The sequence below is a fragment of the Herpailurus yagouaroundi genome, unplaced genomic scaffold (genome assembly GCF_014898765.1).
Source record: "Herpailurus yagouaroundi ecotype Mexico unplaced genomic scaffold, PumYag 187, whole genome shotgun sequence".
NCBI classification, from domain to species: domain Eukaryota; kingdom Metazoa; phylum Chordata; class Mammalia; order Carnivora; family Felidae; genus Herpailurus; species Herpailurus yagouaroundi.
The window spans coordinates 812782-936912 of record NW_024412418.1 but is presented as its reverse complement, the minus strand read 5'-3'; the positions used below and the strand labels follow the sequence as shown (position 1 = coordinate 936912).

The following is a 124131-nucleotide window of genomic DNA, read 5'->3' as shown; positions in this document are numbered from 1 at the left end:
GGAGAGGAGGAGAGGGAGGGGAGGAGGGAGAGGAGGAGGGAGGAGGGAGAGAGGGAAGAGGGGGAGAGGGAGGAGCGGGAGAGGAGGAGAGGGAGGGGAGGAGGGGGAGAGGGAGGAGGGGGAGGAGGAAGGAGAGGAGAGGGGAGGGGAAGAGGGGGAGGAGAGGAGGGGGAGGAGAGGAGGGGGAGGGGGGAGGAGGAGGGAGAGGGGGAAGAGGGAGAAGAGGAAGGAGAGGAGGGGGAGAAGGAGGGGGAGGAGGAGGGGGAAGGGAGGAGGGAGGGGAGGAGGGAGGGGAGGAGGGGGAGAGGGGAAAGGACTTTGAAAACCAAATGGGAAAACAGCTGCGAGGCTTGCTGCTGGAGCGAGGCTTTTTCGGAACGGGTCAGCACTGGGCTGACAGATTTCGAGTCCGGCTCTGACACTTCTGCCAGGTTAGCCAGCAAGACTTCAGCTGTACAATTGGGGCAGTCACAACTCTTGGCCCTCAGCTTCCTCTGCGGTGAAATGTCACGGTGACAGCGAGGGAAGCTGGTGGCAAGATTGGATTGGTGGCGGCCTGGAGCCGGTGGGCACAAGGGATCTTCTGGGGGTGACGGAGACGCCGTGAACCTGGATCGTGGCGATGGCGGCACAGCCTTGCAAGTTTGCTGAAGTTTATTAAATTGTGCAGGTAACGCAGGTGGGTTTTGTACCACACTCGTCAGACCTCAATAGAGCGGTTTTTAAAAAGCACCCGGGGGGGGGGGGGCGCCCGGGGGGCGCAGTCAGTTAAGCGTCCGACTTCAGCCAGGTCACGATCTCGCGGTCCGGGAGTTCGAGCCCCACATCGGGCTCTGTGCTGACAGCTCAGAGCCTGGAGCCTGCTTCAGGTTGTGTCTCCCTCTCTCTCTGTCCCTCCCCCGTTCATGCTCTGTCTCTCTCTGTCCCCAAAATAAATAAACGTTGAAAAAAAAATTAAAAAAAAAAAAAAAAAGCACCCGGGGATAGAGCGCCAGAAGGTAAGGATTCAGTTTGGAGACCGTGTTCAGAAGTGCATTGAGGCTGTACCGCGCCGTGGAGATGCCGGTCCTGTTGTAGCAATAAGACTGCAGCAGAGTGAGTGTAACCACAGCAGACCGGGGCCCCCGCGGGGGCTTACGAGCCGGGCCTCCGCTCCTTCGTGTCTAGAACGAGGACAGGAGCAGTTTCGGGGGCTGATGTGCCGATGAAATGAGCGCAAGGTGAAAGTAGGCGGCTGGCAAATGGCCACGTGCTCAGGAACTGGCAGCTCATGACCACCTCATCCTCGCTCTTAGGATCCCAGCCGCTCAGAGGAGGCCCCCCAGGACCAGGGCTCGAGACAAGTTCCCTTCCTCGCGGTGTCCCTCCTGCAGCTCATGGCCACTTGCCCCGTCCCTTGGGCTTGGGATTAGACTCGGTCCTTCATCCCGAACTTCCTCACGGCCACACATCAGCCCAGAGCCAGGCTCTGCCCACCACAGTACTGTTCCCCAAGGGCTGGCCATGTGGGGTCTCCGGGGCGGGGGGGGGAGGGGGGGTCCCTGGGAGGGGCAGAGGCTGGCTCTGACACCAGGGAGAAGCCTCAGGCCGAGTGGCCTGGAGCCCAGGTAGGCACACAGAAATGTCCCCGTACCTGAGCAGTCGCCCTACAGTCAAGAAAACCGGGGTCCAGAGGGATAGGACACCTGCGAGACAGCGGTAAGCACGGGTCACACCTGCTCTGTTTACACCAAAGCCCAAGTACCAACGCCCAAAAGAGATGGAAAATACGAAGGGAAGGAAAGGAGGGAGTGGGGGCTCCGCTCGCCTCCCCCCCATACACTGAGCTGTAGAAATCATTCAGAGAACACTCGTGCGAATGCAGGTTCCCGGGCCCCACCCCCACCGCCACCCCCAGCTAACTGAAACACAGAACCGGCGTTTTAAAAAGCGGCCCCAGGCAATTCGGATGAAGGTGGAGAACCACCAGCTGCAAATAATACAGGGAAACAGAAATGCAAATAGAGAAAGATCCAGAAGTCGGCAGAGCTCGAGTTCTCTGTGGCAACGGTAATAAAGGCCTTAGAGGCATGCAGCTGAGATGCTGCAAAGTGCATGGCCGAGCAGAAGCCTTGCACCGGCCCCTCACGCTGGCAGGCGCGCAGATCCCCAAGCGCAAAGGAGGAAACTGAGGCCTGGACTGGGGAAGCCACATGGCTGGCGGCCGACAGCCCTGAGCCGTGGGCCACGTGAAGCCAGTCACCACACCCTTGGGCTGCAAGTTCGAGCCAGTGCAAACCCCAAACCCCAGACCAGCATCACGAAGACCCCAAAAGTGCTTTTCCTCATCTCATCGAGGTTCCATTAGCCCCACGTGTGACCAGACGCAGGGGAGCAAATACACGATGAGTAAACACGGAGGCAGGGCGCCCGGTTAGGCTCATTTGTCAAACGAGCACTGCCCTGAGGTCCTGGAGGCTGCACGGACAGACTGACCTCATGCCTGCACGGCCCCTGGTGGCTCACCGTGCTTTTCCAGCGTTATCCGCATGTGCGCGCAATAAGAATTTGTAGTCCCCGTGACGAACGGGGTTGGACCCTGATTTGCAGAATGGGGGCTGAGCTCCTAGCCCCCCGGACCCTGATGTCTGTGGTCACACAGAAATGCTGACTTGGCTGGTCTAGGGTGCAGCCTGGACAGAGGGTTTTTTAAGCTCTTGGCAGGGTTCTGGGTACTTGGCCCTGGGCTGCTTGGAGAACACCCTCAAACCCACACGTCCCATGGGCCCTGAGGCCCTGGCAAGCCCCCCTGCTCCCGCCCTTCCTTGCCCCCCGCCCCTCCTGTCCTGTCTGTGCCCTGACAGCGACAGCGGTCCTTGGGGAAACACATCATCGCTGGATCCCAAAGTGTGCCCCAGTCAATTCTCCGTCTCCTGCTGCAACATTGAAAGTCGAAACCTGCCTCCTTAGGGAGACAAGCAGCGTCACAAAGATCTGCGTGGGCCTCTCCCCTCCCCCACTGCACCCAGCGCCCAAGGATGTGGGGCAGCGCAGGGCTTCAAGCCCCGAAAGCAGGTCAGGCCGTCACTCCTCACCACCGGGCAGTGACGAATTTGGCCATGAACTGCCCCGAACACTGGTCGACAGCCCCGTAGTAATTAACGATGTCACCGCAAGCCACGTGCTGAGCAGTTTCCATGCATTCTGTCAGTTAATCTCCAGCTCGAGGCTGTGAAATAGCCGTTATTGTCAGCCCCCTTTTACAGATGTGGAAACTGAGGCTTGTGCAGGTAAGTGGCAGAATCTGGATTCGAACCCGGGTCAGACAGGCGCCAGGGTCGGCGCTGTTCTTAACAGCTGCACTGCCCCACCTCTCCCCGGGGTTCATATCAGCACCCACATCACTGTCCCTCTGCTGAGGAGACGGCAGAGGAGAGAGCTCCAGACAGGAATCAGGACTGCTTGGCCAGGTGCTGGCCGTGTTGTCTCAGAAGGTCAAGGAAAACGGCCAAGTCCATAGCCCACGGGGACCTTCTGGCTAGTGCGTGATTAATCCCCTGAGTCACGGCACTTTGTGGAATAAAAGGGGCTATTCATGACGACAGTGGGACAATAATGATGGTCAGGACTGTCCAGTGCAAGCAGGACTTAACGGTCACCCAACATGGAACCGAAGTTGGCTACTCTGCACTTCAGTCCCCTCACATTTAAAGTGAGGATGTTACGGGGCGTCTGGGTGGCTCAGACGGTGAGGCGGCCGACCCTGGCTCAGGTCATGATCTCACAGCTCTTGAGTTCCAGCCCCACGTCGGGCTCTGTGCTGGCAGCTCCGAGCCTGGAGCCTGCTTCGGAGTCTGTCTCCCCCTCTCTCTCTGCCCCTCCCCTGCTCATGCTCTGTCTCTCTCCCTCTCTCAAAAATAAATAAACACTAGGGGCGCCTGGGTGGCTCAGTTGGTTAAGCGTCCGACTTCGGCTCAGGTCACGATCTCATGGTCCGTGGGTTCGAGCCCCGCGTTGGGCTCTGTGCTGACAGCCCAGAGCCTGGAGCCTGCTTCAGATTCTGTGTCTCCCTCTCTCTCTCTGCTCCTCCCCTGTTCATGCTCTGTCTCTCTCTGTCTCAAAAATAAACAAACATTTAAAAAATAAATAAATATGGGGCACCTGGGTGGCGCAGTTGGTTAAGCGTCCGACTTCAGCCAGGTCACGATCTCGCGGTCCATGAGTTCGAGCCCCACGTCGGACTCTGGGCTGATGGCTCAGAGCCTGGAGCCTGTTTCCGATTCTGAGTCTCCCTCTCTCTCTGCCCCTCCCCCGTTCATGCTCTGTCTCTCTCTGTCCCAAAAATAAATAAACGTTTGAAAAAAAAAATTAAAAAATAAATAAATAAAAAAATAAAAAAAATAAAAAATAAATAAATAAATACTAAAAATGTTGTAAAAAAATAAAGTGAGGATATTATGAGGACCCATTAAAATAATTTGTGTGACCACACTCAATACATTCTAAAACCTTATGTGCAGTGAAGGTGTTTGTTTTGTTTTGTTTTGTTTTAGTTTGCAAGACAACGCTTGTGTTCGTGAATTTATTCGTGGTCTGCCCGGACGGTGGGAAATCACTGCCCCTAAAGACCTCCCTCCCCCCGGTGGTGTAGTGAAGAGGTCTGGCCACATTCGAGCTGTGGACCAATGACACATGAGCCAAATGTGCTCCATGTGACAAGTTTTGTTCGCAAGGTACTGACGTTTTTGAGTTTGAACCCCACAGCCCTGCCAGTCCCTGTTGGCTTATTCCTGGCCTGATTCCCGTGGTGTGGCCACCTGCCTAGCCCCTGTGGGCATCTGAGTTTGCCAGCCTGGGACTGGACACATCCAGAAGCCCCTTCCGGTCCTGACATTCTAGGTCCTTCCTCACCTGGGTCTCTAGCACGGATATAAACTCTAACGGACGCTCTGTAGGTAGGCTGATTGCCGCTGACATCCGACATTACCCTATCGGACAGGCAATGTGCAGAATTAATCAGAATATAAGAAGACCACCCCTCACACCATGCCAAATGCTTAAGCCAACCGTCAACTGGGAAAAAGAGAATCGCAAAATCAAAGGGTCAGTCACCACGTCTCACGTGGGCAGTTTGGTTTTCCACCACTTGAACCACTGCCAACCTCTTCGGGTTAACCGTGAGCCAGACAATGGCGGAGACAGGGGGAGGGGAGGGGAGCGCCCCTGAGTTCAGTCTCCTGTTTCCCCCCCCTTGGAGAGTAATGGGCTCCCGGGTGGGCTGAGAGGACGTGGTGACCCCACCGGGCACGGAGCGCGGCACACGAGCCCCCACAGTAGGTAGTTAAAGCGGGGTCACTCTCTAGAAAGAGCAGATCCTGGTCAGCAAATCCTCCCTGGTCTTTCGTAGGTGCAGCTTCCTGGAGACGCAACAAGGCAGCAGGTGAAAACCCTGTATTTGGAGTTTCGATAATGCATTTGAATGTTGCTATGCTTCTTAGCGGCAGCATGACCTTGAAAGAGCTCCTTGACCCCTTTTGGTGTGTTTGTGCACCTGCTAAAAGGGAATAATGGCCCCTGTCCTGCCCACCTCACGGCCCCCTGAAGCCCTAGCTGTGAGGTCTGTCACTGGGCCACGTGTGTGTTAGTCACTGTCAGCAGACAAACTCCTCGGGGAGAACCAGACCCTGCACACCTCCTACCCTCTCCACCACTGAGCTAAAGTAGTATCGTGTGCAGCCTCTCACTTTCCAGCCAGGACTGTCCGCCATTATTATCGACACAGGTTGGCTGGTCCCCGGGGCTCTGATTCTCCTTTGGGGTATTAAGTAAGTAGTTTTCATAACAACCACAGACAAGATGCGCAAAGAGGTCAGTAGCTGGATCCCTATCTACAGGTGGGGCCAAGATTCTAACCCAGAGCCAAAAGACACCATCCTTCGTTATTCGTGTCCCGGGATCAGGGACGGACCCAGGTTTTCTTGGGCCTGAAGTTTACACAGTTGGGGAGGGCCCTCTTTGAAAAGGATCCAACAGCACACAAATAAAATTAGGTAAAAGGCCGTGGAAGAATCGGGAGCCAGCCCCGAGGCTGACCTTCCCCAGCTTCTATGGGCTGAGCTGCCTGGAGCGTGGGGAGGGACTCAAGGGCATCAGTGATGGCAACCACACTTCACCCTCTCCGTCCCAGAACCCGTCTGCACATCGGCCCTCTAATTTCTTCCCACTGGTCCTGTATCACACGCGCATTATTATTTTTTTTATAAAATGTTTTTAACGTTTATTTTTGAGAGACAGAGCACAAGCCGGGGAGGGACAGAGAAAGAGGGAGACACACACAGGATCCGAAGCAGACTCCAGGCTCTGAGCTGTGAGCACAGAGCCTGATGTGGAGCTTGAACCCACGAAGTGGGAGATCATGACCCGAGCCGAGGTCGGACGCTTAACCCACCGAGCCACCCAGGTGCCCCTACACGTGCATTGTTAAAGATACAGACTCAAGCTCTGGGAGGTCGTCCAGGAAGAACCAGACCCCACATCCCATGTTCTTTCAGCCACACCACACAGCTCCGGAACACATATTTCCCACATGGTGTGGGTAACAGGCCATGATGAATGGAACACAAATTTGGGGCAAGTTTCAAGTTCAGCCCATCCATCCCTCACCCGACTCCTACCAGAACTCCTGAATATCACAGACATTCAGCCAGCACCCCCCCCCCCCAAAAAAGTCCCGGGTCATAACCGTATCAGAGTCATGGAAAATGAGACAATGGAAAACCTCCATCATTCCCAGCAAAGACCTGACCGTGCCCTCACAGGGCTCCACCTCGTCCCCACTGAGGCAGCTTCCGGCAAGTGCCTGTTTGTACGAGCAGCGAGAAACAGAACTTGTGCTGATCTGAATGTCTTACCCCCACTCGCTTGGCTCTCCTGTGACAGACAGCCCGGCTGAGTTTCGCAGCATCCCCGAAACGTGCCAGAGTGGGCTGGGCGAGACTCTCGGGGCTCAGAGTCTGTCATCACATCTTGGTTGCGACCACAGAGGGGTTTTTGTTTTTTGTTGTTTTTTTTTTTTTTTAGACGCCAGCTCAAGGGCAGAAGAATTAGTCACGGCTCAGAGGTTGAGGAACGCTACTGTATGGGACCATAACATCACCGTCAGGCCCCACAGCTGGGAGCCCAGAAAACTCCCAGGTACTTTACCGGACCCAGATAGCAACGTCCTGTTTGGGACACAGTCATCTGGTGCTAAAAGTTCTCAACCCATGGTAACAGTGCTTTTGAAACTGAAAGATGCATCCAAAAAATCTCGATGGCACACCATGACTCCCCATGCACCCCACCCCCACCCGGAGGGGGGGGCTCAGTCCCTTTCATTCACAAAGTGAAACCAAGTTGGTCAGCGTCTGTCAATTTCACTTCCTGTTTCCTGGCTTCCACCAGCGAGTGAGGGGAGGGGGGTACTGGGGAGATGGGTGTCACATCACCCAGGGGCCACACAAGCCCACCTGCCATGCCCCCAGAAGAAGCACATCCTTGGCCCGGCACTCAAGGACGACCTTCCCCCAGGGGAAGACGGAGAAGGCAGAGAGGCCGACAGACCGTCAGTCAGTGCAGCGAGATGGGATGGGGTGGGGGCCACGGGCGCTACAGGATCCAGGCGGGTGGGCAAGTCTGTCCCCGGGGAGTCCGCGAAGAGGTCTCCGACAAGACCGCCAAGAGAAGGATGACCGATTAATGACGATGACAATGTTAGCGGACACTGGCTTAGCACCTATAACACGCCAAGCACTTTCTAACACGTGGCGTTCATCAGCTTACGCAGTCTTCCTTCCCAGGGAGCCTTTGAGACAGCTCCCATGATACGTTTACCTTATGGAGGAGGGAACAGAGGCACCAAGATGTTAAGTCACTGGCCCAAAGTCCCACCTCTGGCATGAGGACAAGTTGACCTGCCAGACAGAGCAGGGATCAGGACGTGGGAAGTCGCAGAGATGAAACAACACGACATTTAGGGAGCGCCACCGACATCTTGTGAACGTGTAGCGATAGGGCACAGGTCACAACGCGTGGGTATCCGGCCCACAGAAAATGCTTTGTGAGTGGCCCACATGGCACTTTTTAAAAAGTATAGGGGCGCCTGGGTGACTCAGTCGGTTAAGCGTCTGTTCCAGTCATGATCTCACGGTTCGTGGGTTCGAGTCCCACGTCGGGCTCGGTGCTGACAGTTCAGAGCCCGGAGCCTGCTTCGGATTTCTCTCTGCCCCTCCCCAGCTCAAACTCTGTCTCTCTCTCTCTCCTTCAAAAATAAATAAAAACATTAAAAAAATTAAAAAAGTGTAAAGCAACCTTTGAAAATTGGGAGATTTCACATAAACACCCAGATTTCCCAGGCTGTGTCGAGAAATCGGGACCTGGGAACACGGAGCCCGTATTCTTCTATGACAACGGAGTTGGGATGGTCCCCCTTAGATGGGGTGCGGCCACCATCCTCCATCCAGTTCACTGCAGCCCCCCCCCCACACCCTCTTGTGTCTCCCCTGCCCGGCATTACCTGCGTGCTGACCAAGGGGCTCAAGATCTGGGGAATAAAGATCTGGGAATAAGTCGGGGGGAAGGCAGGGTGCCTGGGTGGCTCAGTCGGTTGAGCATCCGATTTCAGCTCAGGGCACGATCTCACGGTTTGTGGGTTTGAGGAGGCAGCTTTGGATTCTGTGTCTCTCTCTCTCTTTCTCTCTCTGCCCCTCCCCCACTTGTGCTCTCTCTCTCTCTCTCTCTCTCTCTCTCTCTCTCTCTCTCCTTCCCTCTCTCTCTCAAAGATAAACATTAAATATTTAATGTAAATAAACATTAAATATTCCATGTAAAGAAATAAACATTAAAAAAAGTTTAAGTTGGGGGAGACTTAAACCAGATTTCTGACCAGATTTCTGTCGTCCAGAGAGCACTCCAGCGGCTCTGGGGAAAAGGGATTGGTCGAGCACCTGATGGGAGGTAGGCAGAGGATTCGTGAGCCTAGTGCTGCCCACGCAGGATCCAGATCGGGAGAGGTGTTAATAGAGGTCCTGCCTCTCCGCTGAACTCGTCTGGAGAGAATCTCTGCCGAGAACCTTTTCTCTGTCTTCTCCCTGGGGGCTCAGGATGTAAGTCTCATTTCGAAAGCAATGTATTCCCGTATGGAAGCCTGAGGTCCACAGAGTACCTACCAAAATAACTCAAAGTCAAACGCGGAAATAAGGAAGGTGCTCTGGGGAGCTAAGCCCAAGGGAACTGCAGCATTTAATAAGGTGACTGTCCCCAGGGCTAAAGCAAACCAGCGGCAGAGGCCAGGTCGACCGCGTGCTTCACTCCCAAGCCCCAACACCTCTCCTGCCTATGTTTTCAACTCGAAGCAGCATGTAACCAGGGAGCAGGGTCTGGAAAGCCAGGGGTAAATGGAGGAGAGGACCCCAAGTCACTTCCCACAAGGAGGGGGGGATGCGGCCGAGCCCCACAGTGAGAAAGACAGGTTCCATCCCCATTTTACAGACATCATTAATGAGCTCGGTTCCAGGCAGACACGTCGACGGCAGGGTCAGGTAAGAGGTAGAAAAGGAATTCGAGAACTGGGGGATCGACGAGGACATCTCGCTTGGCAGAGGGAAGGTGGTGGCCACTGGGGTCCCACGGGACAATGTGGGCCATTCTTAGCTGGGTGGCACTGTGTGCAGCATTGAACTTCTCTGTGTCTGTTTCCTCACCTTTAAAGGAAGGACAATGAGGGGGGGGGGGGGGGGGGGGGAGGGGCGCTCAGTCGGTCAAGTGTCCGACTTCGGCTCAGGTCATGATCTCATGGTTTGTGAGTTTGAGCCCCGTGTCGGGCTCTCTGCTGCCAGCGCAAAGCCCGCTTTGGATCCTCTGTCCCCCCCTCTCTCTGCCCCTCCCCTGCTCATGCTCTCTCTCTCTCTCTCTCTCTCTCTCTCTCTCTCTCAAAAATAAACAAAATAAAGCAAAATGAGGACAGTGATACTTTTCGGGGTGGATGGAGTCAGTGTCCGGGAGAGCCCTTCGTGACTATAAAGTGACCTACAGACTCGAAAGGCACGTGGCCCTCGTGATGTACGTCATCGTTGGTACCTGTGGGTCCGTGAATCCCCAGGTCGCTCCGACTCAAGGGAAGGATGCCAAGACAGCCAGGCCCTCCGCCTTTCTTCCTCTCCCTTCCCAAAGTCCCCACCTCTGATGTCCCAAGACCCTAGATCCCCCCGCTTTCTGGAGTGGTCCTGTGTGTGCTGTGCATTTGCTACCAGTGTAGACGGAATAGGTAGCCTCTTCATTGGGACTCACCCAGATGTTCAGACCGCGTCGAGCCAACCTCGGTGCATAAAGGCAGAAGGTCTGGGGCCTGTGGGAAGAACCCTCCCCTGCACAGAGGGCCTGGTTGTAACAACCCGCCGAACATTTCCTCCATCATCCACCGCACTTTGTTTTCTATTGAAAGCACCCTGTCATCTTCTGTTTCCACCCAGGAAACAGCGACCACGGAGCAGAAAATCGAGATCCCATTCACCTTGATGGATTCATTTCGATACAACTTCACTCAACAGCTAGCCGCTTCCTGATTTCACATTTCACCATCAAAGACGATGGCCACGGCCGGGCGGGGAGGGGGGTGGGGGGGCGCGGTCTTATCGGCAGCACACCCTGGCCGAACAACAGCTTCCCGCCTGGAGGATTCTGGGACGGCGGCTTTGGACCCCAGCGGCCAACAGAGCTGAAACGTCCCCACTTGTCCCACCCTGCAGGCTGCCACAGCCAAGCGGGGCAGCAGTGGACGGAGGTCCCGAGAGAACCCAGAATGAGGCACAGTCAGACTGCCCGTACAAATGAAGTAAGCAAGGCCCAGAGAGGGTACTGGTGTGGCCGCGGTCACACAGCAAGGCCTCAGCAGCCAGTCTCCTCACACTGGCTTAGGTCTGTCACCGGGGCAGCACGCATTGCCTCGGGGATGTAGGGATGGGTCTCCACCCCCCACCTTGGGGACCAAGGGATCACATCAGGGGCTCACGCGACCCCAGAACCAGGATCGTAATGAGGTGGTGGTCTGCTATGGGCTTGATGGAGGAGAGGACATGCCCTCCATAGCGGAGTGTGGGGAGGGACGACAACTGTGGACTCTGGGTCCTCCCCAGAGGTCTTCCTGAGCAACTACTTGGCCCCTGATAGGTAACCCAGCATGGCTGAGAGACCGTCCACGGCTGTGGCGACCACGCACTGTGTGGCTCGCGTCCAGACCTGTCTAACGTCCCCCGAAGAGAATGGTGATCCGTTCGCTTATCGGACTAACTCGGTGCGGGGCTGTGTGGCTACGAGGCTGAAACGGACACAGCATCTAGGGCCTCACGCTGCTTAGAGCAAAACCATCGACCGAAACAAAATCGGTATTCGTACGGCGAAATGCAACGCGGCAACACAAAGGCACAACCGGCTGCTGCGCCCAGGACCGTGGATGGATTTCACGGGCAGAACGATGAGTGAAAGAGACCAGACACACTCGGATTCCGTTTACGTGACGCCCCAGGGGAGGCAGAGCTAATTGCTAGTGATGCCAGTCAGGACCGGGCTTGGTTCTTGCTGGGAGGCAGCTGCTGTGGGCAAGAGGCACCGAGCAGCCTTCCAGGGCGGATGGAAACGCTCCACATCCTGAGCTGGGCAGCGGCCACATGGGCGCGTGCGCGCGCGTGGGTGGGTGTCGTGCCTCGCTGTACGTTTTTTTTTTTCAAATGTCTGTTTAGCCATCTGTTTTGGAGCTAACCCGCTATATGCTATATGCTTGATCAAAAGGGAAAAGGCTCAGCCAAAGACAGTCTTGCCTGAGCCTGGATCCTTCCTGTGAAATAGGACACCAGGGACTCTGCGATGTATGTCCCGGCGATCAGGGGCGCAGCCGCCCTCCTGCTCCTTCCGGGGAGCAAGTCTGGCGGCGGAACTGCGACGAACACAAGGCCCCTTCCCACGGCAGACGTTTGGAACCCGCCGTCTGAGCTCCAGTGAGGCGACCCGAGCCCAGACGGCACTTGCTGGGAGCGGGACCACACGAGTCTCGGATCGCTGACAGATATGGCCGGGGCCCAGGGCGTGGAGGCCCCGGGCTCCACGGTGACCTCGTTTTGGAGCGAGCTGGGTCTGGCATTGATGTCCTCGGAAGCTCTTTGCTCTGTGCGGTGGGGGTGGAGGGAGCCCAAAATAGCAACCCCCTCCACAACCCACAGAGAGACAGCAGGTGCCTGAAAAAAGAAGTGTTGGGTGAGGAGTGGCTGACAGGCACGGCCAGGGGGGCACCAGGTGGGACTTCGGGCTCCCTTCTCTGAGGCACACAAATGAGGGGTAGAGGAGGGCCGGGCAATGGCTTCACATGACCGCTGCCCTCCCCCTCGCAACCACGGCGATGACACGGTACGTCCCCAGCCTGGACCTCTCTTAGGCCCCACATTTAAACCTCCCACGTCCCACTGCCCACTCAGCGACCCCATGTGGGGGCTCGACGCCATCTCCAAAGCAAACCCCTAAGAGTCCCCAGCTCAGAACAGGACTCCTCCAGCCTTCCGGAAGCCCTGGCCAAAACCCCACGGTGTCACTCCTGGCTCCTCTTTCTCTCACGTCCTACGTGCAAGCCACCCAGAAATCCTGCCGTTTCCACCTACAACGAGTGGGCAAACCCTGACCACTTCTACTACCCGCGCAGCGACCAGCCTGGGCCACGCCCCCATCATGTCTCACCTCCTACCCTGCTCCCTGCCCTTACGACCTTCAGGGCATTCTCCCGGCGCCCCAGTACCCTGGCCTTTTAACTGTACATCCCTGTGGCCCCATAATCCCACACCTAGAGATCTACCTCGAGGACATCACACTGGGACCGCACAGGGGTACAGTCCCGGAAAATGGGAACCGTCTGAGTGTCCCCGGCAGGCGATGGGAGCAATAAATCATGACTTCCTGAAAACACTCAGTGGGATCTACGTCTCCTGACTGGGAGAGACGGCCGTGTCACGAATTGCGAAACCATGTGTTACAAGAGCCCGTTCTTGTTTTCTAAAACGGACACACGTTTGCACAGAAAAGTATCCAGAATGTATCTAGAAGAGTACCTGTGAATGTATGCACAGAAGAGTATCTAGAAAGACGTGTCTCAAGAGGAACAACAGCTGTGGTCTCTAGGTAGCGAGCCCAGGGGTAGCCTACTCTTTTTTTAATTCTCTTCTGTATTCTATGAATACTTTACAATTAGCACATATCCATATCCTTACTAGGTAAGACAGGAAAAAGTGCATCCATTCTAGGGAACAAGAGCACTAAAACCTCCAAAGGCTTCCCCCAAGTGCCCAGCACATCGGCGTCACCTCTGCGGCTGGACCTGGGCACCCACCGGTGCAGGGCGATCCGAGCAGAGACCCTGTCCCGCTGGCCCCCGCTTCTCCTCCCCATGGTGCTAAGCCCCTGCGTGTGACTGAAGAGGGGGGAAGCAGAGAGAAAAGAACCACTTCCTGCAGAGCTGGTGGTGGGAGCAGCTCTGGCGGGGGGGGGGGGGGGGAGGAGAGTTGTCCACCTTAGGTGAGAACCAGAAGCTCACTTAGGAAATGCTGAACATGACCCTGGAGGCCGCCCTGATTCACGAGGGCAGTGCAGCTCTCCGGGGACGACCACAGGCCGAGCTGATCATAGGTAAGATGTGGCCGGCAGCACTGTGGGTCCCGTGGAGACACTGCACCCAGCCGTGCCATAGGGAATATGGTCTGAAGCCAGTGCAAGCCCAAGGCCACAGGCAATGGAAGCCCCCACTGGTCTCCAGAGCCTCCGGGTGGGATGCTATCTGACTCCAAAGAGCACTTGGGCTTGTCCCAGGCAGTCTGGGGGGAAGCTGACCAAACCCCCTCCTGCCACCAGCAAGGGGAAAGCATTCATCCAGGTCGGATCCGAATTGGTGAATTTGTGTTCCATCCACCTTCATAGACAGGGTGCCCAGCCCAGGCCAGGTGCTTGGTGCATACTTATTCAATGAAAGTATGAATGAATGAATGAATGAATGAATAAATAGAATGAGCCATCCACAAAGACATCACTGCTTGGAAAATAAACATCTCAGTTCACGAGCTTCTCAGGGTTGGAAGTGCATCTATGTCATGAAGAAAAAAGCTGCCTTTAAAGAGAGAGAAGATTAAGGACCCAGACCTGGAGTCACGGGGCCCGGTTACAGGAATGGGGCCAGAGGACTTCACCTACCTCACCGTGGAGGGGGAGTGGGAGTCGGCTTCTGGGAAAAAATGGGGCCTCACCTGGGGCAGTCCCAGAGGAGGGAGGTGATGATGACAGAGCAAGGCCCCAGCTTCCTGCCTTTAGCGGGTGAGGGACAGTCCATGGGGCTTCAGGATAATTAAGCCCAAGCCCCATTCTCCGTAGGCCATCCACCCAGCACCCAGCCCAGCAGACTCTGGGCTCCTCTGCCTAGACTTGGGAGTGGGGGCTTTCAGGCTTTCTGTGAGCCTTTGCCCGGGGCGGAAGGGGCAGCGACTGAACTCAGGTGGTCCTTCCCTGCGTTGGGAATCAGAGAGGCAGATTCCAGAGAGCTTGGTGCCGTCGGGGAGATGGGCCACCTGGTGCATCGAGATGGCCTCTCAGTGACTGTGAGTGTGTGGCTGTCACAACCCTCCTGCCCCCAACTGTCATCAACACACCAGTACCTACTTCGGTCACTACCCCCCACCGTCCCCCAGCACACACGGCCTGACCGCGGTCACACTCAGGCCAGCAGGATGGGTACACAGAGTCGCGGACCCCAGCTATGGTAGAGACGCTGAAGAATACAGAAAAGCCAGCCCCAGGCCCCCGAGGGAAACCCACAGAGCCTTCCCCGAATTCTCCTGGCTCCAGTTAACTGTGGGACTCTGAACGAGTCCCTTCCCCTCTCTGGGACTTTTCCTGGTCGACGCGATCAAGATGTTGGTCTCTGAGGTCCCATCTGATTCTGAGAAGCTGTGAGTGTCTGAGCCTGGACACATGCTTCCTGTGTCCGAGCAAAACAGCCCCTCACTGAAAGCAGAAAGGTACCCAAACAGGTAGGCAGGTGCCTGGAAACTTAGATACAGGCACTACTGTTAATTTTTTTTTTTTTTTGCCTGAAATATCGCTAAAAATAGTGGACATTTGTGCCATAGGCAAAAACATTCCCAAGGGGGTTATCGACCAGTGGAGTCCACAGCTCCCTCCATCCGTTTATTTTTTTTTTTTCTTTTATTGACTTTTGTCCGTGAATCTAGAATGCATTAATTTCGGCTCCTGCCCGTAATTTCTTGCGCCTGCTGAACCTCCCCTTCGGTGAAAAGCCCCCGGAGGAACAGGATTTTGTCCCCTCCATCTGTGTGGGCCCTGGTGCCCAGCGTGACACTTTAGGCTCTAAAAATGCTATTATTACTGTTGCTGTTTCCAGTTACAGAACAGGAAGAAAACTTCACATCTAACCCAATCTTCTCTCTACAAACGGACAGCCTGAGGACCAGCGCATAAATTTTACTTAGTCTAACACCAGAGCCTCGACAGGGCGAGGGCCACGTTATTCATGCTAATTCTACTTCAATCAATGTGTACGTTCACTGAAATTTAAGCCTAGTGGGGTTTTTCAGGGGTGGGAGACTTGACACGTGTATTTGAAAATGAGGGAGGAGGGGCACCTGGGTGGCGCAGTCGGTTAAGCGTCCGACTTCGGCTCAGGTCCGTGAGTTCGAGCCCCGCGTCGGGCTCTGGGCTGATGGCTCGGAGCCTGTTTCCGATTCTGTGTCTCGCTCTCTCTCTGCCCCTCCCCCGTTCATGCTCTGTCTCTCTCTGTCTCAAAAATAAATAAAAACGTTAAAAAATTTAAAAAAAAAAGGAAATTGAGGGAGGATAAGAAACGTTTGAGAAGAAGAACATCCTTCCACATACCGAGAGAATGTGTATCTACAGATTTGCAGGAATTAAAACTGTGTGTATCATTTTGGGAAATAGATCAATTAATGGGAAATAAGAAAGAACTCCCCCCTCCCTCAAAAGACCCAAATTTATAAGGAGATTCAAGAACACAGTAGTGTTTCTCATCAGTTGGGGGGAACATGCAGTTTTCTTTTTTAATTTTTTTTTTATGTTTTTATTTTATTATTGACAGAGAGAGAGAGAGAGCAAGCAGGGGAGGGGCAGAGAGAGAGGGAGACACAGACTCCGAAGCAGGCTCCAGGCTCCGAGCTGTCAGCGCAGAGCCCGACGCGGGGCTTGAACACACGAACCCGAGAGATCATGACCTGAGCCGAAATTGGACGCTTCACCGACTGAGCCACCCCGGGGCCCCTGTAGTTTTCAAACAGTAGTGACAACAACTGCTTTTCTTCGGGGGGGGGGGGGGGGGAATAAAATGTAAAACCTTTCAAGATGATTTTGAATAATTAAAACCAAACTCAAAACCAATGCAGGTGGGCTAAAGGTGTCGGCATAATAAAACAAAACAATACCGGAAGGAAATCTAGAGGAAAATTTTTATAAGTTCAGTGTGGAAAAAGTTCTTTCTCGGCACGACCTAAAAACCAGACGCCATAAAGAGAAATAAAAAGAGTTTTGACCACATAAAAACTTAAAGTTATGAACAGTCTAAGATACCATAGAACTAAATTGTTGCAAACAGAAGAGCAGGCTGGGACATGATACTTGCCACATGTGTAACAAAGAATTAATATCCATTATATTAAAGAGCTCCTATGAATCAACCGGGAAAAGGCAGACAACCCAAAAGAAAACCAGGCCAAGCATATGAATAGATAAATACGCAATGAAAAAAATATAAATGTTCACAAAACATATGAAAAAGGGTTCACTTTCCCTGATAATTAAAGACATCAAACTGTAAAACCCAATAAGACATTTTATACCTGTCATCGCCGTGAAAGTTAAAACAGTCAATAGCATCCAGAGCTGAGGATGTCAGGGGTGATGAGGGTTCCTCCCTTGACAATAATCGTGTATTAAAGGATTCTGTTCTGCTGTCTTAAAGGAACCCCTTGGGCATTGGCTTTCAAAATTGTAAACGTTCATGTGCACGAAGGAAATGCCGCCTCTGGAAATCCGTCCTATAAAATAACTAACACCCGCCTAAAGATGTGTTTGCTGTGCTCTCCTTGTAGCAGGGGACCAGACAGATGTTGATGGAGAGAAGGATAAGAGAAATCATGGCACGTTCCGATGGCAGAGGACCGAGCAGATGTTACTGAGAATGACACGATCCGCGTGTCCTGTCATGGAAAGTCACTCACAATTTATTGGGGAGGAAAAGGAAGCAATTTTATAGTTGTAAGTAGATTGTGACCCCATTTGGTAAAATAAACAAATGAATAAAGATTCAGACCAAACTTCTAGCCCTGGTGACATGTGGGCAGCAGGCTTGGTGGAAAATGATAGAGATGATCATGAAGGTTGCTTTTTAAAAATTTAGGGGCTCCTGGTGGCTCAGCTGAGTGTCCGACTTCAGCTCAGGTCATGATCTCACAGCTCGTGAGTTCGAGCCCCGCATCAGGCTCTGTGCTGACAGCTCAGAGCCTGGAGCCTGCTTTGGATTCTGGGTCTCCCTCTCTCTCTCTGCCCCTCCCCTGCTTGCACTCTGTCTCTCTCTGTCTCTCAAATATAAATAAACACTAAAACAATTTTTTTTTTAAGAAAAGTTATGTTGGTGCTCTTTGAATGTGTTTCAGTGGTACGTGTGACTTTGCACATATGTGTACTGTGTGTGTGTGTATGTGTGCATGTGTGTGTGAGAGAGAGAGACAGAGAGAAAGAGAGGGCTTATTTATTTATTTTGAGAGAGAAAGCAAGCACAAACGGGGGAGGGGCCGAGAGAAGGAGAGACAGAATCCCAAGCAGGCTCCTCGCCACCAGTGCCGAGCCCGATGGGTGGCTCAGACTCACCAACTGTGAAATCATGACCTGAGCCCAGATCAAGAGTTGGATGGTTAACCGACTGAGCCACCTAGGCGCCCCCAGTTTTTAATTTAGAGATGAGAAAACAGCTCTGGGCTATTTCACAAGCTACGAATGCTATAAAGGAGTTCGCTCCCAGCTTGCATGAACCGAAAGCCAGGGAGGACCCCTTCTCCACCAGTGCCCACCCATCCTCAACCAGACCATGTGAAGTTTGTCTTGGCAGACAGAGGCTGCGGTAGGTAGCTAGAGGCGGCAAATGGTGGCACATTGTTTCTTCAAGTGTTGTATTTAACGTTTCTTTAAAAAAAATTTTGTTTAATATTTATTTCTGAGACAGAGAGAGACAGAGCATAGTGAGGGAGGGGCAGAGCAAGAGGGAGACACAGAATCCGAAGGGAGCTCCAGGCTCCGAGCTCTCAGCACAGAGCCCGACGCGGGGCTCGAACTCACGGACCGTGAGATTATGACCTGAGCCGAAGTTGGTCGCTCAACCGACTGAGCCACCCAGGCGCCCCTGTATGTAACATTTCTGATCATTCAAGTATTGGAGTCAGTACTTGGTATAGAAATGTTAAGAAGCAGAAAACAAAACAAAACAAAACAAAACAAAACAAACAAACAAAAAAAAAAACAAAAAACACCACCAGTAATTACTATCAATATTTTGTAATATTTCTTCCAAAATGTTCACCCTACCTTTTAAAAACATAGTTGATATTACTTTGTAGGTTATGATTGTGTATCTTTCCTAGAAAATAACATTGTACCAGAGGCATTTTCTTATGTCATTAAGATCTTCATAAACATCACAATCTAAAAACATATCAATGTTTTAAATAGCGGTGTTTTACCCACTATTTAATTTCACCCTGCTAAAACCTAACCCCCACCCACCCAACCTAACCTACAGGCACCAGAGTGCCTCATCTGAGATAAAATGTATTGAGTATATATTCTCCGCCAGGCACAGAGATGACTAAAACACACCATACCACATGACACACAGGCAAAATTATTCTGGGTGGATTAAAGAGCTAAAGGAAAAAAAAAATCACAGAAAGACTTGAATAAATTTGATGAGAGAATTTATCAAACCTTCGTGAGGGGGAGGACTTTCAAAGCCTAAAGCTATGGAGAAACCACAAAAGAAAAAGATCACGAGATTTGGCTACCTAACATTTTGATACTCTGTAAACAATATGAACAAAAAAGTAAATGTCAGGTAGCAACCTGGGGAAATTATCTGCAACAAAAACAACAAAAGATTAATAGCCGTAATATATAAAGAGCTCATACAAATCAATACAAAACATCCACTGAGACTCCAGTATATAACTAGGGAAAGGCTTAGATCTGTGCTATCCAATATGGTAGCCACTAACCACATGTGGTTATTTAAATTTAGATTTAAAGTAATTTAGATTGAAATGAAGTCCTTAAACTAAATTAAATCTAGATTTAGATTACATTAAATTAAAAAGTCAGTTTCTCAGTCAAGGTAGCCTCACGTCAAGGGCTCAGTACCCACTTTTGGCTAGTGGCTATCCCATTGGACACTGCAGATATAGTCCATTTCTATCCTCATTAAAAAAAAGTTTGATGGCAAAGCACTTAGACAATTCACAAAAGAAGACATACAAGTGGCCAACCAACACATGAAAAAAATTCTACTTCATCAGGAAGAAAAGGAAAGCAAAGTAAACAAAAGTAATATTTTATGTCATTTATCTGGAAGTAAAGTGGATGCTGTTAATTGAAGACAGACCATCTGTAAAATAATTTGGTATAGAAATTAGGAGTGATAAAAACCCTCGCGCCCAGTAATTCAGTTTCCGGGACTGTATCCTAAAAACATAGAAATGCAGGAACCGTTTTATGCAGAAAGTTAGTTATCTCTGGGCTCTAGGTAAATTCAGAAAGAGAACCCAACCTGTAAGTCCAGCTTCCAGGAAGTGATTACATCCACTAAAGCCCTCACTCAAGGGGCACCTGGGCGGCTCAGTTAAACGTTTGACTCTTGATTGCAGCTCAGGTCATGATCTAACGATCACGATCATGGGGCTCTGCACTGACAGCAGGGCGCCTGCTTGGGATTGTTTCGCTTCCTCTCTCTCTCTCCCCCTCCCCTGCTCACACACACACTCTCTCTCTCTCTCTCAAAATAAATAAATTAATAAACTTTAAAAGACCCCCACTGGATGGACTGATAGGCATCAATAAAATTTTGCTTTTTTCAAGAGGGTCTGATGACTTGGGAAACACAAGATTTTTTTTCTTTTTAATCCTTCAAAACTGGCCAGCTAGGATAATATCTGTTATAAAAATACGGGGACTATATAGGCACCAAATGCTGACAGGTGTCAGAAGTAAACATTACAGTGCGATGGGATTCTGAATATTTTTTATGCTGTTCAGAAATTTCTGACTCGTTAACGAGGATCATTTGCTGCTTTTCTATAGAACTAGAAACATTATTAAAAATTTAGAGGAAGAGACAGAATGTAGTGATTAAGAACACGGACCTCGGGGCAGGGGGGCCAGCTCTCCAGCCTCAGACAAGGTCACCTCAGTCTCCTCCTCTGAAATTAACAACAGCCCCTGCCTCAAAAGGTCATGAGAAAATTAAGCGAGCTGTTGCCTGCACGTGCTGGGCAAAGTCTGAGCACACAACAGAGCACATAAGCCACTGCTTTTATTAACATGAGAAACGGTTATTCACACTGCTGCAGGACAGACCTGGACCTAAAATCTTCTACATAACACGCTCTCAGCTGCAGAAACATACACCTTCAACACATGCTTTTAAAAATATCCAAAAAGATGAGAAGGAGCTATTCCAGACGAATAGCGGTCACGTCGGGGTGGTGGGATTATGAGTTTTCTTTCTTTGCTAAAGAAGCAAAAAAAAAAAAAAAAATATATATATATATATATATATATATATACATATATGTGTGTGTGTGTGTATATATATATATATTTACTTTCTGTGCTTCTCAGATTTTCCTCAATGAGCATGCAAATTTTACAATAATAAAAATGCTCTAAGAACAAAGAGCAACACTGAAATAAATACGTTTATCTAGCTATGCTAAGGGGGTCAGATTTAAGATTTAAGCTGGGGGTGGTCAAGTGCACAGAAATGACAGCCTGGGCCAGGGGGCATGGGGGGGGTCTGCTGCCACTGGAGGGGACCATGGGGGTCTCTGAGCGATGGGATTCTGGGAGGTGATTTAAAGTTGCTTTCTATGTATTTCATGCGTCTTCCAATCTTTGTAGAAGGGGTCTTGAATGTAGGAAGTTTTCTGATCACATAAAAAGGTAGTTAAAAAAAGAAAACCAAGTTCTCTGACCTCAACTGGGGAAGGAAACTGAGTCAGAAAGAGACTGGTGCTGAGGGGTGGGGCTTGAGTGTTAGGAGGGAGGGTGGCACAGGGACCGGGGACACTCGAGAGGGTCCCACGCTGCTGGGTCTGCGGCTGGGGGCTGGACCCTGGACCCTGGAACACCGCACAGCTGCAAACACGCCCAGGTGGTGTCCCCGGGTTACAAGGACTGGGAGATGATCCCTTTTTATTTCCGAAGCTCCCCATAAAACGTCTGTGAGTTTTTCTACTGCGTGAGTTTTTCACTGCATAGGAAAGGAACGTGCATTTCGCAGTCCCGGTAGCTGATCACAGATCTATCACATTTCTGTCACTTAGCCTTCCCGCCCCACCCCTAGCACCTGGGAGTGGCCGTCCCCACCTTGCCCCCATGACCCCTCCAGAGCTGGACCTAGTCATCCCAAAGGCTGCCAAACGCACCCACACGTCCCAGGCCACACACACAGGTGAAGAGGAAAAAAAAAAAAAAACACTTAACTTCCAAAAGGGCCACTACGGGAACAGGGTCAAACTCCTTCTCCCGACGTGGGGTCTGGCCGCTCCCTGTTATGTGAGTCCCTCTCCTGATCCCCGAGCTCCCCAAATTCCACAGGGCCACCTGCAAAGTGTGGGAGGGCTCTTTGTCAACCAAGAGTGGGGACCACCCGGCTTGGTGTCGAATCTGCTGGGCCTGCATGCTTCTGAGACACTGAAGATAGAATTTGGCTTGAGATGAGTGGGCAGAGAAGCCCGTGCTGGTGCAGAACAAGGTCACAAAAATGCAAGGCAGCCGCACGGTTTTGTGGGACACGCAGGGGCTCCGGGCTCAGAGAATGGCACCGAAGCCTGGTTACCCATCCACGCTGAGCAGTGACCATAAAGTGGAGACGAGATCCGGGCTTGCAGGACTGTGGTGAGCAGAGGATGCCTGGAAAGTGCTCGTAAATATTAACTCCCTCGGCCTCTGGTCTCCTGTTGTCATGGCAACGTGGAAGGCAGCGAGGTTGGGAAATAATGGGATGAAAGGGCCCGGGACGCACAACAACATCAAGTCCCAGATGCCATGTTGCACCGGCTGTGCGGGCCTGTGCCGGCCGCTTGACCTTGGGGGCCTTCTCTGTACAAGGGGGTTCATTTCTCCTCCGAGCCCCGGCGGCCTTCTAGAACCATGCCGGGGCTCCTCAGCGCAGGACTCAGGGAGGCGACGGAAATGCAGGCGAGCTGAGCTATCGTCTCTGGCGGAAAGATCGATGCACACAGAGCCCAGCAATAGAGACAGAGCACACAAAGCCTGGGTCCCCAGGCGGTGGTTTGCCAGGTGGGGGAGAAGGTACGTTCTCTGCAGCAAAACCCAGCAAATCAACAAAACACGAAACCACACTTCCATGTTGCAAGGCTTGTCCTGCGCTAGAGGTTCTAGGACCTTATGAGGTGCAAGGGAGGCATCAAGACTCAGACTAAACGTATGGCCTTTTGCCCCGAAAAAGGCACAAATGCACGCACGTGACATCCAGCAGCTGGTGGGACCCAGAAACGCAAGCCCAGGCCCCGTGGTCAGGACCCTTGCCCCACCCTGGGCTCAGGGTGCCCTAGACAGTCTCCCCAGCCTGGGGCAGCCCCCGGAGGAGGCAGAAACTAGGCGGGAGGCCCAGCAGCTCTCAGTGATACGCCTGGGCAGGGAGCTTCATCCCCTGGCCGCCCTGACCGGGGCCCTGACCGCCCATCCTGAGGCGTCCCTGTCCCAGGACCACCCAAACCCCAGGCAGAGCAAAGACAGATCCTCAGCTGGGCCCCAAAGACCCCCTCTTTAGATTCACTTACCACTAGAAATCAGTGGGTAGCAGGATCCCGAAAAGCTCGGGCTGAAAGACCCTGCCTCTAGCTGTGTGCCCTACCCCATTCTGGACCTCAGCGTGCTGGGCAAGCCCCTCTGCTCCCTGATGACCCCAGCAGGCAGCCTCACTCTTCAGAGACCCAGGCACCAGGAGGAAACCCAGCTGACACTGAAGCTCTTGTGAAAAATGCTCCTCTGTGTTTTAAATACGCCACTGTCTCCGCAAATCCTGCTATCCGGCTTGACCCCAGAACTCCGTACATCCTATGCGTTTCCCAGAGCCTGCAAAGAAATGAGCTCTCAGAATCACAGAATGTGACTTTTAGCTTTCTTTTATCAAAGAGGGGAAGTCGGAAGGGAGCTGAGAGGGGAAAAGAAGACGGAGGGAGATGAGGCAGGCCAAGTGGGAACCAAGGAGGGCTTCCTGGAGGAGGCAGCCTTGGGCCCAGGCCTGGCTGAGAGGGAGCGTAGGAGGCAGGACCAGCTCCAGCTTCCTTCCGCCCCTGCACACTCCTTCCCGCGCCCCGCCCAGACCTCGCCCCTGGGTGCGTGGCCCTGGCAGTGAGCCCCTTTGTGCCTGTCTGGTCAAGGGCGTAGGCCAGCCCTGTGCATGGATCAGACCAACCTCCCGGGGGCACAGAGCAGCCCCCTCAAGGGCAGGACCCAGTCCCCAGAGACGCACGCAGCCCAGACAAGGGTCTTCCCTGAAGCCACCACCCCCCAGTGCAAGCCCACAGCCGGGGGCCGGTTTATATGCCACAAGAGCCCATTTTACGTTCCAGCCTAGTGGAGTGGCCCCGTCACAGAATCAGGGAGAAGCACTTCCTGGTCACAGTTCGTGCGCCGGCTCGGTCTGTCCCTGACACTCACAGACACCTTCCCTGTTGGAATATTGGGGAGGGGGTGTGTGCCATCCTGAGCCGCCCTCATCAGCAGAGTCGGGGCAGGTGGGGGAGGGGGGCACCGTGCCCGGAGCTTTGCCTCATTTAATCCTCCAGACAATCCAGAAAATACTTTTATTATTCTCACCTGACGAAGGCTACTCAGCTGCCTACTCTGTCTTGGGGTTCTCTGTGACCCTCACGTCCCAGGCTTTCCACCCCGGCCCCATCCTGCAGGCGGTGGGGTGCAGGTGGGCTCTCATCGGGCCTGATCCTTCTCGTAGTGTATCCCGAGGTAGCCCCCTACCCTCACTGGGCCCCCACGTCCCTGTGTTTCAGGCCCCAAGGCCCCCAGTGTGGGCTATGAACTAAAAGCAGGGCTCCCCTAGAGACAAGGCCCAGTACAGCAGGGAAGGGAGTATCCCCTTGGGCCCCGGGTCCCTGTAAATTCTTCACTCGGCCCTGTGACTGTGGGCGAGTCACCGCACCTCTCTGAAAAATGGGGCAAATGTTATATGTGCTGCCTTCCTCCCAGGGTGGTTATGAGATCCACCACGACAATGAATGTGAAAGTTCACCGCTCTGCTCTGTGAGGGCGGCAGTCGGGCGTTGTGGGTCACGGCGCCCACGGCCCTCCCCGGGGAGGGGGCAGGGACCCTCCCCCTGTTTTGCAAACAAAATAAAATCAGGCTCAAAGGAAGGCAGCTTCTCACTCCACGAAGCCAGGGACCTGTTTTGGCTTTGAATCCTTCTCGGGTCTCTATGGGCTCACCAGCTCCCCCCGGCACCCCTCCCTTCCTCATTTCCTCACTCATAGCATGGGGGCGAGCCCCCCCCCCCTCCGCCGCTCCCCGCCCTGCCTGACAGGACTGTGAGATGCTGCTGGGAACAGCATGTTATAAAGTGCAATGCCACAAGACAAGCATTAAGATCGTCCAAACCGCTCACCACGCCGGCCACCTCAAGGCCACTCTGCACTGAAGAAAGCCCCAGCTCTGTAATAGTGGGCTGGTGTGTTTCACCCCTTCCTTGGTCTCTAGCTCCTCAGAGAAAGGCCTGCTTGCTGGGTGTTGTGCAGGTATCTGTGGGGGGCAGCAGAGCATCAAGCTTTGCGCAACCCAAATGGCCATCCTGGTAGGATGGGTCAATAAATTGTGGAATCAGCACGCAGTGGAATACTATACTGCAATGAAGAACACACAGTTGCTATACATGCACCATAACGTGGATGAATCTCCCAAGCACGATGTTGACTGAAAAAAAAAAAAAAAAGTCGACACGAACAAGTACACGCTGTGTGATACCGTTGAGATAAAGTTCAGGCACGGGCAAATGCGGTCTGTGATGATAGAAGTCAGGATGGTGGGTGCCTGGGGAGCAGGTGGTGGGGAGCTGGAAGGAGGCACAAGAGGAGGCCTTCTGGATCCTGGCGGGGGTCCGTTTGTTGGCCTGGGTGCTGGTTACCACCCAATGAACAATGCCTGTGTTCGATTTGTGAAGTCACTGAAGCTATGCATTTATGATACATGCACCTTCCTGTGTGTATCCTGTATTTAAATAAAACCTTTTCGAAATTTGACATCTGCGTCCAAGACCTAGCTCTATCATTTGCATATTGTGTGAGTTCTCGCCAGTTAAACTCTCTCTACTCTGACCTCTGCAAAATAGGGATAATGATGGCATCTGCCTCTAATGGTCCCAAATGTCAACTATGTAAACTCCACCTTCATGGTGACCTTATCCAAGCACCAAGTATTAATATTTTTTGTTTAAATCAACTCAACAGTGTCATCTAACTTAAAAGTAAGATTTTATATCACTCTCATAAATCATGGATTTGGTATGCTAATTATCTACTTTCTAGTATATTCTAGTTTATGCTAAACACCTAACTATTAAGATAGTGATGGTCATCTGTGGGCCACCTCAAATCGCCTTCCGTATCTAGTGATGGTTGCTTACCCACATTGGAAAAAACTGAGATAATGAGTTACGCAGAGCTCCTAGCACGGGGCAGGCCCTTGGTAAGCGGTAGCCATCATCACCAACATCACCAGCACCAGCACCATTAGGATCACAGGCAGAAGCAGCGAACACCCGCTTCCAGACCCTCTCCTAAGGCCAACTCAACACGGCCCTGACCTCAGCAGAGCTTAAAGAGCTCAGGACATGGAATCCATTCTGAAGTTTGGGGACCTGCTGGGTTGCACGTCCAGGTAAAGGTTCCACGTGGGTACAGAGTGGATGGAGGGCGCCCTCCCTCCCTCCCCACCCAGACCAGAACCAGTCGGTCTCCAGAGGCCTGTGTTGACCTGCCTCTTCTTGAAGGCCAAGGCTGAGCACCCCCACACCCCATCCCTCATCTCTACAACACAGCCAGCTCCTCAGAGCCTCCCACCAATGGGGGCCCAGATCACTAGACAAGCAGAAGTCGTCATAGGAGAGCTCTGGACGCTCAGCAAGTCATCAAAAATGTGTCAGTGTTATTTGACATTTGCCCTCCCGGGTGCGCCTGGGACGCTCCTTCACGGACTGTCCGGGGGCACCCAGAGCGGCCACCCTCACCCCAAAAGTGGTTGACTACCTATTTGGGTATGCCTCTTGGTAAGTAAAGTCAGCTGATCAGCATTCAGATTTACTAAGCTGGCGTGGAGGTCACCAATTCAATTTCTTTTTAAGTTTTTTTCTATGTTTATTTATTTTTGAGAGAGAGAGCGTGAGTGGGGGAGGGACAGAGAGAGAGGGAGACACAGAATCCGAAGCAGGCTCCAGGCTGTCAGCACAGAGCCCCACTCGGGGCTCAAACTCACGGACTGTGAGATCATGACCTGAGCAGAAGTCGGACTCTTAACCGACTGAGCCACCCAGATGCCCCACTAATTCGATTTTTTCACAGGCTTTTGGTATTTAAAATGGCCAGGGGCACCTGGGTGGCTCAGTCGGTTAAGCCCCTGACTTCCACTCAGGTCATGATCTCAGGGTGAGTCTGAGCCGCTCATTGGGCTCTCTGCTGTCAGCACAGACCTAGCTTTGGATCCTCTGTCTACCTCTCTCTCTGCCCCTCCCCTGTGCGTGCACATTCCTGTTCTCTCTCTCTCTCTCTCTCTCTCCCTGTCTCTCTCTCTCTCAAAAATAAATAAACATTAAAAAAAATAAAATAAAAAATAAGATAACATAAAATGGCCATGGGGCGCCTGCTTGATACGCCAACTCTTGCTTTCAGCTCAGTTCATGATCCCAGGGTCGTGGAATTGAACCCCAAGTCAGGCCCCACACGGAGCCTGCTTGGGATTCTCTCTCTCCCTCAGCCCCTCTCCCCCACTCACACATTCTCTCTCTAAAATAAAAAAATTTTTTTTAATTTAAATAAATAAATTGGCCATAATCTTTGATTCAAATAATTCTACTTAAAGGGAGTAAGGATATTTTTTAAAGATGCTTGCACAGAAATGTTCAGCACATAGTTGCTTTTAATAGTAACGAGAAAAAAATGGTAAACAATGCAAATGTCCAGTTAATAGAGATTAAACACGTATCAAGACTTTTATATCTTGGTTATTATAGGCCATTTCAAAAAATCATGTTATATAAGTCTATGACAAGGGAAGCTACTCAAGAAGAGAAACTATATACTAGAAGAGAAAAAACAGGTTACAAATATAAACCTACATGTGCATGTGTGTGTGTGTATATCTATTTATCTATCTATCTATCTATATCTTTGTGTGCTTGTGTGCATATATATCTTAATATATACACGTATACATATTTTTATAATACAAAAATATTTATCATATATATGATATTAATTTTGAAACAGAGTATAATTATTATAATAATAAAAATAATGTAAATATATGTTCTAATACATTAACAGGGGCATATTCGATGGCAAAATTATGGGCGGTTGTCGTCTTTCTTTATACTCTGTGGTACTTGCTGACTTTTCTCAATAAGCACCCATTGTTTTCATTATTAAGGAAAATGGAAAATGATATTAAAATGTTATATGTGATATACAACCCTACATGGGACTTTTCTCCTTAGAAGTTTTTCTGCAAATCCCTCTTACGTTATTTTTTAATTTGTCACAAAATCATAATACACGTCCTTCAATAATAGCTAAACTACACAGAAGTGCATAAAATGAAAACGAAAGCCCAATCCAACCCCCCGCCCCCCCGTCTCCACTGAATCCCGTCCCCAACAATTAACCGCGGTTCGCATTACTTCGATGAATATTCTGCAAAACCTTTTTCTGGTAGCGTAGAAACATTCTGTCCGGCTACTGAACTCACTCATATTTTTTAGCTTATGAAAATAAGAGGGCAAGATGCAGATTGTCCTGAAATGAGCGTTTTCACTGAGCTGAATGGCCGTCTCTGCGAGTCATATGCTGTGGTCTGGGTCCCCTTTCTTGCTGGCCGTATCACATTCCAGACTGGAGTTGGGTGGAACCTACTTGCCCTCGGCCCTGTCTTCCCACGTTTTCATTATGCCTAGGGGACCTAAACACCCTTGTGTATATTGCCTTCCATCCTGGGGAGTGTAGGAGAGCTCTCTAAAAATAACACTGCATATGAGGTGTTTTTTTTAACGTTGTGGCTTTTGCAACTCTGTCTTTCAAAAAAAAAGGGGGGCCTGTATCGGTTTTCTTAGGTTCTCGTGAATGACAACCTGTACACAAGATCTCAAGCCTTAACTCACAGCTTAAGAAATCTTGGGGACCATCTGGTGCAGCCCCTTTGTGTCATAAATAAACTGAGGCCTGGGGGGAGACCATCCACCCCGGGCACAGAGCCAGTGAGGGGCTGAGTCGGGACTGACCCCCAGGTCCCCCAAATTCAAGACCCTTCTTACTTGTAGTTACGGTAGTTAGTATGCTAACAGGACCCAGAAGCTTCCATCCTCAGCCTGAAAAACTGATCCCACTGCCAAACTGGTAAACTCCTACTCACCCTTCAGGTCTCAGCCTGGATGTCACCCCCTCCGGGGAGCCTTCTTTGACTTTCCCAGAGATTGGACAAGGGATATCACCTCCTGCATGCCCCCTCGGGCCAGGCCTTCTGGTGTTCTGTCCCAGCTGCCTGTCGGGTCGTGGCCCCACTAGACTAGAAGCTCAGGGCTGAGGGGTGTCAGTCTGTTTCATGAGCCCACGCTGAAAGCCCCCCTGTCGTTCATTCATTCACTTGTTCAAGAAATAGCTTGGTGTCAGGTGCTTGATGCTGAGGAGAGAAGGCTTGGGTTGGAGAATTTAAAAAAGAGAGACGAGAGAGTTTCCTACAGGTGCCAGAAACTTGAGAAGGCTGAGTGTTGCTTCTCGGGGCCGGAGAGTCGGGTGCTCTAAAGCCGACGACACTGACAACCCCCTGTGTGCCTTGTCCACGAATGCCCTCAGCCAGTCCTCAACAACCCTCCGGGCAGCTTCTGATCCAACATTTCACGGAAGGGAGGCTCTGAGAGCAGAGGCTGCGGGCCAAGGACACACAGCTGGTCTGCCGGCCTCCTGTGCCCCCCACAATCTCCACTGTAACACAGCAAAACCCTCACGGGGCAGGGGAAGTCCAAGATTCAAGAGAGGCTGTGCCAGGAAAGAGTGGCTCATAGGCCAGGAGACCCCGGGGGTCCGGTCCAAACCTCACTGCCAGTTGGCTGTGTGCCTCGGGGAATTCACCGTGCCTCTCTGATCCTCAGTTACTTCATCTGAAAAATGGGCTTGGTTAACACTTGCCCTACTCTCTGTACTCGGTGGTCTTATTTTCTTCAGCAAAACGACGCCCCGTGGTCGAACAAATCCAGTCTTACTTACAGGAGCAACAGAAGAGAAACCATGAACGCTGAGTCCCCGAGATATGTGATTCACACCCGCCAGGGGACCAGGGACTGGGGATGTGTCTCTTGCACACACACCACTGGAACGCCTGCAGCAGACTCGCGTGGGGGTAGGGGGTCAGAGAGAAAGGGGAGGTCGGTTCATTCAAGGTCGTCTTCTGGGCCCCATGCACAGAGCCCCAGCAAGGAAGTATGAAGAGTCCCTGGGGTCCGCTGGGCTAGACAAGGCCTCAGCTGACCAGCCCTCACACCCAAGAGATTGCACTAGAGTTTGCAAACCCTTTGTGTCTTTGTGATGGAAACTTCTAGAAGCCCTGCCACGTAGGGATCATCCCCTACTCCATCTTAAAAAGGAAGTTTCGAAAGAGGGAAATAAGTTGCCCAAAGATCATTCACCTGGTCAGAAGGGAAAGTCGGCTTCCAGACCCCCAAACCTTCTAGTCCCCACCCTGGTATGTTCGTCACGATATAATCAAGGTTCGTCGCGATATAATCAAACCACGATTGTGTTTTGCCCTTTACACAGATGATTCTGTTTCATCTTCAAGCCATCATGATGTATAGATGAGGAGTCTAGGTACCTTGCTTGAGTCATACACCCAAGATTTCACTACCAGGAAATGAGCCCAGGATTGTCAGGGAGCAAAACTCAGCTCCCAGGAGGGGCTGGGAAAGATTTGGGGGGAAGGTGCCCTGACCTGTCCCTGCAGGCTGGACAGGCCCTCGAGGGCAGCCCCACCTCCCTGGGACTCGGGGAAGTGCACACACCGAGCCACCTCACAGAGCCAGCACACCCCTCTCCAGCATAACCTCCAATCTCCTGCCCTCTGCCCTTTTGCCAAAAACCCAGCCCTTGACACCTTGTCACACAAAAGAAAGAGTCAAACCTTTCAGGTCCCAGGACAGAAAACCAACTGACGCAGCCCTGGGGAGTTCCTAGAACAAGAGAACCGGCCTCAGGATCATCGAACCCCGTATTTTACAGATAAGTCATCCGAGGCCCTCAGCACCCACCTGGCAACCGGGGGCAATCTGAACGCTGGCACCTGCCCGGGCCACCATACCTGCGTGCCCCTCAGCTGCCCATCCAGAACCGGAATCTGATCTTATCATGCCCCACTTTCTCCCTCCTCCAGCCCCAACCCCCCACCAATGATCTAACTGAGCAGGAGCAAAGCCCGCGGGAAAGGATGTACTTCCTGGTGTGGGGGGCGGGGTGTCCTTCTGCAAAGCCTGATCCTCTCAGTGGGACCCCCTTCTCCAAGCTGCCAACTACAGGTTTTCAAGGATTCAGGTCACCGAGTCATTTCACAAATAAATTCTTGGAGAGCTCGTCCCACCATCATCGGGCAGAGGCATCTCCCCTGGCCACCAGGCCATCCCAAGGTCTTTGGCAACCATTGCACAGATTCATTCATTCATTCATTCATTCATTCATTCATTCAACAAACACTGAGGTCCTACTAGGTACCAGGCACATTCCTGGGCCTCCTTCCTCTCCTCCAGCCACCCCTCTCTGCCTCCCAGGGCTCAGCTCCTCCCCCTTCCCCAGGCGGCCCCAGTGGCCCCTTTGCACTGGCAAGAGGGCAAATCCTGGGGGCGCTGGGGAGTAGCAGAGCCCGGCTGACAGACGCATGCGCACCCCCGGGGGTTACCTGGTGTGGGCCAGGACAGCACAGGCAGGCGCCTCTCTGGCAGAGGCCAAGGAGGTACTGATACCGGGCCCTGAGGGCTGCTAACCCCCTCCCTGCCCCTTCGGCCTCCACGCCCGCCCTCCCGTCTGGCTGGGCTGCTTGGAAAACCCAGCCCCAGCTCAGCTGACTTCCTCTTGTGTCATGGAAAGTTCGATGTTGAGAACAGGAAACTCCCACCTGGGATCTGGGGTCTGATGGGGGACTGTGAGCCTGGGAGGCAGGAGGAGCAACTCTCGGGGGCTGGGCACCCAGAGGGAGGGCGAGAGGGGGGCAGGGGAGGTGGCCCACTGGGCTGGGTGGAGGTGCCCTTTCACTGGGATGGGTCAGGAACCGAGCCTCAGGGGCCCCGGAGTTGCCTCCAACTTTCCAGAAACAAACAGAAGGGATTATTAGAACCCACGGACTTGTCTGTAATGAAGACTCAGGGATCACATAAAAAGTCAAATTTTCTGTTTGTTTTCTTTGCTTTTGGTACATGGGGGTGGCGGGGAGTAGCAAAAGTTTTGAAGACGGAGAAACGTGGGTTCAGATCTTAAGTCTGACCTCCTGAGGCCAAGTGCATTGCTTTCTGAGCCTCAGTTTCCTCCTCTGTGAAATGGAAAACTCCACCCACTTCCCCGTGAAGGCCGGGAAGACTAAAAGAGACCACACCCAGGCTCACTTAGATGCTCAGTAAAATCCCTTGTCCCTTTCAAAGTGCAGTTATGTAAGCGGAGTGTGGTAACCCAGGGTGTGAAGGGCCACTTAAGACGTGAAGCGAGTGTGACCAATAAAAACTTTCTTTCTTTCTTTCTTTTTTTTTTCAGTTTTATTTTTGAGAGAGAGAGCAAGCACAAGCAGGAGAGGGGCAGAGAAAGAGGGAGAGAATCCCAAACAGACTCCGAGCCATCAGCACGGAGCCCGATGCGGGGCCCAAACTCACGAACCGTGAGATCATGACCTGAGCCGACACCAAGAGTCGGACGCTCGACCGACTGAGCCCCCCCAGGCGCCCCACCAATAAAAGCTTTCTAAACATGGAGTCTTTAAGAGAAAAATTCTCCAGAGGGGCCCTCGGACTCCTCGGTGGGCAGAGTGGGGCCCATCTCTGTCTCCTTCACCTCTGCGTCCCTGGTGGGTAGCACGGGGCAAAATTTTGCCGCATGAATGAATAAAAGTTCTGGGATTTCCAGAGTCACAGGACAGGAAGGAAGGATGTGAAGGCAGGGGGCAGGCCCTGGAAGGGTTAGCTGATGCTAATGCAGAGTCACCTCTGAGGAGGGGAAGGGGTCCTTCTGAATCCTGTATGAGGTGGTCAGTGTGTCCCCCACATCACGACTATCTTGGGGGTCCTCAGCCTTTGACCCGGACCTCAATTCTTGCCTCCGATGAGCGGATACAAAGCACCTGAAATGCTCCGAGAGGAGACAAGGACGGTGTTGAATGAGGGACGGTGGGGGCGGGGGGGGGGGGGCGGACGGAGGTGTCGAGCAGCTGCTGGAGCCATCCTAGGGCGCAGAAGGAGGGGGCCCAGCAGGAGCAGGGTGAGACGGGTGTGGAGGGGAGGTCACACTTCTTCACGGTCAACCGTGTTGTGTCTCTGAACCTTGTCAGAGGGCTCAGGTACAAGAAGCCCCAAGGAGCCTGGGTCTGGGTCTACCCCGCCCTGGAGTGCAGAGGGACTGAACCCGGCCCAGGCCCCTGGGGTTAGGGTGGAGGGGGGGGGGTGCTGCGGCCCTTTCCCTGCGCCCGTCCCGCCGCCCCCTCTCCCCTACCCCCCCCCCCCCAACCGGATAATTTGCAGAAACCCAGCCACCCTGCCTCTTCCCCAACAGGCCAAAGGTTGACTCCAGCACTTGTGGGCGCCACATCGCAACATGGAAATGACGCGTACTGACCTAGCGATCGCACACGCACGCACACGCACGCACGCACGCTGACGTGGAGATCACACGCACCGACACGGCGGTCACTCACATGCACACGCACGCAGCCCGACGCGAGCCCAGCATCCGTGGAGGGACCCGCTTCTTGCGGGGGAGTCACCTCAAATTCCCACCTCATCCCCAGGAAGGGGAGGCCGAGGGCCTCCTCTGGTTTTTCACCGCTGTGCCTGCGGTTGGAACCGATGTGGCCCCCCCCCCCAACCTCCCCTGCTCACCACCTAGCGCAGCTCAGTGCCATGTCAGTGCGACCCCTGCCTCGGGGACTGGTCCCCCGCCCCCTCAGTCCCCCCTCGGGCCTCCCCTCTGTGGGGGCCAGGCCTCCTCCCTCTCCGCAGCCCGGCCGAGAGCTCCCCAACACCGTGGCACCCCCGCCAGGCGGTGTGGCCCGCAGCCTGGCCCGGCGTCCTGCGGTCGGGTGGGGGGACGCGGCCCCAGCCCGGTGCGCCTCAGGCAGGAAGCTGGCAGGGGCCGGGGCCGCCATTCGAACTGGGGCAGATGGTTTTGCCAGGAGGAAGTTGACAGTTCAACTTCAAACACGGATGACGCGGGCCCCACGCTGCCTGCTCCCCTGTCCCACCCCTGCCCGCGCCGGCCCGCCCCACCCCTCCTCCCTGAGAGGGAGACCCAGGAACCAGACACCCTTCGCCCACAGGTGCCGAGCTTGGCGAGGCTGAGGCAGGAGGAGGCCGCGCCCATGGGGTCTCAGCAACCACCACTGGCCGCCCTGTACCTGCTGGGGGTGCTGGGTGAGTACCCCGCCTGGGGCATGTACCGGGTACTGGGACTCAGGGGTGCAAGGGAGAAGATGCCAGTTGTTGCTCTGGTCTGACTCAGGCCCACATGGCACCTCTCTGGAGCATCAGGGAGGGCTGAGGCCACGCTGCCAGTCCCCCCCACCCCATCCCTTCACTGCACGCCCCCCATTCTGCTTCGCTCCCGCACCCTTTCAGGTGGGACCCGTGCCCCATCAGACTCTCAGCCCAGAAATCAAGTCGTCCAGTGCCCATCTGGCCCGAGCGTCCTCTGCAGCTGGACCGCCACCCCCCCCCCAACCTTGAGTGCCCACCTTTTACCTGGATGCACCAGGGATGGGGACTCACGGTCTCCTGGGCAGTTCTGATGATGCTCCGAGCACAGTGGGCCCAGGCAGGGTGGGGGCCGCCTCTGAGAACACAGCTGGGCATGTGTCAGACATGCACCCTTAGGTGCCAGTCTCCCTCGCTCTGTCCCAGGGGAGCCCCAGCCAGGCCCACCAGCCAGGGCGTGAGCACGCACTTGGGTCCGCTCTTGGGCCACTGTGAAAGCCCCCCGGGGCCTCTGAGGAGCTGAGGGGTGGGTGAGTCTGGGGCCTCCTGTTTGCTGGGAGGGAGTGGGTAGAAGCTGGAGGTCTCCCCATTTATGAAAAGCAGGGGGTAAACTGGACGAGGTCTGCCCCCCTTCTCAAGGGTTTGGGGGTTACCGTGGGGCGAGAGAGATGCTTGCCTACGGGACAGGTGGGAACTGGAGGGGGCTGCGGTTTCCCAGTTTGGAGGGAAAGGACGCGGGGACCATGGCCTGCCTGAGCAGGGAGCCTCAGGCCCTCCCAGACAGGCTGGGGCGTAGCGTTTGAGTATATGTGTGTGAGCAGGTACGAATGTGTGTATGTGTATGTAGGGGTGTGTGTGTGTGTGTGTGTGTGTGTGTGTGTGTGTGTGTCTTCACGGGCCAGACATGGTCTCCAAATGTAGGTTTACCTCCCCCCGCACACGGACGATGGCCCATGTGCACACACACAGGCTCACATGGCACTTTTTAACATGAAACTGCAAGAGATCCATGCCTCCTGTCCCCAGGGCAGATGTCCCCAGGGAGGTGGGACCCTCCTGAGTTGCTGCTGGGGCTTCCTTGGCCCTGAGGATTCCTAGGATGGACCCCGAGGTCCCTCAGCTGTCCCTGACCTGTGGCCTCTGACCCGACTGGAGCAGGGAGGCTGGCCAGGCTCCCAGCTGGGGCTGGGGGAGGGACCCTGCTCCATGGGTCTCCCATCCGAATGCCATCAAGGGGCCAGGTCCTGGCAGGATCGGGCAGCTCCCTGAGCCCAGTGGAGCCCCGTGGAGCCCAGAGCCAGGGAGACTTAGAGGCAGCCCCATCACAGGGAGTATGGGAACCATCTGGAACCCCAGGAGCTCATGGTTCCCGGTGTGGGTTTGTGTGAACTGGTGGGTAATAAACATTCCCATTGTTTGGTGGGTCACAGCTTGCAAAAGACGCGTAAAGCCGTTTTCTTCTGTAAGCTTCACAACAGCCTGTGAGGTAGGCGGGCCCGTTGCCCCCATTTTACAGTCAGGAAAACTGAGTTCCGGAAAAGCCGAGAGGCAGGCCTAGGGCACGGCGCTAGTGAGCAGCAGAGCCGACCCTGGCCCAGCGCTCCTGCTGTCACGGAGGCTCCCTGTCCCCGAAGAGCACAGACACCCCAAAGCCACTCACACAAGTAAGAAAATGGCGGCAAAACATAACTGCCACCTGCGGATAGGAGCACCAAGGGCAGGGGACCCCGAGGGCCAGAGCTGGGGCTGGGGGCAAACAGCACACATACCCTTTGAGCCATTCCAGGAGGAGACGCCCCACCACCAGACCCCTGGGGGTGCTGCGTCTCCTGGCTGGCCTTCAAGGTTGTGCCAGCAACTTGGGGACCTTTGGGGCATGAAGATGCCCGCGGTACACCTGGGGTGACAGTGACAGCCGCTCCCTCCTGTCGTTGTCCTTAACCCCAAACTGCCTGGGGCTCACCTAGAAGGGGGAGGAGGGCGGAGGCAGCCCTGAGGGTCCAGCCCAGCCACCAGCACTGAAGCATGGCAAGGTCATGGGCTCTGCCGTTTGAATTCTGGTCCGCCACTTGCCAGCTGGGCGGCCTCGGACCACTCTGTCAGCTTCAGTTTCCTCCTCTGCAAAATGGGAATAATAAAAGAGCAGGGGTCCCATAGAGACTTATCAGGATTAAACAAATCAATGAACGTAGGGCTTTTGGTAGGAAGGTCGGTTAGAGGGTAGTAGGTGCCCAGCAAGCACTGATGGTCGTAGCAATCATGACCATCATCATCACCAGGGTCGAGTCAGCAGGAAACAAGGTGATGGAGGACCTGGGGAAGCAGAGTCTTGCCAGACGCTAGCCTGGCCATCGATCTTTCTCTTCCCCAGTCCCTTTGCACAGACTATTCACGCCTTCGTTTCTCCATCTACGAATATTCATGGAGCATCCAGCATGTGTCCAGCTCTGTGTAAACGCACTAGGGACAGCCAGCCCTGGACAAGAGCACCCAAACACTCCCGAGTTTCTAGAGCTCGTGCTAAGTACAACGAAGGAGACAACAGCTGAGACTCAGTGGCCAAGCAGATGCAGGAAAGAGCCAGCCGGGCAGAGAAAAGAGGGAAGTGTGCCCAGGGGTTGGCGGGGGCACAGGCAATGGTCAGGACAGGCCCAAGAGGGGCTGGGCATCCATGGGAGAGGAGGGGAGAGGGGCTCTAGCTGCGAGCAGGCTGCCCGGTCCGCGGTTCCACGATGTGGAGGCTGAGGGTCTTGCTAGTTCTGGGAGCAAAGCAAACGGCCAGCTTCTTTTCCCAGGGAATAGAGGGACCTGGGGGCTCAGGGGCTGTCCCTGGCCCTTCCGGTCACTCTGTCCAGCGCCAACACCTCAGCAGGGTTTTCCCCACAGAGACCGAGGAGGGACCTCAACTCTGCCTGATAAAATTGATGGGTCACCTACTCCGTGTGTGCGCACGCATCGTGGGTGCGTGTATGAACCCGTGCGAGCGTGCTGTGTGCGTCCTTGTGTGCATATGGGTTGTGTGCACGTGCGCGTGTGTGAAGGCCTGTGGGACTTTGGAGTAACGCGGACTGCAGTTTGATTTCCATCGGGCCACTCACAGATGACAAGAACACGAGAATCTTAGCCTCCTCATCTCAAAATTGGGGATGACGACCGTGCCCACCTTAAGGGACAATGCAATTGTTAAAGGTGGCTCATCCATTCATTTAGACAGCAAGGATTTATTGAGCACCTACTATATGCCGGCCACTATTCTAAGTGCTGTGGACACAACTGAACAATCGAGATCCCTTCCCTGGTGGATCCAAGATAGTAGTCGGGGTGTGATGGGAAGACCAGTGATGGCCTGGGTGCTGGGAAGTCATGCGTGGGGTGGGGCTGGGGGATTGGGAGTGCTGCAGGGCAGTTTGGGGGGAGGGGGTTGTGCTTACCCAGGGAGGGGGCAGTGCATCTCACAAGGAGATAATATTTGGGCAAATGCTTGTAGGAAGTGAGTGTTCACACTGGGTGGGACTGGTGAGGACGATCCAGGCAGACGGGCCTGTGGGCACCCAGCCTGGTGGGGAGGGGCCGTGCAGGAAGAGTAGAAGAGGAAGTGGGATAAGTGCCCTCGAAAGGAATGGTCCCCCTCACCTTCCCAGGTCCACACACCCTTATCCCGAGCCTCGGGCCAGATCATTTGGGAACTCAGAATCTTCCAGATCGCAGGTCATACCGTGTATGTGCTGGGCGCTCGTTGCACGCCGACGAGGTCTCGGGCAACACCCATGTTCCCATTCAGTGAAACACGAATTCGCACTAAGAGAGACCCATAAAGGCTGCAAATGCCTTCCCGCCAAATGCACCAGAAAAAGACTTCTGGTTTGGGGTTTTGAGGGATGATGAGGGATGAGGGCCCTGAATCACTTCCTCCCTAGCTACCACCACCACCGTCAACATCACATCCGGTTCCCACAGGGACGCTGAGACTCCCTTTTCCCTTGGGGTACAGCTGGGACAGGTGCGGTGGGACAGGGTAGGGAATTGGTGGTGGTTGGCAGAGGCTAAAAGGGTCCTGCACCACCACAGACTCCCATGGAGGTATCTAGAGTGAGCCCTTCCCTCACTGGCCTCAGTGTCCCCTATCTGTACGCCAGGGGTAAGCAGGCTCCTGGTTCTCCCGGTGGCAGATTCCCATAGGGCCTTATCAAGCGAAGATGATGTTATTTCTTGTCCTGACCCCACCATCAGCAAGCTGTGTGCCCTTGGGCAAGTCGCTCGACCTCTCTGAACCTCAGTTTCCCGATCTGAAAAAAAATGAGAATGAGCATGGGCCCGTCCTCACGGGGCTGTGGGTACAAAAAAACTCTGGGACGTGCGAAGCTCTGAACAAAACGGAGGGCTTGTCGCTGTCACCTTGGAGACGCATGTGTGGCATGAAATTCAGGCAAATTCAGTTGGACAGAGCAGGCCACCAGCGAGAGAGCGATCACAGTGTAGACCGTGCCTGTCGTCCTGCCGGCGATCGGCCGGCATGTGCCGGGTGGGACGGCGCAGGCCCCTTGCGCGGGATTACAAACTGTGTGACTCTCCACGTTCTGCACATAAAAAGACTCCTGATCAAAAACCAACCACTTCGTCTGGTGCTCGATGGAGAAACGCAATTGGGGGCCTTTGTGATCTCTGTTTCCCTGAAGCCTTGATACAGACTCGGGTTAGACACGGCTCCGCTGATTAGCGTCATTTCAGAAAAGGGGGGGCTTCTGACCTTCCAAGTCAGCCTCTCATCAGAGGACAAAAGGAAGAAAAATCCAGAACGCCCCCAGAAGGCAGCCCAACGTGTGGTGTTTGCTGGAAATCGGTGAGACGTGTGTGGACTATTCGAGGGAATCGTTGTTTATGGCAAAACGGAGCATAGGACCGCCAAGCCCCACGAAGTCCGTCCGCTGGCTGATCCGGGAAACCGGGTGGTGACGGCCCCCTTCAGTGAGGCTGTCAAGAGGAGGTGGGGTCTGCTCAAGGTCAGAGCTCCATCGACGTTCGCTGTCACTGTGACTGTCCGTGGTGTCCCAGCCCTTCCCTGGGACCCTGCCGCCATGCCTCCACTGCTTTGCCAGCGTATGGTGGCTGCAAAGACAAATGTGCGTGGGTCCCGGCAGGGCCTGTGAGTGAGCCCGGGGCTGGCCAGCCTGGGCCCAGTCCCAGCTCTGCTAAGTACCGCCGAGTGGAACCGCTAACACGGGCCCACGAACGTGCATCTGCAATTCCAACCCCCCCAAAAAAAACGTTTGTAGATTTCTGGAAAACGCCCTTGGGGCAAATCCTGACCTGAACAAACGGGGGGCTATTTATAATCTCGCGCGTCCTACCTAGTGTGAAAATTCATGTGCTTCGCTGCAGAGCCCATCATGTGTTTGAAGCGGGGGCCCTCCGGACACGGGGTGACAGTAGGGTGCCTCGCTCTGCAAATGTGGAGATGAAGAGAGGGGCCGGGAGAGCGAAAACGTAGCCTCTCTCTCTCTCTCTCTCTCAGACTTTCTCAGCCGTGCGCTCTGCCTGGGCTCGGCCACTCCAAGCCCGAAATAGTGGGGCTCCGAGGGAAGGCTGACAGGGGAGGGAAGGGGCCTCTGGAGGATTCTCAGTCCTGGCCCCAGCTGCTCGGCTGTAGTTGTGGATGGCGGATTAGGAAATGACACCACGCGTCCATGCCTCGCGTCCCTCATGGTCTCCCGGGGCTCCAGGCTTCTGTTTGCAGATTCTGCAGCCATAGAGCCTTGGGCCTCAGGCTGCAGACGGGGGGGCCGGCTAAGCCGCAGCCCCAGAGGGTCTCAGGAGAACCTGAGCACAGTCTGCAGGGTCCCAGGGAAGGAAGTTGTTGGACCCCTGTGGGAAGCAGCTAAAAGAATGAAAAAAAATGTCACGGACGATGATAAACCTGAACCTGTCTCTGGACACACAGAATCTCAGCGTCCGCTTCTGCCTGGCCCCCTGCCAGCCACTGAGATACACCAGGAACTAAAGATTATAGATCAGAGAGGTGTGAACCGAGAGGAAGGTGAGGGATCATGGAGTCTAACTTCCTCATTTTACAGTGAGGAAGCCAAGTCCAGAGAGGCTGGCCAAGGTCACAGAGCAAGTTCGTGGACAAGCCTCCCCATGGCACGTTTCACTAACTGAACGGAATTTCAAGTCCATTCCCTCTCATCAGGTTTGCACATCCCGAAGCATGCAGGATGTTGGTGAAACACGGGGCAGGCTGTCACAGCCTTCCCTCTGAAGGGAGGGGAGGCAGTGTGACCCAGCAGTCAAGAGCGCAGAGTCTGTGACAGATGGCCTGGCTTGGAGAACCGGCCCCAACAGTCATCAGCGGCTTGGCAAGTTGGCCAATCTTTCTCCATTTCTTCACGCATAAGATGGGGATCAAAATGATGATGCCTACTGCATAGAGCTATGGTGAAGTTTGAGAGAATTAATGTATACAGATGCCCGGATGAGGGACGAGCCAGGAAATGCTGCCCTACTGAGAACATCAGGCACCCAGAGAGAGACAAAGCCCTGGGCTACCTAGACGCCCTTCCTCAGCAGAGCATTTAGGGACTTTACTTGGTTCTCTATCTTGTTCAGTCTTTCCCAAGAATGTTCTCTAAGCAGGGCCTGGGCCATTCTGTGTGAGATCTGCAAGAATGGTCTGGTCCACCCCCTCCCCGCAGAGGATTCAATGTCTGAGGGTTCCAGCACCTCGGGGTCAGGGGCTCGGGCACGTTCATCTCCGCATCCCCAAACGTGGCACTTTGGAGACACAACTAGGTGACAGAGAGCATGGGTTCGGAAGGCAAACTCACAGTTTGAATCCAGTTGTTGGCAGTATCTGCCTGGACAAAGCATTTTTCCCTCTCCCAGTATCTGCACCATGATTGGATTCAACTCGCATCATAGAGCCGTATGGGAGATTAATAATGATGTCCATAAGGAACCACCCTGAGTGCTGAGTACACAGTAGGTGCTCAATAATTGTTCGCTTCTGTTACTAATGAATGTTGACTATGGTGACCTTGGGAAGATGACGGTGTCCAGGGGGAGAGAGAAGTGGTGAGACCCCTTTTCTCTGGCTCTCCAAGCATCCCAGACAGGCAGCCATTCCTCCCCGGCAGGCCCGCCGTCCTCCCCAGGCCTGACCAGCTCCACCAGCGGTGACACCAGCCCTGAGCATCACGGTGCCTTGACGGCTTTATCACAAGGGGTCTTGGTTGCGGGGAGAGGGCTGGCTGGCTGGGGCATGTCTTCCCTTAAAATGCTACCACTGCCTCTGGAACACTCAGGCAAAAACAGGCTTTTTTAAACACACCTATGTTTCTTTTTCATCTTGACTTATTTTTGAGAAAAAGAGAAAGGGTCTGCGGGGAAGGGCAGAGAGAGGAGGACAGAGGATATCAAGCAGGCTCTGCACCGACAAAGCAGTGAGCCCGACACGGGGCTCAAACTCACAACCGTGAGATCGCGACCTGAGCCTAAGTCAAGAGTCAGACGGTTAACCGACTGAGCCACCCAGGCGCCCAAAACACATTTTTAACACCCGACAGTAATTTCCCCAAAGCAACTTAAACGGAACTATTTGCTCTGTAAAGTAGTGACCCTGGATCCCAGTCGAGAAAGCAAGCCTGGGAGTCAGGCAGATGGAAATCAAAACACCTACTTCATGCCTGACAAACCTGAGTGGCAAACCCGGGGGGTGGGCTCTGAGGCCACACGAGCGTGCCCCCCACTCCGTCCCTTGCCGGCCCAAATCAAACCTCCACGGCAGCCACAGATGAACTGGCCACAGGCTGCTCCGTGAGCTTCCCACTCAGCAGTCAGAAGGGGCTGGGAGAAGGCCCGACGTCCCAACTGGCCCACGTTACCGTTGAACGTGCCTGGGCAGGAGCCACGCCAGAGGGGAGGCCAGATCCCTAAGACCCGTGTTCGCTGGGACAGTGGCCGGCTGACCCCTTTGTGCCTTACGTTGAGCCAGCCCCAACCTCTCTGAGCTTCGACTTCCTCCTCTAGAAGCTGGGAGCTGTTAAAAATAAATCACTGTCAAAAAAAAATTAAAAAAAAAAAAAAAAAAAAAAAGGGGCGCCTGGGTGGCGCAGTCGGTTAAGCGTCCGACTTCAGCCAGGTCACGATCTCGCGGTCCGTGAGTTGGAGCCCCGCGTCAGGCTCTGGGCTGATGGCTCAGAGCCTGGAGCCTGTTTCCGATTCTGTGTCTCCCTCTCTCTCTGCCCCTCCCCCGTTCATGCTCTGTCTCTCTCTGTCCCAAAAATAAATAAACGTTGAAAAAAAAAATTTTTTTTTTAAAATAAAAATTTAAAAAAAAAAAATCACTGTCATTTCTATCCTGCCATGGGGAGACTAAGAAGTAACAAATGGTGCCCGGGTTGCCCATTCTGGGTCATTTCTCTGGTTCTCTACAACCAGGAAGTTCAAGCTTTTTTTTTAAATTATTTTTTAACGGCTTTATTTACTTTTGAGAGAGAGAGAGAGAGAGAGCAAGTGCACGAGCGAGCACCAACAGGGGAGGGGCAGAGAGAGAGGGAGAGAGTCCCAAGCAGGCTCCACACTGTCAGCGCAGAGCCCGACGCGGGGCCTGAACCCACGAACTGTGAGACCACGACCTGAGCCAAAACTGAGTCGGACGCTTAACCGACTGAGCCGCCCAGGTGCCCCTGAATTTCGAACTTTTTTTTTTTTAGATTGAAAGCAACGCCCGCGACAGTTTTACGGTGCAGCCGAATGCACTAAGAAGTGATCCCTATCTTCACAGTCATTCTCTGTTCTAGTTCACTTCAGTTTGCCAAGATTTGATGGTTGCTATTACTAAATAATTTTTAAGAAATTAACGGTTGTAAGCCTGCATGTTGCTACAAGGGGATAGCCCGAGGAAACGTTGGGAGGCGATGGAAATATTACCTTGACCAGGAGGGTGATCAGACGGATCTATGTATGTGTTAACATTTATAGATCTGTGCACTAAAGGCAAATCAATGTTACTGACGTTCGTTTTAAAAGAAAAGTTTAAAAACAGGAAAAAAAATTGACCGTTGCAACCCACAAAATTGGTTTCACGACCCTCCTAGGGATTCTGACGTGTAGTATGAAACTCTCTGCCTCTGAACCCCATATTGGGGGGCGCAGAAGAGGCCACTGCTCAGGCTGTGTGCTCAGGGTGTAAGGGGGGGGGTTGGCAGGAAGGAGGTTCCACATCCTGATCTTCCTCTCTCCTTTCTGCAGTCACTTCCTGCCTGGGAGGGCCCAACGTGGAGAACTCAGGTAAGGAAGGGCCATACAGAGGCCTGGAGCAGGGGGTGACTGGGGGTGGGGTGGGGCTGTGATTCCATCAGGCTGTAGGGGGACCTGCCAGGGTGAACCCCACCCCGCAGAGGGAGCGAGCCCCAGCACACACACACACACACACACACACACACACACACACACACTTAGACGCCCATGTGCGGATGGATGCCCTCGATGGCCGTAAGGCACCATACAAAATGCCAGTCCTCATGATAATTATCATTATAACCCACTCACCATGCATAGAAAACATACTGGCCCATAAATGCACCCTGCAGAGTCCTGTTTCCTTCTCAGTCCTGCCGGATCTCCCCGGTCAAATGTATTTGCAGCCAAGGCCGCACAGAAAGGCGGCACAAGATTGTAAAGCAGGTCGAATGCCCTGCCTTCGAGGTTGGACTTGAAGAGGCTAGTGTATCCCAAACAAGGTTCCATGGAACATGTTGGATACAAGGTAGGCAATATCATGTCACTCACTGGAGACTGAACCAGTGTGCCGGCTAGGAAAGCCCCTGAGAAGTCCTGCAGGGAAGAAACCTGTTAAATGTTTTTGTTTTTTAACTCAGCAGTTCTCAGATTCGCTTCACCCCAGACCTCACGCTTTCACATCTCCTAAGATAACATCATGCTGAATGTATTTTGGGAGAAACGTGGCTAGAGTCTCACGAAGCCACGTGCAACCAGAAGGGGCCGCAGGGGCCTTGGCGGGACTACAGAGGCATCCTAGCTGTGAGCTCTGGCAAGTGGCTTGTCCTCTATAAGCCCCAATTTCCCCACCTATAAAATGGGGAGAAAAATCTGTTCCCTGGTGGGGATTCAGTTAGTCTGCTCGCTGGAGGGAAAGCTTCAGGATATCTTGCCAATGTCAGGTGTTGGAACAAGTCCCCTTCGTCTCTAACTAGTCTAGTGACCTTGGCAAGCCCTAGCGAGCCCCGTGCTTCTGCTCCCCAAGCCTAGAAGAAAAAGGCAGCCTGACCAGAAGTTTCCAACCAGGGAAAATCTCTACCTCCCAATCACTTGGAAAAATCTTTTTACATTAAAAAAAAAAAAAAAAAAAAAGTCTTGAATAGGGTAATACAGTTGCCTGGCTTAAAACTTTAAAAATATAAAAAGACTTACAGTGAAGAATCTCATTTCCATTTCTGTTTCCCATCTGCCCAGTCCTTCCCTCACCCTAACACCCCAGGTGACGGCCACATGGATTCCTTTCTTGTCTCCCTTTTCAGAATCTACGCAGAAGCAAATATATACCCTTATTCTCCCTCTCACGGAGCTTTATAAAATCACACCCTCCGTGTTCCTACCTATCATCCAACGATTCCACCCCTAGGTATTCACCCATGAGAAACGGAACACGTGCCCCTACAGACAGACATCAGTTCAGGAATGTTCCATGCGGCTTTGTTCACCGCAACCAACTGGCAGCTCGATGCACAGACAGTGGCCTGGCCACACAGTGAGACACTATTCCACAACAGAAAGGAAGGTGAGACATGTCAGGATGCAGAGAAACCGCAAACACGGAGAGAAAGAAGCCAGACAAAAAACACAGAACGGCAAAAGCAAACACACACGGTAACGAGTCCACTTACATAACGTCTGAGAAGAGGCAAAACTCCTCTTTCGCGACAGAAAGCAGATCGGTGGTCGCCTGAGGCGGGATTCAGGGACACCAGGGAACTTTCCGGGTGACGGAAACGGGCTGCAAGTCGAGCGTGGTGGTGCTTACACGCGGCTGTACATCTGTCAAATTCCATTGAGCAAGTGCCCTTAAAATGAGTGCATTTCACTGTGTATAAGTCGTGTTCACAAAATTGATTTAAAAGTTAGAAAAATCAAAACGGGTGCCAGGCCCTATTTCTATGGAAACAGAATTTGCAGGAGTGGGGCGATCCTGCTGGAGAACGGGGGCTGAGAACCTGCCATTCCGAGCTCCTGTCGGCTCCGAGGTCTCGAGCCCCATCCTCTGGGGTCCGGTTTCGGGGGACCGCCCCAGTGTGTGGGAAGTCCCCGCAGCGCCCCAGAGGACGGAGCTCCCAGGATCGAGGCAGGCAGCCCCGGGGTGGGGGTGGGGGTGGGGGTTGGTCAGAAGACAGCCTGGCTGGGCATGGGAACCCGGTGGAGTGAAGGCCGTGAGGGGTCCCCCACGGAGGGCCCTTCCCATCCTGACCCACCCGCATACACCTCTTTGACCCCCCAGGGCTCCGGGTGAGACTGACAAGCTCCAACTCGCACTGCCAGGGCCAGCTGGAGGTCTCCTTCAAGAACAACAAACCGTGGCACACGGTGTCTAGCCGGAGCTGGGGGAAGAACCCGAACCACTGGGAGGACCCCAAGCAGGCCTCGAATCTCTGCCGCCTGCTGTCCTGCGGGGAGGCCGTGGCCTTTGCCCACTTCCCTGACTTCAACAGTCCCAAGAACCAGATCACCTGCCACGGATTCGTGGGGTCCTTCTCCAACTGCAGCTTCAGCAACGCAAACCAGAGGGACCCTCTGGGCCTGATCTGCCTGGGTGGGTAACTAGCCGGCCACACAGTGTGCTCGGCCTGTGTACCAGCCCCGAGGAGGCTGCCCCGGGGCCTGGGATCTGGGGCCTGAGCAGGCAGGTGGAAGGGAGCTCCTGATTGACAATAACCTCCCCCCCCCCAAAGAAACACACACCATTGGGGAACTGGAGGGGGAGGGCTTGGGGGAGGGAGCACCTGTCTGGTGGGAGGGAGGAGGCCCAAAAGCGGATTCTGCCGATTGCTAACATTAAGGTCTCCTCTTAACCTTCATTGTACCCACCGTGAAATGGGCTGGTGCTGCCCGCCCCACAGGAGGCCTAGAGACAACGTGTGGGGCAAGTGGGCTCAACGGGGCCAGTGGCACTTAAATCCTGACTTCCAGGTCTTTCTCAAAACTGCCAGGGGCTCCCAGCGCTCCCCCCTCCCCCCCCCCATCCCACATTCTCTCCCTGAAACCTCCAGTCCTCCCTCCCCAGGGCTCCTGTCCCTCCTTCACCAGAGTGTGTTTTATTGCAGAGCCGCCCAGGACAGCACCTCCTCCCACGACCCCCCCACCCACAACCACTCCGCAGCCCACAGGTAAGAGAATTCTGAGGTCCCTGGGGGCAGGGTGCTGTATTTAGCCAATGAAAACACAGGATGCCCAGTTGCCTTTGAGTTTCAGACAAACGTGGAAAGGCTTCGTGTTTGTCCCGTGCAATATGGGGCCTCACCACCTCCCACGGCTGTCGGCCAGTCTTCCATTTGTCCCTGTGTTAGAGCCAAAGGGCCGGGAGCAAGGAAGCCCCCACTGCCAGCCCCGCCGAGCTCAGGCCTGCTGCCCTCTGTCTCCCCCCGCAGCCCCTCCCAGGCTGCAGCTGGTGGCAGGGCCCGGGGGCTTGCGGTGTGCCGGCGTCGTGGAGTTCTACTGGGGCAGCCGGGGTGGTGCCATCAGCTACGAGGCGCAGGACAAGACCCAGGACCTGGAGAACCGTATCTGTGAGGCCCTCCAGTGTGGCTCCTTCCTGAAGCATCTGCCAGAGGAGGACACCGCCAGGGCCCAAGACCCAGAGGAGAGCAGGCCCTTGCCAATTCGATGGAAGATCCAGAACACGAGCTGTACCTCCCTGGAGCAGTGCTTCAGTAAAGTCCAGCCCCGTGAGGGCGGCCAAGCTCTGGCCATCGTCTGTTCTGGTGAGTGAGTCCCGGTGAGGACCGGACGGGGCGCCCCCAGACGGTCAGTCAACGCCTGTGTCTGGAAACCCCTGCATGTAGCACAGGGCACTGGGCACTATGAACGGGAGGGAAACAGAGGCCCGGGTGGGGAGGCTGCAACTCAACACCCAGCGCCTGGGGAGTCCCTGCAAAGTGACACCGAACAAGCCCAATGCGTTGCTGGCATGGCGGCCGCTCAGGAAGGTGGGGTCAGCAGGACTTCCAGGACGAAGCCAGGTCTCCCTTAGGTTTGGAAGGAGGAGAGGAGCATGGGTTTGGGGGGAGCAGAGCACAGAGGGCGTTTTAGGTGGGAGCTGTGACTTGTGCCAAGGACCAGAGCAGACGGGGCGCTTGGAGGGTAAGCAGCCTTGCCGGAGGGGAGTTTGTAAATCCCAGAGACCGAAGAGGGTGGAGTGGTGGTGACAAGCGGGAGGTCCCCGAGGCACAGCAGGCAGAGAGAGACCAGAGCAGGTCCTCCGAGAGCTTCCTGCGGAGGCTCCTGCACGGAGGGCAACCAGAAGCCTGGGTATCCGACGTGGCTGAGGGGAGGAGGCCAAAGAGGAAGGCCTAGGGGACCCCAAAACCAGAACCGCAGGTCAGATTGAGAATAATCCTAGCACGCCTTGGGAGGCGGTGGGTTCCCGTCCCCGGAGGGTTCTAGTGGAGTCCAGACTGTAAGAAGTCATACCTCCCCGGCACTCACATGGGACCAGGGACGCTCCCAGGACATTCGTTCATTTTCACAACAACCCAAGGAAGTGGCTGCTATTGTGCCCACGTTACAGATGAGGAAGCTGAGGCTCAGAGAAGTTAAATGTCTTGCCCAGCATCCCAGAGCACCAGCTGGGATTTCTACTCCAGCGGTGTCACTCCAGGCCCCCACCTGTCTCAGCCTTGGCTGCCTAAAGTGCGGTCCTGGACTGACCCGGATCTGCATTTCAGCAGGGTCCTTGGGCGGGGCGGGAGGTGCATGCATGAATCTAGGAAGCTTTGCCCTGGACCACTGGGCTATCCCATTAGCAGACCTGCTCCCACCCCCACCCCTCCCCTCCCCATCCGCCAACCTCCCCACCCCCAGCCCAGGTGGATACTTATGGTGAAAGAGTGAAAACACTGCCCCTCCAGGTAGAAGCAGCCCCCTCCACGCCCCCCACCCCCACCCCAGGCCCAGGGTTTCCTGGCCTGATGAGGGAAAAAAAAACGGTCTGGCTCTCAGCCCCACCCACCCCTGCCCTCCAGCAGGCTACAGCCTGCAAAACAGACCCAGAGGCCTTGCCTTTGAATGGCTTTTCTAAATAGAACACTTGCTGGGGCCTTGAAGACAGATGTTGCTATGGAAACTGGCCAAGCCGGTTGGATCACAAGTCACTCTACCCTGAGCCTCGGCTCAGGGGGGCCTCGGCTGAGGACCCCGGCAGTGGACCCCCGGCGCCCGCCCCCCCCCGCCACGCAGAAGTGGATTCGGGGTCTCTCTCTGAAAGGACCAGGCCCTTTCATGAAAGCCCACCCCTCGAGGCTGGGCAGAGGATTCCTGGGTTCTGTCCCATCCCGGGCCTCAGTTTCTCCTTTCGGGAAAAGCACTCCCACCCGGCCCCCTCCCCCAAGGAGCAGCAGGAAAATGAGAATGGTTCCCAGAGGGAAGTGGACCCAGGAGGAGCCTGTTTCTCGCTGCTCCTCTCTTACCTCCATCAGCTCGGGCGCCGACTCCCTCCCGCGTTTGCCGCGGGCGTCTCCCCTCCGCCAGATTCTCCCCTGAAAGCGCCGCACGCCCGCACGCCTCCAGATAGCTACCGGCCGCTGCCCAGAGGTGCCAGGGAAAGAGCTTGATGGGGGAAATGCCAGAAGATGCAAGAAGGGGGGAAGGACAGGAAGAAAGGTGCTCCCAGCCGCCCATGAGCTGGGCTCCGCTGGGGCCCCCTCTTGGCCGGCGACCTGGGGGCCCCCGTGGCCGGGCGTGTAGGCCAGGGGCCGAGGGAGCTCCCTCCAAACCTCCCACCTGACCTCCATTGCGTCCCCTCTCCAGATTTCCAGCCCAAGGTGCAGAGCCGCCTGGTGGGACGCCGCAGCCTGTGTGAGGGGTCCGTGGAGGTGCGCCAGGGCAAACAGTGGGAAGTCCTGTGCGACAGCCCCCGGCCCAAGGGCACGGCGCGGTGGGAGGAGGTGTGCCAGGAGCTGCAGTGCGGCAGCGTCGACTCCTACCGGGTGCTGGATGCCATCGAGACCTCCCATGGGCTCTTCTGTCCCCAGGAGAAGCTGTCCCAGTGCTATCAGCTTCAAGAGAAAAAAGCCTACTGTAGGAGGGTGTTTGTCACATGTGAGTTGGCCACGGCCCACGGTGGGTTTTCTCTCTAGAACCTAGTCAGCGAGCATGTTTCTGAAGGACAGGATCCAGGAGCCCCGGAGCCCTAGAAAAGGATGGAGAGGTGGCAAATGGGGGAGAAGGGGCGACTGTGCTCAGACAGCAGTGAACGTGAACGGCACATAGGAGACTGACCACAATGAAGTAGGGAATTTTCATCCTATCTTCTACTCTTCCGGGATGGAAGATAGAAAAGCAAGAGAGAAATGGTAATAGAATAACGCGTGAAACTGGGGCGCCTGGGTGGCGCAGTCGGTGAAGCGTCCGACTTCAGCCAGGTCACGATCTCGCGGTCCGTGAGTTCGAGCCCCGCGTCGGGCTCTGGGCTGATGGCTCAGAGCCTGGAGCCTGCTTCCGATTCTGTGTCTCCCTCTCTCTCTGCCCCTCCCCCGTTCATGCTCTGTCTCTCTCTGTCCCAAAAATAAATAAACGTTGAAAAAAAAAAATTAAAAAAAAAAAAAGAATAACGCGTGAAAGAGAGGGAGGGATGGATGGATGGATGGCAATTAGAATATGATGGCAAGGTGATCACTTATAAGCAATGGGCAAGGGTAGGAAGTTAAATAGTTGAGAACAAGAGTGGCAAATGATAGCTGGATGATGAATTGCTGGATGACAGATGGGGGACAGATGAATGGGTAACAGAGAATTCGAGAAAGGGGGGAGAGGAGGAGGAGTAGATAACTGCCTTCCGGACAAGCTGGTGAATTACTGCAAGGAGCAAGAGGGAAGGGCAGGGGTACAGATGGGGCGGGGGAGCCAACTGGCCAGTAGCTTCTCTCTGAGCCTACAGTTCCGATACCCCGGGCAGGACCGCCCTGACGTCTCTGTCTCCCCCAGGCCATGACCCAAACCCAGCAGGCCCGGGCGCAGGCACCGTGATGAGCATCATCCTGGGCCTTGTGCTCCTGGCCGTGCTGCTGGTCGTGTGCGGCCCTCATGCCTACCGAAAACTGGTGAAGAAATGTAGGTGCGGGCGCCCCAAACGCCCTCCCTTTCAAGCCCCTTTAAGAGGAGCCGGGTGGGCGGGAGGGCACCTCTGCTTCGCCACCCAGCCCCGCCCAGCCCCACCGCTCTCCTGCCCATAGGAACAGAAAGAGAAAGTCAGGAACATGGTAAGAAGTGCTGATTGGCGCACGCAGGGGGAGGGCGTGGCCATTCTTCAGACTGAGGCACGCCCCCAGCCTCCGGTGCTACGCCCCAGGCCTGGCTCCACCCCCTGGCGGCCACAGGATGCTGATCGTGCGGCTTCCTCTCTGAGCCTCAGTTTGTTCATCCATCTAATGGGCGATTGTCGTGAATATAGGGGGCTGTTATCCTAGCCTTGCAGAACTCTGGAGAAAATTCTTCAGGGACAGGAAGCGAGATTAGAGAGGCTGAAAAGAGAAGGCCTGGAGGGGTACAGTGTTGGCCGGGTCCCCAGCGCCCTCCTAGGTTCTGGTTCTAAAGCCCTGTGGTTGTTTCTCTTGGAGAAGCAGCCCCTAGACAAGCTCCTTCAGCATGAGATTGGTCCAGGTACCCTCCTGAGCAAGTCAGGAAACTGAGACCCTGAAAGACTTCAGGGGGCAAAGTTCAGCAGTCCTGCCTTCAGCTGCACCTGCCTCCCTTCTCCGCTCCCTCCCCCCATCCTTCCCTCCCACGATCCCTGCCCAGCCCTTGTCCTCACGTGCCTTTCCTGTCTGTCGCCCAGTCCGCCAGAGGAAGCAGCGCCAGTGGATTGGCCCGACAGGAATGAACCAGAACAGTAAGTGTCCCCAGAGGCAAGGTCCTCCCTCAGCCCCAGCCAGTGTCCACAGGGGTCACGGCTCACTGCTGACCACAGAGGGAGGAGCCAGCAGCTACTTGAGGGCTCTGACCTCCACCGTGCTCACCTAAGGTGGGGCTGTGGTCACCAGGTGTGAACAGGTGGTGCTCCGGAAGGAGGACTCCACGATCACATAGGTTTAGAAGTGGAGGAGTTAAGCAAAATTAGAGTTGGTTCTTTATTTCAGGACTTATCAGAACCTTAACGGGCATTTCTGCAAGAAAGGTTGGCCAAGCTAGCTTTATCACGGAACAACTTTAAAAGGCCAGTGTTAAAACATTTTGAAGCAGCTAGCCCATCCTCTACCCTCGTTCTTCATCCTCTCTCTTCCGCCCTAACGGATGGAATTACGGCCCCCCTCCCATTTTCCACTCCACGTTCTTCCTTCCCTTTTGCAAGCCGAGGGTCAGATCCTTCAAGAAGGCTCCGTGTTGTGGAGGGTTTTTGTTCTGTTCTGTTTTGTTTTACAAGACAAAGCCCTCGGTTCCAGGAGAGGAGGGACTGCATCTGCCCCTAGCACTTGTGTTCCAGTTCCCTGTTTAATACATGTTTGATGAATGACTAACTGACCAGCGGAAGGCCCTTCCCGCCAATCAGATTGCTGGTCAACCCCCAGCTGCTCTAAAAGTCTGGCCCCTGCAAGCGTGAGCCCGCCCTGGAAGAAAGGAGTAGAGGGGTGCATCCCAGGAGCTGTGGGTGCCATAGAAATTCTGGGCCCCTGTGGGAAAGGAGGAAGAGGACAGAGCAGCCAGGTTAATGACACCATCTCCTGCACCTGTTCAGTGTCTTTCCATCGCAACCACACGGCCACCGTCCGGTCCCAGGTTGAGAACCCCGCAGTGTCGCACGTGGAGAATGAATACAGTCACCCTCCTAGGAACTCTCACATCTCTGCTTGCCCAGGTGAGCAGCGGCCGATGCTTCCGGGGATGAAGGCAGGTGGGAGCACAGGTCATGCGAAGGCCCGGAGAAGCGTCCCCTCCCCGGGGACGGGAGGTGGGGGGCGCTCCGATTGAACCTTTGACAGTGGTCACAGCAGGGTACGGAAGGGATACGGCCTTAACAGGCCTGAGCTGTCCCCCCGGAGACCATGAGCCACTCAACTAGAGAGAAGAAGAAGCTGGGGATGCCATTAACCGCGGCACTGCTGTGACCTAACAGGCCTGTTTCTCTGCGGGGCCTTGAGGGCCGGATGGTAAACGAGGCCCCTCGGATTCTTTCGAGGCAGAACAGAGCTATCTGCGGCCTGCAGGAGCCCTGTATCGAATGCTCCCTGACTGGCACTAACAATTAAGCCCCAGGGAGCCTGGAGTTCAGTATCATTAGCGAATGCTGGCTGATTTGATCAAAACAGATCCGGGACTGTCCAGCCACCAGCTCATAAAGCCCCTGTGATCTTCAAACCCCCACGGGCTTCTGGGCTTTCTCTCTTTCTCTGTGTGGCCTGGGGGGATAGAGCCTGCTGCAAATGGCCTCTGTTCTTTCTGCAGCTCTGGAAGGGGCCTTGCATCGTGTTTCCACCCAGCCCGATAACTCCTCCGACAGTGACTACGATTTGCACGGGGCTCAGAGGCTGTGAAAGGTGAGCCCGGCTCCCCGGCCCTCCGTCCCTCCCTTCCTGCCCACCCTGCCCGTCCAGAGCGGGGGACTCGGCACATCTTGACTCCTGTGGAGAGAGAGGATAACGTTAACAATTTAGGGGATGGGCGCTGATTTGGCAATTATGGAAGAAGGATCGTCGACCTTAACACCGCCTCCTAAAGACCATCTGAGAAGGCCACCCAAAGGAGCCCCTGTGAACTTCCTGATGGACCTACACCCCTCTGTCCCTGCCATCAGATCGGGGGCTTGGGGCCCGTCCCCCCACCTCCCTGAACCATCTCCAGGGTGTGAGGTTTCCTTCCCTTCTCACCCCACAGAACCAGCACCAGGCACAGAACGGCAAGAGCCCGACCTTTTTCCGGAACACTCTGCATTCGCCCCTTGGAAATTATTTCTGCCCCCGAACCAGGAAATGGACCGAGGCAAGGGTGCCTTCCGACATGTCCCACGTCCCTGCCGCCGAATGCCGCGGGAGCCTGGCCCAATGAGGACCCCCAAAACAGCTCGGCTGCGCCTCTGAGTGCGGGGGCCGTGAAAGGCAGAGCCCGGAGACAGACACGCGGGGAGCAGCGCCGAGAGGAATCAGTTCTGTCCTCAGACTCTGCCCCCAGTGAGGACAAACAAGGAAGCGCCTCTCTGCCGTGGGGGTGGGGGCTCAGTTCTCCAGTGGATGTTTAATATGTTCTTTGTAAATAACAGCTTTTCTACTTCCTGAGAACTAGAGGGCCTCACATCCTCTGTCCAGGGTCCGGCCCCCGGACCCCTCTGGGGACATCGGTGTGGCTGTTGTGGTCAGAGGACTTCACACCCTAAACGAAGCCACTGTGTGGCCCGCAACTGCCACCTGCCTCGGAGCCCATCGCCACCCTCCCTCTGTGGCCACCCTTTGCCCCCCTGCTTCTCCCCCTACCCCTGCTCCAAGACGTCTTCCCTAACAGAGAACACTAGATCTCTGGGGCCGCTGGCTGCCAAGCCCAAAGTGCCACCTCACTGCCTGGCACAAAGGGGGCACCTAGGAAATCCCTAGCCGATTTGGGGTTTTATTTCCAACAGCAGTTTGAAGTTCAAAGCTGTAGTGGTTTCACCCAATCACAGTTAACTTTTTTTTTTTTAATCTTTTACGTATTTATTTTTTAATGTTTATTTTTGAGAGAGAGAGAGAGCATGAGCCAGGGAGGGGCAGAGAGAGAGAGAGAGAGAGAGAGAGAGAGAGACAGAATCCAAAGCAGGCTCCAGGCTCTGAGCTGTCAGCACAGAGCCTGACGTGGGGCTTGAACCCACAAACTGCTAGGTCACAAACTGAGCCGAAGTCAGACGCTTAACCAACTGAGCCACCCAGACGCCCTAACTTCTTTTTTTACGTGTATTTATTTGAGAGAGAGAGATCATGCTTGCACATGCACACGCACACGTGCACACATTACCCTGCAGTGAGTGCCTGGGTTTCCTTAGCAAAAGGAAGGAAGGATGAGTGAGAGTGGGGGCATCTCACTGGGAACTTGAAGATCCAGTAAAGGCAGAGGCCTCACGGGGCCCCGCTAAGCCCTTGGGCACTGGTCCCCTAAGAAGGCATCTTGGGTCTGGGGCCTTCCTCCACGCCATCTGTCACTGTATTCACTGGGTGCAAAAGCTCTTTACGGTCCAAGCTGCAGACGCCAACTCTGAAAAGGCGACAGGAAGTTACTAGAAGGATATGGGGGAGGGGCGCCCACAGAATCAGGGGAGCCAGGGGTACTGGCCTTCCAGAAGAATCTAGTCAGCGCCCTGCCAACACCTTCCACCCAGGCCTCCCGTCCTCCCCTGCCCAGGGCCCAGAGTCCTGTGAGAGCCCAGTGGCCAAGCCCAGCTCTCTGATCTGCCCCCAAACACGCTGGGGATCCAGAACCAGGGGCACGCGGTCACCTTCCTACACTTGGCAGGGGGGGAGGGGTTCCTCAAAAGGGACCGGAGAGCCTTCTTTGGGAGGGCTGTCGGGGAGCAGGAATTCCTGTCTCTTCAGAGGTCCTTCGAGCTGGACTCGGAACCAAATTGACATGAGCCCGATCAACGGGAGAAAACCAAACGTAATCGGCATCCATACGGGGCATCCACGCAGACATGGAAATCCCAAACATGGACCACACGAGGTCTCTGTGTCATTCTGAACTCAGGAGAAGGGGTAGGGCTCTGGGACTTCAAGGGAAGGAACGCACTTGCACTTCGCGGGGTGACAAAAAGAGCAGATGTTTGGGAATCGGGTGTTTGCCCCGCCGTACAGATGGGTCGCTCAGATAACATTTATCTCTGGCAAGAACACTTATTCTGGAAAGACCTCCAATTTAGATTCTTCCATGTAGTGGGGGGAGGGGGGGGGGCAAAAGCTTCTCTGGAGCCCTCAGAGTCTGATGGCCTTCAGCTCAAAATAGCCCGCAAGCCAAAGTGCCCGTCTTGGGGCAGCCCGCCCCCAGTCCCTCCAGGGCGACCAGCACCTTTCGCGATAAAAGCTCTTGACTCTCTAGCTTGGCCACCGTGCACGGCCTCAACACAACCATGGCCTGCTTAAAACCCACCCAACCCCTCCCTCCCCCCCCCCACCAAAGGAGCTGCGTTGAAGTATAAAAATCTTTTTAGAAACCTCGTTTTCCAAGTGGTGGCGGGCTTGGGTGGTGCACTCCAAAAAAGATCTACCTGTTCGGTTGGACCGTCGAGTAGGAACGCTCTCGGCCTCAGAGACGCCCCCGGGGTGGGGGGGGGGAGTGTGAGTGTGCAACCCGGCTCAAGCACACCCTCCTCGAGCGGAGTCCGGGAGACTGAGGCCCCGGAGGAAAGCTCACCGTGAGTATGGGGCACTTGGGTGGCTCAGTCGGTTGAGCGTCCGACTTCAGCTCAGGTCACGATCTCACAGTTTGTGAGTTCGAGCCCCGCGTCGGGCTCTGGGCTGATGGCTCAGACCCTGGAGCCTGCTTCCGATTCTGTGTCTCCCTCTCTCTCTGCCCCTCCCCCATTCATGCTCTGTCTCTCTCTGTCTCAAAAATAAATAAACATTAAAAAAAAAATTAAAAAAAAAAAAAAAAAAAAAAGAAAGCTCACCGTGAGTAACCAGGAACAAGTCTAGCTCTGAGGTTGACGTGCCTCTAGGATCTGGGAGTACAGAACGGGACTAACGTGATGGCCGAGCGGACCTTTCGAGTGGCCTGGCCCCAGCTAACTCAGCCAAGGGCCCTGCTCACTGAAGCCAGGAATCGCTTTGAGGCTCCAAATTTGACACTCAGGGTGTGTCCTTGGGCAGCTGGCTCTGCCGCCAGGGGAGGCCCACTGCAGTGGGTGGGCGGGGAAGGTGCCTGGTGATTTCACCCGGCAGATGCAGGGCGGGGAGAGGCGTGGCGAGCGTCTGCGAGATCTAAGGTGTGGAGGGCCTGCGGGGAAGGCAGGGCCAGGAGCAGCAGGGGCACCCGTGCCCCGGATGACCAGCTGAAGCATCTCTCCATCAAGCCCTTCCTCAGAAAATGGTGCCGCCTCCCTGCCGCGACTCTGGGACCAAGGCCAAGCCAGGGACCAGATTGTGCTGCCAGAGTGAGATTTTTGGCCTCTTCCTACAAAGCCAAGTTGTCTTCTAGCCCTCCCTGGTGTCCTGTGTCCCTAGTCCTGGACATCTGCAAGGCAGGGCCAGAGTTCAGAAGGTGGGGGGGGGGGGAAGGCCCTAAAACTTTGAGGCCCAGGGATTCTCAACGTGGGCTTAGATCCCCCGAGCTTTTTTCAGGAGTGTGACTCTGGAAGGCGGACGGCTTCGGACACCACAAAGGCATCACACAGCGGAGGAGCCCCTGTGGGCGGTCAGAGCCGGGAGCGGGTCCTGCCCCCGCACCCCCGGGCTAGGCGACCTGGTCCCCGGCCCACCCATCGTGCAGTCTCCCTCCCCTGCTTCAGATCTGGGGCTCCAAGCGCTGTTGAAAGGACCCAACGAGCTCATGCAGGTCACTTGGCCCTGCTGAATATCCAATGCTGGCGATGCACAGCATCCCTGCGTGGTGTCCACAGGCAGCCCGTCCTTGGCACTTTGCAGGGAAGGAAAAGCAGAAGGGCTGACTTGAGGGCCCATTGGAAGCCTGGTCTCCTGACTCCCCCGGAGCCGCCCTCACTGCTGAAAGCGGGAGGTGCCCTCCCAACCCTCGTGATAAAAAGCCCGCTGAGCTCAAGGCGGAGAGGGAGCAGGCTGGGCGCTGGCTGAAGACCACTCGGTACGCAGCCAGTTTCGTGCCCCACCGCCCCTCTATCCGTTTAGAACCTGGAAGGGAAGACGTGGCCCCGCCCGGGGGTCTTGGCCAGGCCGACAGCAGGTAGGCCCTGTCCCCCAAGCGGGCGGCAGGAATGCGACGCCAGGCTCCGTAGGCTGAGCTCCGCACGCCCCCTGGTGGGAGCCTGTGGCCTCGCATGGCCCAAGCTCTGGCCCAGGAAGAGGCAAAAACGTAGGCCCCCAGCGTGAAAGAAAACACCGAAGGATGGGATGAGCACTGGGTGTGGTATGGAAACCAATTTGACAATAAATTTCATATTTAAAAAAAAAGAAAGAAAACCAGAGAGTAGGAGAGAAAAGGGGAAGGTCGTCAGAGCCTAGCCCCAGGGCAAAGGCGCAGGGGAGGGCAGCAGCTCGAGAGAGGACAGCCAGATAGATGAGGCTTTGTGGACGGGAATCAAAGAGGCCTCTCAGCAGAGCGTGATCCTGAAGGGATTCCACACCCGCCCCAGGCAGCCACATCTTCACCTCGCAAACCCACTGGACGAGCCACAGCACAACTTGTAACTCATCGAAGTTTATTATGGCCATTAATTACACAAACACACCGGCGATCGGTCATCCAGTTCAGAAGCACTCGAACCAGTAGAGTCCATTAGTGATTTCTCTTGATAAATAACTTATGAGAAGCAAGAACAATTGGCGAGGACCCAACAGCAAATGGAGCATCTCGTCGCGAACACCCACCGATGGTGCGTGGGCCGGGGAGGGGGGCAGGCACCGGAAAGTCGAGTTTCCTCGTTGGCCCCCAGCACCCCAGGCCCACCAGACGCTGGGTACTCAAGTAGTGGACATTTCAAGGCACATATGACTTCCTGGCCGATAGCAGCTCCAGAGTCTGCCCTCGAGACCTGGATCCCATCTGGAACAACCAAGGTAAAGCTCCGCTCACCACACCCCTTTGGTCTATTGTCTCTGTTATCACCGAACACGCTCAACATCCCCGGCGTGCCCGGGGTGGAGGCTGCAGGCGGCTCGAGTCCCAATCCCTGCCCTTTACATTCTGACGACAAGAGGGAAGCAGAGGAGCGGACTCTGACACGGTGGCGGTCACGGTGTCTGAGGAAGCACCACTTGGGAAGTCGCTGTTAGGGCATCCTTTAATGTGTGTCTCAGGAGGGGTGCCGGGGTGGGGAGTTACACGAGGGAGCCAGAGGCAGCAGACGGAGGGAGGGGCTGCTGCGGATGAGATTCAAGGCACTAAAGGAGCGGATGGATGGGGCGGGCCTCAGCAGTCAACCGGAAGTGGAGGGCCCCAGAGAAGAGAGGGCGGCCGCTCCATTCCTAAAGGAGTCCGGTGCGACACCATCTCCTGGGCCGGAGCTGGCCCCTCCCCTCCAGATTCTGCCTCAGATTCTGGGGTCCACCTTCACAGCCCCCCGCTTTCTCGCTGCTCTGGCTCTGCTGCCGTCATTCAAACCAGCACACGGGACAAGCTTATCTGACATCAACCTATCGGAGTTCAATTATGGCTTTATGTGATTCAAAAATCAGTGTTTCTCCTTACTGTTCCCTCCCCCGATCCCACTCTAGCTCCAGGCCATCCTCGAATGGACCAGACGGACGCAGAGTCGCATCCCTTGCTGTGGGCACCAGGTTGAATGTGCCAGATCCCAGGAGAGAGGCAGGGGATGAGCGGGGGCCGGAGACCCCCTCGTCACGGAGATAATTGCATTGGGTTCCGGTGTCCGTGAGTGCAAGCACAAGTGCGTGCCCGCGAGCACACGCTCCGGCCCACTCACACGGACACCCACGGGGGAGGCACCGAGCTCCCCGCCTGGCTAGCACCAGAAAAGCTGAAGCCAGTCACCGAAAGGAGGCGCTCCCCTCCCCCAGGAGGCCACTAAGTGCCGTGACCGTCTGGTGCGGCCAAGCCAGTCACGCTGCCGGCGCCTTTCCAGGCCTGCGCGCTCCCGACCAGGTCCCCCCCGAGGCTCCCACGTGCTGACACAAGTCCACAAGGAGGACCCAAGTCCACTTGCAGTTTAACCTCGAATCTCAGTGGTGGGCGGGCCAAAGGTTGCGGTACACGTAGAAGCAGGGAAGGGCCGAGGGCCAGGACTGTGTCTAATACCCGGGCCAGGAGGGCCCCTGAGGTGCTGGAAACCCATAGGGAGGGGCAGGCCCAGGAGGGTAGGGCGGCTGGGGGATGCCTGAGGGCTGGGGCTGGCCTGGGAAGATGGGGAGCTGGGGCTGTGTTGGGTAAGGAGGTTTTCCTCCAGTCGAGAGGTAAGGGGCCTGTTGAGGATAGCCAGGACTGGGGGCCCGGCTCCCCGCCAAGGGGTAACCGGGGCCAGAGGCACCAGTGGGGGCCGCGGGATAGCCTGGCCGGGGGGGCGTGCTCCTTTGTGGGGACCAGGGGCAGCCCGCGGCAGCCCGGGGTCCCGGCTGGGCTGACGGGTAAGGGGGGCCCAGAGGCCCACTGTAAGAAAAGGAGGGCTGGGACACCACAGGGAAGGGGGCCGGCTGGAGCGCGCCTTGGGCGGTGGGGCCCACGGGCACGCCAGGAGACGGGCTGTAGGGCAAAGGGTAGGGAGGCAGGGCCGCCGGTGGCGGGGGCGGCTCTTCGGCCACAGGGGGTGTCGCCGGGGGGGCCGGGCGAGGTGGGGGCGGGGGGCGCGGAGGAGGGGCGTCACCAGCCGGCTCCTGGGAAACTCTGGGCTTCCTCATCACATCCTGAAGCTTCTCCACGCGCACCCTGCGCAGGTGAGACAGCATCCTCATGGAGGAGAAGTTCTCCAGAAACGTTTCCAAGGGCACCTCGCCCTCCAGGAACTTCTCGGCCATGGCCTAGAAGAGATAAGGTCTGGTGACGAAGGGCCTGCCTGGGATCAAGGCCACCCGTGTTCCCCGGCTGCGGCCCCCCCACCTCAGCGCACTGCAGCCACCCCCTCTCTTCTCTGGCCCCCGTTTGGGAATTTCTCCTCGCGGCCCTCATCACTGCCGACACAGGCTACCTGCGCTCGCTGGTGTATTCCGTCCCCCTCGCCAGGGTGTCAGCCCCTGGAGGGCAGGGACTACTGTGGCCATTGCTGTCCCCTGCCCCTGGCGCTGTGCCAGGCTCGCAGTGGCTGCCGCCCGTATGTGATAAATAAATGCATGGACACCAGCTACTCGGTTCCTACTGCAGGCGGGCCCCGGGGCTGGGAGGACCTGGTAGCTTCCGGCACCCAGAGCACGGAGAACTGGAGGGAGCCAGTCTGCCCGCAGACGGAAGAGACGGCCAGAGGGAAGCAGAACAGAGAGGCCAGGCCGCCGGGGAGGGGCCGGGGGCCTGGCTTCAGTCCTCGGGGCCTCCTGCTGCGCCACCTTGTACCCAGGTCTGCCAGCTGCCCTGTGGCCCGGCCGGCAGCTGCCCTTCCGGCTCCCGCCAGCGGGACCAGGCTCCTGTTCACCCCATCCACCGGGACCGATGGCGTCATTCATCTGTGCCACCGTCTGAAGCCCCCTGTCCCGACTCTACAGGCACCCAGTGCTCGTTCCGAGGGCTCCTGCTCCAGGGGCCGACGCTACCACCGGAAGAGGGGGTGACGACGGCCATCTTACCTCAGACTCTTCTTCAATCTTCATGCCTTCGATCTGCAGAAGGTCTAACAAGGTCTCTGGCTTCAGTGCTGAAGCAAACTTCTCTGGAAGGGAGGGCAGAAAGATCAACATTCTGAAAGCGCCTCTTGATCCGGTGCTGGAGGCTAAGGTTTGGGCGAAGACCTTCGGAGTGACCCCTGTGTGTTCCGAGGTCCGGCCGCTGCCCTGGGGTCTGCTGTGGAGCCCCCGGTGGCCCAGTTCCCTGAGGTCACCTTCCTAGGCAGAGAGGAGCTCTATCCACCGAGCCCAGCCCAGACCTTGGCTAGCCGGCCTCCCCAGTGCCACCCGATGCCAGCAGGAAGCAAAGATGCACCGGCGAGCCCCAAGCCTGCTCGGCCTCACTCTCTGAGCATCCGGCTTCTTCACTGTCCAGACCAGGACAGCCCCTCCCACCTCGCAGATGGCAGATCCCGGGACGCGGAGAGCCCGGGGCAGCCCTGGAAACCGGAAGCTGGGCTGGTGGCGTTGTGAGCAACAGCACGGAATGCAGGCTGTCTGGATCCAGCCCAAATCTGGCCACGTAACCCTGGCCATGTCCCTGACTCTCTCTGAGCCTCATTCTTCTCATGTTTGAAACAAGAACAGTGGTACCTCCACTTACAGGCTGTTGTGAGAAAACGTACGGAAAGCACTTAGCACGGGGGCTGGGGACACGGTCGTCCTCACTGCTGGCCCTTTCCTGTCCGGGGGCAAGGACGGGGACCTATTCCAGCAGCTCCCAGGCCGCCCCTACCCAGCTTCGCCTTCTGCTCCTGGCACCGCTCCACGAGCTTCCGCAGCTCCTGGTACTTGTCCGAGAGGTTCGAGCGGCTGATCTCCAGGGGACCTTGAAACTCTAGGTTCCGCTCGGCCAGGCTGCGGTTGGTGGCCAGAGCCATCTCTCGTTCCAGCTGCAGGTCCTGGACCTAAGGGAACAGGATGTGGACCGGGAGAACCCTCCCCACCACCACCACTCACCACCGCGGCAGGCTGGACCGGGGGCTTCTGGGACGCATCGCCCACCGCGGCAGAAGTGGGTGATGCCCCCGACTGGAGTCCGATAGACCCGGGTTCGGACCCCGAGCAAAGCACTGTGACCCAGGCACCTCATCCCACACCCTCTGTGGTGGATCCGTGCGGAAAACGCACTGACGGTCGGCAGCTTTGCCCACGGCCACAGGGGGAGCGGGAACCAGGCCCACCAAGGGCCGCGGACGCCTCCAGGAAGCAGGGGGACCAATTAATAGGAACAAGTCAGAGGCTTTCTAGGAGGGAAGGGACCAAACCCTCAAACCACTTCTCCCCAAGCTTCGGAGGCAAGAGGCCCACCGTGAGGTGCGCTAAGGTGGCCAAAGCCAGACCACAGGCCGGACGTGCATGAGGCCCCAAAACAGTCACCCTGAGGGATGAGAAAGGCAGGGCCAGACCGTGACGCTGACTCAGGAGAAACTTGCCCTCGCCTCCGAGGCCACAGGCATGCCCTGCAGAGAAGCTGTGCAGATGAGCGGGCAGAGGGGGCCCCCAAGAACTGGAGTGGAGTCTCACAGCCAGCAGAAGGCTCCCACCAACACGGGCGACCTGTGGCCACCTGAAGCCAGCCTTTGCCCCCCGACGTCGCCCCCTGAGAGCACCTCCCCAAGCCAAGCAGCGCTCTGGCCCTCAGCCAGGTCCCTTGCTGCCACTAGCGGCTGAGGCGACAGCCACAGGAACCCTTCCCGGACCTGCTCTGACCCAAAGCTCCCTCCACGTGCCAGGGAGTCCCCTTTACCGAGAGGAGGGTGGAGGCTCAGACCCACCACCCCTGAGACAGTGACACGTGGCACCAAAGAGAGCGCTCAGCACCCAGCAGAGGGCTCAGGGCACAGCTCGGCAAAGGGCGGCTTCCATACAGGGGCCACCCTGGTCAGCACGCGATGGGCCGGCTCGTCCTCCACCAGGCCGTGGGGACCTGGGAAGAGGGGGCTTCCGGGAAGCCTGCCCTCCTGCTGATCCCCAGCCACAGGGCCTCGAGATCCGAGCTCAGGGGCAGGACTGCAGCCTGCTTTTCATGCTCCAGACGGGGAAGAGGGATGTCACATCCGCCTCCCCTCCACAGTGCAGCCACTGGGGCCCAGGGATCATGGGCCTGGCTGTGGTCTCTCTGGTCTCCCTATGACAGCAAGCTGCCTCCACATCTGGGCCGTCTATATTTGCTGCCACTAACACTCTTTTGAATCACTGGGTAAGCTCCAGAGCAGGAGGCCTGAAGCCCTCTGCTCAGCTGCCCCTTACATAGAACGTCTGGCCCTCATGTGTCCACTGCCTTTTCCCTGGGTCTTGACCAACAAATATACCTAAGCTGTATCATTCTGCCCTACGCCTTGCCCTATGCATTTCTGCCCCCTCTCCCACAGCCTCCCCCAAATCTTTCTCCACTGGGGGGGTCACTATGAAGCCCGCCAGCTGTCACTTAGAAGAGGTCAATACCACAGTTCCGGAACCCCCGTCAAAAGAGCTCACCAGCCTGCCGCGACCCCACCATTCACTGCCCTGTGTGGACACAGGCCCCCTGCTACCTAGCTCTCTTTTCTCCAAGCAGTGTCCACATCCCCAAGTGAACCAGCTCCTCTCTGCACAGCCACATGGCGACGAGGACGTGTAAAATTGTGTTTTATACGGACCGTGGTGGAAACCTCGTCCAAGGGCTTTTGCAAGCCTGAGGAGCCTGCCCTGCTTCACTTCCCCTTGATCCCAGAAAGCTTTCCCCGCGGAGGATTCAAATCGATCGGTCAGGCTGGCGGCACGCCACAAAATTCGCGTTGCCTGCAGCCCAAGACGTTGTGCGGCCATTTTCTGCACTTCGGCGTAGATTCTATCAGCCTGCTCAGCTTGGATGTCAAGTAGTGATGCTTCTGTGAAGGCTCGCTTCTGCCAAGTTTCACATGCCATTCACAGCTGGCCTTGGGATTCCTATAACCTGTGCTCACGGCAGAGTCAGGGAGCACTTTGCGCCCGGGGCGCCTGGGTGGCTCAGTCGGTTGAGCATCTGACTCCTGACTGTGGCTCAGGTCATGATCCCAGGGTCGTGGGATGGGAGCCCCACATCGGGATCCTCACTGAGCACAGAGCCTGCTTAGGACTCGCTCACTCTCTCTCTCTCTCTCTCTCTGCCCCTCCCCTGCTCGAACACACTCTCTCTGTGTCTCTAAAATTAAAAAAACAAACAGACAAAAAACCCTGTTCTATGCCCAACACTATGCAGGTGAGGCAGACCCCGGCAGAGTCACGGCCTAACTGACCACAGAGGCAGGCCTGCAGCTTAACGGACACAGGCTTTGCTTTCTGTCCTCGCGGAGCGAGCTCAAGGCACCAGGATGTGCCACGGAGCGCCCCCACCTCTCTTCAGACCCTGCCCCCTACTGCGTCCCTGCCCCCTCTTCGATCCCTACCCCCGGCAAAGATTGCTCGTCCGGGTAGAGGGGCAGGTCGCGGGGCAGGCAGCGAGAGCACAGGCGAGGAAGGGCAAGGGAATACAGCCTCGCTACGCACCCCTACAGAAAGCAGGAAGAAGCGAGGCGGGGTGGCTTCCCTTCTGTCGAGAACAGGTTGTGAACCCCCAGGAAAGACACACCATGCCGGTTCATCAGTGAAAATAAAAATATATTCCAAGCGCCCATCAGACGAGCTCGGCATCGCTTGTGCTTGGGTCTCCGCCTGGCGTTAGGGGCAGCGGAAGGGGCTTCCAGGGCAGTGGGCAGGCTGGCGCCGCTCAGGGCAGGACCGTGGTATACCCAGCTCTCGGCCACGTCCAGCCTCCTGACCTCACAGGGGGAGTCACGGTTGAGGACACAGGAGGGCAGGAAAGCCTTTATAAAGTGTAAAGCTCTACACGTCTGCAAGGGTGATTTTATTCCCAGGGGGACTGCGGAGAGCGGAGCTGGTTAGGCGCCCTTTGGTAGAGGAAACAGGACTGCACAGGAGATGAGCCCAAGAAGGGCTCCTCCGGAGACGCAGGGCCACACAAGGCCCCTGGGGAAAGGCGGCTACAGAACAGTAGCAGTACCTTTAGAAACCTCCAGATTCAGGCTGGAACAACAACGTGGGGACTCCTGGGGCAGGTGAGTCCCCCCGAGTTCACATGGGGGCCCTGGACGCCCTAGCACCGCCCCCTAGAACTCCCAGGGGGCCCGGGAACTGGATCCCGATCTCAGGGGCTCCTCCGCCTTGATCCAAATCAGGACGAAGGCCACAGAAAAGGGAGGAGAATATGGCCCAAACTCCCACCAGGCCGGCGTCCTGAAGCAGGGCCTCAGTCCCACCTGCTGGCCTTCCTTCTTCCTTGGGCCCCAGGACAGCTTTGCTCTACCTCAGGGGACTCCAGGGCCAGCCGGTCAATGGCCTCCGGGTCGTTCTGCATTTCCTCCAGCTCCTCCAAGGTCTTGTCTTTTAGTGTCTCCATCCTCCCTGTGAACACAGAGCGAAGCGAGAGACAAACCACGGTTTTCCGACGATGCTTCCAGCACATTCCGGCCACCCTGCCATCCCCTGTCCCCGGGGATACCAGGAAGCCACTCCTTCTCCCAAACCATGAGCAACAGGTATGTGAAAGCACTGGGCAGCCAGAGGCAAAACTGGGATTCCTTACGGTGCGGGATGAAACTACCCAAGGTGCACACGGGACAGGGCAGGACAGGACGGGTGGCCAGGGACAGAGACTATGTTGGCCCCAGGCCGCCTGTGAGCCCCGATGCCAGCATGACCTCCGCTAAGTGTCTATTTCTGTCTGAACCAGAAACACACCCAAACCTTCACACACAGGGGCTCTGCGGCCTCAGCATCACAGGCTCAAGGGCATCGCAGCTAGTTTTATCTAGTGCACCGACAACCTTGGGCTTCCCTCAAGTATTCTCTGCAACTGCAGTCCCCTCCACGTGCCACAGAAACGGACCGTCACATGCAGGTCTCCTTGGAGAAGAATGACCACAAAAAATAATCAAATTGGCCCCTAGGGCAATCGGAAGGCAAAGGACGCTGACCGACCCACAAAGAACATCTGCTTGGACGGGAGAGCCGGTTTTAGCAACCCTCCCCCTCTGTCACTCTGCCCAGAGGGACATCGATTGTCTGTGTGACAGAGGGGTCACGGCCAAGCCCCGAGAGGGAGCCCCGGGGACCTGGAGAAGGCAGCACAGACACCCCCAGCACACTCTTCCTTTCTGCTGACAGGATTCCCCTGCTGTCTTTTCCAGAAGCACATTTTATAGCTTCGATGTAGATTTTTCTCATTATGAAAGTGATGTTAGTTTTCAAAAGATTCCAGGTTCGAAAGATAGCAAGACCTGGAGGCCCCCAATCCTCCCGGGTACTGTGCTCAGCTAGCGCGGGCCGACAGTGATGGTTAATCCAAGGAGGTGCTTTGCAATCAAGAACCAAGGTTAAGCCCGTGTGGTCAGAAGCGGCCCTGTCCAGGTCTTAGTTTCCCCGTCTGCAATGGAAGGGGCTGGTATCTCCCAGGTCATCAGAAAGATGAAAGGAGAAACGGATCAACAGGGACACCCACCCCATTCACCAGCAAAGCACCGGCTTACTCCTCATGTGCCGGCACGGCTATTAACGGTGCTCCCTTCTGATGCTCACAAGTGCCCTAGTTTCGACCACAAAATACAGGGTCACCCTCCTGAGAAAGAGCTAGCCAAACAGAGGCACCACCACCGTCTCTTCTCTCCTGAGGGTTCAGGGTGGTCCCGAACCTCCGAGGCAAGGAATGTCAAGTGCAGGTACGCGCCTGAACCCCAGGGGGAAGCCCACTGAAAACGCAGGCGCCCCAGTCCCAAAGGTAGAGTTCTGTGTCACTAGGCCAGGGCGGGCCCAGAAATCCAGAATCTCCCTTGGGGATGCTGATCCAGCTGATCCAGGGCCAGGTTCCAAGAAAGGCGACAGCTCCCGGCTAGTCGGGCGACGGCAGAGGCCACAGGTTACTGGGCACCGGAGCGCATGCCTTTTGCATGTGTGGTCCCTCCTGATCCTGCCCTGGGTGCAGGCAGTTGGCTCTTTCCGGGTGGGGACCAGAAAGATCAGGAAACGGCAGCCTCAAAATTCAACACCCTTCTGGTCCACGTCTCACCCTGCTGCTCCAAAAAGCCTTGGTTTAAAAGCTGGAGCAGGGGAACGGCAGCTAGAACAGGCCCCGGGAAGAACTCCGGAGGCACGCTGCTACCACCCAGCCAACCGAGGGGGTCGGCCATTGACGGGACCCGCAGGACAAATGGGAACCTCCCTGAGCCTCCGGGCCTTCATCAGCAGAATGGGCCGGTGTGAGGCTCAGAGAGGGAGGGCAGACAAAGCGCTAGCTTAGCGCAAGGTCTGGCTTAGTGCAAATGCTGGCCCGAGGCTCCAACACCACAGAAATTACTTATTAGGCCTCCAGCGTGGCCCAGATCCGGCTGAGAACTTGCCGGGCCTTCGCACCCACAACAGCAGCAGCGCCCAGCCGGGGTCCAAGCACAGAACAGGGTAGGGTGTCTGCCCGCTCCTGCGGTCGGGGCTGAGCGCAGAGAGCCGGGGGCCAAGGGAAGCTCCGGGGGGCAGCTGGCGGACCACACACCTCCAGCAAGGTCGACAGGGCATGTGCGGAGGCCCCAGCGGGTGAGGCTTCATTCCTCCACATGGGGGGGGTCCCGTGCACCCACCGGGGAGCCCCGAGCAGAGTAACCCTCCCCCAACCACTTCGCACGGCGGGTGTCACGCTCCGTGTCCCACACAAGGCAACGTGGCCTCAAGCAACAGGTCGCATACAGCTCTTGGTCTCAGGACACCTCCCACCCCGAACATTACGGAGGAACCCAAAGAAGGTTCCCTTGTGTGGAGTTTAGGTGTCAGTACTGACCATATTAGGTATTAAAAGCGAGCCATTTTTTTCATTTATTTTTTTTTTTTTTAATGTTCCTAGAAGCTTTAAGTGGAATAGCCTGGGCTTGGAAACAACTCAATGAGAACCCAATTAGTAAACGATCACACGATCTGTGGTATGGCTGCATTAGTTATGTGCTACTCTCCAGTAAAAAGGAGCGAAGTGATGTATACAACGTGAACGGATCTCAAGGGGATTCTTCTGGGTGAAGAGTCATTTCTATAAACATGCTGCTTATATAACATAGGAGTGTATGTATATATATATATATATACACACACACACACACATATATATACATGTATATATGTGTATATACATATATATATGTATATATATAACCTTCTTAAGATCAGAAGGTTGTCTAGATGGATACACCTGTTCATGGTGGCCAGGGAGAGACATTTTTCAAATACAAGAAGACGCAGGGCCCCCTGGGTGGCTCAGTCGGTTGAGCGCCCGACTTCGGCTCAGGTCACGATCTCGCAGTTTGTGAGTTGGAGCCCCGCATCAGGCTCGCCGCTGTCACCCTGTCAGCACAGAGCCTGCTTCGGATCCTTTGTCCCCCTTTCTCTACCTCTCCCCTGCTTGCGCTCTCCCAAAAATAAGTATTAAAAAAAAAAAAAAAAAGAATACGCAAGCCCCCGTATTCCATTAGCCACTAGAACAATCATGTGATCACGTGCCATGTACCCTCCGAAAACCCCACTGTATACTCACGCAAGAAACACAGTAAAAAGGAAAATGTCTTAGCTCATGAGAATCATCCTGATCTCACAGGCAGCCTGAAAGGGTCTCAAAGACCCCCAGAGGCCCTGGAAACACACCTGGAGAGCCACTGGCCTAGCGGTTAGGAGAACGGATTCTGCAGTCAGGCTGTCTGGGTGTGATTCCTTCCCTGCTACTTAGGAGCCGGCTCACTTTACCTCTCGGTGCCTTAGTTTCTCCGTCCATGCCTGGCACTCAAGTGCACACTCCACAAATGCGGGCCGTTACAAGGACCCTGACCACAGTGAGTACCACTGTCACCTGACCTCAGAGAGGAGGCTCAGAGAGGAGAAGTAACTCACCCGGGGTCACACAGCTGGGTGAGTGACTGGGGCAGTGCCCTCCCCAGTCCGGGACTTCGCGCCAGGTGCCTCACAATCGCCTGAGTTCCAAGTCTTCTCCCAGACCCAGAAGTCTCCAGGGCTCTCAAATGAATTTTAACGGAGTTTTCATCTTAACTGAGCTACCCAGGGTCAAACCAGTTTGGCACCGTTGCCTTGCTTTCCCCTCCCTCTGAGGGAACTCAGGTGGGCCCAGCCTCACCTGACAGAGGAAAAGCAAAGACCCTGGAGAGGAAGGGACTTGTCAACCGGTCCACGCGGAGGCACGATGAGAACGCAGGGCTCAATCTCCTGTTTTGTTTCTATGGAGGGACCTCTGCCAGGACCCGAAACGCACCTCCCTCGGGCGCCTAGGGCTTGGCTCGTAAAAGCACGGTGGGGCCAGGCAGGAGACAGGGGTCTTCAGCCCGGGGACTGAGGCTCCAGGTTTGCAGCCCCGTGGCCGTGGGCCCAGTGAGGCAGCGTCAGAAGCAGCCACCACGGTCTCAAGACCAACCAGCAGAACAAGGAGGCTACCGCTCTCCAGAAGAGTCCAGGCGGGGCCACGTCCACGGGGAGATTCATACAGCGCGTGCCTGCTGCACTGTCAGGCTTCCAGAGGCCAGGAGACCCACAAGACGCAGAGGCCAAGTGGGCGGGGGTACGTCGAGGGGGAGGGTCTGCGCTGGGCTGGAGGCTCAGAAGGCACTGGGAGCCGGCCTGACTGGGAGGCACCGACACAGAAGCCACCCTACAGCCACCCCAGGAGACTGGCTTCCTCGATGGGCTTGCCTTCACCGACCACTTTTCCTGTCCCCCCCCCCACCCCCACAAAAAGGGAGATGATTTGATTAGAGAAAAGCCACCAAAACAAAACCTTTGTCAAACATTCCACTATCTTATAACCTTCTGAACTGTTTTCCCGCTGGGGCTGACACAGAGCTCTCGATACCTCCGTGTTATCTGGTGTCCATCCTTGAACCGGCAGTGAGCGTGGGCGTTCGATGGACGTCCGTGAAAAGCAGAGTGGCCCAGTCCCCTCCCCGGGTCGCACAAAGAGGGGCCTGATGTTGCTACAACCTGCACGAGGCCACTGCTGCTTTCACCAGGGACGGGGACGGCCACAGCACCGAGGATGTCACCGGTCATCAAAGTCTGGCGGGAAGCTACTGTAGACACTTAGCAAGAAAGGGGACTCTGCTGTGCTAAGAATGGTGGCCAATCAAGAAATAAAATTAGCTGCGGTGCACGGAAGTGTGTGGCTGCTCCACGTGACAATCTTTCTCTGCCATCTAAAGCCCCACACCTGGCTCTTTGATGGCCTTGAAATCCCTGCGACACAAATCCCTGTAACATCTAGCTGGTGACCCGAAAAATCGCCATCTTGCAGACAGCGGGAATTGTCCCCAAGGTGGGCCATGAATGAAGCACACAGATCTCTTACAGAGACCACGCTCTCCCGGCACTGTCCCTGCCTGGGACGCCCCATCCCCAGGGGGGTGCTCCTAGGTGCCAAGGTTGCCCCCACTTCCCTCCCAGGTAGGCACCTTCGCGTGCACCTTCTGGAACTCGGAAGATCAAAGGGACGGGAGAGTGTTCTGGCTCCTGTCTGTGAGGACTATCCCGGCCGCTCCCCGGCCGGGAAAGATGACCGCCCCCGTATCCAGAAAAAGAAACATCTCAGCCCCGTGGTTGCAAAAGACCACTCCACTCTCCTGTGTCGATGCCATTTCACTGCGGGCTTCAGAACAGGCCCCTTAGCCAACTCTGCCATTAGTTTATATAATCACTCCAGTAACTAAAGCAAACATGAGGCTTGATTATCCTTATTTCAGAGATGAAAGGAAGCCCAGAAACAAACAGGGTATTACCCAAGGTCCTATAAGCTGTTGGGGTCACACCACGGGAGGCCCAAGTCTCCTTCCACCCCGGCTGCTGTAACATCACAAGCACCTCTGCCCCACCTGTCCTGCCCTTCGCAGGAGAGCCACGAAGATGCTTTAGTTATAAGGTTGCCCGAGATGCAGAGATTACAATCCCACGCCAGCACGCCAATTATCCAGGCCCATCCTGGGTCCCCCCCTCCGGGACAGAGGTGGCTCACGACCCCGCCCTCCGACAACAGCTCAGGCCTGGGCTGGCAAGTGTAATCTTGTAGGGATTTATCGTGGCTTCCCCTGCCCTTGGAAGCTCCCGAGGCCTTTCAGAAGTCACAGAGCCACCCCCTGATTCTCAGGGTCACCCGGTGAGGCTGAACACGGCAAGCGCTTCTCTGGGTTCAGAATATGGAAAAGGAGGGGCGAACAGGACATTCTGCCCAAGGCCCACAAAGCAGGTGCCCCTGAAGCCTGGGCACCCACCGCCAGGAAAATCCAAACCGGCACTCCTCAAAGCAGCTGTGACCAGGGATGTTACAACGCAGAGAACTGGGACATTATGGAGAAGTCATCTGGGGACCCCCGGTCCACGGGCTTTGCTTCTGGAGCCTGACAAGTGCAATCACCATGCCCCTCAGCACCCCGGGCCCTGACTCAGACCCCCTTCTGCTGGCCAAGTTGCCCAAGAGGATGCTGGGTACTTCTCAGATGGGGTCTGCAGGAGGGGACAGAGGAAAAGACACGGGCCCCCTTGAAGGCAGGGGGATGGTCTTGTTCACTGTGTCTCCCCAGTGCCTGGCACAGACCCTGGCCCACCGATAGCTCACAGCAGGGCTTCCAGAAAAAACAGACCATAGCAGGGAGGGAGAGGACAGGTCAGTCAGCTGGCAGAGAGTCATATGCAAGATGTGGAGATTCCAGAACAGGCCTACTTCCCTTTACCACGCCTTCCTTCATCTCTCTATGCCTTCACTGAGCAAATGTTTATGGGGCAATTACTACCCGCCAAGAACTGCACAAGACCCCAACTAAAAGGAGGAAGGATGATTGGGGGCAGAGGGGTGCAAATAAACTCTGAGTTTTTACTATGCACCAGGCACAACCCCAACATATAAAACTGAGGCCAGGGGCACCTGGGTGGCTCAGTCGGTGAAGCATCTGACTTCGGCTCAGGTCATGATCTCACAGTTCGTGGGTTCGAACCCCGTGTCGGGCTCTGTGCTGACAGTTCAGAGCCTGGAGCCTGTTTCAGATTCTGTGTCTCCCTCTCTCTCTGCCCCTCCCCTGTTCATGCTCTGTTTCTGTCTCAAAAATAAATAAACATTAAAAAAAAAAAATCTGAGGCCAACTCCCCTCGACGCAATTCAGTTTTTATTCATTTATTTTTGAGAGAGACAGAGACAGCGTGGGCAGGGGAAGGGCAGAGAGAATCCTAAGCAGGCTCAGCACTGCCAGCACAGAGCCTGATGCGGGGCTGGAACTCACGAAACCGTGAGATCATGACCTGAGCCGAAACCAAGAGTCGACGCTTAACCGACTGAGCCACCCAGGCGCCCCTCGATTCAGTTTTAAAAAGCAAAAACCTTGAGAACCCATCACGGTGAATGCAGGGACGAGGGGACGTAGCACAGGTGGGGACCAGTGGAGTGAGGAGGGGAAAGGTGGACGGCTCTGAGGGGTGGGGGTGTCGGAGGCCTGCAAGTCCTCACTGAAGGGGGGCAGCTGGTGTTGGGACAGGAGCCAGAGGGCCAAGGGCAGGTGACAGCAGGGCCCTTGTAAGGAGCCGCTGCAGATCCACACAGCTGAGAGAGGGGAGGAGAAGGCTGGAGGCGCAGGCAGGTGGCTCTACAGCATTCACAAGTACAGCGAGATAACACCTCTGTTTGGGGGGTGACACCATCGACTCAAAGGGAATCAGACTGGGAGCAAAGCGGGAAAGGCAACGCATGTGCTAATCTGCGTTCCCTCCGCAAGGAGAGAAAAAGTCACTGTTTCCTTGCTAATAAAAAGGAAGAAAAACTTTTTGTTTTGTTCTGTTTTGTCTCCTCCGCAGCTCTCACCTACACCCGAGCTCATGAACTCGGGCGCCCACCAGGGCCAGGCAGGCACTGGCGTCAGGGGCCAGCCCAGCGCAGGCACCTCCTGCAGGAAGGAGGGCGGCCCAGAGCCGCCAGGTCTCCCGGGGAAGCCAGGAATGGAGATGCAGGGGACACCTCTCCCTTTGTAAAATTCCAGTAGCCAACACAAAAGTTGTAAAACAATGAAACGCCGGGTGGGTCCCTCCGTGAGAGACACGTGCCCGGAGGACAGATGCCACAGAAAAGCAGGGAGGACAGGGGGATGAGGTGACAAGGGCACTGCACGGGCACCCTGGGCCCACCTTTTGCCACCAAGAGCTGAGAATGGGGGCCGACGAGGCTGGAGCAGCCACCAGAAGCAAGGGGACAGGCTCGCAGGTGCGGCCCCAGGGCCCGGGTAGTACGCACGCAACCAGGAGGGGAAACAAAGTCTCCGGCCACTGGCCCTGCACCTCTCGGTGTCGCCTTCTTTCCATCACCTGATATCTTGGCTACCTCGGTCTCACACGTCCGGAACAAGAGGAACACGATCTAGCGAGGATAGCGAGGCCCAAAGGTGACTATGTGATACCCTGGGGGGTGGAGGCCAGAGGAAGTGCCCTTTCCCGCTGCTCCCTGGGGTGGGGTGGAGGGGGCAGAGGATGTCTCGAGGGAGAGGGGTGCTGGGAAGGGGGGAGAGAGGGGGACAAGGCGCCGGTGGCTCTTGCTCAATCTCCACCTTTGCCAGGACTGTTCAGCTCAAAAACAAATAGTTTCAACTGATATCAGATCCTTTACGAGGGTAAACGCTTAAAAAAAAAATAAAAAAAAAAAAAAGTAAGGGTGCCTTAAAAAAGTCGGTTGGGCATCCTGATTCTTGATTTCGGCTGTGGTCATGGCCTCACAGTTCGGGAGTTCGAGCCCCACGTCAGGCTCCACGCTGTCAGCCCGGAGCCTGCTTGGGATTCTCTCTCTCTGCCCCTCCGCCGCTCACCTGTGCACGTATGCACTCACACGGGCACTCTCGCTCGCTCTTTCTCTCAAAATAAATAAACTTAAAAAAAAAAAAAAGAAAGTAGAGGGGCACCTGGATGGCTCAGTCAGTTAAGCATCCGACTCTTGGTTTCGGCTCTGGTCACCATCTCACGATCTTTGTGAGTTCGAGCCCTGCGCTGTCAGTGCCCAGCCTGCTTGGGATTCTCTCTCTCTCCCTGTCACTCTCTGCCCCTACCCCCTCTCTCAAAAATAAATGAACTAAAAAAAAAAAAAGAAAAAAGTAAAGCAAAATGCAGTATTTTCTGAGCTCAGATCAGAACAAGGTATGCCAGCCTTGGAGCTGCCTGGTGCCTCTTATGCCCCTTGTCTCTGTCTGAACAGTTAATGCCAGCTTTCCCCCAACAGGATGCAGAGAAAAGCACGGAATGTGGACTGATGCCCAGGGTCTGCGCTTTGGCTCCACAACCCTGGAGCTGTGTGACCCTGATCAAGTCTCTTCACCTCAGTTTCCTTACCTGGAAAATGGGCTCTGTGACGATAATCCTACCGTAGGGGTTTTGTGCCTCAGATGAGCACACGGCCCCGAGATGGCTTTGCAAGCTCCAGAGCACTGAACAAATGTTAATTATTCTGCCTCTTGGGGGTAATCCGATGAATCGGGGCGCCTCCTGACGCCCCTGGAGCTGGATATCGAGTCAAGCAAAATGACTGCCATAACTGAATCGGGACCCAGACTGTGACTGGGCAGGGTGCCTCGGGATTTCCCGGCTCCCGGCTGGAGATAAAGCACAGGTTCCAGTCGCTCCCCTCCTCACCGCTACCACACCACACTGACTTGCAAGCTACTCCAAGCCCAAAATCACCCTGCAGGGAGCCTTGTAAAGGCCGTGGGCTTCTTGTACATTTCCCACAAGTAGCAAGTAGTTACCATAGCAACCTGTGCAGTTCCCTATGCCTGAGTTAGAGAGGCCTGGCCCCATCCCACCCCTCGTGTCAAAAACACCTGCGGTTGCCTTAGAAACCTTCCTATTCCTGCAGCTTAATGAGGATATATTTGTTGACCTGATCTAGTTTTCTTTTCGTAGAATGATTCTAGCCGCTCACCCAAGTATCAGACCATTCAGTCACTTGACTTCCCACAGGACTTAATAAAAACAGATCAAACCATCAGGCACTGCTCACCTGGCCCAAAGCACCATCGAACTGACCTTTCCTTCAATTTGAAAAGTTGGTACGTAAGCACCAGAAGGGAGCCTTCTTAAGTTTTCCCTCTTTCTAAGGAATTTCTGGGGTTGGGAACTCCTCCCCACCCCCCAGTGCTAAATAGTTACGACAGCATGAAGGGAAGTGGAAAGAGTTCAGGGCTTAAGAACCAAATATTCCTGGACTGAAATCCCAGCTTGACCTTTTACTAGCTGTATGACCTTGGGCAAATTATTCCGCCTTTCTTACTGTTTCTCACTGGTGAAATGGGGCTAACACTACCAACATCATGAGTTGTTGTAAGGACTTAAAGAGAATTCAGCGAGATCACTGCTAGAGGTGCTAGAAAAACCACCAGGCAGGCGTTCGGTAGCATTAATTCACACGCTCACACCTTACTTTTGGAAAATGCTGCCTGACAACCTGGCCAGATACCCAACTAGGCTCAGGAGGGAGGGCAGGTCCCCAGGAAGGCTAAGGATGTGGCTTTCGGAAACAGGCTCCAAACCAATCTGAACAAAGATCCTCAAATATAAGTGCACCTGTACATCGATGGAGGGATATACAACCTCTCAGGACGAGGCTTTCGGAAGGCAACTGTCATCTTTACATAGTATTTATGTAACAACCACATGCTCCTCAGGTCTACTGAATAACTCTATCTGACCCCCTTTTCCCAGAGGCAGGCCCCTAAGTGAGAAGATCCAGGAATGATGAGCCCATTTACTGTGCCAGACGCAGGGGGCACTCCAGAGTGGCCCAAGACTTCTGCAAACTGCCTCTGCGGGCTAAGTGGCCAGGCTGGGGGCGGGGGGTGTCCATCAGCAGGGGACAACCTATGGAGCCTGAGCCAGACAGCAGGGTGTGGAGCCCCTGGTTACATAAAGTCCCTGGATGACCCAGCCCGTCCCCTAAAGGGACCCTTCCCATGCCTGTGGGGCATATTCCCCTCAACAGCATTCCTCAACATTCCAGGAGTGACTGCCTCAACCGTCACCTTCTTCCCTCCCCAAACCACACTCTCTGCCTGACCCCCATTTCCATCATGCCCTCAGCTTCGCGCCCTCGCTCCCGATCTTCCAGGCCACCCGAGACACCTGTGATGTCCAATCACCAGGTCGTATCTGGTCATTGCTCCGGAGTGTTTTGATCCGGGCACCTTTGGATTAATTTTTGGAAGCACTGCTTCCGGCGCCCTCCGCCCTCCAGCTTCCCTGAAAGCCAGCCATCCCCTCCCTCCCTGGTCCCCATCCCTCCAGCTGTCAGGACCTCCGCTTCCATCCTCTTTTCCCACTTGCCCGGTGCACCCTGTTGCTTTGCTAGTTTTCCAAATTTCCAAAGTCGTTCTCCTTTAAAACATTCGCCCAACCCCCCAGGGCACAGAACAGATCCCGGAAGCCATGCTCCTCCCAGAAGGGGGAGGCGGAGAGCCCTACTCTCCCAGCTGGTCTCCCCCAAAGCCTCAAGGGCGCCCTCAGGGCACCTTCCCAGAGCACGTTTTGAAAAGCCCTGCCCTCACCCCTCACCTATGCCCAAGCCCCCCTCCTCCGCTCTGTTGCAGCTGTGATATCTCAGCAGCGGGGCAGAGGGAGGGAGGGAGAGAGCAGGATGAACACTTTGGGAGAAAGAGCAAGAAATGCTTCCCAGAGGAGAGCTGACATCTGAAGGACAGGCAGGCATCCGCAGGATGGGGAAGGCACGGGAAAGGACTCTCCGGCCCGGGGAAGGCAAGGGCAAAGCCAGGGTCATTCAGCTGGGAACTCCTTGGGGGCAGGGGCCGAACCGGGCTTCGCTCGGTGCCCCTCCCCAAGCCTCACTGTCCCACCGGCACAAGAGGAAGGAGGACAGTCCCCACGGATGGCGTGCAGAGCACTTGCGAGGTACAGGGCAGTGTTCGAGGCGCTCTGCGCGCAGCAGCTCGTATGGCCCTCACAACGCGCCTTCACGGCTGTGTCCCCCTCAGCTTTTCTCGCTTCACAGACAAGACACCTGCGTCGAAGGAGTCTCGTGCCTGACCAGTCTCACAACGAGGAAATGCTAGAGCCTGAGTGTCACTGAGGGGGTCTGGCTTTACGGCCCGTCCCCCCCCACCACCACACTCCCACCGCCTCTCGGTCAAGCACGTGTCCCTGGAACGCAGTGCCCGGCCCCGGGGAAAAACTTACTAAGTGACCGTTATTACTGATGCCTTTCGATTCGACTTCTAAAGAACAGGGCCTGGTCTCTCTAGATAGCACTGGGAACACTACCTCCTTCGGGCCTCGGCCCTGCAGGGAAAGCCTAGTGGCTAACGGCTCTGGAAGACACACAGCCCTGAGCCCTCGGTCACTACTGGCTAGAGACCTTGGGCAGGCTACTTCACCTCTCTATACCTCGGTTTCTTCTAGAAGACAGGGTTTTGACGAGGATGAAATGCATCACTGCCCGGGAAGTCTAATGCCCGGCTCTCAGGCCAGGCTCAACGAGCGGTCAGGATCTTCATCACCAGGGCTGAGCTCCCACATGGCCCATTCCCTCCCTGGACACTGAGGAGGGGGAACTTAAGATTCCTCCAGAGATGCCATCAATCAACGGCACAACATAAATCCAATGGCTGGATGTGACTCAGATCAGTAACGTTCCGCTTCAGTCAGTATGGTGGCCAAGAAACAGGTTACTTGACAAGTAGCCCATTCTTGAAATTTCCTGACAGGGAAACACAACCCAGACACTCTGCAAAGCCTCTTCCTTCTCTGGCCCCACGGCTCAGTGAAAAGAAAACCGTCCACACCCACCTGCCATTTCCTTCTTCCTCTGCCCCAACTGTTCAGGTGATTCAGGAAGGTGCTCAGCCTGCAGCTGTCGGCCTCCCCACACCCGACGCCGGCTAATCTGCACGGAGCAAGCTGAGCTGGCAGCTTCAATCATCCGTTTAGGAAGGGTCAGGATTGAGGTCAAGGCAAAGGCACACTCAGGACACATATCCAGGAGTCTGTATGAGGCCCCTCGAGGTTTGTCTATTCAAAGTCCAAGGCAATGAAACTCGCTGTTCTTACCGGTTTGGGGCCATCCTAGGCTGGTAGAGGGTGAGACACCTGTAGACCCTACCCTCTGCCGATGACGTCTGACACTATGAACTTCTCGGTGCGCCCCCCCCACCCCGCACCCCAAGGCGGGCAGGTGTGCCGAGGGCAACAGGGTAGCCACAGGAAAAGAGAAACTAGGCCAGAGCCTCCTCATATCTGCTCTCGACTCAGGCAGGGCCCCTTGAAGGTCATTATCAAACAAGCAAAGGCCATTACCAAATAGGCAACGCCTTAGCAGCAGCTGCCCTGGGCTCTGCACTCATTTTCATCCTCTGGCAGAATGCCCACTCCGAGCCAGCCTCTCCAGCAGCTGCCCATCTGGTTCTAACAGACTCCAACCTCACCAGCCCTCTCCCACAGACCCCAGTAATCTCTAAAGGACACAGCCAGTCAGGGCACTCACATCCCTGCTTAAACCTTCCATAGCTCCCCAGTGCTTTGGTATTACATTCAAAATCTTTGCTCCTTGGCTTGACAGGCAAGGTCCTAGATCAACTGATCCCAAACCTCCCTTTTCATCTAGATCGTCCTCCACTCCCTCACGGGCTGCTCACCCTGCCCCAACTCTCTGTTCTACCCACTGGTCCCAGGACAGGCAACAGGCTTCCAATTACTGTGCACCTGTATAAAGATGAGTGGGACGGGGACTCTGCCCCCAAGGCGTTCCCAGCCCTGCCATCCAGCCTTTGCTACTCCTGCTCTTCTGCCTGGAATACTCTGTCCTCTGCCTCCTCCAGCTTGAAAATGCCTGTCCAGCCTTCAAATGCCAGCTCCTTCTCCCACCCTCCCATAGTGTTCTGGAAGTACCGCCCAGCATTTAGGATACAGGAATCAGCCAGACTGTGAGCTCCCCAAGGGCACAGCCCACACAGCCCGTGTGTCACTCAGGTCTGCAACCCAGCACTGGGTCAGTGCCTAGCACACACAAGGCACTCGATGAGAGCTGACCGCAAAGGGCACCTGCTCTTGGCCAACACATGGGAACAGGGACTAGATTTCTCTCCTGCCTCAACCAACCAAAAAGCCAGACAAAATAAATAAAACAATGATTTTTCAGACAATGGGCATCAGGCATTTCGGGAAAGTGATTTCTGAGAGGGAGGAACAACTGCCCTAGCTCACTGCCCAGAAAGGGGTTCCAGGCCACGATGCAGGGAGAAAGTACCCAGGCAACGCCTGCCAGTCTTGGAGCCCGACAGTCTCCCCGGGTTGGGGAAAGCAAGCTGGGAGTCCAGGGAGGTCAAGGCAGCCAGACTTTACAGGGCCTAAAACCAGAGAGGAGATAGCTACACAAAGGGAGAGCTCTGGAAATCTATGAAGGGTCCCCCTCCACTTTTTGGCTGCGTAGTACAGATCAGGATCAGAGGGAACGATCCTTGGACCCAAAGTTGAGCCAAGAATAATTTCTGTCTCAGCCAAAGTGGAAAACCTAGCATGAAGAAGGTACTGCCTTGTTCTGATCCCACATGACAAAATTAAGAGCGAGTCTTTAAAGGATGAAACTGTTTCCAAGTAACTTAACAGTGTCCCAAAACAATGCCAAGAATATTTATAGAAATACAGAAGTATCCAGCACCCATAACATTCTCAACATCTGACATCAATCAAAAATTACCAGACATACAAAGAGGCAAGAAAGCTTTTCCATTAACAGAAACAGACTCAGAAATACAGATAACAGGGACGCCTGGGTGGCCCAGTCAGTTGAGCGTCCGACCCTTTATTTTGGCTCAGGTCATGATCTCACAGTTTGTGGGATTGAGCCCCACATCATGTTTCAAGCTGACAGCACAGAGCTCGCGTGGGATTCTCTCTCTCCCTCTCTCTCTGCCCCTCCCCTACTCGTTTGCATTCTCTCTCACTCTCAAAATAAAGAAACTTAAAAATATACATACAGATAACAGAATTAGCAGAAAATGACATTAAAATGGCCACTATAACCATGTTCCACATATTCAAGAAGCTAAAAGAAAAAACTGAGTTGCAGAGATGGAAACTATGATGTCTGAGATAAAAAGTATACCGGGCAAACGTAGCAACAGATGAGGCGAACGACAAAAGCTTGATAAACCTGAAGAAGCGACAATACGAACTATCCAAAACCACCACAAAGAGAAAAATAAAAAGACCAGGGAAGAAAATGAAGGGAGCATCAGAGAGCTGTGCAACAACTTCAGGCATCCTAAATACATGTTAACTGGAGTCCCCAAAGGAGAGAGAGAAAGGAGAACACAGAAAGTATCTGAAGAATTAACTCGACTCTCCAAATTTGACAAAATCTATACAAACCCACAGATCCCAAACACTCAGCTGACCCAAGAACAAGAAACCTGAAGAAAAGTACACCAAGGCATATCATAATTAAATTGTTCAAAACCAGCAATAGAAGAAAAGCTGCCAGAAGGAAAAAGGGCACATCAGGAACGGAAGCCCGAAAATCAGAGACACGACAGATTATTCATTTGAAATAATGCAAGCCGGAAGACACTGGAACCACATCTTTAAAAATGCTGAAAGTACGAGTCAATTAAGAATCCTATACCCAGGGAAAATGCCTTTCAATACCAAAGGCAAAATAAAGACTCTCTTAGGCATCCAAAAGCTGAAAGAATTCATCACCCGCAGACCAGCACTGCAAGAAATAGTAAAGTGAGAAAGACTCTGAAACAAAATGGATTTACACAGAGGGATGGAAAACACCAGAAATGATAAACATGTAAGGAAATATATTTTTCTTCTTTTTGATCTCTTTACAAAATCATCAGCTGTTTACAGCAAAAATCATCACAATGTGGGGCACCTGAGTGGCTCAGTTGGCTAAGCGCCCAACTTTGGCTCAGGTCATGATCTCACAGCTCCTGAGTTCAAGCCCCACACCAGGCTCCCTGCTGTCAGCACAGAGCCCACTTCGGATCCTCTGTCTCCCTCTCTCTCTGCTCCTCTTCCGCTCATGCACATGAGTTCTCTCTCTCTCTCTCAAAAATAAAGAATTTTAAAAAATAATAATAACGATGTATTATGGGATTTACAACACATGTACAAGTGAAATGTCTGATAACAATACAAAGTCCAGAAGGAAAGTGATAAATGTATACTACTGTGAGGTTCTTATACTATATGTAAAGTGGTATAATACCATTTGATGATAGACTGTGCCAAGTTAAAGACTCAAACTATGAAGCTTAAGGCAACTGCTAAAAAACAAACAAAAAAGAGTTACAGCAAATAAACTAGGCAAAGGGAACAAAATGAAACCATAAAAATTACTCAACCCCAAAGAGACCAGAGGAAAAAGGAAATGGGAACAAAGAATATTGGGCAAACTGAAAACAAATAGCAAGATAATAGTTAAGCCCAACTTAATAATCGTATTAAGAGTTAAGCCCACTTAATAATCGTATTAAGTGTAAATATTCTAAACATCCCAATTAAAAGGCAGAGATTACAAAATTGAATTTTACAAAATGCAAAACCTACCTATACGTTGCTTACAAGAACCCACTTTAAATACGAAGGCACAAATAATTTAAAAGTAAAAGAATATAAAGAAATACACCAAGTAAACACTAATTTTTTGAACACTATCCATTTTTAAATTGTGGAAAAACATATACAACATGAAATTTACCATTTTAACCTTTTTTTAAATTTTTTGTTAATGTTTATTTATTTTTGAGAGAGACAGACAGAACGTGAGCAGGGGAGGGGCAGAGAGAGAGAGGGAGACACAGAATCCGAAGCAGGCGCCAGGCTCTGAGCTGTCGGCACAGAGCCCGATGTGGGGCTCGAACTCACAAACTATGGGATCGTGACCTGAGCCGAAGTCAGATGCTCAACCGACTGAGCCACCCAGGAGCCCCCATTTTAACCTCTTTTAAGTGCACACTTTTGTGGCATTAAGGGCATTCACACGGTTATATTACCATCAACACCACCCACCTCCAGAAGTTTATCATCCCAAAACGAAACTCTATACCCATTAAACATTAATTCCCCATTCGTCCTCCTCAGCCCCTGGCAACCACTATTCTGTCTGTCTCTATGAATTTAACTACTCTCGGAACCTTACGTAAGAGAAATCATGCAGTATTTGTCCTTTTGTGACTGGCCTGTTTCATTTAGCATTATTTCTTCAAGTTTTGTCCAGGTGGTACTATGTGTCAAAGTTTCCTTCCTTTTTAAAGCGAGATAATTTCTATGTATGTATCACATTTTGTTTATCCATTCATCTGTCGATGGACACTTGGGCTGCTTCCACGTTTTGGCTATTGTGAACAATGCTACCGTGAACATTGGTGTACAAACATATTGTTTGAGTCTCTGCTTCTACTTTTTTCGGGCATATACATAATTGGAATGGCTGGGTCCTACGGTGACTGTGTATTTAATTTTTGGAGGAGCTGCCATACTGTTTTCTGCAGCAGCCGTGCCCTCGACTTTCCGACCAGCAATAAGGGTTCCAATTTCTCCACATCCTGTTGCCACCACTTCTGGGTTTTTTGTCATTTTGATTCGCATTTCCCTAATGACTAGTGACGTTGAGTATCTTCATGTGCTTAATTGGTCATTTGTGTATCTTCGGAGAAATGTCTATTCAAGTCCTTTGCCTATTTTAGTCATATCATTTGTTTCTGTTTTCTATTTTGAGTTGTTAGTTCTGTATACATTCTGGATATCAATCCAACAATGTTTTGAAAGCTGGATTGCCTACATTAATATGAGACCATGTAGATTTCAGAGCAAAGAATATTACCAGGGACTGAAAGGGTCAATTCATCCAACAAAAACACTCCAAATGTTTATGCACTTAATAACAGAGCTTCAAATTGCATGAAGCAAAAACTGATAAAACTACGAGGAGAAATGAACAGACCAACAATTACAGTTGTAAGTTTCAATGACCCCCCCCCTTTTTAATAACGGATAGAACAAGTAAACAGAAAAGCACTAAGCAGTTAAGACCTGAACAGCACTACCAACCAACTCAGCGGACATTTATACCACATGCCAGACAGCAAAGCAGGAAACACCTTTTTCCCAAGTAGTCACAGAACACTTACCAGGGAAGATCATATCCTGCGCCACAAAACACGCCTCAGTACATTAAAACGTTTCAAGTCACACAAGCTACATCCACTGTTTACAAAGACATTAAGTTAGAAAGCAGCGTTTATTGGACAGAAAGAGAGTAAAGTTAAGAGTATAAGGCTGACTTTGTGTCTTCTACTATTTGTAATCCTGCTGAGGAGGAATCACATGAATTAGCAGTGGGACTAAAAGTACTGCCGTGTCTTCAATGCTAGGGCATACCTGACCTGGGCTATCTGTTTGATAACGTATTCATGGTTGAGTCTCTCCTTCTCTCCACTCTCCAGCCCATCCTAAGCCCCAGGGGCACCACCTAAATCACGACAAACCTGTTTGGTATTTGCTCAAGTCTTTCACAGAAACCAGCGAAGGGAAAGAGAAATGCAGTGGAGGGAGCACCTGTGAAGTAAACATGCCTTTTAAAGCTCCCGAATCCTCAGAGACATCGCCACGACAGAGATCTCTGTTACAGGGCAACTATCCAGGAACAAACCGGAACCTTGTGAAAAGTCCAAACTCTGAGCAGAAACTAATAGAATTTTGGAACAACAGAGATCCAGTGGGATTAAAACAACGTCTTCAATGACCTAATGATGTCAGCCTGGAAAAACCCTACTGGTCCTGGCCAAAAGTATCAGGAAATGATCCGCATGGCTAGTTAGCCTGATGCCCTCTCAACAGCAGATCTATGTCGGAGTAGCAAATTGCACAGCAGTAAGTAAAAAGAAAACGAGAATCCTTAGAAATAATCTCAATTCCAAGAACAAAAATCTACACGCCCCTGAAAGTGGTGCTTCCCACTCAGTCAGTTAAGCAACCAACTTAGGCTCAGGTCATGATCTCACAAAATTCATGAGTTCAAGCCTCGTGTCGGCCTCTGTGCTGACAGCTCAGAGCATGGAGCCTGTTTCAGATTCTGTGTCTCCCTCTTTCTTTGCCCCTCCCTCTCTCTCTCAAAAATAAATAAACATTTAAAAGTTTTTAATGGAAAAAAAGGTGGTGCTTCACAAATCTGATTTACAGTAAGAATTACTCAATGCATGCATTAAAAATACAGATTCCTGGGACCCCTCCAGACAAATCTCCAGAGGTTTGACTCTGTATTTTTAACAAGCATCATAGATGATTTTTTTTTTAATGTTGTTGTTGAAGTAGGCTTCACGCCCAGCGTGGAGCCCAACACGGGGCTTGAACTCACGACCCTGAAATCGAGACCTGGGCTGGGATCAAGAGTCCGATACTTAACCGACTGAGGCACCCAGGTGCCCTGCATCATAGGTTACTCTTAAGGTCCAGCAAACACATGAGCTTTGAAATGAGACTACCGGGTTAAAAAATCCCAATTCGGCCACTTACTGGCTGTGTGACCAAATTATGTAACACCTCTACAACTCACTTTTCATCGTAAAATGGGATCACCACCTACCTTGAAGTATTCTCAGAATTCAGTATGTTCACAAAGCCCCTAGAACAGTGCCAAGAGCACATGGCAGTCAAGAAATCAGACCAACTGCTTATCTAAATGAACAAGTCTAAAATGAAATGTTCCACCTAATGGAAACTACAAAGGCACCAAGCCAGTTTCCAAGATAATCGAGGAAAAAAGCCTTTCTGGCCACTAGGACCACCAAGAACAAAGACTCTCACTTCAGTGGCCGATATTTCACCCAAGTCCTTCCTCCCACCCAGGACCACAAAGTCCAGGCCTGGGCAGGGCCGCAGCTCTGCACAAGAGCCCAGGAAAGTCATTCCTTCCCAAGTCCCTCTGTCACCGCCACCTCCAGCTCCAAGACTGACAGTCCTGAGAGTCAGGTGGCAGCATCTTGGGTGCAATGACTCCTGGAAAAGAGGCAAGGAGCCAACGAAGGGAGTGGAAAAGGGCTGAGTCAGCAAGAGGATCACTGTATCTCTGCTGAAGCGAAGGGAAGTGAGTCTGTGAAGTTTCCAGAGCTAAAGGTGGACGTTCCTAGGGTGGATGAGCCCAGACCCTGTCCTAAGAAAGTCCTGACGGTCTCAGGGGCTGAAACGCCAAGATGTAGGGTCAGCTCTGCCAGGAACTCACAACATAGCCCCGGGTTACTCCTTCTCCCATCCATAAAGTGGGAAAATAAGCACCTCATTGGCTGTGGAGACGAAAGGAGGAATCAGGCACATACTGGAGATACACAGACGCATACCACTGCCATCTGTACCCAAGAACCAGACACGTACTGGAGAAAGTTAGACAGATAGATATATAGACATATATAAATAATGTAGGTACACGTATAAAATACATACACACACACACACACACACACACACACACCAATGCCTTTCTACCCAGCAGGTCCAGGGGTAGGGTTTGGTCAGGGACGCTGGAAAAAAAAGGTAAGAACAGACTAAAGGCTGAAAGCTCTGGTTCTTTCCCTGCGCTGGGGAAAGGGCACAGGCGAGGAGTCACAGACCAGGATCACTGCGACCCTACTCTGCCACCGGCCTCCCGTTCGACCTCTGGCAAGTCATATCCCACTCTGAGGCCTGCTTTCCCATCTGTATAATGGGCAAACGGACTCCAACGTCACTAGAACTATGACCAACAAGATGCTCAAATATGGAATGGGGGTGGGGGGTGGAGGGTGGCCGTGAGGGGGTGGGGTGGGGCGGGGCCAGACGCTCCACCCGCAGGGGGAAGGGAGGGGAGGGCGCAAGGGGCAGGGGCGCCGGCCTCCCTCCCTTACGCTGCGAGGGGCAGGGGCGCCGGCGGTAGTCACGCGCCCTTCGCGCCCAATCACCGGCGTCTGCCAGGACGAGGCGGACAGGCGGGGGCGCGCCAGGAGCCACTGCCAGCGCCACCCCTTTCCCCGTCCTCGCCCCTCCCCGGGTCCCGCTCACCTGCCCCGGCCACCACCGCCGCCGCCGCCGCCGCCGCCACAGCCGCCGCGGGTTAAACCACGGCCCGCGCCCACACTTCCGGGGCCCGCAGGCCCGCCCCCTCCCGCCGGATGTGACACCCTTCCAACGTCCGGGGCTGGGAGCGGGGTCCACGCCGCTGTCCCGCACCACGCTGGGAGACCCGCGGGCCCGAGTCACCACGGTAGCGCCCCACCCCGCCCCCCTCCCCAGCACACACACACACACACACATACACACACACGCTCAGCCACCCCGGGCCACACCCACGGGCGTCCTCGCGAGACCCCTCCCGCGAGCGGCGGACGCCCGGCCCCGCCCCCCGCAGGCCTCCGCCCCGCCCCTGGAAGGGGACCGCCCATTGGGCGGAGACCCGGCCGCCCAGGGCGAGTGCGCCTGCGCGGGTTTCCCGCGGTTCCTCTGGTGGCCAAGACCAAGGCTCTTCTGTTTTACCGGGCTTGGGCTTGGCCTTGGGCAGGCTGCTCTAAGCGGCCGAAAGGGGCCCGAGAAGAAAGGAGTGGAATCCCAGCACCTAGGGAACGACTTAGGTGGTCTGAGCTCGGACTAAGGGGCCCCCAAGCCAACCACACGCCCACGGCCGTGACATCAGTCAGCTCCAGGCCGGGAGTGACCACAGACCTGTGTCCCTGGCAGAGAGCAGTGCCTGTCAGTCTGGAACTGACTGGCGGGTTTTTCAAAACAACTCTTGAGTAGTTTCCCAAGTAACCTGTTTCCCAAGGCCCGAGATTGCACTTGTAGCCCATTCTGTGTGCGTAGCGCGTGACAGACGTCCTTATACATCCTCACTTGCCCAGAATCCCGGGACCGATGACCTGGGAAGAAAAGCCCCCGATGCTAGCTGGTGCTCTCTTCCCTGGGCACCGTGTACTAAACGACCAGACCTGGGGGTGAACCCCATTTCCTGTTTGGCTTCTCAGCGGGGTCCATGATTGCAGCTTTGTAAAAAAAGGGATCCCAGGAGGAGAGCTTCTTAGACCAAGGAAACCGTACCACCCAAAATTGGCCACCATATTAGGTGTGGAATTAAGACCATCGTTGCTAGTGGTAGAAATCCAACTCTAGGCCACCATCTGCAAAATGGGAATTATTGGGTCACATAACTATAAAGTCCAGGAGCTCGATAGCACCAGGCACAGCAGTATTCAAGGTCCCATCCTTACTTGACTCTGTTCTTTCTTTTGGGATATCAAAATTCCTTTCAGCAGAGAGTCTCAAAACTTCGATTTCAAATTATAGAGAGAATGGATCTGATTGGCTATGGTAATCGCCATTGTCCCTATTGGGCAGAGCCTCCTTCCTCTTACTTGCCACCTCGTGGGCTGCCAGGTAGCAGATGGATTAAGGACCCTTGGGCCAGGTGACCACGCAGTGATCACCTCTAGAGGGCAGAAGGGACGGTGAGGAAGACAGTCTCAGCTACTGACTTGCGTGAGGGATACCACGGTTGGTTTTTGCAAACATCTCACTGTGAGCACAATGTCAGAGTGGCTCCCCTTTACAGCGCCGTCAGACAGCTGGGGTGACGCTGTTTTCCGAGGGGTTGGGAGGACCGAGGCAGATGACCTTAGCTTTGTGTCATAAGCCTTTTGTGCTATATAGTTTTTAATCTTGTGCATGTGTTACTTTGGTGGTAAAAAATTAGAAAACACTAGGATGGATTAGCTTGAGTTTATGTTTAGCAAGCCTTTCACCCACTGGTACTGTGTTGGCAGGTGAAATCCAGACGTGATGCCTGGAGCTAGAGTAGCCATCTTGAGCTGTGAGGTGACCGGGGAATGGAGGCCTTACTTGGAGGCACAACAAAGCAGAAGGACCCTGAGCCCTGATGCCCTGGAGCGTCGAGACCCTGCTGGATACTCACGTCTGGACTTCCACAGGAGAGGGAAATAGACCACCCTGGGTAAGCCACTCTCGTTTCGGGTTTGCTGTCACTCGTGCCCTTCAGGTTTTAGACTCCACTTCTGGAAAGCCCCTCTTGTACCCCCAAGGCTGGGTAAGTGCCCGCTTGTACGTTCTTCAAACACCCCACACCCTTTCCTTACTCAGCATTTGCTACATTTTTCTGTAATGGACCGTTCGCTCCCTCCGGAGAGTAATTTCTGTAAGGATGGGCAGGAACTATTTTATACACCATCTTCTGCGAATGCTAGAAACTCCTGAAGCAATGACAGTAATAACCTGTGAATGTGACAGACACAATGATTCTATCCAGGGGAAATGACAAACTGCTCTATACTTTCCCCATCAAGTAGGTCATTGCCAAGTCATCCAGGTTTGGGTGCTGAATTAGCAAAGATAGAGAATTAGAGCCAAGGAGGGAGGGAGAAAGGGAGGGAGGGAGGAAAACGTGGCGAGTCCTCTGAGGCAGGTGGCCCTGGAAGAGGGTGCTCTTCCTACCTCGTTTCCTCCTGTTTTCCACTTCTGGCTCTTTTCGGCTTCCCCAGGCTCAAGCCCACCCCGTTCGGTCCTGGTGTCCTATCGCTGGCACATACGTCCCTTATACCGTGCCTCAGTTACATCCAATTTCATTCATATTTCAGAGTGAGCCTGATACATGCAAAAGAGAGGGAGAGAGAGAGAGAGAGAGAGTGCGCGAGAGCAAGAGAAGACCGCTCCGTATGCTTCTCCCATTCTGTCATTCCACATACATTCACTGCTAAGAACTGAAGACACAGGGGGGTCTGGGTGGCTCAGTCGGTTAAGCGTCCGACTTCAGCTCAGGTCACGATCTCACGGTTTGCAAGTTCGAGCCCCACGTTGGACCCTGTGCTGACAGCTCGGAGCCCAGAGTCTGCTTTGAATTCCGTGTCTCCCTCTCTCTCTACCCCTCCCCTACTCTCTCTCTCTCTCTCTCTCAAAAATAAATATATTTTGGGATGAGCACTGGGTGTTGTATGGAAACCAATCTGACAATAAATTTCATATTAAAAGAAAGAAAGAAACAAACAAACAAACAAACAAACAAACAAACATTAAAAAGAATTAGCACTACAGAGACAATGGTGAACAGACACCATCTCCAGCCTCGGGGAAGTTACATTTTTGGTGGGAATTTGAGAGGACCAGGAGATCTCTCTTCCCCAAGATATCTCCGTCCTTCAGATGATCTTCATCCAGCACAAAAAAATATTCAAGTCCAGATATTCCCTGTGTTTCCTCTCTACCCCCTTCTACCAAGGGTGGGTGGGTTGGTTGGGCTCCTCCACTTGGATCTCATTATGCTGGTTGACTGGATGGAGAAGTGATGTAAGCAGAAGTGAGGAAAGCGGGACAGGTAGGTCCGAGTTTGAGGTCGGACGAAGAAGGTGTTTGAGAGGCTGAGGTATTGTGGGGGCGAGGATTCGGGACCCGGTTGGAAAAGCAATTTTTGAAGGAAGCTTTGCCGCCTGGCACGCATAATCCCCAATTCGGGCTTCAGGAGATCTTCGGTGAAGACTCCGTCCTTTTTTTTTTTTTTCCTGGACTTGCAAGTCAGATTGGTTTGGCTGGTTTCTCACTCGGGCTCCTTCCTCCTGGCGTCCACTCGGTGCTCAGCAGATCCGGCTGTACCCCCCAGAAAGGAGTCGTGTCTCCAAGGCAGGGGCTGGTAGCTGCCTACAGCGTTACCCTGCCTCTCGCTTTCCTTTAAAAATAGAGTAGGGGTTGGGGCGCCTGGGTGGCGCAGTCGGTTGAGCGTCCGGCTTCAGCCAGGTCACAATCTCGCGGTCCGTGAGTTCGAGCCCCGCGTCAGGCTCTGGGCTGATGGCTCGGAGCCTGGAGCCTGTTTCCGATTCTGTGTCTCCCTCTCTCTCTGCCCCTCCCCCGTTCATGCTCTGTCTCTCTCTGTCCCAAAAATAAATAAACGTTGAAAAAAAAATTAAAAAAAAAAATAGAGTAGGGGTGCCTGGACGGCCCACTCGGTAAAGGGTCCAACCGACTCTTGGTTTTGGCTCAGGTCATGATCTCGCGGTTTGTGAGTTCGAGCCCCGCATCAGGCTCCGTGCTGACAGCATGGAGCCTGCTTGGGGTTCTCTCTCTCTCCCCTTACTACTCTCTCTCTCTCTCTCTCTCTCTCTCAAAATAAGTAAGTACACTTAAAAAAAAAAGTGTCTAGGGGCGCCTGGGTGGCGCAGTCGGTTGGGCGTCCGACTTCAGCCAGGTCACGATCTCGTGGTCCGTGAGTTCGAGCCCCGCGTCAGGCTCTGGGCTGATGGCTCAGAGCCTGGAGCCTGTCTCCGATTCTGTGTCTCCCTCTCTCTCTGTCCCTCCCCCGTTCATGCTCTGTCTCTCTCTGTCCCAAAAATAGATAAACGTTGAAAAAAAAAATTTAAAAAAAAGTGTCTAAAATAAAATAGAGTATATTTTATTGTACAGCAATGTGTCCAGTAGCTAAAAGGACAAACCAACCAACAAAAACCCCTGCATTTCCCAACCGCCCTTGCTGCCAGTTATGATGGTGACTTTGTGTAATAAGCAGAAGGATTGCGAGGAATTTCTTGGAAGCCTGCTTTAAAGGAGCGGAGTCAGCTGGGAGGTGAGTCCTTTTGCCTTCCCACCTTCTTAACTGCTGCCTTGATTTCATATATGATGGCTAGAATTCTTCTAGCTGTGTTGGACCATGAGGTGTCCTAGGAAATGGAAACCATTCAAACTCTGGATGGCCTACCTCCAGACTGGTTTGAGTGGGAGGGGGAAAAAAATCAAGTTTTATCTTGTTACGGCTATTTTAGGTTTCTTGCCACGTGTACCCAAACTTAAACCTGATCCGGTTATCATTAATACAGTACACCTTCATTAGTATTCTGTGGGGTTTGGTAAATGAATTTACATTTTACAAGTTTCTTTATGATCTTGTTACATTTATGCAGAAACCATATATATACGAATATATATATACTGATGCACCCTTGTGCCAATGCAAAATTGTGATTAGAAACATGCCTTCTTAGGGGCGCCTGGGTGGCGCAGTCAGTTAAGCGCCCGACTTCAGCCAGGTCACGATCTTGCGGTCCGTGAGTTCGAGCCCCCGCGTGGGGCTCTGGGCTGATGGCTCAGAGCCTGGAACCTGTTTCCGATTCTGTGTCTCCCTCTCTCTCTGCCCCTCCCCCGTTCATGCTCTGTCTCTCTCTGTCCCAAAAATAAAAATAAATGTTGAAAAAAAAAATTAAAAAAAAAAAAAAGAAACATGCCTTCTTAAAGGTTTGGGAATTTTTTTTTCTTTTCATTTTTTTCGCCCTTGGTTTCCTGACTTATTAACAGCCTAGCGTATATCCTCTCATACGATCTCATCCAAATCTGTATCTACTGGCCAAAAGAGGCTGAGGGGCAGGGTGGGGAGAGCTAAAAAAGAGTAAAGTATAGGCACGTGAATGAAGGGTGGTGACCATGATTGCTCGTCATAAATATTCTAGCCAGGTCACATTACCGCCCCCCCTCCAGCCCCCACCCCAGGTTTGCCATGACGATGGAATTTTCTTTGGCCACCGCGGTGTGCACAATATGTCACTTCCAGGTAGAAGCCTTCGCGAAGCAGTGTCCTGTTTGCCACGCATCCCCTTCCCTTGCATCAAGAGGGCATGACCGTGATGAGCAGGGTCCCCTGCTAACCCGTGTCACATCTGAGTGCGCAATAAATCTTAGTTGTGCTGACCCGCTGAGATCTGGGGGTTGTATGTCTTCACAGTGTAACAGCTTATCTGCACTGAAACAGGAGGGCTTAACAGGGATGTTGTCTCCTTCTTCCTTTAATGATCAAACCCCGAGTCTAGGGCCACCTAGGCGAAAAGACTAAAGAGGACATACATTTCCTAACCTGTCTTTCACCTAAAAGGACTCCTGTGACTTCATTTCGCCAGTGAGATATGAGTGGAAATAATATTTACAACTTCTGGCTGTGTCCTTTAAGGAACAGGGCATGTCCTGCTTCCCCTTGTCTACTTCCTGCTAGCCAGGATGCAGATGTAATGACAGGCGCTGGAGCAGCCACATTAGACCAAGAGGTAAATATCACGTGTTGAAGGTGGCACAGCAGCAAGAAAGAATTTGAGTCCCCGTCACTGGGGAGCCACCTGGAGCACTGCACCGGAGAGAAATGAAATTGTATTTTATTTAAGCCTTGGTTAGGTAGGCCTGGGTTATGGAAGTTGAGCCTGTAACCTAGTACCCAACCCCTGCGTTAGCCTTACTTGGACAACAGAGTGTGAAGAATAGAAACCATATCTCTTTCCATGGACTTATGAACATGTGAGATCCCTGTCCTCCAGAACATGTGGTCTAGCAGGGATATCAGAAATTCAAGAAAGGGCAAAGCCGCATGGCAGAGAAAACTTCAGGGCGCTCTAGGAACACATAGGAGGGAAACTTAAATAAGTCAAGGTCCTGGTGGGTTGCTTGAAGAAGATCGTCTTAGGTCTTCTTAGGTCAGCCTCCCCAGAAGTAGCCCCAAAGATGAGGTGTCATGTATAAGGAATTTCTTTCAAAGTTGCTCTCAGAGAAACCAGTGAAGGACCAGGGGAAGGCAGGACAGGGAAGGGACAAGCCTGTTCCCACGGGGAACTCTGAAAGGTTAAGTCTCACCTCGAAAATGCCCAACCCAGGGGCGGCTGGGTGGCTCAGTCGGTTGAGCGTCCGACTTCGGGTCAGGTCATGATCTCGCAGTTTGTGAGTTCGAGCCCCACGTCGGGCTCTGTGCTGACAGCTCAGAGCCTGGAGCCTGCTTCAGATTCTGTGTCTCCTCCTCTCTCTGCCCCTCCCATGCTCATGGTCTGTCTCTCTCTGTCTCTCAATAATAAATAAACATTAAAAAAAAATTTTTTTTTTAATTAAAGAAAAAAAAAAAGAAAATGCCCAACCCAGGGGTGCCTGGGTGGCTCAGTTGAGCATCTGACTTCGGCTCAGGTCGTGATCTCACAGTTTGTGGGTCGGAGCCCCCCATCGGGCTCTGCGCTGACATCTCGGAGCCTGGAGCCTGCTTGGGATTCTGTGTCTCCCCTCCCCCTCTGCCCCTCCCCTGCTTGTGCACTCACTCGCACACTCTCTCTCTCTCTCTCTCTCAAAAATAAATACATAAACAAAATAAATAGGAAAAAAATTAAAAAGAATAAAAAAAGAATCCCACCGAGGGAAAGAGCCCCTTCTAGACTCTAGAGCGAGCCATTCTGGGGAACCAGGGAGGAGCCGTCAGCTGGAGTGTGTATCACCTCAGCATTTAAATCCCCACCTTCCCCCATACGCACATTCATACACACTGACGTACTCACTCATTTATACACTCTGTTCCTTACACACCCACACACACACACGCCAGTATTTTAAGAGCAGGAAGCAGGGAAAGGGAATGGCCACTGAGGAAGTGCTCAGTGAGACAGGCTGGGCTCTGTCTCCAGCTGGGGACCCCCAAGAACTGTGAGCCTCGGGTCCCGTCACAGCTGCTCATACTTCCATCCTCCCTGGCCACCCGATGGGCCACGATGAGGCCCCAGGAGGTCAAACACGGCTCCCCGGGCCCCGGGACCGGGACCGGCTGGTGACAGAATAAAAGGGCAGCCTCTTGGGGCACCTGGGTGGCTCAGTCGGTTAAGCATCTGGCTCTTGATTTGGGCCCAGGTCGTGATCTCACGGTTCAGGAGCTCAGGCCTCACATCGGGCTCCACACTGACAGTGTGGAGCCTGCTTGGGATTCTCTCTCTCCCTCCCTCTCTCCCTCTCTCTCTGCCCACCCCCTCTCACAATGAATACATAAACTTAAAAAAAAAAAAAAAGGACAGCCTTTTCTCCAGGCAGCAGACCCCAGGCAGACCCCACCAGAGAGGGGGTCAGGCAGCCTTGGGCCCGGAGGCCCACAGAGCAGCCTAATCCTCCCAGGCAGGCCGTCCCAGAGCCAACATCACACGGCTAGGGAGAGTCTGAGTCCGGCCTCAGGCGTGGGCCTCACAACACCTGAGTTCCAATTCATTTTGTCACTCAGTGACTTCAGTCTGGGCTGACCTGGGCCAAGGCCTTTCTGTTCTCTGGGCCTTGATTCCTGCCCCTGCAAAGCCAGGGATGGAACCAGATGGCCCCTCAGTCATGACGTTCCACTAAGAGACAGCTCCTTCTTAACCCCCGAGTCCCAGACAGGCTCCCCACATATGGCAGTGTAACCGGCATGGATCTGCATCCAAAGAACATAACCGACTTTATGTAATACACAGCACCTGGCAACGGTCTAAGCACCTACGCATATTCATGCATGTGGCTCTGTTAGGATTGGTGATGAACCCATCACGCTGGTGATGAAGGATGGTGAACGTGACGCACAGGAAGAGGAAATAACTTGTCCGAGGTCACACAGCTCGTCGAGGCCACGCTCGCATGTGAGCCGAGTCCCTCTGGCTCCAGCATTGCGTTCTCAGGCGCCGTGCTCTGCTCCCCCTCATTTTGTAAAACTGTCTCACACATCCTTCGATTTCTCAAGTTCGGTCTTCTCTCCCTTCCAGGCCACACTTCCTCCCCCTCCATGGAATCCAGTGAGATCCGCACACCCGTGTGGTGTCAGGAAAAAGTGGGGGTGGGGTCCAGAAACACAGCTCGCCCTCTGTCTCTGGGCAGGTCACACAGGGCACCCCCCCCCCCCCCGCCCCGGACGAGGGCCAGTCCCACGGGGTCCCGCCAGCTCCTCTCAAGGCCACATGCGCAGCAATCAGACCTCGGCACCCCCCTACCTTCGATCAGAAATTCTGCCCCCTTCCCGCAGAGCTGAGCGGGAGGAGAACCAGCCCCCCAGGGGGACACCCCCGTGTCCCCCAGAGATGACTGCCTCCTCCTTTCCATCCTGGGACTCGCTCCTCTGTCCGCCCTGCCCCCCACACCGCTGGGTGCTCTCATTTAACTTCCAAACACTTGGCTGCGGTGGGAGTTCTTTCGGGGCAGAGCTCCTGTCCTACCCCCGCGAGAACAGGAAGGAAATTCACATTTCCAAATATTACGCCCGCTCCTTTCCGTGCAAAGTGCTTGGCAAATAGCTTAAGCGACAACGAGAAGTTGAGAACAGAAGTGGTTCTAAAACTCAAGCGAAATCTGCCTTCCCCACAGTTTAAACTTTGTCCCGTTCTGCTGTGAAAATTCGCCACAGAGGAGGCCTAGTCGCTTGGTTCTGAGAAAACCTTTTAGATTTGAGGTTGGTCCTTCCGCCTCACGGGAGTCTGGAATCTCCAGGGTAAACAGCCCCCCAGGATGTCTGTGGCCTCTCCCTCTTTCCCATCACCCCCCACTACGCCCCTCCCCAGGGACCTGTCCACACGCCCGCCCCCACCCGTTTCCACAGCCCCCCCTCCTTCCTCTCTTGCAGCCTCTTCGTGTTCCAGCCTCCCGTTCCTTTTTACTCCTTTGCTTTCCACGGCCTAACAACATCAACTCACCTACTCAGCGCTGCCCATTGTACACAGGATAAAACTTCCACGCTCCTGAACACGGCATTCAAGGCCCACCCATGACCTGGTCTTTGCTCTTTCCCATGTCAGCCCGTGTGTTATTAGGGCTGTCCTCCAGATTTTTCGAATCTTCATTCTACATGCATGCTGGATTACACTTCCACCGTGGTCCCTTAAATTCAGGGCGGCCACGTGACTTGTTCAGACCAATGAAATTTGAGCGGTGTGGCGCACGTCACTCCCGGCAAACGTTGTGACGGCCACCGTGCGAGCCGACACCTGTCCTCACCATGACAACCAGTGGCACTGCAGATGGCGAAGTCTCCAACCATCTGCGTCCCAGAGGGGTGACATCTCCAGTCACAGGGCCTGTAATGGACAGACAGGAAGAGCGAGAAAGACACATGATTTTTCAGGTGGCCGTTGCTTGTTGCTGTCCATTCTTTTTTTTTTTTTTTTTAATATTTAAAACAAATGCTTTCAACGTTTATTTATTTTTGAGAGCGAGACAGAGGGTGAGCGGGGGAGGGGCAGAGAGAGAGGGAGACACAGAATCCAAAGCAGGTTCCAGGCTCCAAGCTGTCTGCACAGAGCCCGACACGGGGCTCGAACTCACGGACTCTGAGATCGTGACCTGACCCAAAGTTAGACTCGTAACCAACTGAGCCACCCAGGCGCCCCTGTTGCTGTCTATTCTGACTGATAGCATGTGTCACTCAGGCCTATGACCCTCGCAATTCCACCTCGCCAGGTGACTGACAATCCCTTGAGCTCACTGGGAGGCTGGTGATGCCTTCTTTGATGTTCTCTGCTCCCTATGCCCATCTTCTCATCCATTCACCCTCCATGCAGTTCCCCCACCAGGAAGCCTTCCTCACTTTCCACCCAAGGCCACTGAAGGGAAGAAAAAACTCTCCTCCACCCTCAAGGTCTTCGAGCCCGGCTAAGAACTCAATTGACATGAGGCAGATTAACAGGAGAAAAAAACCAAAAGTTTTATTACAAGCACGCAGAAACCCAATAATGAAATTGAGATCCAAAGAAATCTCAAGGCAAGTTTTCACACCTTTTAGACAAAGAGGCCATAAATCTGTGAGGAATGAACAGGACAAAAAAAACTTAACCTGGGGAGCTTCAGTTAGGAATCCTAAACGGAATTTGAGCCGGGGCAGTAAATTAGGAAGAAATGAACAAGGGTTGTTTATATATAGTCTTCTTGGAGCTGAATGTCCCATCTCTGGTGATAAGGATCTCTTTAGGTCCTAGATGGAACTTGCAGTCCGGTGGATCTGGGTTCAAATCTTGGCTCTCCTACTCACCAGCCATATCTCCTGAAGGGAGTACCTGACTCTTCTGAGCCTCAGTTTCCTCATTTGTAAACTGGGGACAATTTCGGCCTCACAGGGCATCCATGAAAAGCACGTGGCAAAACGTATCCGGTGTCTCTGGGGCCCCTTGAATGAGTCAGGCTCTGTGCCTGGGAAACCGGAGCGGCCAGGGAAAGTCTCGCCGAGGAAGGGACGGTTGAGGTGGTGGCTGAACGTGGAGAAGGAGACAGCCATGCAAAGGCCTGGGAGAAGAACATTCCAAACAACGGAACCGCGATCGCAAAGTCCCAAGGTAACCAAATTCAATAAATGGCTGCTTTTCTAGCTCCTGTCTTCCTTCCACACTACAGGGGACACCTCGGCCACAGGTCGCCCAGCGTGACCTCATCACCTACCTCACTTGCAAGTTACCAGCAATGAGCGGTCACCCTCCTCCCCAGCACCTTCGAGGCTGCGTGCATCCTGAGGCAGGACGATCAGGGAGATAGTGCGAAGTTTGCTGCAGGCCTCGGGCCGTGTGGATAAGCTGGTTATCTCCAGGGGCACAGCGGATGTCACTGCTACCACCAGCGACTCTGACTCTCTCGGTTTGCTTGTCCTCCTGGGCGGAACCTCCAGCACACCGATAGGGCCAAGAGGAAAGAAAACGCTCTGGTCTGATCTTCCCCTGTGTGATCGCGGGGCCGCCCGAGGTGGCTGTGCCCTCGGCCGATCTGGTCCCTCCATTCCTTCTCCAAAGATGGCCGTGGGGCATCGGCATCAGCTCCTGACCCTGAGGCCCGGGCGCTGGAACTCAACCCGCAAGCAGTTGAGATCCAGGTAATGCCCAGCCTGTCCTTATGGGTCTGCCCTTTTCTTCCATCCGGATCCACACAGCAAAGTCCCCAGAGAGTGCGAGTGGTTTCATCCCCCATCAGGGCCTTCAAAGCTCCAAGGTCTTTCTTTCTTTTTTTTTTTTTTTTTAATGTTTATTTATTTTTGAGACAGAGAGAGAGAGAGACAGAGCACGACAGAGAGAGAGAGAGACAGAGCATGAGCAGGGGAGGGGCAGAGATGGAGGGAGACCCAGAATCTGAAGCAGGCTCTGCACTCCAAGCCATCAGCACAGATCCCGATGCAGGGCTCGAACCCACGAACCGTGAGATCATGACCTGAGCCGAAGTCGGACGCTCAACCGACTGAGCCACCCAGGCGCCCCCAAAGTCTTTCTTGAGCATAGACAAGCCCCTTGAATGCAGGCTTGTCTGAGCCTCCTGACTTGGCTAGGCGTTCCCTAAAGAACGAATAAGACATCGGCTCTAAGTTGCCAAAGGCCGAGCAGAGGAGGCTCAGTGCTCTAAATTCAGGCCAGTGCCAGGCAGTCCCGGGATTGCATGAACGAGGAAGGGGAGCCGTGGGGCTCGGCCTGAGTCAGACGCTGTCTGTGTGACTGCCGTCTGGTGCCACTCCAGCTGGGGCCGTGCCCGCTGTGCCCGGCACCTGGGAGAGCCAGCTCCCAACGTCGTCCTCCTGCTGCCCCCAGAGGCAGGTCTGGTGACGGAAGCAGGCCAGACTTGAGAAGAAAGGGGAAGGACTTCGGCCCCGGCAGCCGCAGCCGAGGACCTCCGAGAGTCGCCCACGGAGGCGACGGCAGTGGATGCCATTGAGCGTTCTCTGAGCTGTCCCCGCTCCGCGCCCTCCCAGCCTGAGGACCAGACGTCTGGAGTCCCAGCGCTTCGCTAGCTTTTCTTTGGTGAGTCCCACTCCCCAGGCCCCAGTTGCTTCATCTCGAGGATGAAGGGATGGGACTTTTTCAAGGACAGCAGACGGTCCAGACCGCACGCCAGGGCCGGTTAGCGTGACAAGTGGCTGAGGGCTGCGTGTTGCCCAGGACTGCCCGGCGGGGTCTGCCCTGGACTCCAGGTGGGCAGGGGCAGACCAGGTGCCATGCTGTAACTGCCACCCCTGAGCCGGAGGACCTTTGGGCCCTGCCCGGCCGAACATCCTGCCGCTTGGAATCTGTGGGCTGAGATCAGGTGGTTAAAACACAGATGTTACCGACGGGGAAGGTTGTGGCTTCTTCAACAGAAACCCCAGCTTAGGCTGATGAATCATCTCTCCTAAAGGAATAAATACCGATAAAAGGACTCTGGGTACAAGACCTGCCAGGAAGGAGAGCTCCATCAGATAATATTTTAAATGCTTTGCGTGGCCTGCCCTTTTGCAGTCCGGCTCGAGATGATGCCGCCAGCGAGGGAGCAATCGAGGGGCCGCTGGCTGGGGCTGTGCCTCCTTCCCGTGGCTCACCAGCAGCGAGGATGGCTCTATGTCACCTCCACATGAGGTGCCAGAATTCTGGCAGATAGGATGCCACCTCCCGCATGTTTACGGGGAGACCCGCTGGGGCTGGACCAGGGGCAGGTACCATTCCTTGCCCGGGGCTTCTTCCACACCCCGGTCCCTCCCGGGCCTTGCCCAAGCTGCCCTCCCTCCTCTTCCAAAGCTCCACACCCCCGCACCCTCGGCCTCACTCCTTGGCTCCCGCCCTACCCAGGCCTGTCCCTCACCTTGCAGACCGCACTGAAGATGAGTCCAGGGAGGGGGATGCCCGGTTGGTTTTTTCTAAAAATGCGCTCATCCACATCCGGGCCTTGTCGTGGCTCCTCAGAATCTCCAGCTGGATGGTCAGGCAGCCCCAGGGTGGGGGTGGGGGTGGGGGGGGGCAGTTCCCAGGGGAAGAGCTAAAGGAGAAGCAGCTCGCAGTGACCCAGTCAGAGGGGGCCGGCTCAAGTCTGCTCTTCTTGGGTCCATCGGGGTAACACTAAAGGCAGAAACCTCAAAATGTGAGGGTTGTGTGGGGGGGTTGGTTGTTTTTTAATTTTTTTTTTTAATTAATTCATTTATTTGGAGAGAGACAGCGTGAGCCAGGGAGCAGGAGAGAGAGGGACAGAGAGAGAGAGAGAGAGTCCCCAGCGGGCTCCAGACGGTCAGCACAGAGCCCGCCACAGGGCTCCAACTCACAAACCGTGAGAGCATGACCTGAGCCCAAATCAAGAGTCAGATGCTTAGCTGACTGAGCGGACCCTGCTTGGGATTCTGTCCCCCTCTCTCTGTCCCTCCCCTGCTTGCTCTCTATCTCTCTCTCAAATAAAAGTAACCTTTAAAAAAACTGTTTGAAAAAAAATTAAAAAAATAAACCTCCCTCCCTCCCCACCAGCCCCCCTCCAAATACCATCATGTTGGGCATTAGGCTCCAACATGGGAATTTGAGGGACAGGGAGGGGGTCACAATTCAGCCCATGGCAATTACACACATCTTTGTTTTATCTAGACCCTCGTTTTAAAATGTTTGGTTATTCATTCATTTTTGCTGGTGTATTTTAAGGCACAGATTACCATTTCACTTTAAGACTATTGTACATCTCTAAGAGGTAAGGATTTTTTTTAAATTTTTTTTAACGTTTATTTATTTTTGAGACAGAGAGAGACAGAGCATGAATGGGGGAGGGTCAGAGAGAGGGAGACACAGAATCTGAAACAGGCTCCAGGCTCTGAGCTGTCAGCTCAGAGCCCGACGCGGGGCTCGAACTCACAGACCACGAGATCACGACCTGAGCCAAAGTCGGACGCTTAACGGACTGAGCCACCCAGGCACCCCAAGATTTTTTAAATATATATAACCACAATGCTGTTTTATCCCAAACCAAAGTACCAATAACTTTCATATCGTCTAATGTCCAGTCCATGCTCGAATTTCCCTCGTACTCTCAAAATGCCTTTTTTCAACAATTTTTTTAAAGCTTATTCATTTTGAGAGAGAGACCACAAGCCTGAGTGAGGGAGGGGCGGAGAGCGAGGGAGAGAGAGCATCCCAAGCAGGCTCCGTGTTGTCAGCACAGAGCCCGATGTGGGACTTGAACTCACAAACCGTGAGATCACGACCTGAGTCAAAATCAAGAGTTGAACGCTTGACCGACTGAGCCACCCAGGCGCCCCTCTCACAATGCCTTTCAACGGTTTACCGATTTGAATTCGGGACCAGAATAGAAAGGACGTACACATGCATTGCATTTGGTTGTTGTCTCTTAAGACTTCGAATAAATAATAGTGTCTCCCCTTTGTATGCTTCCCCCAGATCCATTGTTTTATTAGGGGCTGCAAAGCAGCGATTTCTTCACTCTACCATTCCTTCTGAATTTAATTTCTAGGATGCTTCAGTAAAGAAGAACTTGCCTTTGCCAATTATTTGTAGTTACCTGAAATATACTTCACTCAGACAAAAATAGCGTAGATATCGATGATTATTTCCCTTTCTCCATCAATGATCAGACTAACGAGTCGGTGCCCTAGCAATGCCCCGTGGTGACAAATTAGATGCCGTATAAGGTCCTACGGAACTCATGACTTTTTGTATATTTGATTTGTTTTGATCAAGTTGAGGCGCTGCATAAAGCATCCCACTTTTGGCCAGCGGAAGCCTCTTCCTATTGATTCCTGAACCGTTGGACAGGGTTTCGGTGATCTTTGGAGGCTCCCAACCTTCTGGACCTTTGAGACAATCCTAGGCTCACCCTGTGCATTTCTTGGCCCAGCCCTGGAATCGGCCATCTCTTCAAGAATCCCTGATCCTCTAATAAGTAGTAAATGGTATCTGGAGGCCACAGGCTGGGCCCCAGGACAGTCTCCACTATCAGGTTATCACTGCTCCCAGGCTTTTCACCTGCCAGAGCCGGGAAATACAGCTGATCCTTGAACAACACGGGTTTGAACCACACGGGTCCACTTAAACTCCACTGGAGTCTTTCCAATACATACAGTGGAGGACTGCAAGTGTATTTTCTCTCCCTTACGATCTTCTTAGTAACACATTCTTTCCTGGAGCTTACTGTATCCTAAGAATACAGGATATAATACGTATAACCTACAAAACATGTGTGAATCGGCTGTTTATGTTCCCAGTGAGGCTTCTGGTCAACAGTAGGCTATTCGTAGTGAAGTTTTAGGGGAGTCAGAAGTTATATGTGGGTTTTCGACAGCCTGGGGAGAGGGGGTCAGCGCCCCTAAACCCCACATTATTCACAGGTCCACTGTACATATTTAGTTAGAGAAAGAAAAATAATTAATTGGTACCAACTGAGACTTCCAATTCAAGCTGTCACCAACTTGAGGACCGTTGTGTTCATTTGCCACAGTTTATCCTCCATGCGGGGGGACGTCTTTTCGGGTGAGGGATTCTGTGGAACATGTACATGGTTGCAAAGCCACACAAGAGAACACGAAAAAATGTCGCTTCTGACCCTGCCTTTCCCTATTAGTAACTGTGCTCGTTAGTTTTGAGTTTCTTCTTCCACGGATGCTTAGTAAAAGTAGGCATATATAAAAGCAGCAAGCTACAAATACTGTTCTGTGTTCTACCCTGTCTTTTTTTTTTTTTTTAACAAACAATATACACTTGAGATTTCACCCATCCCTTTCTTTTTTCCATCTGCATTATACCCCATTGTGCGGCCACCTTGCAGCTCGTATCCACGCTCCCCTTGACCGTCACTTTGGGAGTGCTGCTAATTTTTTGCTTTTGCAAATAGTGCATGTAGCTTATGAGTACATCTTCCTTAAAAAAACAAAATCACGGGCCCCAAGGGCATCACGTAGGCCAAGTCCCCAGTGGAGGCTTAACACATAATCTCACTGCAGTTTCAACCTCCCCCAGAAATGTGGTCTTAACCGGTCAGTCAGGAATTCTCTGATGGGCCCTCTGGATCCCCTAAAGGAAGGTAAGGTGATCTTCATGATAAGACCCCTTAGTTTCCCCTCGAGGGAAAGCAGGCTTGCCTAACACAATCTTTTTCTTTTGCTGGTAATTTTCTCGCCCCACCTGACTTGTAGGAAAAGTCTCCATTTCATACAGCTCCTCAGGGGCTCCCCTCTCTTTGCTTAGACAGGACGCTGCCCGATCCATGAATTATATAGCCAATTAGATCTTTAAATTTTACTCGGTTGAATTAACAGATTGAAAAAGCCTGTAAAAGGCTTTTTGCCAATGTATCTTTGGGTGAGAGTCCTAGAAGTAGAATCGCTACATTAAAAAGGGGCATGTGTCGGGGCGCCTGGGGGGCTCAGTAGGTAAAGCGTCCCACTTCGGCTCAGGTCACGATCTCACGATCTCACGGTTCGTGGGTTCGAGCTCCGCTTCAGGCTCTGTGCTGACAGCTCGGAGCCTGGAGCCTGCTTTGGATTCTGTGTCTCCCTCTCTCTCTCAAAATTAAATAAACATTTTAAAAAAATTTAAAAATTAAAAAGGGGCCCCCGCTCCATCTACTACCCAAGCCTGGGGACCAGGCCAGCATCCCACTGTTCTACTCAAGGGTCAGTCCTGGACAGATCTCACAGAGGAACCAACACCAGCATCCTGGCAGTCCTACAGGAGCTGGAAAAGTCCATTCCCTTCTCTTTGGCTGGAATAACACCAGTTTAATTGGGCAGCCCTGTTCATCTCAAGCTAAGCAGAAGCTTTTTTTTTTTTTTGCTTTCTTTGATTGACAAACTTAAAACTTAATTATTCCTTTGTGTGTTGGCTTGGCAGACAAAATGTTTCAAGGCATGAATCCTCTTGGGAAATTAAGTCAGGTGCTCAGCAAACAGAGGTTACTGGTAAGTTTGTTGGCTCATCTGACCCTGGTGGTCCTTCTTTACAAATGCTAGGTATTCCAAAAGATATAAAAATGCTGATTGGGAGGGATGCACGCACCCCAATGTTTATAGCCGCTCTATCAACAATATCCAAGGTATAGAAAGAGCCCAAGTGTCCGTTGACTGATGAAGGGATTAAAAGATGTGATACAATGGAATACTACTCAGCGATCAAAAAGAATAAAATCTTGCCATTTGCAACAACATGGATGGAACCGGACTGTATTATACTAAGTGAATTAAATCAGAGAAAGACAGATGTCATATGATTTCACCCATATGTGGAATTTAAGAAACTCAACAGATAAACACAGGGGAAGGGAAGGAAAAATAAGATAAAAACAGAGAGGGGGGCCAACCATAAGAGACTCTTTAAATTTTTTTTTTTGACGTTTATTTATTTTTTGGGGACAGAGAGAGACAGAGCATGAACGGGGAAGGGGCAGAGAGAGAGGGAGACACAGAACCGGAAACAGGCTCCAGGCTCTGAGCCATCAGCCCAGAGCCTGACGCGGGGCTCGAACTCCCGGACCGTGAGATCGTGACCTGGCTGAAGTCGGACGCTTAACCGACTGCGCCACCCAGGCGCCCCAAGAGACTCTTAATGACAGAGAACCAACTGAGGGTTGCTGGAGGGGCGGTGGGTGGGGGGTGGGCTAAATGGGTGATGGGCACTAAGGAGGGCCCCTGTTGGGATGAGCACTGGGTGCATGGAAGTGATGAATCCCTGGGTTCTGCTCCTGAAACCGATACTACACGGTATGTTAACTAACTTGAATTTAAATACATCAATTTTTGAAAAGGCAAAGTCAACTAATATGGCGAGGATGCATTCAGTCTCTTATTCGTTCAACCAGCGTGAACTGAACACCCCTTCAGTCTGTGCTCTCCTCCCACCGCTTGGCTAGAAATAAAAACCTGTGCAGCCCACAGCCCACAGTTGCTTGAGGCTTGTCTCACACTATGTTTGCGGGTCGTTTTGTTTTTAAGAAAATAGTTGCTCACATTTGAAAGTAAGGATTTCACATAAATATCCAGGCTTCTGACCTCTCTTGAAAACTTGGCCAGGCTGGCATCATCAGCCAGAAGTGGCAGCTGCTGGTTGGAACGGGGTAGAGGCTGCCCCCTTGTGGTGGGGCAGGGGATGCCCCGTCCAGCCCTTCCATTCGTTTCCCTCACCTCCTGGATCTTGAGCGTGTGAGCCCTGCCCTAGATGGCAAGCTTCCTGAACACAAGGACCACTTGTGTCTTATTTGACTCTTTCTAGCATCCAGCCCAGACCCCAGCACACGGTGGGCCCTCAATAAATGTTTGTTTATGAATAAGATCTCTTTTGGATGCACACATCACATTTCTCCTAATATTAAAATGGTGCAGGGGCGCCTGGGTGGCTCAGTCGGTTGAGCGTCTGACTTCGGCTCAGGTCATGATCTCGTGGTTCCTGAGTTCAAGCCCCGAGTCAGGCTCTAGGCTCACAGCTCAGAGCCTGGAGCCTCCTTCAGATTCTGTGTCTCCCACTCTCTCTGCCTCTCCCCCACTCATGCTCTGTCTCTCTCTCTCTCAATCTCTCTCTCAAAAATAAATAAACATTAAAAAAATTTTTTTTTTAATGGTGCAATCATACTATTGCTCTAGCCTAATCTCTGGAACAGAGAGACATCGTAAGTGTCCTTGGTCTGTGCCATCCCATCACCTCAAGTCACTTGTATGCAGTGTGCTGTCCCTCAGTGTCTTCACTGTGACATTTGACCCCCTAGCAATCTCCTCTCCAAATGAGGCTCCCAGTGCATGTACCTCCAGGACCCTTGGGGGAACTGCAGAAATCAGAAAAGTCAAGCATAACACCTGGCACTTGTTTTTATCACATTATTAGCAGCACCTTTATCTCCAAGACAGCAAAAGTCCCCGCTCTTCGTTAGATCTTGTGGTTTGGACTTTTTGTTTTTTGTTTTTTTGTTTTTCCAGCCAAGCCCCAAGGAAGAGATTACACCAGAAATCTATGTATTCTGTGAATTTTCTAAATCCCCTCTTCACAAACACTGATGGGCTAAAGATCTTATCGGGGAGGTTTGTATTTCTTATCAGGTCCACTTAGCAGCCCTCAAGGGGACAACTAGGACAGGTCAGAGCACATATAGCAAACAACTTTTGCCGGCCACTGCATGCTCAGAACCCGAGGAGAAAGCATGAAGTGGTTTTGGGTCCTTGGGCTGGTGGCCCTCTCAGAGTGCTTAGTCACGTAAGTACAGGGACTGCAGGTGGCATCAGCTCTCTTTCTGGGCTCTTTCTTGCCGTCTTATTCTCCTGCCCATCCATGGGTAGAGAAGAGAATCTAATCATTCCCAGACTGTCTTAAAGTTCAAGTCTCCCTTTATTGATCAGTAGCTTACCATGTGCACTTTGGGGCCCCGGGTGTCTTGGGGCAGGCCTGCAGGGTTGTACCCCTCCAGGGGTGCCAGTCATCCGAGCTATGTGAAAAGGTGCTCCTTGGAATTGCTCAGTGCACAACCTGTGCAACCGCAGGCATGGTTCTGTCTAGGAACAGCATTTCTCCTGCATTTGTTTCTGGGTCTCTTCTCTGCTCTCTCTCCATTTCCACATGTCTATGTCTCTGTTATTCGTCTCTGTCTCTTTGGACGTCTCTGTGAATGCAAAACACTGTATTTTTTCCATTTTGAGTCTTTCTTGTTTCTCTACCCTCTTCATTTCCCTAATTTATTCCCCACCTCCTCACTTCCTCTGTAACCCCTGTCTTCTGGCTGAGCCCCGGAAAAAGATCAAGGGGGCTACCTGTAGGCCCAGGTTTGCCTCTAACAAGCAGTGTGACCACAGGCGAGTCGCACACTCCCTGTAAAAAGATGACGACGATTTCTGCTCCACCTCCTTCCCGGAGCTTCTTTGACAAAGACACAGTAAGGTGACAGTAGCAACAGGGATGGCTGCCCCTGTCGAGGCCTCCTACCAGTCAGGTGCATCCTAGCCATCCTTTTGCTTAACGCGCAAACATGCTACGTGGGGTGGGGGTGGGGGGGATTATTGTCATTCCACCTTTTTGCAGGTGGGAAAGTGAGGCACAGAACGGCCATATGGCTTACCCCAGATTACACAACAGAACCTGTATCCAAACCTAAGTTTATCGCCTCGGTCTTTCCATCATGTTGGGGGGGGGGGGGCCTGTCCTGATAGTAAGAGGACATCGTAAAAATGTTGGGAAAACCCCCGATAGCGTGACAGGCAGCAGAAGATCTGGCAGGGGCAGGGTAACACGGGGCAGGCCGTTGCAGTCTCTCATTTGTGTCTCTTTTTCCCAATGCTGGCTTCAAGAATCCCTCTGACGAGGGTCAAGTCCATGCGAGAAAACCTCAGGGAGAAAGACAGGCTGAAGGATTTCCTGGAGAACCATCCTTACAACCTGGCTTACAAGTTTGTTGACTCTGTAAATCTGGACCTGGGGATATATTTTGAACCGATGAGGAACTACCTGGATGTGAGTGCGGGGGGGGGGGGGGAAGGGGGGAGGAGAATGAGTCTACAGAGCACACTAGGGCTCTGGTCAAGCGTTGGGGTTCATCTGGAGGTGTGCGCAGGGGGGCTGGGGCTGGGGTTCCTGCAGGCAGAAACGCTGGGGAGCGGGGACCCCATTCCCAGGGGAGAAGGCACTCCTAACCTCAGCACTTGGCCCGTGGTGACCGGGTCCAGCAGTGACAAGGGGGCAGATAAACATCCATTTCAGTGCCAACGATACATCATTGGGCACCTGTGAACCACGGTGCTTGGCTTGCAGGATTTTGTTCTGTCTGAACTAAGCAAAGCACTGAGTTATACTCGAAGGGCGAGCCCTATCGGATCAAACGACAAAGCCCACTGTGAACTCAGCCCGACACCCCAGGCAGAAGAAGTTCGGCCTCTACAGCCCCAAGAATGACACCAGGAAAAAAGTTATTGAGCGCCTCCCAGTGTGTGAGGTTACTGTTATTGTTGACAGAGAGTTACTGTCTCTTCTCCAGGGAGGCATAGCCCAGCCTGGAAGACAGACAAAAAGTAAATGAAGGTCCAGTAAAAGGGCCAGCCGCATAGTGTTGATATACCTCTTGAGTTTAGGGGAAGTGGCCTGGGCTGGCCTAGGTGGGCTGCCTGGAGGAGGAAGCACTCAAGCTGGGCCTTGAAAGGCTGGAAAGGATTTAGTGAGCTGCAGGGGACACTGAGGAGCTTTTCAAACAGAGGCACTGGCCTGAGCAGAGGCTGTAAGGTAGATGATTTCAGGAGACCCGGGACACCCAGTGGAGGCAGGCACCCTGGGAGTCAGGGAGGCCCAGGGCCTGCCGTAACCACCCCTTCCCGGCCCCTGCAGCTGGCCTACGTTGGCACCATCAGCATTGGAACGCCCCCGCAGGAGTTCAAGGTCATCTTTGACACCGGCTCGTCTGACTTGTGGGTGCCCTCCATCTACTGCTCTAGCCCTGCCTGCGGTGAGTGCAGCCTTCCGTCGCGCGACCCCACCGCCCTGTCCCCGGTCCTCGGCAGACTGACGGACGCTCACCTCCTGTGTCTGCAGCTAATCACAACGTCTTCAACCCTCTGCGGTCCTCCACCTTCCGGATCTCGGGCCGGCCCATCCACCTCCAGTACGGCTCCGGGACGATGTCAGGATTTCTGGCCTACGACACCGTTCGGGTAACGTGGAAACCGGAGGCTGCGGCAGGCCGGCCGTGGGAGCGATGACTGCTTAGAGGACTAGATGTGGGGTCAGGTGGGAGCACCTGTCTTTCCCAAAGTCCCCCGGCAGCTGGTCGCCTGCCCTGTGGGGCTGCGTCCCTAGGGAGGTACTCTAGACGAAAGGGAGTCCCTTTCCCACTGGGAGGCAGCGCAGGGCTCACACAGGTGGGGGGTGTTTGGGAGGTGGGGGCGGAACTGATATGGGGGGGGGGTCTGGGTGCAGCCGACAGCTCCTGGGCTCCCAGGCAAAAAAGCAGGGGCCACAGGAGTGGGAGTGGCCTGATAAATGGGTCCCTCCCCTCGGAGGCCTTCGAGAATCTAATAAAAACCCTGGACTGCCTCCTCCAAAGCACCTGAACACACACACCCCTTGGGCGGACACAGGATCCACAACGAATTGCGAGGGACGCACGCCATTTCTGTCACCGCATCATAGCAATGCCAATAAGACGGCCACCCTCCTCTCGCTTCCTTTTGTCCTCAAGTGGGAACAGTTTGGTCCCGCTTCCAGTCTCGGTTTCCCCACCTGTGACAAAGTCATGGCGTCACGGGGGAGCAGGTGTGGGTTAAAATCCCCAGCGCCACGCAGACAACGCGTGTGTCTGTCCCGGCGTGTCGCGGCCACCTGAGGTCCGCCCAGGGCACGGCCACGCCTCGGTCTCTCTCTGCGGTGTTAGTCGTATCTCCCTGCCCACGTCCGCCCAGCCCAGCCCCACGTTCCAAATCCGTCCCCGGTAACACCCTCTTCTCCCGCAGTTCGGGGGCCTCGCTGACGTGGCCCAGGCGTTTGGCCTGAGCCTGAGGGAGCCCGGCAAGTTCATGGAATATGCAGTTTTCGACGGCATCCTGGGCCTGGCCTACCCCAGCCTCAGCCTCAGAGGGACCGTCCCTGTCTTCGACAACCTATGGAAGCAGGGTCTCATTTCTCAGGAGCTCTTTGCCTTCTACTTGAGCAAGTAAGTCCGGGCTGGACCGGCCCTTTGTCGAAAAATGGTAGACTACTTGACCCTAACGTTTCTTGAGAGAGAGCCTAGTCCGGGGGTCAGCACACAATGGCCTGGGGGCCGTAGGTGGCCCACCATCTGCTTTTTGTAAATAAAGTTTTATTGGAACACAACCAGGCTCATTTGTTTCCGTCCTGCCCGTGGCTGCCGTTGCTCTGCTACGGCAACACCAAGCAATCGCAATAGATACCGTGCGGCCTGCGAAGCCTCAAATAATGACGCTCTGGCCCTTGACGGGAGAGCTTTGCTGACCCCCGCAGTCTAAGTCCCTCATCTGACAGATGGGGAAACCAAGGCTCAGAGAGGAGCTTTGCACAAGGTTGCCCAGGCAGGTACTCGCGGACGGCAGGACTCGATCTCAGCCTGTAGGATTCTCCCCCATGGTGTGTGGTCAGGTCAGATCTCCAGTCTCCAGTCTCCGGGCTCAGTAGCGGGAAAAGCTGAAGTCCCCTGACCTGTTGAGGGGCTGGGAGGGGGTGGGGGCAGGGGAGAAGCCCAGACTCGTGAAGGACCCTGCTGACAGACTGTGTCTTCTCCACCCAAGGCTGAGTTTGACCCACAGATGTGTGTAGGGGACAGAGAGTATGGTGGAGGCTGTGGGTTCTAGGGGGGCCTGACTTCAAACCCCAGAGCTGCTGAACCCCTCTGAGCCTCAGGAGTACGAGAGCCAGTCGAAGGAGAAGATTCATTCAACATGTATTGATTGAGCACCTACTATGGGCTGGCGAAGGAGGCAGCCAAGAAATAAGTACATAAAGAAAGGGAAAAAGTACCTCCGGATGGTAACTGGTTCCGCGGCAGCAACAAAACAAGGTGATAGAACAGACAGCAATGGGCAAGGTTGCAGACAGGCTACGGCAAAGGCCTCTCTGAGCTGAGACCTCTGAGATGGGAGAGAGCCGGGCCGGGGAGACAAAGTTCCAGGCAGAGGAGCACCTGAGCACCACCCGAGCACCAGCAAGGGAGCGGGTGCGGCCGGAGCCCTGGGGGAGGAGGGAGGTGGGAAGGAAGTCTGACAGAGAGGCAGGGACAAGGCTCCCCTGGGTTGGGTTTTTTCTTGGGGGGGGGGGGGGAAGAGAGACAGAGCACAAGTGGGGGAAGGGCAGAGAGAGAGGGAGACGCAGACTCTGAAGCAGGCCCCAGGCTCCGAGCTGTCAGCACAAAGCCCGACGTGGGGCTCGAACCCCCCAACCGAGAGATCATGCTCTGAGCCGAAGTCGGACGTTTAACCGACTGAGCCCCCCAGGCGCCCCATGGCTCCCCTGGGGTTTTGCTCAAATGGGGAGCAGAGGCCTCTGGCAGGGGTTAGGTGGAAGAGACATGATCCAATTTACAATTTTGGAAGCTCACCCTGGGGGTGCCCCGGAGAATGATGCCGTGGAGCGGAGGCAGGGAGGCCAGGGAAGAGGCTACATACAGCAGCCTCTTTAGGAGAGAGAGGGTGGCGGCTTGGTCCGGGGAGGTGGAGGCTGGGGGGGGGGGGGCCCGGGCCGGAAACAGAGCACGAGTCAGGATATACGTTGGCGGAAGAGGCAGCAAGATGTGCCCATAGACTTGCTATGGAAGGAAGGAGAGGGGTCGGCAGAGAAGTTTCCTCCCTCACTAATATTGTTTGCGTGCTCCCAGGCCCCGCTGCATAATTTGCAGGAACAGTGCAAAACGAAAACGTGAGGGCCCCTGTTTGACAAGCATTGGGAACTTCCAGACAGGGATGGCGGAGATGTGGGGCCTCACCGAGCACGGGGCCCGTAGCCCACAGCCCGGGTGAGCCTGAGCGCTCGAATTTTCTGAAAGATGGCAGGCCAGACCTCTCTGGCCGACGCGTCCTCCGACCGCCTATCTGAGCGCTCCGATCGCTCAAGGGGGTCGGCCCAGGGGATGGTCAGAGCCAGCCCTGAAGCCGGACTGTCCGGCTTCGAACCCGGCTTCACCATTTCATCAGCCAGGCTTCAACCTCTCCGTGCCTCAACCTCCCTGTCTGTAAGACGGAGAGCAGAGGATGTGTGGACAAGTGAGCCACGATAAACACAGCCCTCAGACAGTGCTGCTGAGCTTCAGAAAAGCAGCCCGCCCCCCCCCCCCCCCGGGCCCGGTTATCTTCCACTCATGATGAGCCCTTCCTTCTCCCTCCCACCTCAGAAAGGACGAGGAGGGCAGTGTGGTGGTGTTCGGCGGTGTGGACCACTCCTACTACAGCGGAGACCTCAACTGGGTGCCGGTGTCCAAACGGCTGTACTGGCAGTTATCCATGGACAGGTAGGCCCGGCCCTCAGAGCGCCGCCCCGAGTGATGCCCACGCGGGCACACGCACGCAGACGTGCCCGGACACCCGCTGCCATGGGTCCTCACAGCCCCACGCCTCCTGGCGAGGTCCTGGCCAGGGAAGAGGGCCCAGGCCCGGATCTTGGAGTGTGAAGCGAGGGGCAAGGGAGGCCCGCCGACGTGGGGAGCTGAACTCTCTCGGGGAAGAAGCAGCGGCTGCAGGTCTGCGCCCGCCTCCTGTGGGGGAGGCTGAGACGGAAAGGGGATCAGAGAGACGTCCGCCAAGGGGAACCTCCATTTTCACTGTGGGGGCCCCATCATGAGCCACGCACCAAATACGGGTCTCTCATTGTCCCTCGCTCGCTTCCTCTTCATTTGTTCGTTCGTTCGTTCATTCAACAAACATGTTGAACAGCTGCTGAGTCCTGGTCTCTTGAGGGAGGCCCTGAGAATAGAACTTGCTCTTCCAGAGCTCACCATCTCACAGGGCAGGTGTACAGGAAACAAGTCACACAAGTAAGGAATTACCCCCTTTGATGCATGCCAGAAATGAGGAAAAGTATGCCAAGGTGACCCAGAGAGGAGACCTGACCGAGTGTGGGCGTAAGACTTGCCTGAAGCTGGAACCTGGAGGATGAGGAGAAATCAGCCCAAGGGAGTTGGGGTGGTTCTAGAAAGGGGCCGCAGCGTATGCAAAGGCCCTGAGGCCCAAGAGAGTTTGGTCCAGTTGCAGAGCTGAAGGAAGTCACAGAAGGTCAGCAGGGTCAGCAGGGAGCTGGAGCCAGAAGCTCAGAGACCCCCCCCCCTTTTCTGTACATTCCCTTCCTTGCAGGGGGTCATGGGGAGACGGTGAGACAGCATATTCTTACTCTTAATGGTGGTTTCTGACCCACCGAGAAGTTGCCTCCGGTTCCAGGAAAACTCACGTGGAAAACGAGTTTTACAAACTGTTCCCTTGAGTCTCCATTAAGCCTGAGCTGAGGGGGTGTGCGGGAGAAGCCGGGGAGAGGGGGGTAGCGAAGAGAGCCCGCAGAGTCATCCTCCGGTCTGCTTTGTCCCCCTGCCTCCCAGCATCTCCATGAACGGGGAGGTCATTGCTTGTGATGGTGGCTGCCAGGCCATCATCGATACAGGAACCTCGCTGCTGATTGGCCCATCTCACGTTGTCTTCAACATCCAGACGATCATCGGCGCCAACCGGTCCTACAGCGGCGAGGTGAAGGGTCACGCGGCAGGGTCGCCCTAGGGCTCCCCACACGTAGAAGGGTCGGCTGGGCCAACCTCCTCTCCCTCGCTTTCTCTGACAGTACGTAGTTGACTGTGATGCCGCCAACACCCTGCCCGACATCGTCTACACCATCAACGGCATCGACTACCCGGTGCCAGCCAGTGCCTACATCCAGGAGGTGAGGAGCCCACAACCCCGGGGCCGGTCCTCAGATCCGGGACTTGCACGAAGGCTGGGGAGCAGCCGGGAGGAAGAGCCCCCCCCCCCCTGGAGGCCAAGCCGCGTCACTGCAGATGCCGCTGAGTGGCCAGGGAAGGCCAGCGTGGCTCCCCGGGAAGGCTGCCTGCAGGGGCTGAGCTCAGTCGGAAGGAGCCGGTAGGGGCGAGGGGAGAGAGGGCATACTTTGCAGAGGCAACGGCCGGCGCGAGTCAGAAGGAAAGACCCGGCGGACAGTGAGAGCTGCAGACAGTTCTGGTTCCTGCGTGGGCACCCCACTTCCGCCGCTGCTGACTGGTGAGTGTTTCTGTCTCCTCCAGGGTCCTCAGGGCACCTGCTACAGCGGCTTTGACGAGAGCGGAGACAGCTTGTTGGTCTCAGACTCCTGGATCCTGGGCGATGTCTTCCTGAGGTTGTATTTCACCGTCTTCGACCGAGAAAACAACAGGATTGGCCTGGCTCTGGCAGTGTAAACACTGGGGCCAGCTCCAGGAAGCAACCGTGCCCACCCCAAACCCGCGCGCGTGCACACACACACACACACACACACCCCGCAGTCAGGGCATTCCTGCCCAGGGGCCGGCTTGAACTGTGTCTTCGGCTCTGCAAAGCCCTTCTCCCAGTGGAGAATAAAAGACCTCATTTTCCATGGTGCTAATATGAATGAGTGCCTCTCTTTGGGTCGGGGTGGTGCATCCGAATCAGGCAGGACTCCAGAATCTAGCCTGGACCGCCAGTGAGAGGGGCCCAACTCCAGCTGGAAGGCTACTGGGGACCCCAGGACACAGGAACCAGAGCAGGTCCAGAGGTCTCGGGGACCCAAGGAATCAAATGCCATCAGCTCATTCTCTCTCTCCCTCCCTGTTTCCTTTCTCTCATCTTTGATTCTCTTCGCCTGACAAGTTTCTTTCCCTCGGTCTTCTGCCTGGGCTGAAGGACCGGGGGGCTGCCGGCCTCGCGACCTCCCAGCCGTAAGGAATCCAAACGGAAAGGAGGAAACCTTCCGCGAGAGCCGGGTACCAGGGAAGGCTCTGATTGGACCACCTCGGGTCATGTGTCCGGCCCTGGCCCGACCGTAGTGGCCCCGCATGATTGGCTCTACTTGGTCACGTGGCCTCATCTGGGTTGTGGGTGCGATTGACGGTGTCTCACGGGACCACACGGCTCGGGGGGAGCGGCCCCCGGAAGAGGCGGCAAAGGTGTGTTCTAGACAGATGGGAAGTTGGTGACTCTGCCACCAAGATCCGTCCCCTCCTCGCTCAGAGGGATGATAAAGGATGATAAAAATAGATTCTTTCCTTCCATTGCAAAGGACCAGCAGTGACCTTCCATTGCAACCTTCCATTGCAGTGACCTTCTCCTGAACGAGGCCCTTTAAGCTCAGGTGGTTCCACCCTGGCCCCCCGTAGCCAAGTGGGCAAAGGACAGCCACCAACTCCCTGCCACCTACAGTGTCTTCTCCAGTCCTGCTTCCCAAGTGGCAGACCCATGTGGATGCCTGAGCCCTCCCCACCCCTCAGAAGCCCAACAGGGCCCCGCACTTGGCCTCTAAGACTTTCTCGGGGAGATAGACGCTCACGTAAAAGGGGACCCAGGGTGCCCTAGGCCCCCAGCCTTCTAGAGCTTGCTATTCTGAGCCTCTTCCAGGGGTGCAGCTAGGACACCATTTGGTTTGAGCTGCCTTGGTTTGGGAAGTGTGGGTTGGGGGCATCATTTCTCCCCACCTGGAGACCCCAGGCAGAGGCCCGGGATGGGTCAGGGAGAGTCAAAAGGCAGAGGGAGGGAGGCCCAGACGGAAGAAGGAGTAAAAAAGTGGAAAACGCCATCGTATCCCATGCATGGTGCGGCCATCACTCCCAGGGGACAAACCGTGGGGGACGTGACATTTCTTCCTTTGGCATCCTTTCCTTTGCTGCGCATTTACTGAGCACCTACAACGTGCCAGGCACTATGATGGGCCCCCGGGATAGAAGACTGGATTAGCAGGGCACCTGGGTGGTCTGGTCGGTCGGTTAAATGTCCGACTCTTGATTTCCACTCAGGTCATGATCTCAGGGTTCATGAGATCGAGCCCCGCCCCGGGCTCTGCGATATAAGCGCAAAGCCTGCTTGGGATTCTCTCTCTCCCTCGCTGCCCCCCGCCCCGCTCTCGTGAGTGCACACGCGCATGCTCTCTCTCTCTCTCTCTCTCTCTCTCTCTCAAATAAATAAATAAAGTTTTTTTTTTAAAGGGCTGGATTAGGGGGGCGCCTGGGTGGCTCAGTCGGTTAAGCCTTCGACTTCGGCTCAGGTCATGATCTGGCAGAGTGTAAGTTCAAGCCCTGTGCTGGGCTCTGTGCTGACAGCTCAGAGCCTGGAGCCTGCTTCAGATTCTGCATCTCCCTCTCTCTCTTCTCCTCCCCTGCTCGCACTCTCCCTCTCCTTCAAAAATAAATAAAAACATTAAAAAAAATTTTTTTAAACACACAAAAACCCAGAACTGGGCTTAATGGAGACTCAAGTGAACAGTTTGTAAAACTCGTTTTCCACATGAGTCTTCTTGGAACCGGAGGCAACTTCTCGGTGGGTCAGAAACCACCATTAAGAGTAAGAATATGCTGTCTCACTGTCTCCCCATGACCCCCTGCAAGGAAGGGAATGTACAGAAAAGGGGGGGAGGGTCTCTGAGCTTCTGGCTCCAGCTCCCGGTGACAGGCACATAGTAGGCCCTCAAGAAATACACGCTGATGAAATGAAGAGTTGAATTAGTAAGTGCTCCCCACTAGTGCCCACCGCTGCCTCCACGGTGGGGGACATGTGCGGCCTCAGTGGCCAGCATGGGCTCACTGCCTTCACATCAACCGTAAAGGGCCTTTGCTCCCCTGAGTCTAAGCTCAAGGCTGGAGCTGGTGTCTTTTAATGAACCAAACTTTCCTGGAGCCTCTGTATGTGGAGCCTGTGCCACCAACACGGGCATAAATCCTGATCTTCAAAACAAAAATCCTCCCCCCTACCCCCCCACCCCCGCAGCCCTCCACTTTTAGCCTCTGCAGACTGCACGCGGTAAGGGACGCATAGGCTTTGGTGAGAGAGAATATAGAGGAAAAGGGAAAAGCTAGCATTCGAACACTTCTTGTAAGAGGGTCAACTTTTTAAAAGATACCATCTTTTTAGAGCTTTGTCCTTAAACTAAGATTGGGAAGAAAGCGAAGCATGATTCTATGGAAGAGAAAGGCTTCTAACAGAGGGATGAGACCTGTGCTGGGGTTGCACCCTGGCACAAATCCATTCCCGCAGAAAAAAAAGCCAACCCGGAACCGACTGTGACGCGCTGACACCTAGTGGCCGAGGGAGGTATTGCACACGCGCTCCGCGTCGTCTTCCCCCCCACCTGCAGCTCGGTTCCAGCTACTTGAATGGCCATTTGGCAACGTGAGACCACTGTCACTTGAACGCTCCCCCCTTTAGACCTGCTATGACTTTGATAAATAGATTCCAACTATATGTATTTAGCTAAAAATTATTAGCTGTAAATATTTTCCCAGGGAAGTTATATTAATAAAAGTTCGAAACTGGTGCATAAAGAGAGGTGCAGTGGGAATCGTGGGTCACGAGTACGCTCACTTCCTCCCTGATCACCTTCAAGTGTGTGCACCAAGGGCCCCTCCTCTGACGGCTCCCTCTAAAATGTCAATCTTCAGGGTGCCTGAGGGGCCCAGTGGGTTGAGCGTCAGACTTTGGCTCAGGTCATGATCTCATGGTTCATGAGTTCGATCCCCACATCAGGCTCTGACAGCACAGAGCCTGCTTTGGATCCTCTCTCTCCCTCTCTCTCTGCCCCTCCCCTGCTCTTGCAAAAATAAATAAACATTTAAAAATAATAATAATAAACTATCAACCCTCACCAACACTCTCTGTCCCCTTGTCCCTTCCTTGTTTTCACTTCCCTCTTCCCCCCACTGTGACCATTTCACACACTATACAATTTGTCTATTTCTCCTGGGATTGTCCCCTTTCCTGCAGTGGAAATTTGTGAGGAAGCGATTTGTTCAAGGCACTGTCTTATTCTTTGATAGATTCCCCAGTGCCTACGTTAGGGCCTGGGACATGACAGATGCTCCCTAAGTATTCTGGGGATGAATGTTATGTGAAACCAGTGTTAAGAAAACCCCGCATGAGGGACTCACGCGGCATACAATTCTGCAAACGCCCGAAGTGTGGATGTTGCCAGCTGTGATCAGTTTCCTTGGGCTGCCGTAACAAGTTCCTGGACTGAACCAGCTTATCCAATGGAAATTCGTTTTCTCCCTGTTCTGGAGGCTGGGAGTCTGAGCTCAAGGTGTCCACAGGGTGGTTTGTTCTGATGCCTCTGTCTGTGGCTTGTAGGCGGCCGCCTTCTTCTGGTGTCTTCACATGGTCTTTCCTCTGTGTGTGTCTGTGTCCTAATCTCTTCTTATAAGGACACCAGTCAGATTGGATTAGAGCCACCCATATGACCTCATTTTATCTTAATCATATGTCTAAGGACCCTGTCTCCAAAGAGTCCCATTCAGAAATTCTGGGGGTTAGGACTTCAACATATGAAAAGGGGAGGAGGGGGAGCTAATCCAGCCCATTACTTAGATAAACACACCAAAAAATGCTGGGATGTGTCAAAAGAATACAGGTGTCAGCCGAAAGGGGTTCCCAGTGGCCAAACCCAGGACCAGCGAGGCATGAAACGTAAGCAGAATAATAACAGATTATAACTCACCAACTAAAACAAGTATCTATGAGTCCATAGCGATCAATAAATACGGGTAAATAAATACGTAGGGTGAAAGGAATGGCTTTTCCTCACCATAGACTGCCCACTGAAAAATGCAAAAGAAAATTACCACTCCGCAGCCCTCGCTTTAATAATCGATTCGGACACAAATCCTCATGGGAGGCTTCAACACGGGTGAAGGTCTCATGGAGAACAGCTTATGAAACCCAGTCTCAAAGCACCTCCCCCGCAGAATACCTTAGTAATCCCAACTTGGGAATCGCAATGGAGAATCTGGACAGCGGATGCCCCCTTTTTTTGTTGTTTTTTTCCATTTATTTATTTATTTATTTTCGGGGAGGGGGGAATGGGCAGAGAGAGAAGAAGAGAGAGAGAGAGAGAGAGAGAGAGAGAGAGAGAGAATCCCAAGCACGGTCTGCCCTGCCAGTGCGGAGCCCGATGTGGGGCCCGAACCCACGAACTGTGAGGTCATGACCTGAGCCGAAACCAGGAGTCGGACACTTAACCGATTGAGCCCCACCGGTGCCCCACAGATTAACAGGTTAACCAAGTAACCAAGGTCAGCGATGCACATTATGGGACAGATCAACACCCAGTACCTCCTGTGACATTCCTGCTAAAAAGCAAAAACAAAACAAAAACAAAACAAATCACAACAACAACAACAACAACAAAACCCATAACCTGAATCTCAAAGTCAGGATACATCAGATAAACCCAAATCCAGGTACATTCTGCAAAAGCAGCCGGTACCCGTCAAAACCGTCAAAGTCATGAACAGCAAAAGTCAGACTAAGGGGCTGTTCCAGACTGAAGGAGAGGGAAGAGACCAGGCATCCAAAACTAAGGCATGATCCTGGATTGATTCCTGGGTCAGGAAAAAAAAAAAAAAAATCACTGAAAGGGACAATCTTCGGACAGCTGGTGAAGTTTGAATACGTGCTGTGTATCAGAGAATGGCAGCGTGTCAATGTCAAGTCGCCTGAATATGATCATTGTACTGTGGTTACCTAAGAAAATGTCTTCCCTCTTTGGAGATACACACTGAAGATTTAGGAGTAAAGGCTCGTGACGTCTGCAGCTGACTCAAATTGTTCAACACCGTAATACTGTGTGTGCGTGTGTGTGTGTGTGTGTGCACGCGTGTGTGCAGGGAGAGAGAGGGGAGATAAATATGGCGAGATGTCAGTAAGGGGCGTACCTGGGTGAAGCGTATACGGAAGCTTGTGGCGCTAGTCTGGCAATTATTCTCTACCTCTGAAATCTTTTCCAAAGACAAAGTTTCAAAATTTAAAAAGGGTTTCGTGCTTGGTGCCGGGGACAAGAGAGCCACAGGACGGCAGGGGGAGAAATGGGGCCTCACCTGAGCCGGCACAGGACAGGCAGAAGAGACCGGGGCTCCGGTGCCTGTCACACAGGCACGCCTCCGACTCCAGCTGAGAGGGGTTACTGGTTCTGGGGGTGCACTTCCCAGCCCCCAGCCGGCTCCGAGGACGCCTCCTCCTATCCTAGCGATCTGAAGCTCGTTCCAGAGGGTCTGTCAGGGCGCTGAACCACTCACCCCACATTGACTCTGTGCTGGATTCAAATCCCTGTAAAAAGCTGATTCCCCCTGGGTGCCTGCGGGGACGGGGGCGGGGGGGGGGGGGGCCCAGTCAGTTAAATGTCAAACTCCTGATTTCAGCTCAGGTCATGATCTCGAGGTTCGTGGGATTGAGCCCCGCATCGGGCTCTGTGCTGACAGCTCAGAGCCTGGAGTCTGCCTCGGATTCTGTGTCTCCTTCTCTCTCTGTACCTTCCCCACTCATTCTCTCTCTCTCTCTCTCTCTCTCTCTCTCTCAAAACTAAATAAACATTAAAAAAAAGACAGCTCAAATGCCACTTCCTCCATGATGACCTCCCAGATGTTCCCTGTGACAGCCCCTTTTTCTAAATGACCTATAGCCCCATGTCCCTTTTCAGCATCCTGCTCTAGTTAACTATTACGATCATTTTCTGCCCCTTATTATAGTGATTTAAGTATGGATCTTATTCCGCCCACTCAGATGTGAATCCAGTGAGGACAAAATTCACGGCTAACTCATCTTTAGCAGGCCTACCGCCAGGCACGTGGAACAAAGGCATGAACGAAGAGATGAGCCAGGCAAAGGACTCCCAGGGAATCTGGGTGCTCAGGGAGCAGGCCAAGGTGGGTGTCGCAAAGCTATAAGAGGCCGTAGAAAGATTGGATTCGTGGCCTCACCGCGCACCCCCACCCCCAAGGCAGGACCCCTGCAGTGCCTGCGGCCAGCTGTCCCCCTGCTGCTTCAAGAATGGCTTTTCTCATCTGGAGCCCGAGAGGCCCAAGCAAGGGTTTTAAATACCCTCCGGCTGTTTCCCCAGCTCCCACCCCTGTAACCAAACATGATAAAGTCACAGGTCAGAAGCCAGGACCCAGGTCACCGCCAGAAGGAACAGGGCCTCAATCAGGTCAGAAAAGACTCAGAAGATCAGGTCCAGAGGCGGGTCCACCAGGGAGTAATGTGGCATCTGAGGATAAAGGTGCTGGGGCCCTGTGGGGCCGGACTCATTATCAGCGACCTTGACCTGTGTTCCCAGCAGGAGTTCGCCCCAGGCCAGCAGCTCCTGTGGGTCTCCGCTGCCCCCTGGCAGGCCCAGCTCAGGGGACGTGGCTGCGGAGGAGCAGGGGCTGTGAAGGGGCAGGGGGCTTTCTGAGACTCCCTTCACCTCTGCTGAGGGACTTCAGGCCAACTCCTTGGTCATGCTCCAGTTCCCGAGAATTTTCCATACCCTGGTTAATATCTCCGTCCCCTGCCAGCCCACTCCCCAGGTTCCAAACATTTCCTTGTGGGCTTCTAGTTAACCCTCGCTCTGCCCAGCTCCGAATGTCTGCCTCCCCCAAGCCCTTCCCTTGCATTTTACCCAAAGCTGGGGTGGAAACTCCGGACGGCGCTTCTTCCTTCCCAGGACTCTACACGGCGTCCCTAACCCCCCCAGGGGCTGCTGCCTCCTTCCTGCCTCCTGACTGTCCTCGAAAGCTTGGACCACGGTGTCCAGGGCCCTTGCTGCTCAAAGACCACAAAGTTGGGGCTGTCAGGGTCCCCATGCTCCTGCCCCCAGAAGGCCAGCGGGCTCCTGCTGTCCTGGGGCAACTCCCTCGCTCATTCACGTATTCATTCACCTCATTAATCTGTAGGGAATGCCTATTCTGCACCAGCTGCTGGGGGCATCCCAGCTTCTGCTTGCATACCTCCTATGGAGGAGAGCTCACTACCTGTATGTTGCCTCATCCATGGTCAACAGCTCCACGTGCCTGAGCAGAAACTCCCCCGCTGTCTGGGCCCCAGGGATGAACCTCGGGAGCTCTGAAGTTGGGTGTGTGCCTGTTGTGTGCGTCTTCCTGGGAAAGTGGTCGTCAATGCTCACTGGCGTGGGCTCCGGATCCAGGCAGCCCGGGTTTGAAGCCCAGCTCTGCCCCCCTCCACCTGCTGAGTGACCTGTGTAACCTTGAACAAGTTACTGAACCTCTCCGCATCCTACCAGTAAAAGAGGAATAGGAGGGGTGCGTAACACATAGGGTTGTTCAAATGAGACGTAATTCCCACAGCCACTTGCCTTTACACCCCTAGCCATCTTCGTGCTCACAGGCATCTGTGCCTTACCGTCCCTGGCACTGATCTGCCTCCTTGTCCCAGGGGCTGGTCTGGGCGGGAGGAGCTTTGTCCCACCTGCCCCCAGGAGATGGACCGTGCTGGGACGAGTGTCCTCTCTCTCTCTCAATCTCTCTCTCTCTCTCTCTTTCTCTCTCTCGTGTGCTGTTTGTCATCCCTCGGAGGTCTGGAAAACAAACCCAATGAGAAATTCACTTTCCTTAGTGGATAAGAAAGATCCAGAACCAGAATGAAGGGACTACCTGCTTTCTCATTTTCATTTTTTTAAATTTTATTTATGTATTTTGAGAGAGACAGAGAGACAGAAAAAGAGCACAAAAGGAGGAAGGGCAGAAGGAGAGGAAGAGAGAGAATCCCAAGCAGGCTCTACACTCAGTACGAAGCCCGGTGCAGAGCTCGACCCACAACCGTGAGATCATGACCTGAGCCAAAGTCAAGAGCCGGATACTCAACCGACTGAGCCACCCAGGCGCCCCTCATTTTTTTTTTTTATCGTGAAGCATAACCAACATGTAAATAGGCTTAAAGCACAAATATATGTTTTGGGGCGCCTGGGTGGCTCAGTCAGTTAAGTGTCCGACTTCGGCTCAGGTCACGATCTCATGGTCTGTGAGTTCAAGCCCCGAACCGGGCTCTGTGCTGAGAGCTCGGAGCCTGGAGCCTGCCTCAGATTCTGTGTCTCCTCTCTCTCTGCCCTTCCCCCACTCATGCTCTGTCTCTCTCCCTCTCTCAAAAATAAATATTTTTTAAAAAAAATTTTTTTAAAGCATAAATATATGATTTAACACATTACCATAAAACGCTTGAGTAAACCCCACGTAGGCCGAGAAATAGAACACGCCAGCCCCTAAAAGCTTCTCCTCGGTCTCCATTCAAGAGAATTTGCACGCATGTTATCCCAAGAGTCTCAGGCCCAGCAGGACAGGCACAGTGGGCATCAGAGGTGAGTAGAGGGGTCAAGGACACCAGCTCTGCCTCCACGGCTCTGCACTGTAGGCAGGCTGCTGGACCTCTCTGAGCCTCAGTTTACCAGCTATAAATCTGTGAAATGGGGCCATATAGTCCTGGCTCTATCTCACAGGAGGAGACCACGAGGGTACCTGGGTACCTGGCACGACGCAGGAAAGTCCTTGACACCTACAGGCAATTGCTTTTACTAATTTGGGTGGGGACAGCTGTAGGGGAGAGATTTCCTAGGGGAGGCTTCTGGTCTCACACCTCTGCCCTCCCAAACTCCAAACCTGCAAATGAGATAGACACCTTAGAGGTAAGGGTGAGAAGAGCATCTATTTCAAGGGTTTTTCAAACTGTGTTCCTTCGATTCCCAGGGGTCCCATACAAATGTCTTTTAGGGCGACGGGGGCTTCATCCCCTGGCTGCCAAGTGACTCAGCTGTTCTTTTCCGCTAAAGGCATCGCACGCACGTAAGATTTTACAAAGGGATTTCGTTCCTAGAAAATTAAATTACTGATGTAAAACTCCCACAAATTGTAAAAAGGACAAACAAGTTAACTTTTAAAGTTTATTTACTTATTTTGAGAGAGAGTGTGCGTGTGAGTGGGGAAGGGGCAGAGAGAGAGGGAGAGAGAGAGAGAGAGAGAGAGAGAGAGAGAGAGAGAATCCCAAGCGGGCTCCGCGAGTGAGTCACTAAACTGACCGAGCCACCCAGATCCCCCAACCTAAATTGTTTTTTTAATTGTTAATGTTTATTTAATTTTGAGAGAGAGAGAGAGAGCAGGCATGGCAGAGGGGCAGAGAGAGGAGGCACAGAATCCAAAGCAGGCTCCAGGCTCCGAACTGTCAGCACAGAGCTGGATGCGGGGCTCGAACCCACGAACTGTGAGATCATGACCCGAGCCATGCGTTGGCCGCTCAACCAACTGAGCCACCCAGGCGCCCCCCACCTAAATTTTTTTTTTTATTTTTTTTTTTCAACGTTTATTTATTTTTGGGACAGAGAGAGACAGAGCATGAACGGGGGAGGGGCAGAGAGAGAGGGAGACACAGAATCGGAAACAGGCTCCAGGCTCCGAGCCATCAGCCCAGAGCCCGACGCGGGGCTCGAACTCCCGGACCGCGAGATCGTGACCTGGCTGAAGTCGGACGCTCAACCGACTGCGCCACCCAGGCGCCCCACCACCTAAATTTTTTTTAATGAGCAAAAGACTTGAGTAGGCACTTCCTAAAAGAAGACACACAAATGGCCCACAAGCACACGAAAAGGTGCTCAACGCGACTATTCATCAGGAAATGCAAATTAAAACCACAAGAAGCGACCTCCTTACACCCACCAGAGTGGCTAGGATTCAATGACAGACGTACCAAGTGTTGAGCAAGTCACGGAGCAGCTAGAACTCCCACCCGCTGTTGGTGGGAACGCAAAAAGGTCCAACCACTTGGAAAACCGCTCGGCAGCTTCTATGAAAGCTGAACATATGTCTACCCTACGATCCAGCACGTCACTCCTGGGTCTACACCCAACAGAAACGCACACATCTATTCACCAAAAGGCGTGTACTGGGATGTTAATAGCACCACTGTTCCTAAGCACCCCACTGGGGAAGCTACCCCAAATGCCCACCCACCGGAGAAGAGGTCGATAAAATGTGTATTCACCCAACGAACTGACACACAGCAGTGAAAATAGCCGATTCGTGGGGCGCCTGGGTGGCTCAGTCAGTTAAGCATCCGACTTTGGCTCTGGTCGTGATCTCTCAGTTTTGCGGGTTCGAGCCCCACGTCGGGCTGTGTGCTGACAGCTCAGAGCCTGGAGCCCGCTTCGGATGCTGTGTCTCCCTCTCTCTCTGCCTCTCCCCCACTCACA

General features: G+C 54.0%; 3 protein-coding genes across 9 annotated transcripts; 2 read left to right on the top strand and 1 right to left on the bottom strand.

The window, feature by feature from the left end:
- Window positions 1–34089: 34089 nt before the first annotated feature.
- CD5 (CD5 molecule) lies at window positions 34090–53782 on the top strand. Its single transcript, XM_040494995.1, has 11 exons — window positions 34090–34229; window positions 43536–43574; window positions 45799–46110; window positions 46622–46684; window positions 46946–47278; window positions 49323–49613; window positions 50499–50624; window positions 51349–51402; window positions 52246–52365; window positions 52953–53044; window positions 53382–53782. Exons 1-10 carry the CDS (start codon window positions 34178–34180, stop codon window positions 53039–53041), a joined length of 1479 nt encoding a protein of 492 aa, XP_040350929.1. The 5' UTR covers window positions 34090–34177; the 3' UTR covers window positions 53042–53044; window positions 53382–53782.
- A 4053-nt stretch (window positions 53783–57835) lies between these two features.
- Window positions 57836–95473, bottom strand: VPS37C (VPS37C subunit of ESCRT-I). Of its 6 annotated transcripts, none has more exons than XM_040494990.1 (5): window positions 95455–95473; window positions 65247–65344; window positions 61656–61827; window positions 60884–60966; window positions 57836–60127 (listed from the first exon to the last, which is right to left on the bottom strand). In XM_040494990.1, exons 2-5 carry the CDS (start codon window positions 65337–65339, stop codon window positions 59405–59407), a joined length of 1071 nt encoding a protein of 356 aa, XP_040350924.1. In that variant the 5' UTR covers window positions 65340–65344; window positions 95455–95473; the 3' UTR covers window positions 57836–59404. The 6 variants fall into 6 exon arrangements, with proteins under 6 accessions (XP_040350924.1, XP_040350920.1, XP_040350923.1 ...); XM_040494986.1 differs by lacking the exon at window positions 95455–95473 and adding an exon at window positions 77786–77883; XM_040494989.1 differs by lacking the exon at window positions 95455–95473 and adding an exon at window positions 73242–73477.
- LOC121043339 (pregnancy-associated glycoprotein-like) lies at window positions 86144–113545 on the top strand. Of its 2 annotated transcripts, XM_040494994.1 has the most exons (11): window positions 86144–86240; window positions 87790–87977; window positions 90431–90590; window positions 106788–106950; window positions 107815–107932; window positions 108019–108137; window positions 108936–109135; window positions 111323–111439; window positions 112517–112661; window positions 112753–112851; window positions 113210–113545. In XM_040494994.1, exons 4-11 carry the CDS (start codon window positions 106813–106815, stop codon window positions 113360–113362), a joined length of 1089 nt encoding a protein of 362 aa, XP_040350928.1. In that variant the 5' UTR covers window positions 86144–86240; window positions 87790–87977; window positions 90431–90590; window positions 106788–106812; the 3' UTR covers window positions 113363–113545. The 2 variants fall into 2 exon arrangements, with proteins under 2 accessions (XP_040350928.1, XP_040350927.1); XM_040494993.1 differs by lacking the exons at window positions 86144–86240; window positions 87790–87977; window positions 90431–90590 and adding an exon at window positions 105004–105702.
- Window positions 113546–124131: the final 10586 nt, after the last annotated feature.

Coding starts and splice junctions, on each gene's coding strand:
- CD5 (XM_040494995.1), top strand. CDS start 34,178: ATGGGGTCTCAGCAACCACCACTGGCCGCCCTGTACCTGCTGGGGGTG. Junction 43,575..45,798: donor GCCCAACGTGGAGAACTCAG/GTAAGGAAGGGC, acceptor TTGACCCCCCAG/GGCTCCGGGTGAGACTGACA. Junction 52,366..52,952: donor TCACATCTCTGCTTGCCCAG/GTGAGCAGCGGC, acceptor TTCTTTCTGCAG/CTCTGGAAGGGGCCTTGCAT.
- VPS37C (XM_040494986.1), bottom strand. Junction 61,828..65,246: donor TGGCCCTGGAGTCCCCTGAG/GTAGAGCAAAGC, acceptor CTGTTCCCTTAG/GTCCAGGACCTGCAGCTGGA. Junction 60,128..60,883: donor AGATTGAAGAAGAGTCTGAG/GTAAGATGGCCG, acceptor TATCTCTTCTAG/GCCATGGCCGAGAAGTTCCT.
- LOC121043339 (XM_040494993.1), top strand. CDS start 105,626: ATGCTCAGAACCCGAGGAGAAAGCATGAAGTGGTTTTGGGTCCTTGGG. Junction 108,138..108,935: donor TGGCCTACGACACCGTTCGG/GTAACGTGGAAA, acceptor CTTCTCCCGCAG/TTCGGGGGCCTCGCTGACGT. Junction 109,136..111,322: donor TTTGCCTTCTACTTGAGCAA/GTAAGTCCGGGC, acceptor CTCCCACCTCAG/AAAGGACGAGGAGGGCAGTG.